The sequence below is a fragment of the Aquila chrysaetos genome, chromosome 2 (assembly GCF_900496995.4).
Source record: "Aquila chrysaetos chrysaetos chromosome 2, bAquChr1.4, whole genome shotgun sequence".
In the NCBI taxonomy this organism is placed as follows: Eukaryota; Metazoa; Chordata; class Aves; order Accipitriformes; family Accipitridae; genus Aquila; species Aquila chrysaetos.
In genome coordinates, this window is record NC_044005.1 from 72,202,717 (window position 1) to 72,324,612 (window position 121,896).

Below are 121,896 nucleotides of genomic sequence, written 5' to 3' on the forward strand. Positions count from 1 at the left end.
GCACTTCTGGGAGCAGGCTGCCTTTTTCTTACTGCAAGCAGCTAAATAAAAAAGCTGAAAAACAAACAGGAGTGGCCAACCTATGACTCTTGAAGCACATGTGGCTCACAAGCAGTACAGGAGTTGTTTCCTAAGCTGAGACTGCTCCGCACGAGCAGCAGCAGGAATGTTTTGGTGGGTAACTGGGATGCTCAGGGATAGGAAGAAGGGACCATCAGAGGCTACAGCAGCTGGTGGTCACTGATCTGTCAGGATCCTGGTTGCTTCCCTCCCAGTGGAACGAGTTGGACAGCTGCAGAACATCTGCCATCTTGCAGTGTTCTTTCTCCCCTTGGCTTTTTGAGGTACATGGTACATAGGCTGGACTTTTCAGCTAGGTGAAGAGCTTGATATACTTAGTGGGGCGTCAGGGAAGGTTGGCGACTCCCATTTGTTATAAATCCACTCCCCTTGTGGGAGCAGCAGATGTAGTAACACCCAGTTGGTCCCCGACTCACTGTACTGAAGACAGTAGCTCCTGCCCTACTTGCTGTCCACTGATACAGATGTCTCCTTGGGGGCAATGCTTATGGCAATACAGGATTCCCGCGCAGGGAGTAAATCTTTCATGACAGACTAGCAGACTTAACCGCTGCAGGTACATATTCTCCAATGCCTAGAAGAGAGGTGTCCTACAGTAGGATTCCTCAGCTGGTCTTCAACTGCAGTATAGACAGAGAAACTTGTGGAAGTGCTCGGAAGAAGCTAAGTACAGGTAGTTCCCTATTCTATCATACACATTAGATAAATTGACCATAACATACTGCCTTCCACCTCTGGTTGCTTTCTTCTCAAACAAGTGTGATCCAGATGAATAAAATTTGGAACAGATATTTGGACCAATATGGAATGGCAGAGTCAAGCACACTGTCTCACTCCTTGATACATTGCCATATATTATATGTCTATAATGATCCTGGAATGCTTTTACCAAATCATGCAGTTGCTGTCAGTAAACTTACCAAGTGGAAACCATGGGAATTTAGAAAGAAAAGAATCAAAATGTCCTTCAGAACTTCTAGGGCTGTGTTAAATTACCTTGCCTTTGTGAATTGTCATTGAAATCAATGGGGCTTTTGGTGGGATGAAGAGGCGCATAGTACAAACTGTGCAAGCTGATGCAATATATCAGAGAACAGAATTTGATCTGGTCCTCAGTGTGCCAGCTATAGCTGGAGGCATTACTCAGGATGTCCTCCAGCTCAGCTGCCTCTAAGTGTTCCCTGCGGGTCTGGGGAGACTTGCTCTTTGCTGGTGTTATTGTTTCCACGTAGGAGGTGCATCAGAAATGGTCCAAGATTCCAAGTCCCTTATCCACAAGTCCGTTGGACTGAATTCCTATCACTGTACCTTTCCTGCTTTGCTTGTGAAGCCCCTGAAAGAGCAATCAAAAGCACTTTGTCACCTCCTCCAGGAGGCATATTCCCACCCCATCTCAGCAAGCCACTGCCGACTCCGGCACCTACCCTCATATACAATGGGTGCTTTTTATGAATGTTGTCCAAATTGTCTTTTGATAGCTACAGCACTGCTTTGCATACTGCGAATGCTTAAGTAAATATATTAACCTTAGATCTGTAACTTCACAAAGCCTCATTATATTTTGTATGCTTCACTGAAACCTTACCCTGTAGTACTTAACATCCGTGATTCAGGGTGTCAAAGTGTTAATCAGCTGGCATGATCAAGATTAAACAAGTAGATTATTTTGATATTCTTCAGTAATATATTAAAAGTGAAACATGATCCATTGGTCCTTGAGATTCAGTCTCAGCACAGGCAATTATACAAGGAGTTCCCTGTAAAAGTGATCTGGAGAGCTGAAAAAAGTGAGTCCTTCCCAGATGTGGTCTTAGCAGTGGTCCATAATACATGACATCAATGAGTTAAACTAAGGAAACTAGTGAAGGCCAACATCTCGGTTTTAAGTTTCAGATGAGGTTTTTGCTTATGCCCACCTCAGGAAATGAATATTGCATTCATAAATTGTTTTTCTTATCCAGGAGATGAACCTTAACATTTTCATTCAGCCCCAGAGTATTAGATTTCTTTAACACTTTGCCACATTAGAATATGTTTTCCATCTGACTCTGATGATGCAATATCTGAAGAAAAAGTTGGCTGAGTGGCATTCCATAACAAGCAATAAAAGTTTATGATGCACAGAGTATGATAATTGGCACAATATGAATTGAATGCTTCCTTATGGATAATATTTGATAAGATATAGCATGTGTAGCTATCATAACATTTCAATCAACCCACGATTGCTACTTTAAACTGTATTTATTTTATTGTCTCCATAATGGATTTTACAGTGCCAAAAATTGGTCTGACTTCACTAGAAAGATGAAAAATCAGTGTGTTGTTTTCCCTGGTGCATTTATTTCCCACTGAAATCCTTCTCTCTTATTTTCTTCTCATTTTCTTCTCATTTTTTTCAACCCACCTCCCTGCCATGAGCTGTTGACATATGATTTGTTGAAAGTCGAAGCTAGTGGACACCAGTGTTTTATTTTTTCCCCCCCATCGTGGCATTATTTTTGCATAGGGGCTTTTACAAGGTTAATTAAACCATAATGGGGAAATCATTCACGGACAATGTCCTTTCCCAGTTTCCAGATTTTATAAACCTCACACCTGTTTTTCTTAGGTTTTTGTGCTACATCAGCCTATAAATCCTCCTATATTTCCCAGTGTAGTTTCTTATGAAATAAAACTTTTTTCCCTCCATTTGCTCAACTGTTTTCAATACTTGCAGTCAAGCCTGAAGTTGTCAATCAAGGAACAGCTTATCAGTCTGAGCTTTTCCTTTTCAAGCTTATACTCAGTGACTTTTGAGACCTGTCAACACCCAGTTGATTTTAGCCTTAACAATAAAGTCACACTCTATCTCCCACCTAGTAGCTTTAGATTAAATTCTGATGTCATATACGTCATATTTACATAGTTAAAACTCATAACAAAGCAACCCACAGGCAATAGGATGTAATAACCATGCAACAGAGCCATTTCCTGTCCCCTTTTTTCTCTCACACTATGTTTCGTGTAGTTTATTGGATGTGAATGTTTTGAAAATGAAAATCGTCTGGGAGAAAACTGCTAGCCAGGCGTGAGGTTTAGAAGAATTCAACTAAAAGAATATATAGAGTTGTAAATGCTTGGCCACCTCTGGTATTGTAAAATAGAAACTCTTTCAATATTCCTTTCATTTCCACAAGAAGAATAGATGGGAGGCCACAATTATGTGCTCCAACAGTCGATTTTTAATATCTTTAATTCTGCTCATATTAAAGGAAAACAATTAACTTGGAGTCAGAAAGCCTTAAACACCAAAAGTTTTACAGTTTTCATTTTAAAGCACAAAGGACCTACTTCAAATACAATGCAACGGGAACTTTAACCACGGGCTATGTTTAAAGGACAAATACACCATGGTACTTTAAACAATCAATTAAGGCAAGTTTAACAATTTTTTTTCAGCCTCACAAAATAGCCCCATTAAAAGTAAGAAAATAAAAACTGCTGTGTGCTTCTCTCCCCCCCCCCCCCCACGCACACACAGAGTACTCTTTAACCATAGTCGTATCAAGAGATTGTGTTTTATCTACAAATAAAGAAAAGAGTAAGCCTTAACCAGTGAACTGTGTGTAGAGCAGTGCAGTACCTTCTGCAAACTGGCTTTTCAAACTGAGACCAACTGAAACACACCCATTGATTTGAACATTGCTAGGACTCTGAGTGAAAAGTCAAATATCACTTCAAACTATTTATCGAGGGGGATTTTTTTTCACTAGTAGTCATTTATTTTAAAATTTGAACCTAATTCATAAATAAGAGAATACAAAGAGTGAAGGAAGTTTCTGCCAGAAGGCCAAAGAGGACCCTTCTGGTGGGCAGACCCTGCGATGCTTCCCTTCTACCCTAGCCATGCCCTTCTCCATGATGTTCCTGCATGGAAATAAATGGTCCTTTATTGCTGAAGGGGAGCACTCCAGGGGATCCTCTAATTGCTAAAAGCTTACCGGTAGGCTGGGCTTAAACGCACATGTCTGTCTGCATTGAGCAAGGCTTGCATCATGGGTTGTGTGTGCAGTGGGCTTGCCCAGATGTATGGCTGGCATCCAGTTCCTGAAAACCTCTCTGCTCCTGTTTTCCTTGCTGCTGTGGCTGCTACTATTGTTCCAGCAGCTTGCTTTACTACGATGGCCTGGCTAGTGGAGGTTAAATCAAACTGGCCTTGGGGTCAGACAGCTCTCCACAGACTTGGGAGAACAGTTTTATTTTTGCTGAGTTGTCCAGTTCTTCCTCAGGAAATAATGGGCCGTTTCAAAATGAACCATGTGTCAAAGCACTGGCTTTCTAGTTTGCCCTGACAGTGCTATATTCCTTAGCAATCGGCAGCCTAAATTCCTCAGGAGGGACAGCTTGTTACACAGCACGCCCATGGAAAAAGGACCCTATGGGTGACCCTGGCTTGGACATCAAATGTGAGCTACCGGTGCTGCGCAGGGAGCTGCAGGAAAGGTGAATGCTGGGGGTATAAACGGGAGCAATACTCGTGAGATATCCTTCGGCTCGCTTGGAGGACTTCTGCTGAAGAAGAAACACATCTGACAGGAATGGTTTTGGCACAGCAGATCCTGTCTTGAGTCAAGGAGATGGGTAACAACATCCCACGGCTCCTCACACCCTTGTTATCTCTAAGTCTATGCTTGGCCTTTGTTAGTCTTGACTAACTCTGTATCGACACCCGTCCCTCCTCCCAAGCCATCCTGCTCAACCCCGCAGCCCCTCCCAAGGCAAAGTTAATCATCAGCAGGCAGTAGCACTCACTGGAATTAGCTACCTTTATTCCCCCAGCTCCTGCCGCTGTTTCTTGACAGGAGCTTACAACGCAGGGAACGGATGGCCAACGGCAGTAGCAGAGAAGGGAAGTCACCCAAGGTCAAGCTACTGGTCAGCAGCTCAGCAGTCATCTTGGGCCTCCTGTGCCCATAGACTTGTGAATCCAGTGGATCACGTTATGTCTGTCAGTCAACTGGCCTTCAGTACCAGGGTTTGGCTATCTCTACAGAAGGAAAAAATATATGGGTATAGTTAACATGTGTAACTCTAATGCATAACACATGTAGCCATGTATGTAGCCAGAAGGTGTTCATTGTGCTTGCTGGAGTGATGATTGCCTCAGCTTGCACCACATTTTTTGTGCCACTGCTGCATTTCCCCCATCAATTGCCTGTTTGGCCACAGAGCATGAGTGCTTTTTTCTTCCTGCGTAGTGAAACAGCCGGTCTCATGCCAGCATCAAACCCACTGTGGACCTCCCTGTACCGCAGAAGATTTCAGGATGTCACGCAGCCAGTTTGACATTCAGAGTTGCTGAGCTCTTGCTGAGCTTTTGCACCGTGCGCTGAAGTCAGCAAGAACAACAGATGTTCAGCAACTTTGGAAATCAAGCCAAGAGCCTTTGCTGGGGTTGGTCTGATGGCGGAAGGACCCTATTCTGTGTATGTCATATAAAGCCCAAGCTGTAGACTGCCAGCTTGTCAAATGGACATGCCATGTACAGTGAAACTGCACTCTAACTCTTCTGACTGCTTCATTTTGTAGCAAGGAGGTTCATATGAAGCCTTCAGAGAAATTATAAAGCCTACGTAATGGAAAACTTGAAGGAGTGGACATAGACTGCTTAGGCTTGCAGCAGCCAAATTTTTAAGGGAGATGAGGCAGACTTTGTTTTTCTTTCCTGGAGATTATATGTGCCTGTAGAAACACGAGATGCTGCTCATTAGAGAAGCACGATGCCACTGAGCAGCATCTGTCTCTGGGCTTCTCGCAGGCTGAGATTAGTGAAGGCTGGTGCCCCCCACAGACACCCTTCTTATGATACTGTGGTTCCCGTCTTCAGGCCTTGCACCAGTCCTGCTGCATGTCAGCCACGACATCCTGGGTGCCAACTTTGGCGCTGGAGCGGAGGCTGTTGAGGTGTAAGCTACCTACAGGATACCACCCAGTTGCTTTAAGGACTCAGTGGGAGAGCTTTTCAGCTGACCTGAAGTAGCACACATATATGTGTGAAACAGCTACTGCCCTTCTCGGCTTTTGATCATTGAATGAGGCAATGATGATGAAAGAGCTGAGCAAGAGCCCACGTTAGTGGACCTGCGTATTTCAGCCCATGAAGGCAGTCGGTCCCTTCTCAGCTTTGCACGCAGAATGATGCTGAGGGATGAGGTCTCTGCTGCCCTCACAGCTCACAGTGACCCAGCTCTGCAAGGGCTTGTCTCCAGCAGCTGGGACGCTGGCCACGTCTCTGCAGCCCTGACCCTCAGCTCTCAAAGGCCTTTCATACTGCCTTCTCTTCTTACTAGCAAAGCTCTGTCACAACTTTTCAGAGAACGTACGTGTTTCTTCTTCACTTTCCTTACCTTTTTGTTTATTTAATCAGAACATTTCCTCTTCCTATTTACCAAGATTTCAATTTGTCTAGGATAAAGGCACTTTCTTTTAATCTGTCACTCATTTGTACAGTGGCTAAGACATCGCGCTGAACCACTACTATTCTTTAAATAAGAATAGTAGTGGTGATGATAAGATCTGTAAGGCTTTATATCTCAGGGAAACCTGAATTGGGAGCCACATGCCTGCAGGAAATGTTGGGAGAAGGAACCTAGAGGTGACTTGCTTAGTAAATGTATCCATACATTTTCTTCTGCGAGTGTTGTATCATACATCAGGCTTTCTGATTCCTTGGTGAATGAAGCATGGTGTGTATAATATGGAATGAAGACATTGCACATGAGAAGTTTATGATGATTACAAAGACAGAAGCCAGGGTGCAGTGTGAGTTTCCTTCAACTAGTCTTCTACCAGACAGTCTAACAGGGAGGAAATACAGGGCTAATAAAGCGAGTAAAAGAGAGGAGTAACTGAATTAGTTGGAGGAATGAAACAGACTGACATTCAGCTTGCCCAGCTTGTCACTATTAGATGTGCAAGTGACAAAATAATCAGATGAACAGAATGGCCTCAGATACTGCACACTGTTACACAAGTCAACTCCGTGTGTCACATTAATGAGTATTTATGAAAATTAATATGAAACAATGGAAATGTTCAGTCGTTAAAATATGACCTGCCAACTGCTTCTACCATTGTTTTCACTGCACCCCATGAAACAAAGAACATTTGGAGTCCAGGCCTCTGCTTCATTTTCAGCTTGTCCCAAGCTTGTGATTTGTTGTTGCAATTTTGTCAAGATGCAAGAAAACAGTGGCTGGTTCCACCACCAGCATCTTCCAGCGGGCTCTACAAGGACTTTGCTATGCAGCAACTGCCACGCTGAAATGAACTGTCTCTTCTCAGAAGAGCATTGTGTTCTCTTTTGTGGAGCTAAGGGCATTCTCCTGTCCTTAGTTATGCAGGACAAATCCTGGGTTTTTTCCACTGGGAGCTGGGCCCGCAGGGCTGGGGCAGACACCCATGTGATGAAATGGCAGAGCAGACAGTTGCAAGCCAAAATTAGGGCTGAAGCGCTACCTCTCTACTGAAGCCGATCAGAACTGAGGACCTCACTCAGTATCATCGGCATATCAGCACGGATCTAGAATTCACACACAAGGATATCTGAGATTAATATGTTTTTCCTTTACACTTTGGCTAGAAGATATCTGTGGTCCCAATGAGGTAATGACTGGCAGACGCTGATTTTCCAGTGACCTGTAAGGATGCTTGCTCTTGATCTCTATGCAGCACTCCTGCTGGTATGTTTTCTTACCCTTTTTTAACTCACAGTCTTGGACTGGCTCCCACACATCCAGCCTTAGTTTTCTCAGGCTACATGTAGCAAATGCTGTCCCCTTTCTGCAAGAGCCTCTTTTCTAAATTACTTTCTAGTCTTCAACGTGTTTTACTCCCTTTTTTTCTTCACTTCCTTTCTCCCCTCCGTAAGTTAGCTTTCCCTGCTGAACTGACGGTCTCAACTTTCCGTTCAGCCTTCACTTCCACCTTGGGCTTTCTGCACTCATTATGCTCTGGCACCCCTTTATGGTCCTGGCACCTTCCATTCTCCTTTAATCTTATCCATAGCTCCTCCTTATGCCATTTCAGAAGTGAAATGAAATATGCAGCATATAACCCATCTTTCCCTTGCTTCCTGCTTTCGCCAGCTTCCTTGCTCTTGGAATTTGAAGTGTTGGTGCTCTCTTTTAATGTCTGAATCTCATTCTTCTTGATTCCCACTCTTGGCTTCGAAATTTTGGGGCGTGCTGTCTCCTCTTTGCCTACGTCGTGTATCTTACAGACACCGCTTGCCCCTCCGAAGATAAACCATTAGTACAAATACAGAACAAACAACCGAGATGAATGAATACCTGGGCAACCGTGATCAAGTAAGAAAGCTGATCAACTTAGAAAAATTGTAACACAAACTTTTAAGAACATCTGGGAAAAAAATGCTTTGCTTTTTACATAGCTCTTCCTTCCAAAGACAGCTGCAATGGACAGCTGCAAAGAGAGTGGGGTTTTTTTTTGTTTGTTTCCCTGGCTTAGATGGTAGATTCATGTGGTAACTTGAAAAAAAGTTCATCTTGGCTTTGGATACATTCAGTTGTCCCCTACTGTTATATCCAGAGATAAACCAGTAATGCAAGCACGGCTCTGAACACAGGTGGAGTCTGCACATAAATCAGACTGTGCCCAACAGTCCCAACACCATCTCTCCCCCGTCTTGAGGTCCCACTGGCATCCCTAACACAGGCAACGCATGGGGTTTAAACAAAACCAGGAGGGTTGGAGCCAGCCCTGGATATTTCAAGTACCTGTTCATATTGCCTTGTCCAAGCTCATTGTCTTTCATAATTGCCATCATATGTTACTACGTGCAATGTGACTGAAAGATAGCTTTATATCCTTTTCGTTGTTTGCTTAGGCTGCATCACAGTATATAGAGCAGGAGTCTCTCACAGCTCTACAAAAGTCGGGACCAAAGAGTCCACAAACGTGCACAATCAGTAGCCTGGACTAGTTTTCACTAGCAAAAATATTTTAGTTGTGTGTTTTATGATGGGAAGTAGCTAAAATCAACTCTCTGCTTCTACTGATATTAAATGCAGATAGTATTTTCCCTGCCATATTTGTGTCTCTTCCTTTAGCTGTAGTTTGGTTAAAGCAAAAGTAGACTATATCACATTTTAAAATAACATTTCTTTTGTTTTTCCTCAAATGTAGCAATAATATTAACTTAACATGGCAGAAAAAATAATACTTTATTTCATTCTTAAAAAGTTCAACATGAAATTCAATCTATGTACTTAATTTGTCTCAGATTGCTTCACACACACACTACTGCCAATACTGCTTTGCTTTTTTTCACGTGTTTGTTCATTTTGTTTTTAACACACCCTAATTCTAAAATTGCCATGAGGAAAATTTCACAATTCTGTGTACTCAAGGAAATTTGACAATGTTACTTCACCAAAGACATTTCTACTTGGAAACTAAAATGAAAGGATTCTGAATGGATGGCAGGACTAAGTTATAAAATGAATGATAGTGTTGCAAACTTCACAGCACCACTATAAATCAGGATTTTTCAATCTCTAAGTCACATGATCACCATGGTTCCCTATTTCCTCAAGAAATTAAGAATATCTGTCAAACTTCAAATCTATCTATTGATAGGGAGGAATATCTCCAAGCTCAGTAAATACATATCCAGTTACAGAAATACAGTAATATCAAGAAGATCCTGTGCATAAATAGAGATTAAAAGTATCCTACATAGTTTCATAATTTTATACAGTATCACCCAGACAAAAGAAAATCATCGTCTGAAGTCAAAGGACTTGAACTTAGACAGCATCACTCAGAGAATAGTTCATTCAGCTGGGAGATTGGGGACTTGGAGTGCCATCAAAATGTTCATAATGCCTATGACGAGGCGCACTGCTAATTATCGCTAGAGTGCTCCATTAGACAGAGATTTTCATGGGTTAAACAATTCCCAGGGACCAGACAAACATGTCTACACAGATGTCCATCTGCCTCTCTTGGTCACCACCTTCTAGATTTCAGCAGAACTGTGTTTTCTTTCTGCATCAAACCATCAAAGGAGGCCAAACACAGTCAGGGAATCCATTAGAAACCTCAAACCTTGGTCCAACCTGCTAAATATTTATTGAATTTGGAAAAAATGTGAGACAAATTTAGACTGAACTTGGGCTAATTTATTGTGTTTGGCAAAACATGGTTGTTTCGTATGATTATGACTCTCAAACCAGACAAAGCTAAGTGGTTTCTTTTGAATGAAACTAAAGCTTAAATCAAAGCTGGAGAGACATTACTGGAACAAAACTTGTTGGGGTTTTTGTCCTCCTTTTTTTTTTTTTTTTTTACAGGAACAAATGTTATTTTGGTTTGGTTCTTTTTTCATCTTGAGCCAAACTCCATAAAATATTATATCTGCGGCTTTAGTCCGCCTGCACATATACGAATGGAAAATCATGCTGATTTTTGGTACAAGGTTTTTCCTGATCTTTATTTACCCATCTTCACCAGAATGTACGAAGTTCTCACAGTCTTCTCAAGGTGGATTTCTTCACAACAAATAGATTCTCCAGAACAGAGAACTCTTTTTGCCTAAAATATGCAGAGACTCTCAACCAAAAAGAGAGAGAGAGAGAAATGCTCATGGTTTTATTGGAGAGGTTAAAATAAATTACTATTCCAAATGTTAAATTACAGGGAATAGGCAAGTGAAAGCAACAATAAAATAGCAACAGAAAGATGCAGAAAAGAGAGGCTAATTTTGCTATGCTGGAAAATTCCTGTGCATTGCAAAATTTATAGCACTTCCTTATACCATCATCTTCATCATTATTACTTGGAATCATCAAGTGGAGTGGTTTTTCCCGGACAGAATAGTTTTGGAGAATGTAAGTTGCAAACAGTTTTCTCATAGTTTCATTGATGTTTTTACGTAGACTTAATTTTTACCTGGTGAAATAATTCCTTTGAAGAAAAAAAAAAAAATTCTCATCTTCAAGCTAATGCAGATATGTAGCCAACTCCTCACAAAGCCAGATCTTAAACAACAAAAATTAACCAACTTGGGCAGGTAGCACTACATTTTTTCCTCATATGTTTATACAAAATCATTTCCTTTCAGGTTTGAATTATAAAATTCACCAAAGCAAACACAATTTTTGCTTTGAATTGCAGATGTTTTCCTTGACAGAAGAATGCATTTAATTTAATTTGCAATGCAGCTGATGCTGGAGTAAATATAGCAGCAGTTGTACTGCAATTTTTCTTAAGATAGAATTAAAATGTATTTAATATTTTCATCACTGGAGGGTAAAGGAGAACATTTTGGTACCGCCACGGCCACGTAAAGCAGAATACGATGTAGTTACGAGTTCATTTACAGAGATACTCTGGCAACTGAAAGTAGAATCTGGGCCTTTTGGTTGTCAGTCAGGAAAATCCAAAGATGATGTATAAACCTGAGCAAAATGCAAAAGGAGGGCACAGAGTACTTTAGCACAGGCCGTGAACAAAGGTGAGAAAATGAGGTTTAAAAATAGATGGGGTTTCTAAAGAGATAAGAAGACTATCTAGAAATGCAATGGGTAATGCTCGGGAAAGAGGTGGTGAGAAACACGCACCTCGGAGCTTCATCCTGGGATTGTTTTTCCCTCTAACACCCCGTAACCAGAGCATGCCCTTCGTGGGGTCAGACCCTTGTGTAGAAGCTGGCTGTGCTCGCCGAGCCCCGCTCTGCTCCCCTCCACGGTGGACAAGGGGCACCGGCAAGGCACGCCGCTGGGGCAGGGGCAGGAGCAGCTGCTCAGCACCCCCAAAGACAACGGTATGGGAGTAGAGCCACGTGAAGGCCAATGTAAAGAAAAATCCTGCAAAGTTTCGGTACGGCAGATGCAGCAACTGCGTCTGCTCCGCAGGCAGCTGCTGGCTAACACCTAGCCCGGCCGGGGTCTGCCCCTCGCCTTCCCCGCTGCCTCGCGCGACGCCGTGCCGCTCAGGCTGAGGGGCGTTTCGCAGCCTGGCCTTTCGGAGGGTCGCCCCAAATTAAACGTTTGCAGAATAACACCCCAGAAAGGTAAAGCGAGGCCATTTTATACTCTGCCACAAGCACATCTAAAATAATACCCGCTCCCACTGTGGCAGGAGAAAAAGGCTAGCTGCAATTAAGCTGCTGAAGTATAGCGCTTTCATTCATTAAAAACAATTCTTTGATTTAGCGCACAACACAAAACACCCACAGACCACAGGAAATCTCTGGGCTAATTCTCCTGCCCTTTCACCTCTCACACATTCGAGCTTTCTGCTTTCTTCCTCCTGTCCATCTGCTTTAATCATTAGCAAAAGCCTTGTGCAACAGCTCTAGCAAGTAAAGTCAGCTGTCATCAGAGCATATTTAAACTCTGACTGTTAGTTTCCACTAAATCAGCTCTATGCCCACAGGCCTCATTAAGCACAGAGAAGGGCAGTGGTGCAGGTCCCAAAAAGCTCTAGGGGAACCAGCCTTTCCCAGATGAAATTGTCGTCCACGCGGTCTTCGGACCAGCTTTATCCTTTCCTGAGTTTTCCGACAGCTTTGAAGTGGAAACACGATCAGCGCAGAAAACAGTCGCTGCGTGACCAGCACATTGGGGGTGGATCTGAGGATGGTGGGTTTGTATTGTAGGTATTTAAGTGCCAAAATATACTATCGTTAGGAGGAAAAATAAGTGCAGCTCTTCACAGTGGTCTAATAGGATAAGTGCAGAGAGGACTGCAGCAGAAGACCTGCAGAGGGTTTGATTTTGCTTAGGAAATGAGTTCTCCTTTCATAACATGCTTGCCTTCCCACAGAGGGATGGCTGGAGGAAGAGAATGAAGGCAACGGCAGGGGAAGCTCTTGATATCCGACCAGAAGACACTCATGGGCAAAGAGGTTTGGAAAAGTCACAGTGCTTGCCCTTGAAAGCAGCAACAGCATTCATAATAAAGCAAATAAAATGAAGATGCAGTTCTGTGTTGTGAAAATGTTTACACACTTGGATTACCTCTGCTGGAGAACAGCGTATGAAATTCAGAGATGTTATTGAAACTACCAAGTTAGGCCAAAAAAACAATTAGCAAAAGGTAATCAGGCAAGCTGAAGGGATACCAGGGCACTTCAATTTCCACTGTCTTAGAAGAAGCTTTGGGTTTTTCAGCCGTGCTCCTAAGTGTGCATACATTATCTACTTTGTATGTGTACTATCCACCAGAGTGGTAAATCAACCATTAGGTAGACCTAGAGATGATCACATCAATGGAATAAAGTCAAGTAAAAAATTGAGGCATTTGTCCTGCATATTCATGTTAAATGTATGGCTAAGTACACGTCTTTGGACCAGATCCTCAAATGGTGTGAATCTGTGTACTAGAATTAGAGAAAATACAAAGACAGACAACACATAGAATCATAGACTCACAGTATGGTTTGGGTTGGAAGAGACCTTTAAAGGTCATCTAGTCCAATCCCACCGCAATGAGCAGGGACATCTTCAACTAGATCAGGTTGCTCATAGCCCTGTCCAGCCTGACCTTGAATGTCTCCAGGAATGGGACTTCTACAACCTCTCTGGGCAACCTGTTCCACTGTTTCATCACCCTCATCATAAAAAATTTCTTCCTTATATCTAGTCTGAATCTACTCTTGTTTAGTTTAAAACCATTACCCCTTGTCCTATTGCTACAGGGTCCACTAAAAAGTCTGTCCCCATCATTCTTATAAGCCCCCTTTAAGAACTGAAAGGCTGCAATAAGGTCTCTCCGGAACCTTCTCTTCTCCAGGCTGAACAACCTCAACTCTCTCAGCCTGTCTTCATAGCAGAGATGTTCCATCCCTCTGACCATTTTTGTGGCCCTCTTCTGGACCTGCTCCAACAGGTCCATGTCTTTCTTGTACTGAGGACTCCAGAGCTGGACGCAGTACTCCAGGTGGGGTCTCACGAGAGCAGAGTAGAGGGGCAGAATCATAGAATCATAGAATGGTTTGTGTTGGAAGGGACCTTAAAGATCATCTAGTTCCAACCCCCCTGCCATGGGCAGGGACACCTTCCACTAGACCAGGTTGCTCAAAGCCCCATCCAGCCTGACCTTGAACACTGCCAGGGATGGGGCAGCCACAACCTCTCTGGGCAACCTGTTCCAGTGCCTCACGTCCCTCAACCTGCTGGCCACACTTCTTTTGATGCAGCCCAGGATACAGTTGGCTTTTTGGGCTGCGAGTGCACATCGCTGGCTCATGTATGGCTTTTCATCCACCAGTACCTCCAAGTCCTTTTCCGCAGGGCTGCTCTCAATCCCTTCATCCTCCAGCCTATATTGATACTGGAGGTTGCCCCAACCCAGTTGCAAGAGCTTGCACTTGGCCCTCTTGAACCTCATGAGGTTCATATGGGCCCACTGCTTGAGCTTGTTCGGGTCTGTCTGGTTGGCATCCCATCCCTCAGGCATGTCAGCTGCACCACTCAGCTTACACAGCACCTGCCATTCAAGAGGAGAATACTTAAGTTAGGTGTCCTCAGTTTGGAAAAGTGACGGCAAAAAGTGACATTACAGAGCGACCAACAGTATTGTAAGTGTCATGGTAAAGATGGATAAAAAATAGTTATTTACTGTTTGGAGGGAGCCGCACTGCCTTTGGACCTACCCTTTGCCCTGTGCAACCTGTGAAATTTTCAGATGCTTAAAATGCCTGTACGGAAGTAGTTTTTAATACTGCAGTTAAGTTATGGAAGCCAAAAAGAATCAGACAGATTTATGGGAGGTAGGTCTATGTCAGGTTATTAATCACAGTGGATGTCAGTGTAGGGCATCACTCAGCCACTGATTTCTAGAAGCTGGGAAGCTGGGTGAAGCTCTACATGCCTTGCATTAGTATTCTGTCACTTCATGCCTGCTGCCAACCACTGTTAGAAACAAGATACTGGCTTTGAGTGGTCTTCAGCTTTTCACAATGACAAGAACATGTTTGTGTTCTCCAGAGAGCTTAACAACTCATAGGACATCTTGCCAGGTATTGAATTCAAACATTAAAGTTACAGACTGAAACACCACAAAGCAAACAAAAGAATAAGCAGTGAAAACTCATGTTCCCATCACAGGATTGCCAAATTATCACCTGGTATCTTGAATAGTGTTTTTAATCTCCAGCATACTTTACTTATTAGCTGGTGGAAGGGTGGCAAGTCTACAGAGGAAATTACCCTGAGCTTCAGAAAATAAGGTATGTTCCCCTTACAGCAGCAACAGATTCAGGTTACCCTGACCATACACTCTATAAATGGGTACATTTAATGAAATAAGTTTGAATGTTTCAGCAAAGCTGAATCACTAGCATTAATATAAGCATAATTGAAGTTATATCAGCACCTTTGTTCTGAAAGTGCATTTTAGCAGGTCAGTTTCAAAAGTGTATTTTGGACACAAGTTTCATCAAGTAAAAAAAAAATCTGTACTGAGGATGGTCCGAGAGAGGCAGCTCCAGAGGGTGCAGCTACATGCAGAGTTCCTGACTTAGGGCTCCAGGCTCCTGCTCTCCACCTCCCTCCGGAGGAGCCTGGAGCTCTTGGTGGTTAGAGAGCGAGGGAGCGCCTTGGACCAGCCTCCCAGCTAAGGCACCCTTCCACATGTCTGCTGAAATGAATCTGGCTGTTTTCCGCCTTCTTACACCTCTCTAAATGGCCACATTTTAAAATACACACATACACAGCGCACACGAGAACATTTCACATTTGGTTTTTGCAATGTAATGGTTTTGCTTGCTTTGTTATGGTTTCTTGCACCAGATGTAGGAATGCTGAGACATATGGAAAAGAAAATCAGCTACAGCAAGAGCGAGCTACCAGTCGTTGTTGCAGGTTCCTCGGAGATAGGTGAATAAGATTAAAGACAACATCAACCAACTGCCAGAACAATTTAGAGAACCACTAGCGTTTCCTCCTTCCTTATCAACTCCCTCAGCCCAGAACAGTGTAATGCTGGGCCATGCTTGCTCGGTTCTTCAAAGGAAGCAATTCCAGGAAAAAATCCTACGATGACAGTCAGTAATTAAAGATCCCGTTGTGAATGTTGCAAGATCATAGCAATTGAAAGAAATTTAAGCCTCTTCACAGGCTGGTTTGGGTCTCCACCAAACACTTAGGGAGGTCAAACTGACCTCTTACAAGCAGTCCAGCCTTAGAGATGTTACACCAGACAAACATCACAGAACAAAGTTTTAAAATCTCTCCATACTAAGTGAAAACTTGGATGTAGAATGGAAAGGCTCGTAAGGATCTGCTTACTCCTGCTTTACAACTTAGCACAGTGCCCTCCACTCCACCCCAGCCTTACTAATTGTCATCAGTTCCTCACCCGTATCTGCTTGGGAGACTCAGCGGAGACAACACGGGCATGCTTGAACTAGTTTTAATCTCCCCAGCCCGCAGACCTGTGGCTAGGGACTGGCACGGGCACAGTGACGGCTGCAGAGAGCGGCACGGGGTGCAGAAAACACCCACAGCTCCGACATCTGCCCTGTTCGGCTGCTGCCGTCCCCGAGGTGAAGAACGCGTGGGGGGAATGCCTCTTGCTGAGACAGCTGGCCAGAGCCATTCTGCAGCACACCTCCTCCTCCTCCTCCTCCTCCTCCTCCTCCTCCTCCTCTGCGCGGCACACCGCGAGAAGCTCGCAGGCGGCACGATGTGCGCAAGCAGCCGTGGCGGTTGCAGGGAGCAAGGTGGCTGACTGCCCGCCGGCTTAGCCAGCCTCTCAGCTGGGTTTCGCGGCCCCGGCTGCTGGCCTCCTCCCGGTACCTCAGCCACCTTGTTTAAAACTAGCTTAGGTACGTCTGCCCTGCACCACGCTTCCAGCCGCGCTCACCATCTCAACCACACCGCAGGCAATCTGGGCTCCGGAGATAACCCGTTGCCTGCACGGTCGTGCACAGAAAACCCTGGTTTTCGAAAGGGTTGACTCAACCTTCAAGCAGGCATCGGGATCGCTTACAGAAGCATACAGAATACTTTGTTTCAGCGCTCAATGGTCTGTTTGTGTGTTTACCAACTGGAGGGGGTTGTAGCATGCAATTTTGCCAAGGCAAAAAGGTGTTCCAAGAAGAGCAGCAGCAGCTGTAAGCAGGCCCTGGGAATTAAATAATGGCATCTTATAAAACTTCACAAATTGAGCCAATAAGTGTGCAATAAGTCAGTTTTGAAATTACTGTCTTATATCAAGTTTCTCTAATAAAAGTCAAATTTGTGCTTAGAAAAGCTTAAAGCCCATATGTAGGAAAACTTTATAACTCTAATGGGAGCCATGATAGAGCAGCATGTTAGTAAATACATGTGTAAGCAGCACAGTACAAAGAGAAAAGTAGCAATATGTTAATTATCTCCCTCCTGTATTATTTTTGGTTGTCACTATGGATGCAACTGCAGCGAAACACATGCACGTTCCTGACAGCTGCTTTGTTCCACGAGGAATAAAACGGCAGGAAGACTGGCAATGTGAAAGAGAGAAAACAGGCTTTCCTTCTATAAAAATTAATTATGTGTCCATCCAGAGATAGAAATAACCTTTTTATGTTCTCGGTGACTGATTCAGATGCAACTTTTTTAAAAGAGATATATGGGTTGGAAAAGAAAGCTGCCTGATGCTGGAGAACTAGTCTGTAGGGACAGGCTTCTTATTAACAGCCATAGGTTCTCACTTAGCTTGGAAATGGTTGCAACCAGTCGTGCCAGCACTGACACAGAGGTAGTCTCTCGCATCCCGAAGGCCCGTCCGGCCTCTGGCAGGCTCACCCAGCAAGCGTGGAGCCAGCCTGGAATCCAGTCCTCCACTAGACGAAAGGTGAGCTAGGCTGTTGCTGCTTTGCAGGTGTGAGACTTGGACACTGTGCAGAAGACACGTCCTGTCGCTGGAGAGGTTCCAGCCGTGCCGTGCGGAGCACCACTGAGTAATGGCAACTCAACCAGTGGCTAACTGTATTTGCCAAGTGGGCAAACTTTCCATTGCCCTAAATAAAAGTGGGCAAACTCCTTTTGCTTGCATTTTCCCTTAGCCACACTACAAAGCAGCACCACTCTGTCCTGTCCAAATGAAGTAACCACTGCTCTATTGCTTGAGGTATAATAATAAAAGTTCAGCTGAAATGAGCCAGGCAAGCTCTTCAAGGACAGATACTGGTCCTGTCATTTGAGCTTTTGGAGAAAAAAAGTATCTAATAGAGCACCAAGATAGAGGACACTGTAGGCCTTTTTCCACTGCAAGAGCATACCCTTAAATAGGAAAGGTGGACTGAGCAGCTTGACAAGGTGGTTTCAGATGCTGAGTTAATCCAGTAAATTATGGGATAAAAAGAGCACATTACACATGCAGTCATCCCTGCGTCCTCCAAACTTCACCAATCTACCACACCACAGAATCACTTTCTCACCTAGAAGACATTAACCATAATGGGGCAAATAATCAGAAATTTTTCCAAATTTATCAAAGACTACTTTGGCCAATCCACAAAGGTGTGGATGACTAAACTGGAGATGTTGCATTAAAAGGGTGACAGAGTACTTAACTCCAAAAGGACATTCAAGGCTACAAGTCTCAGTGAGTCCAGAGTAAATAATCTAAGTTCCACAGTAGTATGGGTCTTTAAGATATACCCCTCTCTTCACCATTTCTTAGTTTATATGACTCCAGTTCAGCCTATTGGATTTTGTGGTTTCTGTTCTTAGGCACTTGACCTACTGCACTGCACTGCATAAGCACCAATCCTAATATCTTCATTAGATAATGTCTAAAACTTGGGCATTATAATGCCTACTTTGTTTTATGGAGCTACGCTTGGGCTTAATGTAGTAGACTAAGTCACCTGTTTAAACTTTTTTTTTACCATTTTGAGTTATTAGACAAGGCCACTTCAAAGATTTCCTTTGCCTTTGCGAAAAAAAATGTAGCTTCTATAACCTTTCCTTATCACCAGGTCTCGTTGAGACCTACTGTTCTTCAGATTACTGCATGCTGTGCTTTTAGAAATAGACAAATTATGTCCTCTTCCTGTGATATGGTGACTAAAACTGTATAAACAAGCATTTCAGATAGCAATGTGTAAACAACTCACCGGGTCATCCCAGTCTGCAAATATAACAGGAATGCAAAATTTCCTGGGCCACAGTGAGGGTGTAAGCAAAGTAACTTCCCAAATATGCAGGGACTCTGGACTTGGAGGCCAGAAAAATTGCTTTATTTGTTGGATTCGACATTACTTTGGTCATCACAAGAGTATGCAAGTATGGAAGCCCCTTTCTTTAGCATGGTACCTGTTATATATGGCTGGTTGTCTGGACAAGAGTTGTGTATATGGCAGTGGTTTGTTTTGCTTGGGCTTTTCCTTTTGTGTTTTGCTTTTTGGGTACACGGAGAGGTCGGGTGTGTTGGAGAGAATGGGTCACGGATGCACACCCTGCTCATCGGTCAGGTGTGGATGGTCCTCCTTTCTCATAATAGGTTATTCCATGGACACTGACGGTCCCTGTTTCTGCCAGAGTCTTCAAGGTGAAGACAGGCAGCCATCCATGGTCTTCCCTCCCAGACCTCTTAGCCAGTCCTCTGGAAAACCTGAGCTCGGGTCCTGTCTTGTTTTGAAAACAAGCATCAACACCTTGAACTTGGTTCACAATTCAGGGGAAAAACAGTTTTCCTGCACATCCTTAACAAGGAAGAGCTGCCTAGAGCTCCTTGGTCCAGATTTTGGGCAGCCTAATTCCACGTAAATCCCTGTGCTTAGGGTTTCCTGTGGCTGGCCCTAGGCCTTCAGGCATCAAAGGCAATACAAAAACACTAAAAAAGGGGGTTTGGAGGCAATTGAGGCTGACTGAACCTAGGCCTGTAGGTTTTCACTCCTAAAGCTGTTTTTTCCCATGTTTTATTCTGTAGTATGATCAAGATAGGCAGGAAGTGTCCTGGTTGAGAACACAGTACACAACAACCTCCTGCAAACAGCCTTAACTAAACCACTTGACTTTCAACAGGGCTTCCAACTCTAGCGCTCTGGATCCAGCTGCTGGTCTTCAATTTTGGCTGCAACACAGGGCAGAAAGCTGCAGCCTCCGTTGAGTGCAATGAGAGGAGGAACATCCAGAGATATTTTGGTCAGATGTTGTGAGAAGGGCTAAGGTAAATAAACAGAGTTCCAAAATCCAGTACCCGAAATAGCAGCTCTTGCCTGCACCTTCACAGCACTGTATCTCTGACATTTCAGCTTTTTCACTCATCCTCTTGATTTTTTATGTGTGTGCATGTATACTATGAAAGGGAAGAAAGTTCTGGAGCAAATAGTACAGTCTGGTTTCATATAATGACCCATGCAAATCCATAAAGCTGTAGTAGAATTTAAGTTGCATTCTATTAGTACAATAAATACACAGTGTTTTAAAAAATATTTGTATTTTCCCATGAAAAGATTGCAGTTTATCCCTAGCTTTTGAAGCTCTTTTGCCTTTGAGATGATAAGGCTCCACAAATGTGTAACCAAGAGGGTTTTTTCCTGGAATGTCACAACATGCTCTGCTCCTAAATTGGAAAATATCACTGTCTCCATATTTCATGATATTCTGGGGAATACGAAGTGAGCTCTTTTATGGACTAGGACAGAGGGGCATTGGAACAGCATGTGCAGGAAGTCACAGAGCGACCACTGGGGATACGGTGAGATGCAAAAACCTCACTTTTCTACCTACAGTGCTATCTGGGAAGCAATTTCCCAATAATATAAGAAGATATATGGATAGTCTGACCTATTTCTTTTTAGAGACTCACTGCAGCTGAGTATTTCCTGTACTGACCTGGATCCAATATCATAGAACCTAATAAATCAGTTAATATTTCAGGTAACTAAAATATTAAAAGATGCCTTAAAGATTCAAAATTTTTCCACACATCATACTCCAGCTTAACAAACAAAGGTAATGTGAAACATGTAAAAATTCCCCTCCTTTATTAATTTTTCATTCATTTTTTTTACTTGAAAGCTATCCAACTAAGCAAGGGGAAGCCATGACCTTAGAAAGCAGTTTTGTCTTTACCAGAGTGTTCAGAGACAATGTGTGTGGCACATTTAAGTGATACATAATCCCCAGTTCTTCCCCTCAGTCTCTAAGGAATAAAGACAGAATCTCTTGTTGTGGTAAGAACTATTCCCCAGAATACAGATTTCATCTATTCGGTGCATCTAATGCTGCTCAGTTATTAAACATCCTGTTTAGTTCTGATCTGTCCCCAACTAAGAGATTTTCTTCTGTGATTTGGCTCAAGAATCCAAATCTTCAGTTGTGTCACATAGGCTCCACAGTGATCCTTCACTTCTCCTACGTATGGAGACTCCATATAACCACCCCAGCAATAAATATACTTGGAATAGACCCAACTCCTTTCACTTTGTTGGGCTGTGCTGACCATGATGCAACTCCACAGGCATCAGCTGCTTAGCCCAGGAGAATCTGTCCATTAAAAATGAAAAAAAAAAAAAAAAAAAAAGAAGCCTTCCTATTGTTTTCCTAAAACAAAAGGATCCCAGTTTCATAAAGCCAAGGCTTTTGTATTAATCAAAGTATCCGTTGATCTTTGCCAGCCACTACATTTCTTGGAAGTTCAAGGAGCTGAAACAGTTAATTCAACATGATCTCTAAGAAAGATCCTAGTAGCAGAAAAGGGTTGGCTGAAGGCATTTTCCTGTACTCAGGGTTTTAGTTAATTTTATATACAACAACTAGGATGACATGCTATTATGGAAAAGGTCATAATTCATTCCAGTCCATTTGCAAGCCAGGAATTTTAGGATTTGTAGAAGTCTTTTGTAAAACGGCCAATTTCATGTAGAGCATGCAAACACTCAGAATTGCAACTGTCAGGAGACAAAATTCGCCAACAGCCGAATGGAATTAAACACAAAAACATTTGAGTTACTGTCTTTCATACTAGATAAGCTCTAAAAGAAATTTTACAAAAAAATGATTGTGACATCAAAATAATATTTTGCCATCTATCCATAGGTACGAATTCAACCCCAAAATGCATAACACTCAAGATTTTGCATTCTTCATGAAACTCTGATGCAGGCTTCTATGGTTTTCAAGTTATCCTGCCTCTCCCAGCCCTGCAGTGAAGCATGCGCACTAAAAGTCCTTGGTGTAGCCTTAGCTAACAGCCTAGTTACTGAGTTTAGTTGGTTTTCCTATTTGAAATATTCTATGAGCAGGCTGTAGTTTGACTACTTATTTCTTTCATTTCATGTAATTTCATAGCTGGCATAATGTGTTTCAGGTTACAGACCGGACACACGGTATTCACTGCAAATATCAAGCAAAATCAATCTAAGGTTTGAGGTAAGATTTCAGGTCATCACTGATAAAGCAGTAGACAAAGACCTAACTTTGTGTTTCCATGCTGAGATTTAACTACATAATGTCATTATGTTTACACATATACCTAATGCTAGAAGTTAAGTAGTTCAGCTTGCAGCTGGATCAAAAGACTTGTCACATGAGGCACATCAAAATGCTCTTCGGCATTGTTTTTATTTTAGAATAAAGAATAAAAGGGGTTTTTATTTCATTTAGTAGTTTGATTTTTTTTTTTTTCTTTTTAGCATAAATGTGGGCCTGACATCAGTTTTTTTAAAAAAAGTTTAAAAAGTCCTCAGGCCTTTAGGGTCCCTAATGTTTTAGGATTTTAGCTGTACTATCCACCAAAAATCCCTGAATGTTTTAGGTTTGGGTTAACTTGATTTCACACACACCCCCTTGAAGTGCAAACAAATCAGCCATCCTGGAAGAGCTCAACAGAACGACAAAACAGTCACAAACCAGTCCGGAATTAGCCCGACTTTCAGTCCCCCTCAATGCCGTAAGCAGGGCGGGAGCTGCCCGCGGGCCGGTGGTACCTTCCCGCGGGAAGGCAGCCCCTCGCCCGGCTGGAGCACACGGCCGGGGGCAGGAACCCCTTCAGCCACCCGATGGTAATCCGCTGCCACATGCGAGTCAGAGCCCGGAGACTCCCCGGGGAAGAACTGCCATTTCATAGCAACCTTTCCCGGCACGCTCGAAATTTGGCCAAGTCAAGGAGCCGCAATCCTACGTTAGTCATTTGGCAGGCAGGCTGATCCTGCAATTTGTTGAGCGCACATAGTAGTCCTTTAATGCCTAAACCTCTATGCATGTGAGCAGTCCTCGAATTCAGTGGGAATACTGCAGCAATCGAGAGATTTTGGTTTCAGGTGTCCCATCCTGGCCAGTACATGGGAATTTTGCCATTGAATTCCACCGGTGTGTGTGGGGATACTGCAGGAACAGATCAACTCTGTAACTACATGGAGGAAAAAACGCTTTTAGGTGTCGTGTGTGGTTTAACCCGGCATTGTTGTTCTGCTACAGAAAAGTTTTCCGCATGCAAAATCTGCATTTTCACTTCTTAATCTTACAATTACAGTCTTTGCAAGTGTCTGCTTGGATCCACTATGAAAGTGGGGGTAAAACTGAAACTACTCAAATTAAAGGTGTCGCATGTTTGCAAAGGCTTAAAATGCCTTTTTCTCCTAACTCCACACAACATACATCCTCCTGGCTAATCCCGTGAATCCAGGGAACAAAAAGCCACTTCACACAGTCTGGCTCCTCTGGATAATGAAATATCCAGAGGAATTAGGTCTGGGGAAATGCTCTGATTTGCAGTTGTTTGAAGGCAGGACAAGTTAATAGTGTCCCTGGTGAAGATAATCCAAGGAATTTCAGAGATAAACAGGAGTTGAAATGTCCCTGGTTTAATGGATAGCTGATGTTACACCTTGGGTTTTTTTTTTTAAAAGTCTGCACCTATAAAGACTGTCAACAGCAATGGATATAGCGGACTTGAGCCTCCTCATATCCAGCAGACAATCCTGTTCTTACCCAACTCTCATATATTCTTTGACTTGCAGCTACTTTTCAATGTACGCCGCTACACATCAGTGCTGACCTAGCTCAATTTCGGAGCATGTGGCTATTGCTGTTCCCAGAGCACTGATAGCTGGCTGGAGGCTCTACCGTGGAGCAGAAGAAAAGGTCACTGCTGAAATAGTTTTCCAACTACAGGCCCTGTCTGCAGGGGCAGATGCATCTTCTCACACACACCCTGCATCCCCCTGAAGTCAGAGGGCTCCAGGAGGAGCAGACAGGTCTACCTGTATGGAGAAACTGAAAAAAAGCGCAGATACAGCCCTGATAAGAGAGAGGGGTCAAGGGAAGGGGAAATAAAAGTACGCTGGAATAAGCCCTGCTCGTTACAAGGGTCTGGAAGCCAGTCCGGGTGATTTTTTTCCTCTGACCTGTAAATGCCTCTTTGAAAAGAAGACATATAAGCCACTTAGGAAAAGTGTATTTTAAGGAAGTGGTTAAAAGAAAAGAATATGAAGGCAGAGTCAGCCAGTCACTCCAGGCAAGGGAGACCGTTTTTATCAAAGTTGTTTTAATAGCAGAAAAAAAGTCTATGTTGGTCAAGTAATTTCTTCCTGTTGAAGACGGCAAAAATATTAATTGAACAACTTACTTGACAAAAAACTCGGGCTATTATTTAGTCAGCTGTAGTTACAGCCTAATTTATGTCCGTTTCCATCCTCATTGTTGTGAGAGTATCCCTCAGGAGCTAACAGTGTGAGATAGTACAAAAATGCTTTTATTTTATTTTATTGCCTACACCCAAATGTTTGGTAATTGTACTAGGTTTTCTCAACATGACAAGCGGAGGACATGCTGAGTGAGAGTTTTAATAGCAAAAATTATTTAAGAAACAAAAAGTCCTGTTTCCCTCAACTCCCAAGCTCTTGGACACCAGCAAATAACTGAGTAGAAAAATGTCACCCAGAAAGAAGTACTCATGGCCCAGCCGGTGCTTTAACTGGCTTTAATGACATGACAAAGTACCCAGAATCCAACTGTCTACAGCAAATCTCCCGGGTCATCAAGGTGGGGGTACTTCACGTCATCAAACTAGTCTAGTATGCATACAGCAGGCTCTGAGATCCCCATCACAAAGCGTCCCTACAACCTCCGCTTTGCACGTACACGCAAGGCATGCACGTAGTTTTCAAAACGCCCGGAAAAGCAATCACAGTATGAAACAAAAAATGCAACAAAGCTGGCAGGTGTTTGGGGACACTGGAGTATTTCCTCCCTTTATTCTTTTGCTTTTTTTTCTTTTGCTTTTATCCTCCCTCTCCTCCCGGCAGCAGCCCTTTCTGCGCTCACCCGTTAGCCGCGCTACCCCTCTGCCGCAGCCCTCCTCCCGTCCCCCGTCCATCCCCGTCCATCCCCACACGTCCTGCGGCAACCAGCAGTGCCAGCAAATACTCAGCGGCCGGCCGTGGCCTGCCCACCCAAAAGCAGAGGGAGCGATCGAAATATTCCCTCCAGGGTTTCCCTTAAGCATTGCCATCAGGAAACTCGCTGCTGACAAAGGCGCTGTGCTGGCCCCAGGAATCAAACACCGGCCGAAGAGCAGGGGCGCTCGCTGTAGCCCAAACACAACTTATTGTAATCCCTTGCTGCCTCCTGTGCTTATACAGTACAGACCTTCTTGGGTTACAAGACACTTTGAAGATCTCACCTTCTCCCATTACTTGTCTTTTACATAAAATGTCCACAGATGTGAGTCTGCTAGTGTGTCGGAGGACTGCGGTTAATAATTTATAAACCAATACTTCCTATTGGGTATATTGTTTAACGTAGGGGTGTACGGCAGAGGGAGCGGGCTGCCTTGCTGCAGGAGCACCCTCTGCTGACTCCCGTGCAGGGCAGCAGCCCCGAGGTGGGGTGACGGCCGCTGTGGGGACGCTGCCTCTCAACTTCACCGGGGTCGTGGTGACCGTTAAACCCCTTGCTCTGCAGCAAGTAGCAAGGCTTAACGTCCCAGCAAAGCACAAATGAAGAGGACTCTAGTGGAAATACTCTGATGCGCAATCCTCGGAACCCCATGCGATGCACCCCCACCTCGTGAAGCGTCACCTGCAGGAAGCCCAGAGTTTTGGTGTGTGCATGCTCCAGCAATCACACTGAAAAGGCTCCTCTTGAGCCAAAGCCACAAGGAAATGGTCTAGACGGCTACACCTGAAAATAAGCTCTTGTGTGTGACGGCGTTTGCCCCGGACTCGTAATTCACCCCAGGTCCGAGTGGAGCACAAGAGAGGATGCGGGCAGATATATTTGCCATGTCAAAGATAACTCTCTGCAGGTGGGACTGATGCTCTGGACCAGCAGTCGCAGGCTAAGAAGAAGGGTCCTCCCTAGAAGCGCGCACTGGGTGGATCTTCTTCAAGTCCCTTCCCATCCGTGACAGCTCTGGAGCTGGAAATGCCAGTAACAATGGTGAGAACAGTTGAACAGCACCTTCCTGCAGGGACGTGTGGACTACATCATCATAAATAAACAATGTGGCATAGCTAGCAATGGCTGCTCAATAAAGAACCATTGTGTAGCTCAAGAGCGCTGGTGGCAAGTGCTTGTCCTTCCTACTCTTACCACATCTATCTCGAGGAACAGTAAGTCTATTTACTATTGCACTTTTTAAAAATATTTTTTTAAGTTTCTAAACACTTTTTAAGTATTTGCTAATTGGTGAGCTAATGGTTCTTCACATCATCAGGAATCCTTGAGAGACTTTAAAATGACAGTTAATTTCAGATTCCCCAAATGCAGTAAGTGGTATAAATGTTACAGAAATGCTTTCCAGGGCACTGTGCAATTTCAGCTTGCTTTCAATTTTGCTTAAGTCTTAGGCCATTTTTTTACCGGAAAAGTGATTACAAAACCAAAACGTTCATAGCTCTCTAGGCATACCTTTACTGACCTGAGGAAGAGTTTGTCTGCTGAAAGCTTGTCTGCTTTTTCAGACTACTGTAATAAAACATATTGCCTCCCCTTACAAACCTTGCTTCGTTGACTGATCAAAATGTTGCAAATGTTATTTCCAGCAGTGCGTTATTATTCAGATTAGAAGGGCAGGTTTAAAAACCTACGGTAGAGGCATGTCCTCATTTAGCTAGAAACCAAACCGACATCCTCCTGCCTGAAACTTTCGGCTGCTTATCTCCAGTCTGTGGCAGAGGAGCCCATTTTTGCACCAGCGGGAAACACGAACGGCCGTTGGAGGCTCTGGGCTGGACACCCTCCATGGCGGGATGGAGGTCGAGGCTTCAGTGTCCTCTCACCATGCGCCAAAGATCCCGGCTGGGCTATTCCTTCCTCCACAGCGGTCCTTGCGAGCCCCAGACTGCCCTTTCCTGCTGTCCTCATGCTGGACTTGCTGCTGGTTGATGCATAGCGGGAGGCGTCACCAGGACAAGCGGTGGGACACGTGGAAGCTGCTGTGTTGATACTCCTGCAGAGGACTGTCAGAGACTCCTTCACACCCACAGCACGGGCTCTCACCGGAGCTAAGGGCTACCTGTCTTCACAGGCTGCTGCACCTCCAGGAATGCCTGCAGGGACTGCTGTTACCAAATTTGATTACACTCTTCTTTCTCAGATTATCATACGACATAGAATTTGTCTTGGTGGTCTGCTGTTAACAGGGCAGGGATACAGGCAGAGGTGATTTTATGGTAAAAGCTGAATTCTTTCCCATTCACTCACCTGGGGGGAACCAACACCTTCACAGGGGGCAGACCTGAACCATTGCAAGGACAGACAGTATTATCAAGATAAACTGCTATCAGAAATACTGTGTGTGTTACACTGTCGTGGAGAGGCCATTTATTGAGCCCTGTTTCTGTGTATCAAGACATTTTATATTTTTAAAAGAGGTGGAAAAAATACAGACAGCCTCCTTCTGCCCAAACGTACCTGGTAAGAGATCTTGGGCTATATTTAATTGGAAAAATTTTCTAATTGAACTGGCTTTTGGATTTTACTTCCAATTCTGTTAGAGTTAGTGCACCAAACCCACACATACCATCTCTCTTCCGCAGCTATGTAAGCATCTCAGTTTCCTCCCAGTGACTTCCTTTTGTCACTTTTCCTTTTTATATCTGTGTTTTTCTCTTCCCTTCAATAGGGAGGAGGAGTTTCCTCCAGATTGTCAATCATGACGTGGACCGAAGCTTGGCTCTGCAAATTACCAGCCTTAAGCTGGGGGCTGTAGTGTCACAAGGTGGACCGTGTTCCTATGAAAAGGCTGAGCCTCTGGGGTTTTCATCAGACCCTCACTTCCATGTGACAACAACAGAGAAAAGACTGTCAGGAGCAATCCTGGGCATCTTGAACGTCACCCGGCTGCATATGTCTGCACACAGCGACTTCCAGCCTGTTCTTTTACTTGGCTGCTTTTAACACAGCCTTGGGCCAAAGCAATCCTCGAGTAAAATCAGTGCGAGTTCTTTTCACTGGAAACCAGGTGTTTCCTCCTGGGAGATGCCATGTTTTTCCACCGCATATAGGGTTCAGTTTTGTCTTTTAGGTGCCTCCTACCTCAGAGGCTCATCCTCTGTATTTTTACCAGGTTTTGGATCAGCAACAGTTTGCTGTTACGTGTGTGCTTGCTATTCGTCCTCATCGTGGACAGGCAGTCATCGGGTACAGAAAAAGAGCAGTTTTAACTACACGTTTCACTAGTGCTTGTTACAAAGCAGCATCTAACAAACTCCCTGGCTCGCTCAGCCAAGCACCCACAGAGAATAAGGCGCATGCTGTCCGACAGAGAAACCCCCTTGCAACAGCAGTAAGAGGATTTGTTCTGAAGGTCTTTTATTTAGGAAGAGGAGCAAAATGTTAAGAAGTGCCAAGATTCTTCTTTTGCATATAAATCCCCTCACTTTTTATTTCAGGGGTCATGCACCGCTGAGGTATGTGGTAAGGAAATAGCATCTTGAACTTGCCTTATACTGAAAAATGAAACAGATCTTCAATATTCCATGGAGAAGAGGGTGTGCATCGTTTCTTGAGAATAAGGCCTTTGTGTCTCTATTATTTTTACAATGCACTTTAATGACCTGAAAGCATGTGTGTGCCTTCTTAAATCATCGCATACAAAACTACATTTTGACTGTAAAATATATTAAGAATCTTATAGAGGAATTTATGCCAGGTGTGGGGTTTTTTCCTCTGTTTTCAAAGATAGGATGAGTTGTGCCCATATTACAAGGACAAGCTCCAAAAATGAAAAAATAAGGTGGGAAGGGGAAGGTTTTTTTTTTTTAAAAAGAATAAATCCTAGCCCTAGACACCAGTGTTAGAAAAGTCACCCTTACCAGATGGCTAATACAGACAAGGGAAAATAGCCAACTTGATTTCAAATGTGAGAGTGATTTTTAAAATGAATGATAGAAACTACTTCAGATTCATTATTTTAAGCGGGGAAACTCATGTGTTTAGCTTATGGGTCTGGTTTGAATAAAAGTTTGTCTTTCTTGAATAGAAATCATATGTGATTCCAGGCAGTGGCCTGGACCATTTGCTAATACTAATTGTTGCTGGTTGAAAGTAGGGTAGAAGATTGTTAAAGTCTTCCCTGGCAGTAACTTGATCTGTGGAAATGTACTTTACAGGAACTGTGATGAGGTTTACAGCTGGCAGAAGCTTGTGATAGGATGGCCACATGACTTTACATCTCCCTTTTAATAACTGAATAAAAGCTTGCATGACACAAGTTTGGTAGGTAAAGGATGGCAGGGGAAAAAACCCACTGAAACAGGGATATATATTTTTATAAACATTTCACATTTTGAAAAGTACTCGATGATGTGGGTATTTTGCAATAATATTATCACAATATGCTGAAGTAAAGCTGGCAAGTTAGAAAACCACCAACTGAGGCCAGATGGGCTGTTGAAGTTCTCACATGAAGCATCAGTGGTGAAAAAAAAAGTGTCAGATTATAATCATATCAGTTTGCCCTTGCTCAGTCTCAACAGAAACCTGGTCAGTTGGTAAATACTTCATCTGCTGATAAGGAAGAGCTCTAACCTTAGTTAAATAGATAAAACGTGATTATTCTGCATAATTTACATGTTAGCACCAGTATCCTGGTAAATCCCAGAGTGAAACCTTATCTTCTGTTTCTGAAATGCCAGGGTTACACTATTTCCAAGCTTCAGCCATAACCCACAGTGCAGCGTTGCTATCCACATTCCCATCCAAGCCGGCTGCATCTCACCACTGTGTGAAACACCTAGGGCATGATTCAGCTGCCCAAAATTAGGTCTGGGTGCCCTTCAAAGTGCCCTGACGTGTCTGAGACATCCCCGATGGGCTGGCAGACGTGGTCCACAACCCACCGCACCCCACATCCCTGCATCGAAGCACTGATTCAAGTCCCCTATGTCTGTGGTGTAAACCTGCTAAGCCACCTCGGGATCAGGCTCTGTAGGGACCTGTAACAGAGCTGTGGCTGCGGAGCAGAAAGGAGCTGTGGGTTTGATGCCCCGGCGGGATGCCGTGGCTCCTTCCCCACTGGGAGCGTGCTGGAGTTGTAAGAAAAGCTCGGCCCTGCTCGAAGGGATGAGCGGCATTTTGTTGGTGTTCATACTGATGACGTGTCACTCGTGAGCTCATCCAGAAGAATTTCAGCCTGCAGTTCCAGTCAGAGAATCGCACACTTATTTTCGTTGCGTATCCAATCAGTATCAATGTGTTTTATGAAGCCTTGTCATGCTCGGGTAGACAGAAAGTATTATTTTCACTAATATTTGTATTGTTTCACATCTGGTTCATAATAATTCTTATGCTATTGTCAGTGGAATTGCTCTGCCATTCCCTTTCATGATGTGCTTGATGGCTGCTCTGGAAAACAGTTTATTTACAGGTTTCAGAAGATGCCGTCGGGTGTATTTTCCATTTGGCAAACTACAAAAGTAACATTCACAGTTATAAACACCTGTGTAGACTAATGTATATGTTGCATAACTTTCTTCACAGAGAGGTATACGCGTAAATATCATGTAAACAGCTTTCCACAAGTCAAAATGAATGCAGAAAAAATGCAAGACTCTTAGGGAAATAAAAAATAGAGAAGTGCAACTTCTTTAAAACCTTTTCACTTCCATTCCTTCCCAATCCCAGTCATGGTTACTTCACATTTTCTCCAGCAACTCTCTTTTGGAAGTAGTGAGTATTGTGTACTCGTTCTATATTCCATTGAAAAAGCCAAAACCTTCACAACCACTGATTCTTTTTATTCATGATTTTACGTCTCTACCCATTTGCAGAGTAGCAGCTAGCTGTGAAAATGCTCTCTGTTGTGTCCTGTTCTGTGCAGTCCTGTAAGAAGTTTCAGTGTGCTCTTCTTTGGGGAAAGCTGAGCTCCTCCGTTGAGTCACGTCCGCAGCCAAGGCTGGCATTAAGTCCTTTCATCTTTTGCTGGTTCTCACCTGAGCATCCTCTGGCATTTTTAGGCAGCACAATGTCCTTGCCCTAAACACAGCTAATCAGTTTTCAGACTCATTGCTCAGATGGAGAGCAGATATGTAACTTTCAGGATTAATATACTTGACATTAAAATGTGGGCTTCAGTCATGCTGTTGTCTGGGCTAATTCTTGCTTTTTGTTGATCGTTTGTTTGGGTATTCTTGGCAATCTCTTGTGATGATGACAATAACCTTACAAGTATAGCTCTAAAAGCGGACTTTTCTAATTTCTTCACAGTTGTCCAGTGGAAATAAATGTAGTAGGGTGGGATGTAGAAGAAAGTAAATATTTCCATTGTTCTGACATGTTTTGAGCGGTATATTGCAGCATCAGGTATGTCGTTCATGGACAAGCACACAACACTACCCATATAAATACTATGTTTGGATACGTAATGGCCACTTGGGTATAAAGACTGCAGCTTCCCTGACTGTGGAGTTTCCAGAAGATTGTAACAAACTCACAGCTGCCCACGGCAAAAATACCTGGGAGAAAGCTCAGCTCTGACACTCATAAACCTGATATTACTGACTGAAACCTGCCTCTTGCCTGCATATGTCTCAAGAGGAGTGAAGATGGCTGTGGGACAGACCTTCTCTTCTCTGATTCAAAGACCAATGCAACATCTCCCTTATTTTCCTGGCCCTCACATTCCTGAGGAATTGCACATTTTTTCCCCCTGCCCCTTGTACGTCCTTCAGTCCTCTTCCAGTGGAGGACATGTGGGCAACAGGCACAAACGGTGCAACAAAACTCATTCCACTGCCTGCGGCTGGGTGAAGCCTTACCTTGTAGTCATCTCCCGCCTCTCCTCCGGCACCCTTCTAGAAGGTGCAAAGCAGCTCCGGGCGTGTGGAGAAACAGATCAAAGGACCAGCAATTCATAGCTCTCTCACTACAGACAAGGCTGCAGCATGGGCCCCTGGGCAGGTTCGGGGAAAGGACTGATTGAACTTAGCAGGGTCTCCAGAACTGTCAAGATTAGGCAGAAGACCACTGAGGCTACGGAAAAAGGAGAACAAGATAGATTGAAGCCACCTGAGACCCACACTTTCTGAGCCACGCCTCTGGGAGTTTCCGCACATGTCAACCTTTCACAGGCAGTTTGGTGCAAATGCTGAGTAAATGTTGGCCTTTGCCAGGAACATGCTTTAGAGAATGGCGTGGACAAAGGCTAAGAAAAGCTTTCACAAAAAGCACAGAAAACAAGAATTAATGGAATCCCTTCCCCAGATGTAATTCACGTGTGTTTTGAATACTATTAACACAGACAAAAACAAATTCTCAGATAGTTTCTGTAATAGCAAAAGCGGTTGCTATTGTAACAGGTTATGATTCAACGTTTCATTTTCTTTTATGCATTTTAACTTACATCCAGCCATCTTTTAGCTGGCTCTGTCACCAAGTCCCGACTCTCTGTTAAGCCTCAATCTCTGGCAGTCATAACTAAAGCAACGAGACCAAGTCCTTAAACTTATCCACTAAATGTGTTGGCTCTGAGAGCTTTTTCCAGAATTATGTCAACCCTCCACTTATCACTTATCTTCCTACCTCCTGCAAGTGCCCCTATTCACAACACTTTGTACATAGCCTGGGACTTTCAGAGACCATCATGCAACATATTAAAACCATTCTAATCTGCTGCTTCACACATAACCCCTCAATCACAGCTCGTACTGATTCCAACCTTCAGGCTCATAATCTTTGTAGCACATTAGCCACAAGAAAAAAAAAAAAAAAAAGAGAGAGAAAATCCATTTTCATTCTATCTTATCCACAACATGTGCAAATATTACCTCATCCATCCCTGAGCTGGCTCCAGAGATTAACCCAAAGCTGACATGATAGATGTCTAATTTAAAAAATAGTCCGTTTCCTGGCAGTTGATTTTATTGTCAGTTTTGTTTTAAACTTCAACTTCGGGTGTGACATTGCTACCAGAATTTCATATTTTTAAATACCATTTCACTTTCAAAGGCTGAAGCCAAGGATGATGTCATGTGTGCTAGTAGCTTAGCACATATCTGCAGTGGGAGCCTGAAGATTAAAAAGAAAGTTTTCCTTGCAAAAACAAGAGCGGGACACATAGGAAAAAGATCTTTGTAGGAAAGCAACATGACACTATTTAACCTTCTGATTAGGTAAAGCATTACATGAGTCTTTTTAATTGAGGGAACATCACTTAAGCAGTTTACTAAGCAGGAAGCGGCTGCTGATGCCTGTGGAAAGCATGCTGCATGAGGTTTGAAGCAGCACCCTTTGAAGTGAATGGAAAGAGTTTTACTGAGCTCAGCGGAGGTACTCTGCATTTGTACTAATGCAATTCTGAGTACAGTTTGACCCATGGGGATGAAGGGCACCGGCTAAATGAAAAAATAGCATGAATCCTTTGTTTATGTTACAGAAAAGCTCATATTGTATGCAATATTACTAAGAAATAAAATATCCTTTGCAGTGAAACAGTTTGTTCTTCCTAATCCAGTATTATTGTTACGCATGTGTTAAATCATAGGATACACATGGTTGTAAAAGCTGATTTATTAACTAACTAAAAATCAGAGGCATCCACCCAAGCGCCACCCAGCATCTGCTGGGACTAATGTCCCTCAGAAACATCCCATATGTCAAAGGAGGGTATACGCTCAGAAAAACACTAATCCCAGCTGGTCAAAAGGAGCAAAAGAAAAACAGGTTTTGCTTTATAGACTACAGTATTTTGTTTGTTTTCATTAAACACTCTTACTGATTTTAAACATCTGTATTTGTTAACTTGTTTAGTTCTTTCAAACTTAAGAGTACAAACAGTGCCATATGTGCTCAGTGCTGGCATTTCTGTTCCCCATGTTAACATTTGCCTCCAGAGCCAGGCTTATCTCTGACATCTCGGTAAACACAGCTCACGATGAAATCTGAACTATGCGAGGTAGTTCACTGCCTAGAGAAGGCAGAAGGGACACGCAGAAACCTTTCTTTTAAAACCTACGACACCCGCTGTGGCAATGTCGGCTCAGCTGAAGCAAAGCTGACATACGGGGGGACTGCGTGGGGCCAGCTCTACTGTCTCTGGTCATTAGCTTTCTCATCATTTGCGTTTGCTTGTTGGAGTCCGCGCAAGCAGGTGGAAGGATAAACTCCAGTGACTTGCACATCCCGCTGTTATATTATCGTAGAGGCTGGTTTAAAATGAAACGAGTAGCTTCCCATGGTTGTATGAAGCAAGACTGCTTGCCTCAAGTCACAACTGGTCAAGAAGAAGATTAAGAAGTGGTTTGGCTTCAATTTATTAGTACTTTCACGGAGACAAAATAGAGTGCACTCCAGAGCTCTTTAATCTAGCAAAGGATGGTCTCACAAGTGGAAGGCTCAAGCCAAACACATTTAAGTGATGAATTAGATGAGTTTTTAACAAAAGGAATAATCATTATTACTGACCGGAACCAGTTACTAGAGGAAGCGATGTCTTTATGGCTGCTTTCCTAGAAGACAGGTCACGGTCAAACAAGTTACCAGTCCCGGTACAGCAATACTTCCGACAGACAGGAGATCAGACTACACGATGTGTAGTCACCTTCACCCTGTATACTCTGGGAAGGCACCGAGCTGTAGATATGTCACTTACACTCCCCAAAAGTGTAGGGAAATGACAGTCATGTTTCTTCTTTCCCTATGGGACCAACTGAGAATAAAAAACCCTTAAATTCTGCTGATTTTTGGCAATTTGAGCAGTCATGCTCAGAAAAAACAGACTCATTTAAGGCATTTCCCATAGAGTGTCCCCGTTTTGAATATTCAGGCCACTTTTTGCAACCATTAATCTAATTTCAGGCTGATCCCTTTTCCAGAATATTTTTACTTCGACTCTTTTTTCTCCTATGATCAACTTGTCATGTCTAATTCCAATTTCTAATATATGCCTCCTTGGCAGCCATATAATCTTGGAACCTGGTCTGGAATTATCCAACCCAATTTTTGGCACCCAAGTTTCCTGCAGAATAGTTAATACAAATGGGCACCTCTTAAGCAATGATTCTTAGCTTCTTTTTCCCGGGTAGTTTCCCCCTTTACACAGAGACCATAGATACTGACATTAATTTGCCTATATTTAGAATTACAGAAACATGTCCCTCTTTTGTCCTCAAACCCTGTCCCCTTTGCACTCAAGACCTATATTTCATAGTCAGTCCTTCTCTAAAGCTTTGCACCCAGGCTGTGCTCCATGCTATAGAGGTACAAGTCTGTGCTCACCTCTCCCAGTTCATTTTCCATGAGCCAGGCAACTATACGCTCCTTGAGACAGGGGTACACCTATACACAAGAGCATGTGTGTGCACATCTGTGTGTTCACACACACACACTCACTTTTTAAATAGGTGCAGCAGCTCTGCCTGCCTCTCTCCAGCAGATGACGCGGGAAATACCGATACTATATAAAAGCTGGGAGAGCAGAGGCAGGGCAAGGGGGTGATAGGTACATGTATACATACATTTCTTCAAAGGAGAAGAGGAATGGTTAGTGGAATATATATATGTGTGTTTAAATGGGAAACGAGGTGGGAAAAGCAAAGGAATGGCAGAGCTTATTTGTCAAAGGCTACAGAAGGCAAAGGACACAAATTGGGTTTGTGGATATAGGACAACTGGGGACAGCTTCTGCTGTTCATGTGCAAGTGTGCATACATGTTGGGGTGAGGGAGAATCATGCTGTGAATAGAGGAAAACTTCTCCTGATCCTCTCTGGGCACATTCCATGGGAGCCTGAAGCAGCTGGATGAGATGACTAACAGAAGATGAGGCTGGGCAAGAACTACAGTACAGTCTTGGTTCATTGAACACTTCCCAAGTTTTAGGAAAGGTGCATTACAGTCCTTCACAAGTCTAGTAACAATCCTTCAGAGTCACTGAATGTGACCACTACTCCTAAAGACTTTCTGAAGCCTGTCTCAACATTTCACTAGCAAAAGTGTATTAAATTGTCTTTTCTGCCCTTGTACACTTCCCTACAGGAGGCACCAGCAATATGAGCTGCTCAGAGAACACACAGGTTTCTAAACATGTAGTTGATACCTTTTTCTTGTTCCTCTTTTTCCTGCAACACCCCTTTCGCTCCACTTCATTCTTTAGTATGTATCTTTTTTTTAGAGTACTAACATTGACCTCCAGGGCAGCTACTCTTAGCACATCAGTAAGAATGTGTATGTTGATCTCAAAGTCCCCTAAAAAAGCAAAAAAGCATCTGAGGGGGTTATCAAAAGCTTCTAGGCAATGAAATGTCTCAAGAAATCCAGCTTGACTCTCCTGGGTGTGGACTGTGGCTTGTATACATTTCTGAAATCAGGGACAGGTGTCTGGGAATGCTACTGCAAAGAAAATACGCAGGGGGGTCTAATTCATATCACTTCACATCCCCTTCTGAATTTGCACCTCTTTCCATGTCCAACTATTGGGTGTTTTTTATCGCTTATTACGTTTTGAACTCGACACTGTGAAGATCAAATAAGCAGCCAGTCATCAATTAACTTTCCAAAGCAAATACTTCAATATTCACAACACATATGTGTTGCAGGCATAAATGTTGGGGGAGGAGGGGTTGTTGGTGTGTGTGTGCACATGTGGAAGGAACCGGGGCAATGGGCTGCTCAGCAAACACACAAGTTCCCAAACATGTGGATTATACACTCTTCTTGTACCTCTTTTCCCCGCAAGATCTCTTTCACTCCAGGTGCAGGCAGATACACATACACATACACGCTCACCTTTGGTATGAAATCAGGCCTCGCTCTTGCTGTGAATGTAATTTTCTTCTGCTCAATGGCACTCTTACGCTCCTCTGTAAGTGGTCTGAGGGGGCCACCAGGTAAGGAGAATTTTGGCCCACCATGTTTCAAACCTCATTGCACGTTAGGGCCAGAAGCAGCAATAGCTTCTCATTGCAAATTGTGCCTGTTATTGTAATTTATCAGGATCAAACAGTTGCTGGCAGCCCTTTCCATAAGATCCGGTTGCAGTGTCTATATCAGCATCAAGCAAAATCAAACATGGCTTGCGAACAGAGGTTTAGCGATAAATAAATCACTCAGGGAGCTTTAGAGAAACAAGTCTTCACACACACCAATATTATGGTGCTTGTCTTTATTTCTCTTCCAGCTTTCTTTTCTTTTCTTTTCTTTTTTTAATTTGATTCACAGTGTTCAGATGACATGTGTTTTGCCTTATTCAGCCATTTGGAGTACAGGTGCATGACTGTGTTTTTGATGGAGTGTTGCTATTCTGGAGTGCTCCATCCAAAACACAATCCCACACATGTAATCCAAACTGCCGAAGATGAGTCAACCATCTTCCCGTTGCCATGATAATTAGAATTTTTTTTTCATTCAAAGTTTCATAGTCTTTATTATTAGTTGCAGATGCCATGCTTAAACAATATTGTTGAATCTTAAAAGGCTTTCGCACCGGCCTATTTTATCCTTCAGAGTGGAGGAAATTAACAAAAAGCCCAAGCTTATCCAAACTTAAATTAAATCAAATCAAATATTATTACACTGCCAGAAAACAGTGACACCTAAATACCTTTAGTATTCATGTAAAAATTGTAGCTTAATATTCTATTAAGTAAATATAGCAGCTCACCAGGCAAGGTTTGTTGTGATTAAGGGATTCATGGAACAGCAGCTTCCAGTCTTACTAATCCACGCAGGCCACACATCTAAGTGTCTTTTCTTTGAAAGCGTTTCAGTTTATCACGTTAAGAAAATGACCACTTCCCAGAAGCCTGAAACAACAAAGAACCTCACTGGGTTTTAAATCCTTAATCTAGGTATTATTTTCCAGGCAAATGCTTGCAAAAGGCAGTTTTCACAGGTCTTAATATACACTGTCTGAACCTTGGGGCTGCTGGTGTTTATTTCTGGTACCTTAGGAGCTAATAGGCGATTAGTGGGGTAGATATGGAGAGAAAGAGAAGACACGGGAAAGCAGGTGTCATACTCCTTTGAGGCTAAGCTTTAAGGACCATTTTAGTCCCTCGACAAGCTGATCTCTTGGTGGAATTTTGGTACTAGGTGGGTGGCAGACAGACACCAACTGTTCAGCTGCTGGAAATCTCTAAGTAATGACAGGTTGTATCCCTACCTAAAGCACTGTTTCCGAAAAAAAAAATAAATAAAATAAATCTTCTGCCTGTCCACATTTGAGAGTTTCAGAGTGGTGAGGTTTTCCTTTCCGTAGTACCTAGCTGGCTGGCTCTTGTTTTCTGTACACAGAACATCAGTTTAGATTATCTTTATTTCCAGGTATGAAAAAATAAACCGAAGAGGAGGACACGTGCTGACTCCAGAAAGGTTGTTTTGCCTGGTGGAGAATGAGACCTCCTTGTCAAGCGCTGCCAGCACCGGGCAACAAAGGCAGCGTGCTATAGATGTGTTGGAGGTGAGGGATCTGCACCTAGCTGAAATGGCCCCCAGCAGTGCTGGGGATGTGGCCGTAGAGAAGGAGACCTCGGATTTCTCCGACTTCCCCATCCCCCGGCTCTGTGCTAACAGCATCTGTACAAACAGCATGGGACCGGGCCCTGCGTCTCCACAAGCGAGAGGATGACGAGTGAGACAGCTACATTAAATCGACAAACACGTGAACTTGCTTCACACAGAGAACAGACTTGTAATAGTCACCCCGTCCCCCCCACCGATACCGGTTAACGCATCCCAGGGTTTTTGTTATTACGTGTGAACCTGAGTTCTGGGGGGTTTACTCCTTCACCGGCCAAAGACAAAAAAGGGTATCCATGTGCACTCATCTACCTTTTTTCCATTCACTGGGGGAAAAGGGCTTCCTACACGTTCAGCTGGGCAGTCCATGGATCAGCCGGTGGAGCAGAACTTCTATAGGCAACAATTCCTGGCAAGGATCTGATTTTGTCCCCTCCGCTTTTAAGACCTGATGCTCAATTCCCTGTGCAGGATTGTAAGGCTGAACCTCACAGCATGATTTCAAAGAAAATAAAAAATGTGGAGCAGATTAGCTTAGGATGAAATTATAATGAGAAAAAAAGCTTGAGGAAAAGGGTAAGTGGGATAAATTTCACACTCCAGCTCTCCTGTCCAAATGCACACTGTAACTACCTTTAGCCTGCTGAAAATGCCATAGAAATACCACTAACAAGCCACTTGCTTCACAGGAATACTGTTTATAGCAGACATGAAGTCAGGAAAACTGTGGAATACATTATTGGTTTAAAAGTTAAATCAAGCTCCTGGCAAATAAATCAATGGTCATTCCAAATTTTCTTTCTAAAAATGTAGGCTAGTATATGGCAATGCAAGCGATTCATTAACAAAGTAATGACCTTTCAAGCCAGAAGACAATCTTGTCCAGTAACTAACTGCTTAATGAAATTATTACCTCAGCAGCATAATTACAAGCCTTTTGCCAGAAGCCACAAAGAGTCGAGTAGACCCTGCCCATCAAGCTTGAACTCTGGTGCTTACAGCTCCACCGCTCCCTTTCAGTGCAAAGAGCCACGCAAGTATGCTGGAAGCCCTCAGCCCGGCACGGAGGGCTGAACCACTGGAGCGATAACAAACTGCTATCGGATTAGCATCAGTTATCATACAGGTATGCACCTGCCGCTATGCCCCACATCCGTCCTGGGGAAGACAGACCTAGAGTTACCGGAGAAATGCCAGCAGTTACACGCAGGTAAAGAACAGGTTGGAGGGACTGGTCTCATACGCCTCCGTACGAGGAACAAGCACCATGTTCCTCAGCTGCAGCCAACTTTGAAAACATTTTGACTGATCTTCCTGAGAGGACGCACAAATCTCTCTTTCTACCTCTTCACTTCAGCAGAGACTCCAACCCAAAATAAGCATCCTGCACTAAAAGTAGGGAAGCACGATCCTTGGCCAAGTGGGTGTTCCATGTTCCCACCACTCCAATAACAGATCATTTTTAAATCAACCCCCCAAAAACCTGAAGACCTCCCAGTTGCACTAAACAGAACAGTTAGATCCTTTTTTGGCCAGTAGGACAAAATGTGATGTTATGACTCGCTGTATTTTAGGGAGAAATCTCCTGTGGCAATCCTAAAGCTAGCTTACGTTCAGAGGAAAATGTTGAAAATTCCAAATCTATCACTTGAGACCTTACGCTGTTTCTGTACCGACAAATGTAATCGCACTTGCCATACTGTACTTTTTCGGACACTTCTCTGCAGAGAAATGATGTTCCCCTAAATTAGCTTTTTAAGATAAACACACATGCATGTGCTGTTTATTGTACTTTAAAAATACAAAAAAAAAAAAAAAAGTTGAGTGCAGAGAAAATTCTTCAAACTGCATTTGGAGAGTGACCCAAGATGTGGGAAAGTTGTCTATTGCTTATGTTATTTTTTTCACCCACTTTTGAGTGCTTTGAGGCTACATTTCCCCTGAGTTATGACAGATATTGCCACCCACCTTAGTTCTTCCTGCCTCTGCCCTAACAGAACCTCTTTGTTGTTTTATCTAATCAGATTCAGAGGCCCTGCTAGAGTTGGCTCTTTCAGACTGTTCAAAGCGGTTATATTTCTTATTTCCCAGGCTTCAGAAGAACTAAAAATAACCAAGTGAAAAACTGAAATGCAAAGCTAATATTCTTGCCAGTGTTAAGCAGATATGTTGTCAGGATTAACGAGAGATTTTACAGATCTGAAAAATTTGAATAAATCAGAACACTTAATTTTTCTTTGCTGAGTTTTCTGAGTTTAATCTTTTCTAAGCTACTAAGAATTTTTTATAAAAATATTTACCTTAGTTTTTTCTGAACTGAAGATACGCGGTGTGTCTTCACGCAAAGAGAAAAAATTATTATAAAACTTTCTATATACAAAGGAGAATATTCATGGCAGATGAGGGTTTGCAGTTCAAACGACTTTGTGGTGAGAGCAACCCAAGTTGTTTCTCCAGTACCCCCGTGTGGAGTAGGAGTCATAGGTGTGTCGCCCGATGCCAAGCACTGAGTATTTTCACTGGCAAAGAAGGACCAGCAGTAGGCATGGGATAGGATCATGAGGCTAGTTCAAATGTGCTATGGTTGGTCAAACCAGCCATGTTTGTATCTATCTTTGCACAACAATTTTCCCAGGATTTGTCAAAATTGAAAGCTCGTAACAGGAGGGATCTTGCTCTACTGGCTGGATTACACAGCAGAGCAAAGTTTCCCAACAAGTTCACAGAGAATCTTGAAATGGAAGAAAAAGCAGCATTACATGTTGGCAAATGCACTTCTTTTAAGTTGAGAGAGTGAGAAGCAGCTATAATTATTGACTGCAAACATTTACCCTCTTGAAGGAACTTTTAACTGCTTATATTTGCTGGTGATAGCACAGTTTTCTCTATGATGGGGAAGGGTTTACTCCTGCAGCCAGTAATTACAGCAACTTTGCAATACCCCTCTTCCAGAGGAACTGAAAAGTTGGCAGCACAGGGCACAACATTAAGGCAACTAAGCATTTACACAAATGAGCCAAAGGGATGATCCGTTTTCAAAAAGTCTGCGAAACGGTGCATGTCTAACTTCCAGAAACCGGGAAATGACCAGCAACATGACAACCCAGCTTCTAAACCTGCAGCTCTGTTCAACGGATGCAAGCGTGAAGCAGAAATAAGATTAGCGACGGGTCTAAGCCTCTGGAATAATTTGAAACATGACGCAGAATTTAGTTCTCAGCCCATGGAGAAACTGCATGATGGAAAAGACCCGGGGGGTGAGATGCTAAGCTGAGTTCAGGCTAGCTACCGTAACACAGTCGACCATAAATTTGGCCCTCGGGATCTCAGGACTACAGCTAATCAGTGGCGGAACAAAATAAGACCTGCAGTGAAACGAAAGTGAAAGTATTAAAAATTATCTTTTAAACTGAAATTATAGTTAGGTGAACTATAACTAATCCTAATTTAACGATGACAGACTACCATTTTCTCTCACACAAAATACAGTTCCACATAATTTTTCCATTTTCTGTGCAACTTGTACTTTTATGGAAGGCTCGTCCTTTTTCTGATGTGTATACTGGAAAGGGGTTTTATTGCATAGTCATGTAAGGAAGTATTATCACAGTGGGCATGCACAGAGAATGCAGTTTTAACTTCTTAATTCACCAGTGTTTGTTTGCTTTTCATTCAGTATGAAACTGTTAACCTTTAAAAAAACATAATCAAGAATATGGCTAAATATTTGTTATCATAATCTCATATTTCACATATTTGCAAGTTCAGTACTGAAATACTATCTAATGCAATGCCTCAGCCAAAGTGGATGTGGCAGACGTTTTGTTTCTTTTTTTTATTTGATGTCTTTTTCCCCATTGACATTTATGGATTATACGAATCTGAAATGAGATGAGCAAAACCAAAAGTATGGATATTTTATCCCTTTTAATTTCACCATTAATTGTTTGAAATTATTACTCTAATACATGAAGCCTTATATTTTAGCAACCTGGAGAAAAAAAATGTGTTAAGTGTACACATGCCACACATTTAAATGAGAAGCCAATGACTACAGCAGCAAAATCTGGTTTCACAGAAGTCAACAAAGGCTTCCCACCCATGTCAGCAGAGCCAGAATTTTACCTTATAATTTGGGGCTCTGTCCAGCAGGATCTATTTCAGAATTTGTGACCGCCTTTCTGCTTTATTAGCATTGCCGCCCAAATTGCCACGTTCCTGGCTGAAATTCATGGCTAGCCCTGCTCTCCGTTTTTTAAGCTCCACTGTCAAGAGCTCTTGAGAAAACTGCTCCAACTGGTTGGCATTAGAAGGAAATGAAAATCTTTCAAGTGGCTATTGTGCATGTTATTTGAATGCACTGGATGACATTTCAACACCAGGCAATGCCTCCTCTCCACCACAGTCATCAAGAGTGGTTTGGGTTTTTTTTCCTTCCCATATGGGCACTGAGGTTTCCAACAGCATTGATCACTCCGCACATTTTTCTATACTTTGTACAAGCCTCTTTGAACATATTTCTGCAAACAGAAAGGCTTCAATGTGCAACAGTTTTTTAGCAGCTTGCAGGATTGAGCCCTTGATGTGATTATTTGATTATATATGAAGTAACTCTCATGATCAATGAATGATGTCACAGCTATTGCTTTGAAGTTAACAGCAAAATTTGCATTGGCTTAAATCTGAGCAGGATCAAGGCATGCAGCATCAGACCGACATCCCTTAATTTCCATATTTCTCTTTAAATGCTCATGCCTCGCTCCATGCTTTTTCATGAGATGAGAGAAAAGAGCAAACGCTGGAAACTGATGTTTTCACCAGCAGTAGGCTGTCACGCTTAACAAATTGTTCTAGTATATTAGTTTATGTGGGCATCCTGTCCTTGATCAGCTCCCACATTTCCCATAGACAGCAGCAGAAGTTGAGCACAAAGACGAAATGAATGACCCATACTTTGCAAATGAAAATATAATACTCCATCTGCAGACAAAAGGTCTGATTGAAAGAAGCACTGCAGCACCTTTAGCAAAGTAATTCCTATAGACTTGGGTGGAAAATACAGAGCCTGCATTTCTTTGCTTTGATGAATTTAAACTGTAATTTATACTTGCATAAAAAAATCTGGGATACATAAAGGCCATATTGGAAGCACGGTCTTTATCTCTCAAGCTAACAGGAAATGAGAGACAGTAATAGGATTTTAACTAGTTTCTCACTTGCGATGAGTATCCAACACTTGCCGAAGAAAACTTTCTTTCAAAATCTTTTCATTCCAAGTCTGCCCAACAGAGAATCAAAACGTGTGTGTGCGCGAACAACGTTCATTTGTATTCTTAAGTGAGCTTGTTTTATTTTGCCATTTACTAAATGCTGGCGTAAAAATTCCTAAAGCAACGTGACTCTCACAACAAACACAACTGACAGACCCTAGCTGGAGAGCACATGCAAGCACAGACTGCAATTGTTCTGTGGTTATTTGAGAGACAGTGGTCAGGGAAACAGGGGTCATTAATTTCTCCGCATTATTTTAAACATTTCCAGAGATGTGCTAAAATGCGTTAAAAGCACAGCAGCCGACATCTGAGGCTGAAATGTTAGAAAAGCTTTAGAAGAGGATTTCTGGGTAAGAGCGATAAGGGATGAGTTTGGTTTTGACCTTTGCATTAGGGGAAGCGATTAACTCTTTCCATCTTGCTTTTCCAGAAGATCAGCTAGCTGAAGGACTCCCGGAGAAGCGCTTCCCTCAGAAACGTGAGGAAGAGACCTCGGCTGCAGGTGGCAACGCAGGCTTCCCGAACAGGAGCAGGGGTGGTCCTCTGCGCCGGCCTCGCATCGCCACCGGCTGGAGAAATAAACCGAATTCTGTTGTAATCCCCCCGCTTTACCCCGCGCAGCTCCTACAGAGCAGGGGACAGAAACAGCGCGACAACCTCAGCAGAACCGACAGCGGGCCGGGGAAGGGGACGACGGGCCGGGCCGGGCCGGGCCACCAACGCCGCGTCCCGTACCTCCGCTGCCGCCCAGCGGGCCCCGAGCCCGTCCCTGAGGAGGAGTGGGGGACGGGACGGGACGGGACGGAGCAGCCCCCGGGGCCGGCAGCGGCCTCCCCCCGCCCCGCTGGCAGCCCCGGCGGCAGGTGCGGGGGGGGTCGGGCCTCGCCGGCCGCCGCGTTATCCCGGCGCGACCTCCCCCTCACGGCGCTACGCCCCTCTCCCCCCGCCGCCCGTATGCGCGCCGCTCCCCAACCCCCGCGCGCCGCCCTCTCACTCCACGCACGCCCGACTTCCGCCTCCACCCGCGACGCCCCTCCCTCCCGACCGGACCGGACCGGGCCGAGGGGAGGTGACCTTTGCCACGGTAGTAATGGGCGCCGGACCCTCGTTGTCCCCCGTCACGTGTCTTCCACCCGCGTCGCCGGCGGGGGGGAGAGGAAAGCCGGTGGATTGGGGGGAGTCACGTGACGCGCCGCCCCGCGGTCAGTTTTGGCGGGCGGTACGGTGGCCGGGAGGGTTTCCTAGGCAACCGCGCCGCCGGCGAGGCAGGCGGCCATGACGGAGAGGGGCCCGACGCGGGCCAGGTACGCTGCCGGCGCCCCGAGGCGGGGCAGCGGGCGGGCCGCCCGCCCTCAGGGCAGCGCTCGGCTCTGAGCCGCTTCCTCCCCGGTCCCCCGCCGCTCTCTGGAGCGTCCCCTCGGGCCGCGGAGCCGAGCCCCACCCGCCGGCTCGGCCTGGCGGTGCCCTGTCGGGGGCTGCTCTTCTCCCTCCCTCCTTCCTCCCGGCCGGCCGCTCGTCTCCGGCCGGAGGAGAGCCGGGGAGTCGCGGCTGGGGCTGGGAGGAGCGCGGCCCGCCGGCCCCAGGGCTGCTGCTGCTGCCCGGCCGCCGCCTGTGCCAGCTCGGCGTCTGCTTTAGGAGAAGCTGGAGGAGGACCGGGTGACGGCTGGTCCTAGCGCTGGGGTGGTGAAAAGATTACCTGAAATGTGTTAGGCTGTAGAAGCTTTCCTTCAGCCCTGTGGTTTAGCCATACCTTCCCAAAACTTTGGCTTTCCGCACTGTGTTATAGCAAATACCCCAGCAAGTGACTTTTATGTACAGAGTCATTTGCAAGCCTCCAGTTCTAAAGGTATGGCTGTATTTGATAAGGGTAATGTTTGTCTGTAATCTTCTGTTATGGAAATTGTCCGACATATTTGTTGTCCTTTTGAAAAATAAAGTTTTATACGGTTAGTTTTTATAAAAGCTGTAATTATAAGGTAGACAGAAGTACAGGTGATGTCAGAAGAATCAGTTTGTTTTTCTGGTAAGGCTGGAGTTAAGTATTCTCTGCTTGCTGAAGTAGTTGGCACAGCTAGTAAACTGTTAAAGCACCTAATGTTTAGCATCCAGTGTTCTTTGATGTAAAAGTATAAAAGGACACTGGATTACGTGTGTCATGAGAGGTAACATTCTTAATCTTCTTACTGTGTTTTCAGAGATATTGTCCAAGTGCTTACATAAGGATATCTTACTCAATTCAAAGTCTGGGCAGTCCGCTATAACTTGTTTTCTTTTTTTTTTAAACTGCCAAAGCCAAAGTGTCGGGTGGTCTATGGATGAATAAGGAGTGAAAGCAGGAAGCAGTTGTCACAACTCGCCTGTCAAAATCAATTTACTAGGTAGGTAACAGTCCTGTGTACTGAGACGGCTCCATATTGGGAGAAGTTTTATTTAATGGTAAGACCATTTCTGCAAATGTTTAGCCCTTTTACGTTTACATAGCACTTCTCAGCCAGGAAGATGCTAGGGTAGTTTAATGCTGCTATACGTATGCAATTTTGAAGGTAGCCGTATGCGTTGAGCAGTGGGATATACAAAAGCTTTGTAGCGTTTTGGGGGGGGGGGCATATTTTATACCTGAGAAGTCAACGCAGACTTTTGGGAATGGGAGAGGGGCAAGTGCCTTTGGCTTTCTGTGTCAGGACAGATCAAACCAAATGTCATCCTCTAATCTTAAAAGACTTCCATGTTTTTATTGTTTACTGAGTCCGAAGCACAGCAGAGACTATGAAACAAAACTTATAATGCTAGATGTCTCCAGTTTTGGAGAAGAAACATAGAAAGGAGTTAAAAGCCCTTAACATGGATGGGAAGTATTACTGCAGCGGATTCTTGTTTGATCATTGACAAAATGCTTAATTGTGTGTAGCTAAGAGAGCTGTCTTTTGAAGAAAAATGTAAAGATGGTGAAGAGACTCATATGTTATTTATCCCTCAAAGTTTAAATGCTGAAACTGTTGTTTTGGAAATGAGTATTTTGATCATAAGGAATTTGGGTAATCCAGGTATGTTTGCATTGATTGTCTCGTTCAGTAAATAATTTCGATTAGGGGCGGGAGGAATGAAATTTGGCATCTCTCTCGAGATTTTTTTTTTTGCTTATAGCTCTCTAGAAAGCAGCAAATCACTAGGCACTTCTAATTTTAGAATGCTTTTAATTAACTTTATTTTCATTTTAAATCTTCATTTTTAAACTAGTTGTTTGGAAGGTAACATCCAGTTGCAGATTATGGCTCATCGATTTTCAAAAGAAGAATTAGATGAGCAGTTTGAAGAGTTTCTGAAAGAGGTATGTTTCAGAGCAAGGTCACATCTCTTTTCCCTATTAAAATACAGGGTGAAAATTGAGTATGGAATAATGTGAAATGGAAGGTGCAGCTGTGCTTTTATCACATAATTGACATAGCTGTCTTAGGTGTGGGTCTTTTGCAAAGTCTTAACTTCATTGCTAAACTTAATTCATACTATTTTGCTATATTGAAATCAAGAGAACAGTTTTGTGATTAACTAAACTTTGTCACTGCTAGGCTGTATCTTCAGAAAGCCCTTGCTTCTTGATTTTTGTTTCAATTTGATTGTGTGTATTATTTAGTAGCAGAAGCTTCAGTTTGATATATAATTGAAAATGAGATAAAAAACTTTTCCTGGATGTAGGCACAAGCTATTTTTTAAGAATTTCCTTATTTTTCTGTGCAATACCTAATTTCACTGAATTCTATTTAAAAATTCTTGTATTAATCCTAACAAAATGAAGTATGTTGTAGTGATTAGAAGATTTTAATTCAATTCCTTTTATTCCTCATGGTGCTCGATGATTTTGAGTACAGGCAAAATCATACAAGTCTTATGAGTTTTGACTTAAGCTAACCATTATCAGACATGGTCAAAATGCCCTAACTTGGTATGTTTTTTTCACTGCAAATAGACCTGTAATTTCAGAATTTGTGTGTCTGATAGACCAGAGGGCAGCGTGGTTACCCTAAGGTGTAAATACCGCATACATAAGGACTTTACTAGATTCTGTTACTGGCTATAAGTGTCGCTGATCATGGCAGAGAATATTCTTGGGGTCTCTTTGTTATATGTAATGTATGCTTAAAGTTTTTTGATGTAGAGGCTGTGCTACAATTTGATTACTTGTGAAAAATGTAGGTACTAGGTTATATAAAAATTGCACTTTGTACTGTGTAGTAAAGATCTGTAGTAACCAGAAGCTTCTTTTCAAGAAGATTTTAGCTTTTCCAGGTAGGTCTGTAACTCTGCCTTGACCATGCAGCTTGTGAGGTATTTTTACAGATACAGAGTAAATGTAACTTCACTGAGCAGTACTAAATTGAGAGAATAGAAAACCAAAATGCCATCTGAAATGTACGATTCACAAATAACTTAAATTTGATGATGTAATTGAGTTAAAATTCTTGAATTCACTGAAATTACTAGTAAAAATAGAAAATTAGGCTCTGTATTTCTGTCAGAAGTTCTTTACTTGTTATGAAGGGAGTTGCTCTGGGGAAGAGAAACAGGTTTATTCTTTTATTTATTTTGTACATCTGTCAAAACTCTGCATACGATTGCTTCTAGTATTTTGTTCCTCATTTGACATGCTGTCCTTGCTCCTCAGCTGTTGCCCACATTGAGAATGCTCAAGTTAGAAAAAAGTCAAAATAGCTGTATTGAATTACTCTTAAGTGGTATTTGGCGTGTTCCAGAGAACATAACTTTTAACAACTCATGTCTTGCTTTGAAACGATAAAAACAATTAAAACTGTATGTAAGGTGTTTAAGCTTGCTTAAATACATATACTGCCAGTCCAGTCATTAAAAATATGCATTGTTTTGTTTTGCCAGCTAGATACAGACCTAAACAACAATGACATTATCTACTCCCTTACTTTATATGCAGGCATCTTTTGTTATGTCCCTCCCTTTGCTTATGTTTTTTATAAAGTGTGCAGCCTTTTATTGTTAGAAAGATGAGAAACTGGTGTGCTCCATTGTTTGAAATTGCTGTGTAGGTGATGTTTGTGTTGAGAGTGTAACAGTGGGGGAGGGAATAGCACTGTTTCTTAGTAGTTTGAGGAAGGCTTAATATTGTTTAAGCAAATCTTTCAGAAAAGAAATGGAGCAAGATGTTTTTTTTTCCTTTTAAATAACTCATAGTTAGTGAAACTGCCTTTATTGGGAGGGTTATATGTATGTTAGCGATTAAAACATACAAAGTTAAAAGCAAGACAGTATATACAGTTGGATGATGCAGGTCTAATAGGATTAAACTAAGTCTTTTGGCATATGCACTGAACTTTAAAAGCTATCAGTGAAGAGGTTTTTCTATCCTTTTATCATTAAACAGAAGGAAACACAATGTGCATTAACAATTACTGCATGTAGGATAGGTCTTTTAACAATTCCTCTGCCTGGTCACGCTTATTCCCAACCCCTTGCCAGAACAGCCTGTTGTCATCCATGATTCTTCTCTTCCTCCTCCATTGTCTGTGTGCCTGTGATCCTTCCACTCCCCACCACCAATATCTTGCTTTAGTGTGCTTCCCCTATTGTCACTTTAATTTCCCTTAAGCATCATCTGTCATATTGCTATAGCTCCTAGGTTTTCAGAGTGTTGGCTGTGAAGTTCCCTTGGGACATGCAATGTGAGGAGCTCTTTCTAATACACAGTGCTTCAATTAACTGCTTTTTTTTGATGACACTTCAAGCAAAGCAAAGTTATGAAAAAGCCATTGTCTCCTTCTAGTCTTCTAGGTTGACTTTTGTTCTACTTGATATTCATGGACAGCTGAGAAGGAAGACTTTCAAATGGAAAGGCTACACCATCTTTATTAGAAAATCTGTAGTATAGCACCTGTAACACTACACATTAAACCATGTTTGAAAAACATTTTTAATTTTTATTAAAAGATCAGATATATTAAAATATTATTTTGTACTAAAAATATAATTCGGAGTAGACTTGTTTCATTGAAAAAGACTTGTTTTGTAAAATAATTAGGATAACTGGTCACGAAAGTCCGAGTGTTTCAGATCCAATTCTGTATGACCTATTTACTTAAGTTCCTTCATGTGTATAGGAGGTGGTAAGCTGATTATGTGCCATGTAGTTGTCCCAGTTCTTAAAACTGACTCTTTGGGCTTTTATTTAAGTTGAGATTAAACAACTGACACTTCTTTTTTTTTTTTTTTTTTTTTTTTTTTCCTGTGTCTGTGCTCCTGAAAGGCTGACAGGCTATTTACAGAGGAGGGGAAGGAAGAAATCAGTGCCACTTAGTGGCACTGAAAAGCCATTACTGGTCCAAAAAGTTGATTGACTAATTTATTTACTTTTTTTCAAAGGAAGAAAAAAATCTGTAAGTTTCACTGTTGAGACAACTGACATGTTGGGAAAAATGCACTAGTATTTTTGTGTCAGCATTTCTTTCCCAGCTGCTGCAACTTTACTGTCTGCAGTTGACAAGATGGCTGGACATAGAAAGTTTCCAGAACTTGAGAACAACCTGTGGGAGTTTCAGTTTCTTTAGTTACAATACTCTAAGGAGTACAAGCATCATTGAAGTTCTGCTTGCAGAGTAGAGGGTACTGTTAGTCGTAAAAGAAACAGCAAGCGATAACAGAGCTTGCATCAAGCACCTGTTAGTACTTCTAGCTAGCAGGAGGCAGTCTGACCTTTGGGGACAATGGCACTAGTACTTGTGTTGTGACTCGTGTAAGGAAGTTGTTATTTATAGGACATTTATTAAGAATGTAAAGCTGGTTTGTTCTATGTCACTGAGCCAACTTAAAGAAATTGCAATACATCCTGTTGTCTAGCAGTTTCATAATTTATTAAAATTGTGTTTTATTAAAGTGCAAGGCTCAGAGCACTTAGATTTTCTTTCTGAGACTGTATGACAGGCATTTAGTTTTCTCAAGTGAAACTGTAAGCTCTAAAGATGTTATTCGTCAGTGATATTTATACGAATATTATTTTTTTTATAATTATTTTTTTCTTAAATGGTAGTTTTGGATAATTGGCATTTGATTTATGGATGTTCTTGTTGGGCCCATATAAATTGAAGCGTTAGATATGTAGTAAAGGTAGGCTTTTATGGTAGTGCTTTTTATGCAATAGGAATCAGGCAGTGGAGTGCAGAGGCTTGTTTTAATAAAATACCCTCTTGTGTTTTACATATTAAGTACTCACAGTCCTGTTGCCTCTAGTATTCTGTTTATATTATCACATTTTCTTATTTGTGACTATTACAAAAGTGAAGCTTTTGAAATTTTTCCATATGATGCATTTCATATGTGAATTCTTTGTTTCTTACACTTTATGGCTTTTGCTAACTCTGTTCACAGTGTTCTTTAAGACACTTCAGGACAATTGGTTTCAACAATTATGGCTAAAACATTAGATAAAAATAAAAAGTATGTCATTGCCCTTAACCCCATGTTTACTGAGTTTAAGTACAAAGAATACATAGCACATAAGATTGCATAGCACATAAGATTGCAGTGCGCTAGCTTAATGAATATATATCCTTGTTCAATGTCTGGAAATCTAATTGTGGCTCTGAGCCTGCTGTAAGCCACAAAGAGCTTTATTAAAGGAAAAGAGCAGAGATTAGTTGTTTGGTTTTTTTTCAAAAAAAGCAGCATCACTTAAAAAAAAAGTGATGCTGTCTTATGAAGTGTCTGTAGGTCTTTTCCTTCCCATTACTCTTCAGTAACTTAAATTCATAGGATGTTCATACTCATAGACTTTTTTTCTCCATTGATTTAAGCCATCAGTCAAAATCGGCATGGGTGACTAACACATATGAAAGCTTAATACACACAGTTGGGTAGGAATGGCTCTGGCATTTCTATTAATTTCCATGAACACAAAGTATAAAATTAATTTCTGAAATCTGATTTGCTGGCAGCTAGAATGTTGCTTGCGAAGGTTTATTTTTAGAATATGGTGTTGTTCACGTACAAAGGAAGGCTAAGGCAAAACTGTTTCTGCTCTACTTCATTCTCTTCAGGGATGTAGTCAGGATTTTGGTTCTTATATGTTGTAACTAACTGAAAAAGAGCTGATTATGCTGTTTATATGAACATTTACTCTACTAAGCAGTTAACTTTTAACATATCCAGATTCTGGCAGTGGGGTTGTTATAATATACAGTATTATGCCACATGAATATTGTTATTGTTTCTTACTCAACTTTGTCATGCATATACAAAAAAGGCAGACAGTGGGGAGTAAAGAGAGGCATCTGAACTCAGAAGTCCAGAACTGAGTGGCTGAAAGACATTTAGCACTGTGAAAATGTAAAGCTGTCTTTAATCTTGTATGCAATTGACTCAGTCTCTTTCAGATGATTCACTTGGAAATTCAAAGAAAAAATCCAGCATTCTTGAGACATTGGGACAGCCCAGGAAAAAAGAAATGAAGAAAAAGGATTCAGTGCCGTGGTGGATATCTGAGGAAGATTCGGATGATGGTGGTAAATAATGTAGTTTTGCAAATTTTTGGCCACAGGGGGTCAGGCTAGTTCTTTCTCGTACTTCATGTAGGCCTGGTTTCAGATTAAGTTGATGCCACTGAAGTGCTTTAGAACATTACAATGCAAGTTTGTAAAGTATAAAACTCAAATGTAATTGTATTTTTTTAAAAGGGATCGTATTCAAGCTGTAAGCAAGCTTTCTACTGTTTTTTCCTGTAGCTTTCAAGTTATTAAAACTTGTAAAGAGTAAACAGTATAAATAGTAAGATAATTAGAAAAAGTAGCGTATGAATTGTGCTGAAATATTTGTAGGTGTGTTTTGTAACCAACCTGTTCCTTATACGGACTTTTTATAGATTTCTGTTTTCAAAACTGGAGAGGAAAAAGACAAATTTGTCTGATCTTACAACATTTGTAATAGGTTGGGGAACCACAGAAAAACTTTTCAACAGCAGCTGGTTCAAAGATGTCTGTCTGTCAGTATTCTCAACATTTTCCTTGCCAAGAACCATGGCTTAAGGGGAAAAGGGCTGTGATGACGTGATTGCTAGTTCAATATTGACTTGGTCACATAGTTCTGAAAGAAAATATATTATTGTTTGCAAGCTTTCCACCTCTAGTTTTCCATTTCTTCATTGTTTTATTTTTCAGTAGTAAAGCCTACGAGTAGTTAGTTTCCACAGGGTGATTGCCTCTTGTTCTTGTAGTAATTGGTGGCTTCTTATTTTCATGATTTTTGTAACTTACAAATGGAGCTTAACAGCAAGTTCCAGAAATCAGTTTTTCATATGACAGAGTTAAGATACTGCTGGTAGTCTCCAATTTTAAGCATAGCTCTTTCTGTCAGTGTTGTCATAGTTAGGAGTCAAATCTTAGTTAACAGTTGTGCCATTTAGGCATAACCCTAATAGGTGTCGTCTGGACTGCTTATCTGTCTCTGGCCTTTTAAGATGTTGCTGGAAAACTCAGATGGATATGAGAGAGTTCCTATCAGGTAGTTATGAGATATTATTATTTCCTTGCCACTTTTCAAAAAATAGAAGGACAGAGTGTTCTTGCTGGGTAAAGTGTGAGAATTAAGCGGTTAGCATGACCTCCTTTTTCTACATACTATCAAAGAAAATTTTCAGGTGACTTTAGAAGTTCAGCATTCTTCCATGGTTTTTCTGAGATGCTTGAGGCAACCCATAAAGCACTTTGATGCTTCTCATGCTGCTTAAACCAAAAAGCACTGGAACAGGTACTTGAAAGGCAGGGTGATGACAAGTTTTAGAGAACAATGCTTGTATAGGTTAAGTACAATGCAAAGCAGAATCAGAAGAATTAATGTGATTGTATCAAGTTGTTCCCATCCAAACCAATTCTACCACTTTTAGTTTTTAAATTAAGAATATCTTATCAGCAGTGTAGTTTAACCAGAGGTAATGCTATTAGAGCTGAAACATGCTTGATCTTCAGTTTATTGAGGTATAAAATAAAAAGAGAGTTCTGGTAAACTTTTTGAGGTATCTTTTAAAAAAAGCTTCTCCTTTAACAGGAAAATATTCAGAAGGTGAACCTACTCAGTTTTGCCGGTTTTGCAAAAGAAGCTATCTTGTTCATATTCATACTCTTGATGAGGGGCTGGATTATTTCGGCAGGAGTTGAACGTAATCTGTGTATAATGCTTTTTGAACCAAAGGTCCAACATGTGTTGGCAGTTGGACATAGTAAAACTGAGAATACAAGAACATGGGGCAAATATGCTAGATCTGTGCACTGAATTCTTCCCCAAGCACCATTTTTGCCAGCCAGATTTAGTTTTATTTCATCTACATCTCTGTCATCACTCTCTGCATAGAATTCTGTGCTTGCGGGACACACACAGTAAGCCATGTGCCACCTAGTACTTTAATATTGGCAAGCAGAGAGGCCTTTAAGTTTTACCAGAGGGCTTTCCAGGTTCTGTCTTGGCAAGAAGAGGATAGCTGTGTGGCATGAAGCAGAGCTCTTTGTTGTATCATCCCATGAGGAAAGGGCTGTATTTGTCACACTGGACACTTGCAAATGGTAGCAGTTGTATTAACATATGCTGTGATAGATTAGGAACTGCGCAGCACAGAAGCAATCTGTACTATGATGAATGCCATTCTGCTAACTAAAGTCTAGTTGTAGGGCAATTAACTTGGAGACAGAAGAGAGCCATTTGCAGAGGCCAACTTGGCCGCCTTCAGTATAAACTGAGTTTTCCTCTGCAGCTGCAAAAGTAGGTAACTTTTATGTGGCTATAACTGAGAATGATGAATCCCACACATAAAGGGGGATTTACACACTACAAAGTATGCTATGATTTTAGTTCATGTAGATATACTTGCAGTGTTTTAAAATGGCAGGTCAGGTGACTGTAAGGAATTCAGTGTGGATAGGCTTCTAGAACTGCTCCTTTTTTCCTGTGTGTGTCTCTGTTTGTCTTGCATGCTTACAAGTACTTTGTCAAATAGATTTTTGCCAGATCTAATATTCTTCAGCAGTTGTATGTTGTGTAGTAAGTTGCTCAGATGTATTAATAATGGATGAAGGCACAGCAGCATTGCAATATAAGTTACTGCATGGAATGACTGAGAAGATGATGATTTAGATTTGTTGCTTTTTATAAGGTTATTAAATGTGCCCTACATAGCAAAATAATTGTCCTGCGGAAAAAAATAATAATATTGCTGTGATGATAATAAATACGGAGATAAGCTGAATTTAATTTCTGAAAAGCGTAATGTTGGCATGCTTTGAAATTTTGTGGAGATCCTTGTGTGTTCTTCTAGGCTTGAACCTCCACACCAGTTGCAGACAGGACTTTGTTAACAGGCTGTCAGCTAATAGAATTATTATTTTTTAAGTGTTTTGTCATCATTAATCAAACTTATGTAAATGTATAAATCTTACCTCTACCTACAGTGTGGCACCACATTACAAATACGGTCTCCATATGTATGAGTTGATGTGTTTGGGTGGCACTGTGTAGAGATATTGTTACGTTAACAAAGTCTGGCTAATTAGCTTGACTAACACATCAAGCTGATAAGTTGTTTCCAGTTTGAGGTTTTCATTTTGCATTACTTTGGTATCTATATCATGCTTTCTTGAAAGACGCAGAGAGATGACTGGAAGACTAAATATATGCTATACATGTATTTGTTGTCTGATTGTTTTTTCCAAGGCATCTTGTTACAGGAGTGCCAGGAAATAGGTAGAGATTTAAACTAATAGCCTGTTTTCACTTGGTTTTGTAAATTAATGGTAAACAGTGTAGACCATTTCTGCTCATTTGGCTGAGAAGTATAAAGTACATTTTAAAATAACTCAACTTGTTATTCAAGGCATGTTTGAACTCTTTGTTCTTCAGCTTTAAACTGAAATGTGCAAATTGTGATTCAAAATATTGTCTTCCCTATTTGACGGCTTAAAGACCTACCTCTAACTCATGTCCTTTCTACTTGCTTTTGTCATTTAAATGATGAAAAGAAATTGGTTAATAAGAATTCCTGTCCTGTCTTGCTTGCCTGTCTGTTCTTGCTGTTTGTCTTACTTTTCAAGATTTTCAAACAAGATTTGTTAAACTGAGAAAAGAGAAGAAACTGATGGAAAGCCATGCTGAAATAGTGGAAAATAGTGAACAAAAGAGTCCCCATTCAGATTCCCAGTCTGGTATTTGATTAAATAGGTTTTGTTATATTTATTCAATATCAGCTTTGTATTACTAGTGCATTTCCTGTAGAAAATCCTTTGCAAATCATCCATTTGATGTGTTGTCACTGAAAGCAAGCTGCCACTTACTTCATTTGTCATTTCCAGAGGAAACTAATAACGGTGTGAACTTTTGCTCACTTGTTGTTCCATCATACATCACTACCTGTAGTGATGTAGTAGGACAGACAGTATTGAATGTAAGTCAGTGTGTGTAGGGGAATAACTTTGCAAATCTAAACAAAAATCAGTATGTTTAGTAAACAGAAAAATCTCTTACGCTTTCTGTATTTCATACTCAAGAAATATTAATATTCACTGTTCTACTCATTTAATTTCAAAGACTGCAGTCAGATAAGTATTCTAATTATTTTCTATTGATGTGATTCTTTTCCCTCTGCTGACCAGTAGGCTGCTCTGTGCATGCTGCCCCCTGGAATGGAAACAGTACAGTTGGTGTAATAATGACAAACTAAGTTGTTTAATCTGCAGGATTATTTTAGTCAGCGTAACTTCAGATTCAGCTTTTTATGTGAAGTCACTTTTTATGCTATCTGAAGAGAAACTCCTAATTAAGAGTTAAAAACATTGATCCATTAAATACTTTGTGTATATGACAATAGCCATTAAGTGGTATGTACTAGTTTAAATGTGGCTTTGGTGTTAACTTCAAGCAGATCAATAATATTTTGGAGAGTCATGACAAAGAAATATTTGGCACTTGGTCTTTAGATCATGTTGGTGATCTACTATGTAGCCTATAGAACATTTCCCTATGTTAGTTTTCTAGAGTGTATATGCTGCCCTGTTTTCATAAGTTTCATTTGCATAGAATAGCTATAAAGCATCTCGGTCTGGGAGATAAACACTAAAACTGAATCTGTTTCTCAAATTAGGCTTAATATTTGAAATATAAGCAATAGGAGGACTTTGGTAGTTGTTTCAAATTACTGTTTTAAAAGGCATCAGCTGTTTGTATAATTTACAATGGAAGGCATGCTGTCAACACTTTTAGTTTTGCAGTAAATGTGGGAGAATATAAATCTAGAGAAGTGATGCCTCACTAGTGGACTTGGACATGAGTTGAGGGAATAAAGGACCCATGCACTGTATCAGAATGGATTTCATACCATTTCTCTTTTGCAATGCACCTGCCATACGCTCACCAGCTTCTTTTAGTCATCTTGGATGTTTCTGCGTTGTGTTAGCTTCTGGTCACATACCCCATAGTCCCTTTTCTAGATAGCAGAAGTACTTGGCCTGATCCCCTAGACTACTCTTGCTCTTTTTTTGTGTCCACGTAAATTCAAAACACCTGTAACTATGAGTTTTCTCTGAATTAGCCAATTTAGAAGCCCCCTCCACCCTGACAATTTGAACAAGGAAAAGTCTAATACAGTGCATCTGGCTAACCTAAGGTATATAAAGTGTGCAGTGTGACTATCAGCTAAGTATCATGAGAGAGCAGAGCTTTCAGCATAGGTACTGTTATCTAAAACTTAATTCTACTAATGTGAGTGGAAGGTGTTTGGTTGTATTTGCTGCTAAGCAAGTCCTCACAAGGGTTTCAGCAAACAACCTGCAGTTCTTGTACCTGACAGTGATAAAACAGTAGTAATTCACATTTATGTACCTATGTTTTTCCACTTTTCTGTGAACCGATCTAGATGCTTTCTTTCAAAAGTTGTACAAAACTTCTTTTATTGTTGAAGTAGTTTTACTAGTTTTCTTTGTTTTCTGGTAATATATTGAGCTCCTAGGACAGTGTATTTGAATGCAAGGTATACGTGGAGCAAGAAGGAATTTGTCTTTTTTAAAATAAAAAAAAAAAAGAGGGGAAAAAAGAGTTTTATTCTCAGAAGTTATAAGTATTAACTTTAATTTTTAGTTATAGCTGGAAAACTATAGATAATTCAGTCTACAAGAAACTGAACTGCATTACTTTCAGAAGTGTCAATTTGCAATCTCACATCTTATTTTTCTCTTTATTCCCTGTCCATTATGTATAAAAACTTATAAATGTTTGTGTACACTTAAAAGTAGTTGCCCCTAAAGCTTCCTTCAGTGCATCTCGCAGCAAGGCTTTGTCTAAATTCAAAATGCTGGAAAAATTTCATAAAAACAAGAGAGATTTGAACTTAAACAAAGAAGAAGGAAGCCTCGCTTCTGACAGTCCAGACAATTCTGAGGGTAACAAATTTACTGTATTTTATATGATATTAAAAAGGTAAAATGGCTCAATTCTGACAGTCCTGGACAGATTAAGGAGAAAAGAAGTTACTTTTTAAATGGATGTTTGTCATTGTCTGTATGTTTGTATCCTTTGTATTTATGTTTTTAAACTTTTCTCTGCGAGTGTGGTGGATAGAAATATTTTTCTAAGTGAAACTCAGGTTCTTATTTTAATTAATTTCAAGGGCAGGACTTTAAAAAAGAATACTGTATATCATTAGCCTTACAAAATATTGCATGTGAAGATATGAGTAGTGAAATCTTTGGAGTTCAAGAAAACTGCTTCAAGAAGTTTTTATGAAAAGTAACAAACACCCCCCTAAAAAATAAATCACTCTTGCAAGACCCACAGAAATCAGTAAGACTGTTCAAACAGCCAAAAAACACAGTGAAAAGAGACTTTGAAATCCATCCAAGTTGATATTTTTTCCAAGTTTAACAGGTTTCTCAGAGTTCAGATTGTGTAGGACAAGTAAAAAAAGGCATTCTTGCCTTCATTAGAAATGGTAGTATCCCCTGTAATCTGGGATGTGTGTCTGGGAATTGGGAGTGGTGGAGTTGCAAAACTCAATGGCTGCAAAGCAGTATTTGATTTTCAGATTACTATGGGAGGTGCTTTTTTAAAAAAGCTCTGGTCTGGTTTGAACTGGCAAAATACTTAAAAAATATTTGATAGCTTACATAAATCCTGCAAGATCAGTGTAAAGTCTGTGAGAAAGTTCATTGAGTTTGAGATGATTTAAATAAAACAACTCAGGAAAATGTTTTTTTCTAAAATCTTGTTCTGTTATCTTTGAGCCTACTAACATATTCTCACTGAAAAATAGGGTCTTGGAGGTCTGGTGAGATTATGGCTAATCTAAAGCTCTGCAAAAATTTTGTGACCCAGCTGCAGACAGACTTCTGTTTGCAGTCCTGATAACTAGAACTGAGCACCATCTGGATAAATTACTCTAAATTACTGCACTTAGCTACCAGAGAAAAGGACTATTCATGCTTTTTACTTCTGTTCAGCACTTTGAGCTTTTCATTTTATACTTTTCAATGTAGTAGGCATTAACTTTGTATATACATGTGGAGCTTGACCTTTAGGCAATGTCTCTGACATTTATTTGTTGCATGCAAGGCAAGTCAGTCAGAGCTCGGTATTGGGGACGGAGCTGAAGTTAGATACAGGAATGTGGAAGTCATTTCCAGGATGTAGAATCTTATACACTTAGCCTCCCAATAAAATGCGCAAGGGGACTTTGTAATTGAAGTCAAGAAAAAAAAAAAAACAACTGTTCTACTTCTTAACAGAGAGGCTCTTGTAATCAGAATGCAGGTGCTAAGGGCTGCCCAGTAGGGAAGGAAAAGGTGTTCAGACTTCTACTTTCCCCACCCCGCCTCACCCTGGGTACATCTTCAGTACCGAAGGGAGAGGATTCTCCATTGTCATGATCTAGGCAAGTATAACATTTCTTAAAAGGAACTTGGCTGGACCTGTATAGAGGACAGAGTAACAGCCCAGAGTTGAAGTGCTTGATCAGCACGTGAGAGACTGGTTTAGTGTTCTTGATCTGAGGGGTCATTGATGTACGCATCTCCTGCAGTCCCCTGCCAGCAGGAAATGGGCTGTTGTCATTGACTTCACCCCTCCTGGTATTTTCAGTACCAGGACACAACTACAGTCCAAACATCATTTGGCCAGACAGAACAAAAAATTCTGAGTTTATTTTACCAACTGGAGATTCATGTTGGAAAAGATGGACACGGTTTCTGTTCCCTTCTGTGAGAACTGTTAAATCATTTCATATGTCGTTGGATAAAATGCATATGCAGCTTTTCTCCTAGCTCTTCTCCTAAGAAAACCTCTGAAGAATCTAAGTATAAATGTGCGTGTGTGTTAAGGGCAGGTAGAAGGAACTTGGTACTGCTTTTTAACTAGTAATGTACTGCAATATTTGGCTTTTAGTTTTCCATGAGGAAGTGGATAAGGCAGCATTCTGTCTGAGAGTAGAATTCACACATAAGGTTGGTAAGATGATATTGAACCCTCACAACAATGAAAAAACAGTAAGGAGAGCAACTGCATGTTGTAGTTGCATAAACATACTGAATAGAAGCACTGGGTGTTCATCAGTGACCTTTGGCTACTAGTTTTTTCCTTAAAGCATTTAATTCGCAACAAATGAAAAGGAGCTGCTGGGCCAATGGCTACAGTTTTCAATAGTCTGTGGGTAGTAGATCAAACAAAATTAATAGGCTTTTAACAAAGAAATATTAATTTCTGTACAGGATTTGTGTGTGTGATTGTCCTCCATAAGTAATGGTTACAGTAAGTCAATTTTTACAGTTGTTATATTTGCCCCATGCTGAACTATAGGTTTGTGTGCAAATGTGAAGAATGGGAAGAAAATGTCTATAATAGACTAATTAATTGTAATTAAACAAGGTTTACATATCTCATATTAGAAACTGAAGTTAGATGAATGTGACTTGTGAGACTGGGTATCTTTGCAGTTGCAACATGAGCTTAAAATTGGTGGCTCTGGAAAATGACTAAAAGACTGAAGTGTAACACAAATAGCTTTTAGATAAGTCAAGAATATTGCAACTTTTTTCCTAGGAATGCTTGGAGCCAATGGAAGCTTTGTCAAGATACAGAACGCTTCACAGCCCGTGGGGGAAACTGATGAGAATACGCATGTGGAAAAAATGCAGCTTCAGAAAAGTAATGGGGTTGCTGTCTCCTTAAGTAGAGACAGTCTGGAGACAAATGGTGAGAACTGAGAGTGCAGCCATTTTGTGAAGTTATCTAGATCTAAATAAACTATTGTTACAAACTGTTTCCCTTAATTCATTGAAAGTCAGGATTCTTCACTTCTGTCAGCTGCATCTCGTGAGCTGAAGGCTCCTGGTACTAACTTGTGATTATTCGATACTGTTAATATTTTGTGAGTCTGTCTATAGTTGTTATTAACTATTATGACTATTCTATGTGGATGTACAGCACAGACACAATTAGTTTATTCTTTGTTTTGAAATTTAGATTCAGTTTTAGCTTCTGGGCCTAATCAAAGTATCGTGGGAGTTGGATTGGATACCTTGGAAGAACAAGAAGAAAAAGAGATCTTCTTTGCCAAACTTGAACGAGAAGCTTCCTCTACTATTGATTATTCAAGATTAAATAAAGAGCTGGATTCCAATGATTCTGTATTACTAGCACCATTTGTACGGTAATTTAGAGGGAAGAAAAGTTGTGGACTATATTAGTGGGCATATGTGACTTGGGTATCCGAATACCATGGCCACTGAGATTTTGTGGGACAAGATCCTGTATGATTTCAGTCAATTTTTTGTTTGTTTATTGTGGTTTGTTTGTTTTGTGTTGTTTGGGTTTTTTTGGAAGACAAGGACAGAAGTGAGCTTAATAAATAAAAGAAAGGAATAAGGTGAGAGCATGAGTTGGTGATGAGTGGACATAGCTACACAGTCTTGTACATAATAGTTACAAGTCAATTTAACATTCTGAATTGTAAGGTGTAACTAAATGAAAAGTTAACAGCTGATAATAACAAGGAAGTAGATCAGGAAAGATTCTGTGTCCCCTTAGACATGATGTTACAAATATATCTAGAGGAAAGATACAAAATCTTCAGAGACTAGGGCAATCCATTTACAATCAGTTATGTGAAAATAAGTTCAAACATATGTGAAATGGATGAAGGGGCAATTCAGGATGCTGTTGCCAAAAATGCTGAGTGCAAAGGCAACTTCCAATATGCAAACAGTTGGAGGGTCAGAACTCTTGAGAGGTTTTAGGTAAGGACAAAGCTTTAACTTTACGGGAAAAGGGGACAAAAAGGAGAGGGGGGGTTTTTTGGTTTGTTTTTTTGTTGTTGTTAATGCAGAATGAGAAGGTCAGAACAGGAAGCAAACCTGATGATAATTTCTTTGAGAAGCTAATATAGATGTTGGAGGGAATGCAGAAAGGGAGTAATTTTAAGAGTTAGATTGAGAATTTTAACTATGGACAGTTGTAAAAATTTAAATATTTATTTTAATAATTGCTGACATTTATCCGCCTTTCTTACCTATGATTGATATGATAGACAAATTCAGGTTTTTAATTTTATTGCTAAGTGTAAGAAGTATCAAAGTTTGGAATTGGAGAAAAAGGACTATTTATTTGCTGTCCAAGAAGAGAGTAAAATTTTCATTTTGTTTCTCAGAAATGAAGAAAAGGAAAAAGGAGAAGAGGAATCCTCACATGAAGAGAAATCTGGTAATACCATCTTTCTAAATTGTTAATTTGAATTTTTGTTGTTGTTAGTGTGTGTACACTAAGAATTGTAAGAACCTCATGAAACAGAATAACAGAAATGAAAGCTGTGGATTAGTGCTCCAGTTCAAATGCAAAGTCTTCAGAAAACATCACAGCAGGGTGTCAGAGGATAGCGAAGGATCTTCATGTTTGTAGTGGGATGTAGTTTAAAGATCTGGAAAGAGGAGGTAGTACTACAGCCTCATAGCTTGCTCTGTACTCTGCGTTGCCTTTGGAGCTAGTCAGAAAACTTGACTCTTTCTAGGTTTCAGATTGACAAGACAGTCCAGCATCCTAACTGAACTTTTTTGTTCTGAGTAATATGTAAACCGATTGACTTCTGTTCCCATATCACCCTGAGTGTTGTGGGTAAAGCTTTTATTTATCTGAAAGCTACTGTAATTTCCATATTAATTATTTGCATTTATCTGTAGTCTCACATCGGCCTTTTAGTGTGCCTTTGCATTATGACTGTGCAGCTGGTGTTCAGACAGAGGGTTTCAGAGGTTTGCTTTTGGTTTGTGGTTTTTTGTCTTGAAGTAGATTTTTAATCTATTGTGACCAGCGTCTTAAAGAAAAACAGCAAAAGAAACCCGCAAGCAACTGTCGATCAAAAACTGAAGAAAAAATGACCTTGATGCTGAAATACATCTTAATGTTTGAGTTACTCCAGTGTCTTAACTGTCATCTGTATTTTTGTACTGTCTTTTCATACGTGAGTTTAATCTCTGTAATCTGCAGTATTACTCTTACCTGATTTTTTCCCAAATTTCCATGCTACACTCCTTCTGTCTTGCTTATTTGTCTTTCACTTGTCTTCTCTCTTTATTTCACTCTTCATTGCTAAAATATGATAGAGTGGATTCCTGTAATTTAACCAACATATTGTATTTTCAAATTCATATATTTAGCTGAACTTTTGAGAGGTCCTGTTGTAAGGCTTGAATTTCCCAAATGTAAAGAGGCTGTATTTGTAAACCTTAATCGCAGGAAATCTTTTCTCCTTGCAAGTTTGATTACTCTGTAGATTGCAAGAGATCATGATAGTTGTAGGAGAAATGCTACAACAATTTGGTACTCTTTTTCTGAACAAAATGGTTGAAATTACTTGATTGTTACAGTCAGTTTTATGAAATTGATACTTCTGATTTTTAGGAGAACAGTTTCTATGGAATACCTGGAATGCCTAGTCTGTGTGTTGTGCATGGTTTGGTTTAGTCTTTGCCAAACTGCTATTTCGTGAAATAGCAAACGAAGTAGTGGATAATACATGTACAGCAATGGTATAAGCATTGTGTATGTCTTAAGTCAGTATGAGAAAGCTATTTTCAGCTCATCAGACTTCTCATGGTCCAAACCCAAAGAGAATGCTGAAAGAGTTACTTTTCATAGAGTAGTGTTTACATATGAGTTAGGCTGTGTGTCAGTTGTATTGGTGACAAAACACAGAAAGAACACATTATAAACCAGGGGTTTGCGGTGATTCTAGATTTAAGGTTTACAGATAGTGCAGACACTGAAGCCTGTAACCACAGGAGCTGAGTGGAGGAGATATGGCAACAGGGAATTCCTTGTGGAAGGATCTAGGTAACTGAAGGAAAAACATTTGGCTTGCTTGTAAAATGCATTCTCTGACACACTTGTGTTTTTAAATAATGCTTACTCTTGAGAGTGGCTGTTGGGCCACCAACGCAGGTCAGAGGAAGCAGAATTACAGATTCTGAGCCTAAAACCTGCCGGAATTGTCAAAGTGGATGTACAGAGTAGTTTGTTTACTATGGGGGGAATTGCATCACTTCACCCGTAAGTGAAAGTGATTGAATAAAAGGGGTCAATTCAAATACACCTTGAGGAGACAGAGGTAAAGTATATCTGATCATAAGACAAACTTCACTCAAATTTAGAGATATTAGGTGTGACTTTAACTGTAGTTTTAGTACCAGACCCAGTTTCGAAGCCTTTCTGTTGCCTTTGTGAAAGGAGTAATAGTGGCAGTAGCTCTTAGATAAGAGATTGGGGAAGAGGAAATAGCTTTCCCTTACTACTTTATCTTCCTTGAAGATTCATTCTATTTGATGTCTATTTTACTCTTCAGGCAGCTACAGTGAAGATTTTGAAGAAGAAACAGATGCTAATCCTGCCTTTAAAACTGAGGGAAGTCAGGTGAATCAGAACATCACGTCGGGAGTTGATTTAAGTCCTCAAGAACAGGTATAACTTACTAAATGTTTATATTACTTGCATGAATTGTAAAAGCTCTGCAATATAGAATTGTAAATATAGTAAACCTTTATCTAATAAGTACTAACTGAAAGAAAAGAATATAGTCTTCCTGGGACTATATTGTTCTATTAAGGATATACACTTTCCTGTGATAAATCACTGAAAGGATTAAGTTCTTCACAGGGTTTCCTGCTTACTCCTCCTTTGAATTAAGAACTGTGGATGGGAGTGCATAAATGATGAGCTCTGGTTGGAACCTCAGCCCCAGAATGGGTAGTGATTAATCTCTCTCTTGGAGCTGTTAAGGTGGTGTCTACACCAACAAGTGACACAGACTGAGGGAAGTAGTTCTGTACAGAGAAGCAGCTTGGACAGAGGACCCAAAACCTATGCTGTATGAGCTTTGGGGGTATCACTGTCAAGTAGCTTAGTCAGGTCTTTTGGTGTACTCCAGCCACATGTACTCCACATCAGGTGCATTCCTGGAGCACACGTTCTGATTTGTTTTTTGTTGAAAGGAGTCTATAGAGCACCATGTGTTCATCTATAATAGATAAATGTTTTCTTTAAATTCTTTTTAAGTAAGTTTGTTAGGGTAATATTTCTAATAAATGTTTGAAGAGACCAACTAGAATGGAAGTGTAATGTACTTACTGCTACATTATTTTGTTTCCTTAAATTACAGTATAAGACAACCAGGGAGGTTCAAAAATATTATTCCGTTTTTGCATAGTAGCATTTAGTTCCCAGTCACTTGTGAGAGGGTTTATAGAGTACAGGATGTTAATGACCTTTTGGCATGCTATGGAGAGTTTTAGAGAAGCGCATATTCTTGGAGCACCAAGAACTGCTTAGTTCTAAGAACTGTTCTTAGGTTTTGGACCAACTTTTGAAGTTTTTCCAGATTTTTTTTTTTTTCCTGAAATTCAAAAAGTAATTGTTTTTCTTTATTTTTGTTAGGAAGAAGCAAATGCTGGCATGCTGGCTAAAGGTAAAATATAAACTTTGATAAGTAGGAGAATACTAAATGTAACTTTTTGAAACTTTCTTACCTGATTTTTACTATTTTGATATTTTTCACCTGATTTTATTGTGTTCTACTGAAAGTCTGTTGGACTGAAATGATTAAAAATTAATCTATGTGTTAGCACTTCAAAGTGATCATCAGTGTAATTTTTTATTTTACTACATCTAGTCAGTACTTGGATTTTGATGCTTGCAATCAGAGTTAATCGGTTTACTGTTAATGGCATTAGAATAATCTATATAGCATTTTTTGCATCTTTAGTACATCAAGATAAGCTTTGGTATACTTCTAATTCCAGTGTAGACAGAGTATAAATAAGAGAATTGTGTTTTCTTTAACATTTATCTTCTGGGTTTTAGTTGTATTACTTGATTCACAAGATTCAACTACAGAACTTCAAAAGGCCGTTGAAACATCAGATGTACCTCTAGGTGAACATTATCTGCCTGAAGAAGTCAGTGGAATTGAAATGAATGAAGCAGGTAAGGGTTGCTTAAAAAAAAAAACAAAACAAAACGACACAACAAAACCCAAACTCCAAAATCTTACTTTAGTAAAATAGGTGGCTCTGATGTCTTCATTTGTTCTTAGGTTATCAGTGAACGTGAAGCCCTTGGCTTTTAGTAACAAATCTTGAAAGGAGGAAGAAATATTTCAGGAAGAAGTCATGTTTCTGCTAAAAAGACACCTTTTTACACTAGGTTATTGTAAAGTTGCTTTTGACATTGCAGTTTGATTTTAAGTACCATCTCCTTTGGTTATTCATCATAGCTAAAATTCTTCTTTGACAGCATTGAACACAATTATAAAATGCGTTCTCTTATCAAACTTTGTACAACAGTGTATGCCACTTATATCCAGAGTATGGCTCTGATGGCATCTGTTAAAATAGTTATATTGCATACACTGTTAGTTTTAGTACTGATAAAATATTGAGGTGGGGGAGGGGGGTGGAGAGGCATGCAAACTGTAGATGAGACTATTTAGTATGTACTGATTAACTTGGCAACTGTTTAATTTTATAGTAAAAATGAGATTTTAAAATATTTTTTTCATAACTAAAATCATTGTTCTCACCACATAATAGACCAAGCTAGTAACAGGCTCCAGTGGGATGTTTCCCAAAACAGAAAATCCTGTAGTGTCTCTTATGAGCCTGCATTTTTCACAGGCACTTCCTATGGACAAACCACCAGTGACATTGAAGCATTACACCAAGCATACCATCATATTGATCAGTCTTTGGGAGACACTGATGAGCAAAAACCGCATGATTCTGCAATGGTGGTTTCGGAATGCTTAGTGCAAGGTGTTTCACAAAATAATGACATCTATTCAAAAAACATGTCAACTATTGAATCAGGTAAATACCTCAAAGGCAGGCATGTATTGCACAAGCATGTAAAAATGAGTGAACTAGTAATATCTTTAATACTCCATTTATGAAACATTTTTAAATGTTGTCCTTTTTACAAATTTTTTTCTAAGGCTTGGTTTGTTGTTTTTTTTGTTTTGGTTTGGTTTTTCCCACTAATTAGATTTACCTACCGTGGAAGAATTGATGAAACCAATTAAAGGACATTCATGTAATACCAGAAGTTTTGATGTGGAGCCTGAAAGGTATTTATTTCAGTTCAGAATGCATTTTAAGAATTGTAGTACCTTAAGTCCATTAACTATTTGTGAAAAACAGCTTAGTAAATCACTCATCTGTCTTTTTCCCTAATTAAATACTGAAATTTCATTATGTATTGCACTGGCATTATGGCATTTACAGTGAATTTCAAAATGAATATACAGGGTTAATTTGTTTATACCAGGGATTCCTAAACTTTGTTTGAGTGATAAGCAGCAATATTTGCCAAATCATTTGGAGGAGTGTTGTCACTCTCGCAGCTACCACAGCAAGGATCTCTCCTTTCCTAGTCTTCTGCTCTTTCCCCTCCCCCATACAGGGATTTCAGCCCACATCGTATCCTTGCTCTCTAGCCTTCGTAATCTAAGATCAAATCCTCTTATTCTGCTTACTCTCATGATTCTTACTAACCTGTGCTCCATACCTTCTTCTGGTTTGCTCCAACAGTTGTGTCTAGAGCAGAAAGCCCAGGCCCTGGGCTCATTAGCAAATGAGTTTGGGGAGCTTGTCACATAGCTGCACCCAGCAGAAATTACCATTCATTGTTTTGTTAGCATTAATTCCATGTTTGCAGGTGTTCATCTTGTAGCCGAGTTTGTTACCTCCAAAAACAGTCACTACTGGGAAATGGCTTTTGTTCCACAGCATGGGAGTGAATCTGTATAACTAAATCTGCAAGGTTGTTCTTAAAAGGAGCCTAGTGGCTCTTTCAAATTCAAGCAGCCTTTACAGCTGATACCTAAAGGAAAAATGGCCCACTTTTTCCAGAGTAATAGAAAAGCAAAGGGCAAAAGTCTTATTATGTATGACTTTATTCCTTTCTCTTGTAGTCCTGTGAAACTGGTAGGCAGCACAACAAATGACTTCATCAGCCACTTGCCCTTTAAAGAGCACCAGAATAATGCGGTTTGGGAGACAAACTTATTTGAAAAATGTAACAGAGAAGAGAGCATCTTTCTGCAGACAGCTGTGAATGATGATAATTTTCAGAGGGTGCCTGAGAAGGAAATTCAGACCAGTGAAGTACAGCCAGATGTACTAAGAGAAAAAATAGTACAAGACTCTCTGCTTTCACAACAAGGCAGCAAAACTAAACAAGTAAGTAATATCAACCAGATTTTTATTATATGGAGATACATTTAAAATTTATATATTTTTAGACTGCCTGTCATTTGGTTACGCTCTGATGTTTAGAAATTGAGAGACTGTTGCTGTTTTTCTTGAAACTCTCATGTTACCATTGCTATTGTTAGAGGTAGCCAAATCCAGTGGACTTTGGGACCAGCGGGATTCTTCCTGTCCCAGCCCAAGACACACAAGGCTGCTGCAGTTCCATGTCCCCAGCTCAAGCTAGTAGCAAGTCTGAGCACGTGTTCCCATTGGGCGTACATGTATAAACACACACAGGCTCAGAATAGAGAGCATACCTATGGAGAGGACAGTTAGAAATACAGTTTAATAAGAATATAGGAGAGACTGCAGTGATCAATGTAGGGCTTAGTCAGGCAGTCGTACTGACCAGCAACCTGGTCATGTCACAAACTTTAATCTTGTTTTCCCTCTGTTTCCCACACTTGTTCTTACCTGATCCACCTTAATCTCTCGCTTCACCTAGTTTTTGTCCTTTCCCTAAACATCCCATAAGTTTTGCACATTCCACAATCCTCTCAAACATTCCATAACAAGATTTACACAGTCCTAAATCTTCTCCCTGCATCCCCTAAATTAGCCCCCCACTCCTTTAGGCAATCACTGCTTCTGTCTGCAAGGCATTGCAGGGAGAGGGGTTGTTTGGCTGATTCATCCTGGTGGATTTCCCACCAGGGCCAACAGGCTAAGCTTCCTCATTTGCCAGTCTTAGGAATTGCATGCTCTGTTTTCAATGATCAGGTATAGTAGTGTTCCTCTGCCTGCCACTGTTCCTCTCTTCATTGCTAGGTTTCTGTGTTCACTGTGATTAGCCCTTAGTCACGAGCTACCTGCTTTGGTAAGCTAAAGATCCTGTAATGTAATACAACTTCCCAGAACAATTAAATGGAGCTGGTAGAAAATAATTGCACTACATATACTTCCGAAGTAGTAAAGTTCTGCAAAATTACATACTGTTAATTTGGTTAAAAATAATGCTTCCTGCCACCCCGAGTCTTACAGCTGTATAATTCTCGTAACTGGTTCTATGTTTTTTCAGTAGTGAAAGCTACCTTCAGATCACACTAGAGCCTAAAACTTGTTTTAAAGAAATGTGCTCTTATCACAGGCTCTTCGGTCTTGTTCCTTGAAGAATGAAAGATCAGAATCAATGACAACTAAACCAACGTTACACAAGAATATCAGAAGTCCAGCACCTTTACATAAAAAGAAATCTTCATATGGTCCTCATGGGGTGGTTAGAAGTTCTGGGTATGGGAAACCCAGTTCACTCTCAAAACAGTCTTCTCCAGCTAATGAAAAGAAAGCACCAAAAGAAACTTTCAAAAAGACCAGTGTGAAAGCCAGAAGTCCTGCAGATAGAGCAAGATCTAAAGGTAAGTCTATCATAAGAAGCCTGGGTTTTAAGAGCCAGAGAGCTTTACTCTTCATGCGTCACATTAAAAAAAAAAAAGAAAAAAAAGAAAAAAAAGAAAAAAAGATTCAAAATGTTGTAGAAGAAATCTAAACCCAAATGCAATTATGTACTGAATTTTTTCTGTATCAGCATGAAGTTGCTGGAAGAGAGACTTTTAAATAAAGCTTTGCACTGTAGTGTTGTTTCATTTCTACTCACATATACCACCACTATGTTTGAGACTTGCCTATTGTTCACCAGTAGGACTAAAACAATACAAAAAGAGAAATAGAAATAAGTATCTACAAGTTAAATTTTTCATTATAGTAAATGCAAAGATTTGCTGACACACTAACTTCTGTGTGTGATACCAAGTTTCTATTCTCAGCTTCTTTTTATCTTTGCTTTCCTAGAATACAAAGAAAGCACTAAAAAGAAAGCTTTATTCTTCTATTCACATCTCTTGTAACACTAAGGAAAGGAGAATACCAATGTTGTCCTGTGAAAGCTGAGTTACAAGTAAAGGACTGAACTTTTTTATTTTTGGGTGAAGCCTAAAGAGTTTCATTAGATAATTCAGCTTAGCATCTTTGCAGACAGTGTTTTCTATCCCTGAGGCATGGGAAGATAACTCTATAGATGCCCAGGTTTTAGCACACTTGGAGCATGTAATGCTTTTAAAAACTCTGCAAGTAGTGTTGGGAAAAGCAGTTTAGGATTATGTTGCCCATCTTAGGGAGATGCTTCAGTGGCAGCTGTCAAACTAAGGGACCTTAGTTCCTCAGTGCATTGCTGTGGCGCTCCCTGAAGAAAAGGAGGGTGTACAGCCGGATGGAGGTGGTGAGGTGAATGACTAGTCCTGAGAAAATGAGGCCACTAACCTCATTCAAAGATGTTCTTCCCTCTCTAGCTATAACCATGCTCCATAGCAATTTCAGGTGACTTCAGAAGTTAATCTCACCAGGATGCATTCTGCAGGGACCTCTAGAGCTAGGAAGAGAATGGCATTGAATCAAATAATCCCCTAATTGTCAGTGCTAAGGGGGGATCTTTGTGAGGGCGTAGTGTGAGAAATGCAAAAAGTATAAAACTTGGAAAACGATCGTCTGTTTGTTTTCAGGTATAACATTCCTAAGCAGAGGCTCTTAGCTTAAATTGCTATAGGCAGAAATGAAATGGCAGTTGTAGTTACTATCTGTATTGCAGAAGACTAATACATGAATAGTTCCATGTATGTTAGTTACTCTCCAACCAAACTTCCATCATTTTTAATTTCCGGTCAAGTTGCTATTTGATGCAACAAATAAACGTAGCATGTCTTTCTATGCTGTCTGCACTCCAAAGTCCATTTTGAAAATTGCTGTGTCTTATCTTCACCATACTTTGAAATATGTTGTATTTCTGTATACTTAGATACCTGGCCACTTCTCGAGCAGAGAACTGAGGTTAACCTTGTTTTATGAAGGATTTATTATCCAGCTACTTGTTTCTGTTGTTCCCTTGGGTTTTGGTTTATCTTGTCATCAGTTCCTTACTTGAAAAAAAAAACTACAACATTTTCCATAATGTCTCATTGCTTTCAAGCTGCTGTATTTAATTCAAAATTCAGGTTGTAGAATACTTAATTTATATGCCTAAGGGGTGGATCACATGAACAGATATTTTTGAAAGGACATTAAATTCTGAATTTAATTTTGTTCTATTGTACTTTCTGCCTAAATGAAGAAGCCTTATTTGCTACTAGGATAATAAGATCTGCAACAAATGAATCAACTCTGAAGGGAAGCATTAACAGAGTTATGTCCGGGCAACCAGTTGTTAATAATCTTGGACACCAGGCTGTGGATTATTGCAGGCAATATCAGCATGTAAGTAAAAATCAGTGATGCTCCTAATTATGGTACGTACAACTTGGTTTGCAAGCCTATTTGTCAAGACCGTTAATAATTGTCACAAGATTGGCAAATGCTGAAGTATTGAATAAATACTTTCCTTTAGTCAAATAGTAGTTTTTGCTTTTAAAATATGCAAGTATAATCATACTGCTTTTCAGTTCTTGGATAGTTCTGATGCTTTGGTGGTTCTAAATACTTAAAGTTGAAATGCTTATTAATTTCTAAAAATTACTGTTTTGTGGTAGAAAAGAGGAAATTTTAAATAAAACTTTAACTTGGAAGTATTCTGTTATGAATGTTAAATAGTACTACTGTTTAGGGTTTTTTTCTATTTGCATTGCATTGAATATTTAATAGTATCTTCTGACTTCTCCAAGGTGACTGGATTTGCAGTACCATGATGCATTTGCCTTCTTCCTTATCAACTGTATAAAGGTTTATTCATTAAATACCTAAATCATTATTGCTTTTCAAAAAGTAAGATCATAATAGAATAATTCTGGTAGCCATGTAGTGGCTGTCATATGAGAGGTGTTTTGTTTCTTGTTTTCCTCATACATATTGTAGAAATGAGAAAGTAGCTCATTAAAGTAAATGCAGGATGTTTTGTTATTAGAATGTTGGGGGGGGATTATTTTCAAGTGCCTTGTGTGGTTGCTGAGAGCCAGACAAGCCAGTTAAATAAAATTGATGAGCGGAATTTTTGGTAAACAATCAGCTCGATGTAATGTTTCCCTGAATTTTTCTCTTCACTAGGATTTATCATTTTCTCCTATCAAAAGTTGTGATAGAGAACTATATTTGCTAAAACGAGTACAAGTTGCAGAGGAGGACCTGAACACAGCTCGTGATTTGATTCAACAGCTAACCAGCACAGTTTCACAAAAAGAGAAAGAAATAGAGACAAAGATAGTAGAATTGAAAACACAGCATGAAAAAGAGCTTTCTCGGTTGGGTCAGGAAAACTATGTTCTTCAGAGTAAGGTACTTTATCATCTTGTGTCCCATTACTATGGAACAGAAGAAACGTTGCTTCTGAAAATTAAATTAATGGTATTTTACATGAGTTGTTAATGAGCAGAAAATCCAGATTTACAAACAGCTAGTTTGTAAATGCATACTAGCTGTTACATTTGTTGCCCAAAAGACATGATCTTTTTTTCCTAAAGATAAACTGTGTTATCCCGAGTTCCTTTAGTTTGCTATTTTGAGAGTTCTGCAGCAGGTTTTTTGCAAAGATTTAACTCACTCTTATGTAAAAAAAAAAAAAAAAAAAAACAAAAAAAAAAACCAAAAAAACCCCAAGAGATTAACAGATACCTCTTCTTATAGATAAGTACTATATGTTGAGGTATTGTTTATTTTTTTGATGCATTTTTCAATGTTGTGTTTTATCTATATTCCCGGGGTATGCATATTCCCGGGGTTATTCTACTATACCCTCCTGTCTAGATACATAAGAACAGAAGAGGGAGTGTAAAACTTTGTTAACTTTTCCCAAACTTTTTATACTTTGTTCCTGTTTCATAACGCTTTTGTAAAACTCCAATAAGAAGATTAGCTCATTGGTCTGCTTTCATATCTTAATGAAAAGATTGACCTATTTATATTATAAAAGTGTAGTCTTGTAGAGAATTCCATATTGCTAACAAAACTTTATTAATTGTGTGTCTTTTTTTCTTTTTGAAAGTTAAGAAGTATGGAAGAGCTGAGTCAAGAAAAGAGATGGACCCATCATACAGCAACAATTCCTGTCACTGAAGAAAAACTGGCACAAATACAAAAAGAAATTGAAGATCAAGAGGTCATTATTCAAGGTTATCAACAGGTATACCACACAGCATATTGAGCTTTGTTCTAGCCAGTTCCAGAAACAAAATTGTTTAATGGTTACTACTTTTCTGTTGAAAACCATTATTTTGTTATCTAAAAAGTGGATGAAATTTAGGTGTGAAGGGCAAACATGTATTGCATGTTTAAAAAGTATTTCACGTATGTCTAGTTTGGGCTAAGTTTTTCCACAATTCCATGTAGCTGTTCTAAATTGTAAAAATATGACAACTTCTCAGTTGAGAACTGGGAAAATACTTTATGGCCAATAAAGAACCACAAACTTTTTGCCCCAAATGTAGTAGAAAACTAGTATTATTAAGCAATATTAGAAATCTGGAGGGTTCTGCTTTTAAGATAATTTCAAGGAAACCTTATTAGTGTGCCTGATTTTTATTACTTAGTCAAGTGTAGAAATAGATAATGCAAGCTTAATAATCCTTTTGAATGCTTGCAGCTGTAAAATCAAATAGGTTAGTTTAACCAGCTTTCCAGCTGGTGCTCAGCAGCATTCCTTGGTGTAGGCACAATGTCTTGCTGGTATGGCTGTGAGCATCCCGAATTGGTGATGGTTTGTGTCTGCAGGATTGGAGCATGGGCAGGCTGAGCTCTGGTCTGTCAGCACCCATCCATGTATGTCCTTCTAGAATATAGTTGGGATAGCTTTGTAGAGAAACTGGCCTAGGTTCTCCAGAGCGAGCAGACTCTTGGACAAGATTGTAGAGGTCACTGTATACTACTTTAGCATAAAGATAATAAAAGCAGATATCCATTTTAAAAACCTAGTAATAAAACATTTAGCATTTGCTTCCACTGTTTCCATAGGCAAACTATGCAAGTCATAGACAATTGTTTTTGAACTGGATAAAACAGTAATTTATAAACATACTTTGTCTCTCTCAACTTAGGAAAATGAGAGGTTATACAAACAAATGAAAGAGCTACAAATCCAAAACAAAAAAAATGAGGAACGAATGTTTAAGGAGAATCAGTGTTTAATGTCTGAATTAATAGACCTAAGGTAGGCTCATTTAAACATCTGACCTAAAATCTCTGGCATTTTCACTGTGTTTATTATTTTATTTACGAAGAATCACTGCAGAGACTGTCAGGTACATGTTTTCTAGTGTTTCTTGGCTTTGTGGTTTTGTCTTTTCTTTTGAGAATTGATTTATGTTGATTACGGGCACTTAATTCTTAGTCTTCTTGCTGATGTTGCAGACCTGCGGGAAGACTAGAGTCTTCCATTTGGGGAATATTTCAATGCTAAAATTCTAATACTCTTATTCATATCAGAATGTGTAACATACATATACTATGCTTGTTCTGGTATTATGGCTCTGTTCACATGTCAAAATGTTTTGATACTGTTGTAAGATACACAGTAGCTCAGGGGCTACAAGAGATCCTGGTAGTAGAGGAACTATTAGATCCACTGCACTGTAGGTCCTGTAAGTTTTGCATCCTGTGCTAGTAATGAGGAAAACACCTAGCAATTGTCTGTACTCCTAATTTACAAATCTTTGGGAGAGGCCTGTAGATGAGTTCCACTGATGCAGAGTAGGTTTTGTTTCCTGCCCTTGTATAGTCCCAACAAACACATTTGGGTGAGGTGAGAAGATTTCACCTTACAGGTGGAATATTTCTGGTATACAGATGTACTGCATAGTTGCTTCTTTCTTTGTTTTGAGCCTGCACAGATTGACTTTGTGGTACCATTTGGGTGGGGGGTTGTGTTTGTTTTTTAGTACGCCACTGTTAGTATGCCAAGTCACCACATTGTGTAACTGTTTTTGCTGTTGCTGTTTAGAGAAAAGATAGAGAAGACTAATATCCAGTCACGAGTCATGCAGGATTCTGAACCAGCCAGAAACCAGAGCTTCACAGAATTGATTTCAGAGCTTCGAGCAGCACAGGTAGGTATATACCAAGCCTGTTTTTCATGTGTTCTTATAAAAAAAACACATAACCATCCATATTGTAGACTAATAATGTAAATTAAGTAGTGGAGCATGCTACTCTTCTACAGTGATAATTATTTGCCACACTTGTATATCACAAATGTCTCATCAAATGAACTTCCAGAAGTAATTCCATGAGACATAGATTCACTGAAAGAAGTGCATTGCTGCCATGTTTACTGGCAAGTCTGAAATATCTTGTGAGAGCTTGCAGAAAGTAGTGATACCTCTATAGCTTTCCCATGTAAGACAAATCCAGAAGAATGTTTATCCCTGCTCTGTACCAAGTAAGTTCTAGGAAAGAACATCAGAGTGAAAAGAATCTTTTGTTACTCACTCATGTAACATTTTTTGTAGTCCTACAGATGCTTGTGGTTTTGAGGGAGGATGTTTAGTAAGCTTCATGTTAAAATTAAAGGTTTTCAGGAACTTCTGGTGCTTTGCTTACTGCAAGTGGGGGGACTATTCTGGTACACACTTCCTTTGATAGTTAGACCAGAAATTAAAAGCTGCTTCCTCCATTTTTGTTTGTTTTTTTAAAAAACCAACAAACAAACAAACCACAACTGGTTAGGTAGGTGATAAGAGGATCTGGATCCAGTGAGCTTCAGGACCAGCAGAGGCGTTCCTGGTCTGATAGAGCTGACTGAGCTCTTAAGACTCCAGGGGCTCCCCTAGTTCCAACCTCATAGGTGCTGCTGCCACACTTCCCTGTCCTTAGGTCCAGCCTGTAATGAGACTGAACACAAGATCCAAAGATGGAGAGAGACACACAGACAGCAGTAACATGGTCAGGCACACAGATAACACAGACAGCAGTGCCTTTGCTCACACCACAGAAATACAATCAATACTGTTGGAAACACAAGGAGCGCATATGGCCTGATCATGTTCAGCAGAACAGGATGGGAGTTTGCTAGCAGTAACACATATGTGCACATGCTGGCCCCAAAATCTCAGTCCCCCGCTTGCTGCTTCCTGTACCTGTGGGTCCATAGGACCAAGGACCTCCATCTCCAGATGTGGCACTGGCACTGAGACCTTTCATCCTACTTAGTCGTGAAGTTTGCTAGTGATCACACATATACAAACAGAACAGAGTGCATGCAGAAAATGCTGAGAAATAGAATGTAGTAAGATGAACTGTTGGATAATGCATCTGTCCATTTAAGCTACAGTCTTAAGTCTTAGAAATAAGTAAAGCCATTTTCTTTACTGACCCTCTCAAAAGGCAGATGTTTTCTACTTCTAAGACAGTTATGTAAGACTTATTAAAAAAAAAATTTTTTTTTTTTTATGTTTAGCTTAAGTTTTCCCATGCTCTGCTATAGCAAGGCCTGAGAATAATACCAAAACTAGAAAACCTCATTGCTGCTGTGGTCTGACGCGACTATTGTGATTTAATCATTTTATGGTGAAAAAGTATGTTCAGGTTTTTTGTATGACAATGCATGTTTAGTTTTTCTTGTCTTACTGTTTTCTCTAAAACTCAGAAAGAAGAAACTAAATTACAAGAAGAGATAAGACGTCTCAAACAAGATAAGCAAGCTCTTGAGGTAGACTTGGGACAAGCAAAGAAGGAGAGAGATTTAGCAAAAGTCCAGATTGCATCCACATCAGGTAAAGCACCTTCATTTTGTTGAATAATTTTGCCTACTCAGTGCTTTGCCAAATAAATATGTAACTAACACTTGTTTCTTATTAAAATATTACTTAGTCAAATGCATCTAGCCCATTTCCAAATATTGTCTAAACTTCTAATAAAAGCATACAGTGAAGGACACCCTACAGTACCTTTGGTACTGTATTAGAAAGCCTTTTCTTGTATCCAGCCAACTCTCTCTTATTGCCCATCAAGTTTGATTTCTTGCCCATCTTCCACTGGGCATGGAAAATAGACAATTCCATTTATTTAGATCTTGCCCATTTTTTATCTATAATTTATGCCTTGTGACTTTTTTTCAACATTCTTATCAGAACTCTTTCCAGTTTGACTTTAGCTTTCTTAATGAGAGGGCCAGAAATTGGACTCTCTAACTTCCAATATCAGGCATCACAAATCCTAAGAGCTGTAATACTTAGCTCCATGTCTCTTCTCAAAATGCTTGATCCCTAAATGGGAGGAGTATGGTCAATACATATCTAAGCATATATTCTATATTGTCATCCATGTTGTTACTGAAAATTTGTTTACTAGAATGTGATCAAGAATAGATCCCTCTGGGATTCTGTTTTAAATACTTTCCATGGTAAACTTTGAACCATTGAGTACTACTAGGTATGAGAGAAAAAAAGTTTTTTTTCAAATACTGTTGCATTTAAAATCCTAATTAGGGTCTGGTTTTAAAACTTCACTGCAGTAACAGGATTGTCAAAAAAGTAAATGTATGAGATGTGCTGAGGAGGATAGTGTTGACTGATTACTTCTTCAATACATAATTACTAATAAAACAATACTAAGGATGTTTTATTCTTGCAGGTGAGAAGTCTTATGAATTTAAAGTTATGGAAGAATCATACAAACAGGAAATTGCTCATTTAAAAAGAAGACTTCAGTGGTATGCAGAAAATCAAGATCTTCTGGATAAAGATGCAGCCCGTCTTAAAGATGCAAGAGAAGAAATTAAGAAACTAAAACTAGAGGTGATAATGTCTAGCTTTATCTAATAAGTTGGAACTTAAAATTTTTTCTTTTCTAGTGATGAGTATAATGTAATTCTGTCCTTCGTAATAATCCCATTTTTTTTTCAAGAAAAAACATGTAAACCCTTCATAACCTTTAAATCAAATGTGGAGTTTTTATATGCAAAATTGATATTACTGCATATGCAGTGAGAGTGTCAAGTGCAGAATGCTCAAAACCTGGTTTTGCTTCTGTTGGACCTCTTGATGATGCTTCTGGAAACGGAAGTAATGTGTTTCCTTAAAACCTGCAAATTTATTGACTAAGAAAAGGAAGTACATTGTTACATTAACAGCTTGGAACATCCCTCTTTTCATTCTCTTTTCCTCCTTTTTACTCCATGGTGGCATAGGCAACACCTATTTTTTTCTCTTAAGTACCGGTTCTAAATTCTTTCTTAGAAAAATTCTCTGGTTGCTTTAGTAGGGAAGAAAAAGCCAAAACACTTGAAATATAAAGCAAGCAAAACTAATACATGAATCTTGAATAGTTCTGAGATTTGCATTGCCTACTTGTCAGTAGATTTAACTTAGGATTCACAGAAATAAAGAATTTTACCAGTGATAAAATATAAGTGATCTTGGAATTTTTTCATGGTGTTTTATTAGAGAGATCACAGATGAAAGGAGGTGCTTCTGAAGGAGCAGCCAGGGAAGGAGATCCCTTAAACACCACTATATCAAACTTTGATCAACATATTGCTGTGAAAGAAAATATTTTTAATTGCATTTTCTCCAGGATGGACTGGTATTTAAAAACAATGAAGAGCTTTGACTTCATAGAAACAATCAAATTAGTCAAACTATGCTGGCACAAAAGCATTACTTATGCTAACATTGCCAATGTGAGAGAGAAATCAAGATAGGAATACTTCCAAATATACAAGGTGTAATATCTCTTTCTGTACAGTGATTGTAGTGGCTGATAAAGGTAAGAAGTTCAATTTTCGATTAAAGCTTTGAGTCTTTGTGACCAGACTTTATAGGAGTGCAGGAGTGTTAGCTATCCAGTTCCTTCCCCTCATCCTGGGAGTCAGCTTTTATTTAGGCACAACATAATGCTGCTTTTTGGCTGTTTCTGTATCTTATCATGGAGCATAGCCTTGCAAATCACAAACTATTTCCTTAACTCACTCTGAATTCATGTAATGCACTGTAGTACTTTCCATTATAGCTTATTAACCAAACCTGCATACTGGAAGTATGGGAGAAAGAAGCAGATTTACTGGTCTGAAGACAAGAATGTCCCAGAGCTGAAGTTCTCTTCTAGATTTCCATAGCTAGTTTCAGCTCCTTTGATCTTAAGGGGCTTGAAGAAGCTGTAACTTAGTTTAAGAACCTGAAGAATCAGTTAGTACAGAAATTACTATTAACAGGTTTTAAGTTGCAGAATTTCCATTATATTGTGTGTGTTTGAAATGCTTGCTTTTGTACTACAAAACAATGTCTCTGAATATATTTCAATTTATTTTTTCATAAATCGGATAGGTTGAGAAGCTCAGAACTGAACCTGGAGATCAGTGTGTGCAACAGAAGAAACGTTTGCGAGACAGAGCAGCAGATGCTAAAAGAATTCAGGATCTTGAGCGACAAGTATGCAATAATAGAACTGTGTTTCTTTTAACCTTTACTTCAGATAAGGTCTCTGAAAACACTTACCAGCCCTTTCATAAGGATAAAGCATTGAATGAAGCCCTAGGATAAAGTAACTTGTGCTATGGAACACTCTTAACACAAAAAGCTGCAATTATTTACTTACAAAGGACTCTTCTGCTACTATGTTCTACTAAGCTATTTACTGATATCCCTTTTAAAATCCTTTAATGTTAAAATACTGTTTAGAGTTTCTTGGAAAGGGGCAAGAGGGCAAAAGCACACACAAGCTTGCTGTTTATCTTGTAAGACTCCTTCTGTCTATGTTCAGTAATCCCTTAACATTATGACCAATTTCAGCTAAGTTGATTCAAGAGTAGGGGTTTAAATTTTACTTGGATTCGTAAAAGATTCATGAAAACTGGGGGAGTAGAGACTTTAAAATCCATGTTTCTACTGAGGAAAAGTCAGGTGGAAGTGGGCCTTTCTGAATTTTAGGACATGGCAGCTGCATTTGGTAGGGATTTGGGACAAATGGGAAAGAGCCTCTGCAGTATCCTAATGCAAAGAATATCTTATCTGTAGATAAGAGGGGCTTGTTATTAGTCTTGCGTGCAAGGTGTTCGACTATTTTATGCCTTTTATTTTGGAGTCTGCAATATAATCTGTTATTGGGAGAATAATTTCAATACCATTATGAAATATCTCTGTAACAGTTGGAAAAGTAGAACATGAATGCAAGTACAGAAAAAAAGCAAATACTTTAACACCATTAAGAGCCTTATACACCTAAGTGCTAAGAAAGTAAATAAAAGGTCCATTTGACATAAGACAATCTGAAGACCAGAGCAGTATTTGTTTAAGATGATGTATAAGTCAATCAGTAAGAGATGATGAGCCTTGCTTTTCTGTAAACAATAACATAAATGTAAACAATTTTTTAAAATTCTCAACATATGCATCTCTAGTTTTCATTCTTCACCCAGCTTAAGTGGATGACATTTGTTAACATTCTGTCACTTATTTCAGTTCACTTTTCATTAGAACTTTATTCTTTTTGACTTCTGACTTAATTTTCTTTTTGATAGATCAGAGAAATGGAAGGAATTCTAAAAAGAAGGTATCCAAATTCTTTGCCTGCTTTGATTTATGCTGCTGCTGCTGCTGAGAAAACTAATGATCTTTCAGCTAAAACAAACACAGTTGATTTTTTGGAGAGAAGAATAAAAAAGTTAGAAACAGAACTTGAAGGTAAAGATGATGAAGCTAAAAAAAGTCTCCGTGCCATGGAACAACAATTTCAAAAAATAAAGGTAAAAGTTGGAGGCTTGTTGAGTAGTCTATGCCACAAGTAACAGTCACAAGGTTACTGGGGACTAACACAGAGTAGTGGTGAAAACTGAAGGCAAAGACCACATTCAAGGGAAAAAATATTTGAAGGATTTATAGCCAGAATTTCAGTAGCTTCAGCACCTAAGATAAAAAGAGCATTGAAATTGTTAGAGTAGTACTGAAACTGAGAGGACAAGTTCTTGAGCCATAATAATTTAATTCTTACAATTAGGAAAAGTGGGTTTCATCCTGTGGGTCAGAGTAGCTGCTCACCTAATTCCTTGCTGTACCCAAGGCTGTGGTTTCAAAGGTCTGCTGACCGAGCATTTCTGTGGGGAATGTCTGGGAACTCTAAACGTTCTATCCAAAAAATACATGATAGTGAGTCTTAATGCAAGTCTTAGGAAGCATGGAAGTCTGGCATTTTACTTCAAGGAAAAGGTGAACTGCACAGGTGCTTAATGAGCAGGAAAGGAAAGCCCTGGCCAGTTGTTCCTCCTTTTCTCCATGTGAATAACTCATCGTGCTTTCCTCAGAGGCTATCCAGGCTATTAAGAAGGGTTAGGTTTTCCTCAGCTCATTAGGAAGAAAGATTCTTTGTCCCTCTGAATTCATACTTCTATATTGATACTTATAAATAAATAAAAATAAAAATCTGTCCTGTTAAAATTTAAGATGTTTTTAAAAATGTGAAGTACAATTCTGAGGCATGTGACAGTTTGCAAATGTTTGCAAACTGACACAGGGCAAATACATAATGACATTTTTTAAAAATTAAAGAATTCCTGCTATATTAAAATGTTACTTTTGAAGAGAACTCAATTATATAAAAATGAAATAGTTTCTTGTCAATTTAATTTTCTTTCCTGTAGTTAACTCCATTCATTTTGAGTAGAGGATTACTTTGCAGTAAATGTTTTGAGTAATTATGTTTTATAGCAGACTTAAGTCTGCTTCACATAATTTTTTCACTCGCTAATTTCTGAACTGATTGAGTAGCATTGTTAGTAATACTGATGTGTATCCTGTCTTGTGAAATCTTGCTTCAGGTGTGCAGTAACTTCAAAGAATAATAGGAACAGCTAATAATAAAAGTACACTTGAGAAAACTACTTTTTCTTCCCCTCCTCCTACTCCCCTCCCTCAGATACAGTATGAGCAAAGACTTGTAGAGCTTGAGCAACTACTTGCCTACAAATTTATGAGTGAATCACCAAAACTGAATGGTGATAAAGCCAGTTCTACAGAACTTGAACAGGAGCTTCAGAATCTAAAGAAGACCCATCAGATCACTGTTAAAAACCTCCAGACAGAAATTGAAAACCTTAAAAGTCAAAATTCCCAATTAAAACTCAGAGGTAAAAAGGATAATAAAGACTTAGAGTCCACAGACTCTCCAATGAAACAAGGTAACACAAAAGACAGACTGTTAAAACTAAATGAAGAACTAGTCACCAAAAATAGAGAAATACAAGACCTTACAAAAACTGTAGAGAAACTTCAAAAAGAAAGGATGGCGATGTTGTCTGATAATAATTTGAGAAATAAAACCAATAATAAGGGAAGCTCTACAGAGATCTTGAAAAAGAATACCTCAGCAACAGATAAAAGGAATTCCAACAACAGTGAACCCTTTCTAAGCATTTTCAACAATGACAGAATATACCAACCACATACCTTTTCTGATTCTAATCTCTCGGAAGTTCTGCAAGAAAACGCACAGCTGAAGGAGGAGCTAGAAAGATTGTCTCTAGAAATGAACCAGCAGAGGGTGAAGTCTCAAGCAACACTGGCTTGTTCTGAAAATAACGTACGAAGGTAAATGCTCGACATGTTCATTTAAAAACCTTGTTACAGTGTTGGCTGATACAGGATTGAAGTGACACATTAACATGTCAGCCATGAGTGAAGCTGGCTTATACCTGGCCAATGTTCTCTGTAAATTTCATTTTTACTGTTTGTTTTTGGTTTGGGGTGGGTTTTTTTTTTGCTGGGTTTGGGTTTTGTTGTGGGTGTTTGTGTTTTGGTTTGGTTTGGTTTTTTTTTTTTTTTTTAGAGCAGTGCACTATCACAATTCTTTCTACAAGCAAACCTATATTGATGCTTCTTATTAATACTACAGTTCATCATGGTTTTGAGTAAAAAGATCTCAGTCTTAATTGTTGCATCTTAGATGCTTTGTGTTGTATAGCATTAAGATGTGGTACAGGTACTTTCCTTCAAACTGGGGTATGCTTTCAGTGGGATTTACTTGACCAACTGCAGAAACTTCACACTTCACCTAGTCTCCCTTAGATCTCTTCATAGTTAAAGTAGAGGAAATTGGCATATTTAGATTGCAACACATTCTGTTCTAAAATAGATACCTGAAATAGGACAGATGCATTATGATTTAAAAGCACCTATTTTCTCTCCTTTTTTTTTTTAATCAGAGGAGCCAAAAAAGATGATTGGCTGAGTTTTCTGTATTCTAGCTGCCTCTAGTTAAAGGAGGCACATGTCCAGCATTGCAGGCTTCCTACCCTGTCATCCCTCCAGAGCAGGAGAAGTAATGGTGGTGCTGTCTTGCACGGTTTTGTTATGAAGTTTCAAAGATATGCCACCTCTAACATTTTTGATATTTTATATGTTCAAGTGAGAAACTTTGCCACATTTTTGAAGAACTGTCTGTAGCTGCTTTACTACATCTTATTTTCCTCTCACTCTGTTCAGGATACAGGAAGACACAGCAGAATGCATTGCATCTCTGAAAGCTTCCCATGAGAGAGAAATTGAGAAGATTCTTTGCCAGCATGCAAAGGAGCATTCTACTTCTAAAGTAGCTGAACTAAACAGAAGAATTTCAACACAAGAGGTAAGATATAGTACATACATTCATTACATATAGGTATCTGTTAAAGTTATTTCCTTCTATATTACTGTAAATTGTATCTTTCTGTGAAGTAGGATCTATTGTTTTAAAATGGGCCTGTGCCACTGTGTTCGCAGAATCACAGAATCTTGTCCAACCCCCCTGCTCAAACAGGGTCATCTAGAGCCACTTGCTCAGGACCATGTCCAGATGGTTTTTGAATATCTCCAAGGAGGAAGAGTCCACAACCCCTCTGGGCTTAGAGACCCAAACAAGTGCTTGGACACCCTCACAGTAAAGAAGTTTTCCTTATGCTCACACAGAACCTCCCATATTTTAGTTTGTGCCCTTTGCTGCTTCTCCTGTCGCTGGATACCACTGGAAAGAGCCTGGCTCTGTTGGCTTCGCATCCTCTCTTCAGATGTTTGTAAACATTGACGAGATCCCCCCGAGCCTTCTCTTCTCCAGGCTGAACAGTCCAGCTCTCTCAGCCTTTCCTCATATAAGAGATGCTCCAGTCCCTTCATCATCTTAGTGGCCCTTTGCAGACTCTCTCCAGTAGCTCCATGTCTCTTGCAGTGGGGAACCCAGAATGTGGCCTCACGAGAGCTGAGTAGAGGGGAAGGACCACCTTCCTCAACCAGCTGGCAACATTGATACTAATGCAGCCCAGGATACTGTTAGCCTTTTGTTCAACTTGGTGTCCACCAGGACACCCCAGGCTCTTTTCTGCAAAGCTGCTTTCCAGCTGGGTGGCCCCCAGCATAGGCTGGTGCCTGGCGTTGTTCCTCCCCAGGAGCAGGACTTTGCACTTCCCTTTGTTGAAGTTCATGAGGTTCCTGTCAACCCATTTCTTCAGCCTGTCAAGGACCCTCTGGATGTATGCACAACCCTCTTGTGTATCGGGCACTCCTCCCAGTTTTACATGATCAGCAAACTTGCTGAGGGTACATTCTGCGCCATCATCCAGGTCATTAATGAAGATGTTGAACAGGATTGGACCCAGAACTGACAGTTTTACACACGACACCCCCTGAGTTACTGACCTCCAACTAGACTTCGTTACACTCATTGCCACCCTCTGGCCCAGGCATTTAAGTCAGTTTGCAATCCATCTCACTGTCTGCACATCCAACCCATACTTTGTCAGCTTCTCTATGAGGATCTTACAGGAGACAGTGTTAAAGCCTTACTACTGAAATCCAGGTAGGCAATATCCACTGCTCTCCCACCTGCCAAGCCAGTCATTTCATCATAGAGGGTTATCGGGTTGGTCAAGCATGACTTCCCCTTTGTGAATCCATACTTACTAGTCCTGATCACCTTCTTGTCCTTCATGTGCCTGCCAGGTTTCCAGGATTAGTTGCTCCATCACCTTCCCAGGGATTGAGGTGAGGCTGACTAGCCTGTAGTTCCCTGCGTCCTCCTCCTTGCCCTTTTTGAAGGTAGGAGTGACATTTGCCCTCGGCACACATGGTTGCAGCCCGTCAGGGCCGTGGATTTACGTATGTGCAGTTTGCGTATTTCCTGACCGGATCCTCTTCCACCAAGGGTGTATCTTCCTTATTCCAAGACTTGCCCCCTAGTCTCTGGGGCCTTGGATTCCTGAAGGCCAGTCTTGCTAGTAAAGACCGAGGTGAAGAAGGCATTCAGTACCTCAGCCTCTTCTATGTCCTGGGTCTCCAGGGCCCCTGCCCCATGCATCAGCAGGCCCACATTTTCTCTAGTCTCCTGTTTGCCACTTAGGTACTTACAGAAGCCCTTCTTGTTGCCTTTGCCGGTCTCACCAGACTCAATTCCAGGTGGGCTTGGGCTTTCCTAATCACATCTCTGCATGCTCAGACAGTGTCTCTATATTCCTCACAGGTTACCTGTCCTTGCTCCCACGGTCTGTAGGCTTCCTTTTTATGTTTGAGTTTTGCCAGGAGTTCCTTGTTCATCCATGCAGGCCTCCTGGCATTTTTGCCTGACTTTCTCCTTGTGGGGATGGACTGCTCTTGAGCTTGGAGAAGGTGATCTTCAAAGGTCAACCAGCTTTCTTGGACCCCTCTTCTCCCCCAGGGCCCCATCCCATTGGACTCTTTCAAGCAGATCTTTGAAGAGGCCAAGGTCTGCTCTCCTGAAGTCCAGGGTTGTGATCTTGCTTTTCAGCCTGCTCCTTCCTCTCAGATCCTGAATTCCACTATCTCGTGGTCGCTGCAGCCAAGGTTGTCGTTGACATTCACAACCCCAACAAACCCTTCCTGGTTTGTGAGTTTAAGGCCCAGGAGACCACTCTCCTCACTGGCTCCTCTATCACTTGGGTCAGGGAGTTGTCATCAAGGCTTTCCAAGAACCTCCTGGATTGTTTATGCCGTGCAGCATTGTTCCTCCAGCAGGTATCGGGGTGGTTGAAGTCCCCCATGAGGACCTGGGCCTGTGATTGTATTTGTGCATTAAAATTTTGGGAGAAGTTTTACACACGGTATGAAGGTAGAAAGATCTATTGCATTCAGATCATTTCAGAACTTTTTTTAACTGAGGAAAGTAACTTGAAGATGGAGACTTGTTTTCATATACTATATATGTACATGTGTGCTATTTAACCATCCACGTAGAGGATTGTTAAATAGCACACATGCACACGTGTTAGAGGTAGTATGTTAATAGATGTATCACATATACCTCCAGTACTACAATGCTGATTATATTTTTAGTGTATTTTTCCTGCATAGGTTTTCATGTTGTGGGTATTTATGTTAATGACAAACTATTTTTAATCTTTTTGTAGATATTAATAAAACATCTCCAAGAACAAATCGGTGAACAACAGGGACATCAGGAAGCCCTTTTAGTTTCACAGATGCGAGAGGAACTCCTACAAAAAGAGGTATATTTAAATTTGGATTGGGGGTACCTTATTCTAATAAGAGTTTTCACTTTCATCCTTGTAAAACCTCAAATAATATGTAGTAGAATAAGTCTTAGAAAACAGTATCTTTGTCAGTTGCTTCTACATCAATTATACCTGAGAATGCAAGATATTTTTCTAATGTGAACAAGAGAACTACACAGAACAGAAGGTGGAACTTTGATCTCCTTTGATTTTTTTTTTTTAATTATTATTCATTTTAATTAGTTAGAAATGTCTGACATCCATATGAAAATTGATCAGCAGGTTAATCCAAGCATTCATAGCCTCTTCCCTGAGAGCTGTGATGGGTAGTAAATAGACCACGGGACTTTTTCTTTATTAAAAGGGTATTTTATTATTTCTTCCAAATTCTTTGTTCAGATAAAGCCTTCCTTTTCTCCTCCTGCATTGCCATAAAACTGACTTAGGCAATTATATTCTTGGTTTTTTCCTTTGATATCTGTGAAACTTAAGCTCTCTTAAGAAGAGAAGGTTAGTTGTAATAGTTCTTTTGAAATTCACTGGGTTTTGAGAGAAGTATCTAGGCTTTACCTAATCTTCTATTAATACATATAGTCTAAAAGTTACACTTGTTCATGTTTTCATTTTGGCGTTAATATTATGTTATGCTGTCTGTCTTTTAGCTCAAGCTTTTTGAACTATTGGCTATGCTTTTGTTGTCCTTGAAGTGTTGCCAATATTTTTTTTTATTTTTTTTTTTTAATCATCTCCTGCTCAGGAAGAGGTTATAGCCTGTCTTAGCATTGTGCCTATGCTTAATTCACCATCTCCTTGATGTATGAAGATTGCTAATTTTAACTTCATTTTGCTAATACAGTAATTAACCTTCAAGAGTTATTAAAAAGAATTCTCCTATTCTGTAAGGGACTGAGAACTCCAGACATTTAATCTTGTTTGTTGCCCTTATTTAGAAGAAATGAGAGAAGTATCAGTATGTGTTTAATACATACTTAATATCATTAATCTTAATCTCACTAAACTTATTCAGTATTCATCCTACCCATGCAAAATTCCACCTCTGTTATGAAGTATTTATAGAAAAGTGAGGGTTTGTAGGGGGCAAAAAAAGGTCTATTAAACCACCTCTCTATTTGCAAAATAAAGGCTGAGACTTTGTGTTCATATTATGAATCTAATGATAGATGTTGCCTTTCCATACAAAGCTTGTTTCCCTCCAGTCATCTCAGTATATATAATACTTCCTCCTGGGAGAACAGGGCAAGAGTACAATGAGACAAATGTTATTAATTTGTTTCTTCTAGGACTGCTTTACAGATTATTAATTACAGTGATGGTTAAGAGAATGATCGTCCTATCTGACCCACATGGTACAGGCCAAGATCAAGGTGCTGGCATTTAAGAAAATGTAATGTTTTGTTACAAAAATCATTGCAAGACTATACAGAGAGAAATGTCAAAGTCAAGTCTTGCTTTTGCCCTCTAGCATGACTGCTGCACTGCTTATGAAATACATTTTAAGCATTAAATGGTTAAATAAGTAGAACTGAAAAAAGAAGGCAACCAAACCTGCAAACAGAATTAGTCATGATAGGGAAAAAGCACTACCATTGTAATAGGATTGAGTCCTCTGTCTAAAATGGTTGTACCTCAAAAAAGGCAAACATTTTTTTCTGAGGCTCCCTGGAAGTTTGTTATTTGAATACTAATTTCAGAAATGCTGTTTATGGATGTTTTCCATTAATTATATACTTCTTTTGCATAACAGCTTCCACATAGCACAGCTTTGTATTTAACATAGTTCTGTTGCTGGCAAAATATATGGAGCCCATTTTCTCCTGGGGCTTTTTTCCCCTCATAATATCTTTCCTTCATGAATGTTTCAGGTGTTTCATTATGTACTTGAGATCATGCATCAGCCCTTCCCTTCAGTGGGACAACTTTGCAGCCAAGCAGCGGACACTTAGTTTCACAGACCTTACACAACCAAGACTTCTGCTTCTCTGACAAATGGGGCTGAAAGTGGCCCATAGGTTCAAAGCTGCTGGAGCTATGGGCAGGCAAAAATGTAGTAACATAGGCCTCATTGTTTTAGAAAACCATGTTAAAAAATGGAAATAATAGTAAGCCATCTTGGAGTCACTTCTCAGTGAGAGTGACAACATCTTATGAGGACACAATGCTTCCAGGTACTTAAATTCAGCAGCAGAGAGCCAGGGATGGCCGAGTGCTTGAAGAGGGTTAGCAGTTCTCAAATATATTGGGTAAGGGGAACTAAGGGTTATAATAAATGATTAAGACTTCAAGGCTTTCACTTTAGTTTACTTATACACATTAAGAAAGTGACCAAAAAAGACTTAAGATGTTAAATGAAGAAATATCAAGTTACTTAAAATAGGCAAAGAATGAGAATAAATTAGTAGGGCTTTATAAGAAAACTTACCTGAATTTCTGGAGGATTAGGAAATCAGTTGTAAGTCAGTCATTGCCACGGTTGATTTGACCTAGCAGTTATTAAACCAAAGGGGGTTTGTAATCATGTGTGTTAGCAGCATGTCTTTTCTTAATTTATTCCTTAGAAATACACTGGTACGTTTTATTTGATCTTTATCCAAGGAGTGAGAAGGGATTGTATAAGAACATCTAATCATAATATTCTCTATTAATTTTTTAGTACGTTTAGAAGTATAAAAATTGACTGTGAATAATCACTTCATAACATATTATGAACAGGATTGGATTTATCAAAAAGAACTAGATTTTCACATGCTCAGGCCAATTCTTACAAATGAAAGATCCTAATCTAAGTCCCTGAGTCCCTGTTTAAGCTTTTGAATAAAGGACATTTCCCTTTAATGTCTTCCTTTCTGCAGCTTTTGAATAGAATGATTAAACAAAACAAATACACTTTGAAATGAATCTGTTTTATACACTGCTTAATGCAATAACAACAATTTTCATCAATTGTCTCTAACTGTAGGTGACAAAATTGTTGGAAGAACTGAGAGAGGCTAAGGAGAGCCAGAGTCCTGAAATGAAACATTTTTTGTGCCTGGAAAAGAAAATCAAGCATATAGAGACCAGATATGCAGAAAGAGAGCAAGAAATTCAAAAGGTAAACCAGAATATATCTGCATTTACTTGTCAAGAGCAATTTATTGGTTTAACTGTAATTTTATGGTATTTGCACAGGCTCATTTAGCTCACACTGCAGGATGGCAAGTACTTCTTTGATACAGCCATGGTTTTGTCTTTGGTGCCTGCTGATGCAAGTGAACATAGTTGCAGTCCTAGTCAGCATGTCCTTGCTGCGGTAATTAAGATTACTTGTGTATGACTCGTGTTATCAGGTGCGTAACTTCCTCGCAACCTGATCTAAGGAGGCCTTGCTTTCGCAGAGCGTTGGACCACATGACCTCTGGAAGTCCCTTGTCATTCGGTTATTTCATACTTCAATTACACTGGAGAAAAGGAGGCTGAGGGGAGACCTTATCGCTCCCTACAACTACCTGAAAGGGGTAGTAATTTCATCTTTCCTGGTGCTACTAGCCTTGTTATGTATTAAACTTTGGGTTTTGTTTGTCCTAGTTTTGCACCTTTAATTAACTGCAGTGGGGCACTGAGCAGTCCCCCAAATGAATGATAATGAAATGAACAATGTAGAAAAACTTAATTGCTGAACAAGGAAATAACAGGTTATCCTTAGTATCAAACTACAAATACAGTAATTATGGCCTTTAAGTGATAGAGCTTTCCTTAAAGAATCTATTACAATTAATAGTGGTGTGGAGATTTTGATACCTTGTGACACTTTTTCTTTTGGGTAATCTAAGAGGATTATGCTATGGATTCATGTCAAAATTAATTCAAACTTCTGTCTGCAGCAGCTTCAGACCTTTGTGACTACAGGATATTTTCTGATAGTTCATAGAACTTGTGGTTTTTAAAAGTACAGTAGTAGCCCAGAACATGTCATTCAGATTTGGTTTGTTTTCCTTGCAGAATGTTCTTTTAACACATTTAAATGGCAATTCAAAAGGTTCATTTTTATTATAGAGGGGTTTGTTATATGCTCAGCTTTGTCTTAAATAATAAAACTTTTAATTGCTGTTAAATTCTCCTGAGGCTCATTAGTCAGTGATGGATTCTACCCTTTTGTCATTAATGCAACTATTTAAAGGAATTCATTGCTATCAGAATGATTTTTGTAATATTCAGAACAAATCGTTTCCACTTAATGCGAGCATTGGGCTTTGAGACCGAGCATCAAACATAATGAAGTGGTGTATTTTTGCAAAGGGGCAGCGTTGGCTGAGTATTTGACTAGGAAGTCACAAGGCTGACTTGCTTCTAATTTGCAGGCAACCCAACTAACACAACGTATTACTGAAGCAAGGCAAACCCATGAGGTTGAGAAGTGGCGAAGACTGGCACAACAGAAGAATCAAGAACTGGAGAAATTCCGAGTGGAATTGGATTCAATATTAGATGTTTTACGTGAACTGCAGAAACAAGGGGTTGTTATTCCTGCACCTAATTCCAGTGGATTTGGCACAACAGTCAGCTGTTGGAAGACATGATTAGGTAGGAATTGATTAGAGAAGCAGATTTTTAATATTCAAAGTTATGTATAGAAAATATTATTGAAAATCATTAATGTAACACTCGTAAATTGAATTACATTCTGATCTTATCTGGAATCTTGCTTGTCCAAAGGTAGATTTGCATTGAGCAACACCCCAGTCGTATTGTATGTCTTATATTTTGTTAGTAATAAAGTTACATGCAATTTTTAAAAAATATTAGTAATATCGAGGTTATTCGATAAATTCAATTACCGTTGAAAAATTCCATTTGATGCTTTTTCAGATACTGTAGAACATGCCTGAATAGAACTTCCACTTGTAACTTGTCTTATAGTGATTCCTTTGTGAACAATTTGAGTAATATGCTGCTTGGGTTGTATTTTCAGTGTATCGTTACTATTTTTCATTCGGTAGGGCATGAAAATCCTCTTTTTCCAATGTTTTGCTTCTCTCCCTCCAATTCATAAAAAGTTCCTTCCCTTATCTTTAAGACCCCTTTCAACTTTGTGAATGATTGGAGGGCTGCAGCAGAGCAGGCATTCTCTGGTGATGCTAAAATTCAAACTATTTTTTGTTTACTTGGCCAGGTATTTCCAACTGTGCTGGTAAGAATGATGGCAGAGTGGTCTAGCTGAATTGTTATGGGGCAGATAGATACAAAAAAAGTCTATAAAATACAGTTTGAGAGTAGTTATTAGTATCCCTTTTAAAAGAGAAGGCTGTATTGAGTAAGATTTTTACAATGGGCTGTTCTGGATCTGACACAGTAGTATCTTTATAGATGATCTTGACAGAACAAAGAGGCCTAACGTGAAGACAATGTACTAAAGCTCAGACTGCAGGGATGTGTCGGTGGGCAAATTTAGAGTTAAAATTCTGAACAATTTGGAAAAGGGGCCAGAAGAAAAACCCAAACTAGAGTCTTGCGGAGTGACAAAGGAGGCTAGTATGCTTAAGCAGGAATAATCCACTACCCAAATACTGAATGTGGATATAACTTTCTGCTGAACTGACAGGCATCATTGCAGGTAACAAGCTGAATTTTACAGAGACCATTGCTTCTCCCTCTCCTCTTATGCCCTGCTGGAGTTATACACCTAAGTGTAGAGCCTGTAAGATACTAGACACCATAGGAACAATTCCTAACGCATCACCAATGTGTAATTTAGTGTGCTAAGCTTTTGGTCCCTTGTTTCAAGAAAGAGATGGACCAGCTGGAGGGAAAAGAACAATCAGCAGTCCAGAAAATGTAGCCTTAGGAACCACTGAACCTATAGGGGCTGCCCTGCTCCAGAGAAGAGACTGGGGAGGGAAGATGAGGATGGCTGTTACGCTTGTCATGTATGAAAAACCTGCCGCTAAAAGGATAGAAGGAGAAGCAGTAAGTAAAATTAAAGAAAATTCAAGACAGTTGGCTATTTGGTGGCTGGAAGGACAGGTTTTCAAACAAATCAGTAAATTATTAGTTGTCCGAAGTCTCAGCACTGCAAATCCTTAAGAATTCCATAGCACATATACTGAGGTGGTAGCTCAATCAACTATACTTATTTAGGGCAAAGAGAAGATAAAAGCTAGACGGTACTCCTTGGGTCCCTGTAGTATTGGTTGAAGCTAGCATTTAAGTGTCAAACATGAAATAGTTCAGGTCTGTGTATATGTATTTATGTGTCGTGCTTCTTCAGGGACCAGTGGTAAACATGCATTTTATCTTATACAAGCATGGGACTGAGCATGCATAAAGAACAAAATAGTGTAACATATACACTGTGTATAGGCACAGACAGTAATTAAGTGCAAAGAGGCTTTTTTTTTTTTGACCATACACAAACATAAAGTGAGAGAGAGTGTATACACACAAATATATAGATATATAAAAAAGGATAGTCAGTTGGCAATTAATATAGTAATCATGGTTGTTTCATATTCAGATATTTTCAGTATTTTTAGTATGGATGTTTTGTCCCCCAATAATGAAGTATTAGTCTGTATTCATAAAATGTGTAAATACAATAATGCTTTGTATATATCAGCTATGTGTAAATATGCTGTATTTTCTTGATTTGGGACCGTTTTGCAAATGAAAAGGATAAAATTGAATAATTTCAACTTACCACTTATTTCCTGTACAATTTGCTATATGTGTAACACTGTATTGAAGTGTGCGACCTGAAGTGAGATTTTTTTAAATTATAGCAACCCTTGTGTTCCCAGAGAGGCAGAGTCCTGCTTGTAGGTATGCTAGGGCACTGCCTACAACAGGAGGGCCTAGGGGAAGCATTTCCAGCGTCTGGAAACTCTCTCTCTCATGTATAATCCTTAGGTCATCAAGAGGGGCTGCCTTAGTGTTCATGCAGTTCATTCAAACACCTTTTTAAAATTCTTGTATTCAGTTCTCAGCATAGTTTGTAAGCCACAGTATCTTACGTAGTTTGAATTAAATTTCAAATTAAATTATCTGAGTCTATTTTACTGACCAGGGTCAGCTTTATTTACCATTAGTGTAAAATATAATATGGTTTATACTGTGTTCTCACATGTATTTATGTAGTTGTACACTCACTGAAGCATGGTCTTTAGGCATTGACCATGAAGTGGGCACTCTACACAGTAACAGACTATCTATTTCTGGTGTTGAATGGCTGTAGTAATGGTGCTCTTTTTGGAGAACTAAGGTCCAAGTTTTAACTTCCCTGCTAAAGTTTTTAGTTCTTGACTCTCCAGCAGTCTTAACAGTACAGAAAGGGGGAAAATACCCTGAAACAGAACAAAGACTAACAAAAGAGGTCATTAGCTTTTATTGTATTCCACTGAGGATTTCAGTGGTATCTTCCAGAGTCATAGAATTATATACTCCTGGTGTATGTTTTTCCTCTTCTTATGCCATACTATTTAATTATGCATTTCCAGGAGGCGTTATAATGGATGGATTAAAAGAATCTTAAACATCATTTCTTTGAGTCATTGACTTATGTTTAGCTGGAATTCATTTGTTTATTATATTCCAGCTGCTTTGCTGTAATTTGAATTCTCATGTTTGAAGCTTTTAGGAAACCAAGTGAGCAGTTGGCTGGGTGACTCAGTGACCTGGATTACAGAGAAGACATTTACTTCAAGAGAGGAAAACGGGGTCTGCAGAAGAGTATCAGGTCTGATCCTGGCACTGGTGGCAGAGACATTAAGTGTTACATTCAAGTTCTCAGAAATACATGTCAAAACTGCTCATGTAATAAATTATCATGGATGAAGACTTTATTTGATTGATAGTACATAATACATTTTGGAGTCTGCCACTATATCCAGTATTTAACCTAGTCTAGAAAAAAGAAGGAAAACAGATCTGTGTACTAGCACAGCAGTGCAAATACCTTTCTGCAGGGAAGGGGGGCCATGCATCAAGTGCTGCCCTGACTCTCTTGAACAGAAAGCCCTCTGATAACTTGGAATGGTAATGTTTAGCCTTTCAAACAGCTAACTACATACCTCTTGTCCAAACATAGGAAAGCACAGGCCTCCAACTCTTGCTCTTGTTGGAGAACATGCGGTAAAAGGCTCTGCCTCTGTGCTGTCCTTGCTACTTGTCAATACCTGAGGCTACCAAGTAAGTTCAGTCCAGCTCTACACTATCTCCTGCTGATTTATTTAGCTTTGTCATCTTTCACTGCCAGGAGGATAGAGCAGAGTAGAAGGGGAAAGCACACTCAAATTCCTCCTTTGCCAGTGGCTTGTGAAGGGTTTTGTGGGGTTCTTTTAATCACAGAGTGGCAAAAAAAGTCAGTAACAAGTATTCAAGAGCTACAGCTCAGGTGCAAAAATACTAAATTGCATGACAAATACACATCATTTACTTCACCTTTTAGCCTCAGAGACCATGTATCACTGGATTTTAGAAAAGTTCATGGTTTTACCTTTCCCTTTCTTTTCTTTATGAGCAGGGATTTTTTTTTTTTTTAAAAAGGTACACAACTGAAACTTGTTTACACAGAAGAAAATTTCACAAATATTCACCCTTGAAAACCAGAATACATAACTTGACCTAGTAAGTTCTTACAGAATACAATACATGTTTATGCAAACAAACATACGTAATTATCTTAGGGGAACTCTACATGAGGTTAAATCTACCACAGGTGATGCATTTAGAGTGAGTTTTGAGAAAAGGCCCTGAAACAGACAGCCCAAGCAGTAAGAAAACTTGCAATAATTTGATTTTCAAACACCATTAAATTCTGAGTACTCCTTTTGAAGGATTACCCTGGTCAAAGCACTTTCTATTCAATTCATAGTAAACCAATTCATGTTGGTTTTCTGGGAAGAGATGAACTTTTTAAATGTTATACAAAGTTGGTTATTACACCAATCCCCTTTCCCTGAAGGCAGAACATCGTGTCTATTTGTTCTTAAAAAGGAAAAAGAATGAATGAACACCTTTAACATAACTGCTTTTGAAGACTGCAGAAAGATTCTGCCTTTGCCTTTGCCTCTGCTCTAAAGGAGAGGCAGAGCAAAAGTCTGAATCAGACTGTATTGCTGCTACAGTGCTTCTGAAGTCATGTGGGAGCTGTGCAGTGGGGACTGCCAGATTATTTTTCTGTAAAAAACAGCATGAAGGACTTATTTAAAGATAGAAGGGAGATAAGATGAAAAAAGCAGAACCATCAGGGAAGAACAAAAGCAGGAACCAAAAACACTGAAATACCTTTACAGGATTAATACATGCTTCAGAAGGACACTAAGATTACAATTCAAGTGTGTTATAAGTTAAGTTATCCTTTGATCATGTTATTAAATACCTTTCATCTAGGCGTTGTCACCAGCATCCATACACATGGATACTTCTCCTTTTTCCCCAAATTAGCAGTTACGCACCGAAACAAAAGCCACAAAGATTCAAGGTAGCAGAAGAAAAAGCTTAGGTTAGCCCACTGGGAATAGCAAGCCTTTCTTTTTATAAAACCAGACCTACATTATTTTAAAACTAAGTTTCAAATGCTTTAAAAATAAGCTTTATTTCTCAATTGCAGGGGGGATGGATTCTACAGAGATTTTCTCCTCATTTAAGTAGCATGTTCTGTTTTCATGCATGGCAAAGGAAAAAAATAAAAAAAGAATAGATCAAACATCACTGAAGGCAGCTAACTCATCCAGAAGTAGGCTATAAAAGCTACCTTTAGTAGAAGTCCCAGAGCTTGTTAGCAAGAAAAATACTGACCTTCAGTTCAGAAAAAGCTCAACCATCAGATAGCTAACAGTTGTTTGAGGTGCCTTAGCAGGAAGCAGTTGCCACATTCAGAAGGCAGATTTCCCAGATTTCTTAATTTGGGAAGGGAAAAGGGAAGTCCACAGCTACAGCCTTCATAGTTGTGGTTAAGTACTTACTGTAAAAGGAGGCCTTTTTTTCTGCACCTGAAGCAGCATACTGAAGACCAACATTGCAACCCATGCAGCTATGCTCATGAACAGGGTTCACCTCAATCTTCTCTTGGGAACTATTTTCAACAATAATCTGCTAGTTTTAAACAGTCTCTGCTTTGCTTTAAGTATAATCCCATTACTTTAAACACTAGGAAGTAGTGCAAGAATTAAATTTGAAAACAGGAAATTTAGGTATAAGTGGTTTATAGTAAGGTCACAGGAGATAAAAACAAAAGAGATTTCCCTCAGTCTTTGTATTCTTTAAATGCACAACACATTCACTAATTTCTCTATTTGTCAGGTGAAGGAAGAATGAATTAATCAGCATTTAAGTGTCTGAAGAATGTATCAGCAAGCCCTTGCTACATTTTCACTCTGACACAAACATGTTGTATAGCTAGCAGGCTAGTTTCAAGAAAACTCAGTTAGGCACAGTATCTTGAATCCCCTAGTTTCATTTCAGTTAAGAACTTCCTGCAAAGCACTCTTACTCCAAATCCAGCAGAGGATTTGAACCTGGTTCCTCTGCATCTAAAACCATTTGGCCATTAGTTACAATCTTTTGAAGAAAGCTGAAACATGATTTAAGTACTGGCTAAGTTCCAGAACCTTATTCCTTCTCTAAAAAATAAACTTAAAGGTTGAAATTACATCTATTCAATTCCTTAACAAACCTTTCCCTGGGAGAACAGCTGTGGTTGCAACACCATCCCAACTGCGTACAAAAAGAAGACGGAGCAAGTGCACCTCAGCTGTGCTTTTGGAGCTGGTCCTCTGAACAACGGAAAGCCTGCTACCCCTTCCATGGCCTACTGGCAAGAAAGGGCTGTTTATAGAGCCAAAAAGCACAGGAGGTTCAGCCTATAAGCAAAGCATAACACCAGCTTAACAGACAACCACCGTTTGCATATAGTAACTCTATTGACAAACAAAGAATAGTTTTTATCTGATTTCCTGTGATTTACCTACTGAATCCTGCACTTACCAAACTGGAAGTTTGCATCAGCAATTAAAGTCAAATTACTGTTTGTGTGTAGAACGCTAATTCCAGGTCATGGTCACCACTGGGCAGCTGTCAGAATGTCACTCTGAAGTACTACAATTACAGGCACCAATTTGCTTTTACTCAGCAGCAGGTGGTGGTAGCATTTTGTAAACACTGTAACCAAACAGTTATGCAAGGTATTCCCTCTGGAAGCTTTGTAAGTTGGATTTCACCTGCACCAAAAAGCAGTTAGAAATCAGAAACTGAAGTTAACACCAAGCAGATATCCATTGTGCTGCTTAGATTCAGGTGTCCTTTTTGGGAGTGGCAAAAGCTGCAGAACCTCCCAAGGGGCTGCCTGTTTATTCCTTGCTTCAGTCTTAATTTAAGGTTTACACTTTTCTTGGCCAAGGAGTTTTCATACACCTCCCAATGCCAGGCTCCAGCCTTCATAGTCCCCACAAATTAATATGGTATCCTTCAGAAGCTGGACATAAGCAGTCATTTAAAAACAGAAGAAAACAAGAAAAAAAAATCAGGAAGCAAAAATAATGCTGGGCAAAAAGTTTAGACCACAGAAGGCATCAGAATAAAGCATTTAGTGTTTTACTTCTTGTTTAAACTGAATTCTGTCAGCCCAGCCAGTCTTACATACAATAAAAAGCACAGACCTGAAATACCTTCTATCAAAATACTAGAAGGCCAAGACAGGCTTCAAACTGGACAATAACAGTAATGTTTACCTTAAAGTAAAAGACTTTTCAGTCAAGGATCCGATGGGAAGATTGCATGACTGATTTGCTTTCTAAAATGATTGGTGGCTCTGAGATGAGGAGATCATCCTCACCTAGTGAAGAGTTCTGCTCAGTGTTCACAAAGTTAGGAATGTTAAATTTTGTAAGACAATTTACGTCCTCCTCAAACATTCCACTGTTCCTGGGAACTTCCTGGAAGTGGACGTTATTTTCCAGACCTGGACCTTTCTGACTTTGTTTTGCTTTGTCCAAATGCTCCACTTCATTAATACAGAAATGGAAAAGTGACTGGGATTCTTCAGCTATTTGACGAGAAAAGACCCTCTCCGACTCCAGAGGTCTTCCAAAATCTGCTACAAAGCTATTCATGCGAAATCTTTTTTCAGAAGGTTCTGCATTGCTAGGAGGAAAAAGAAAAATAGAGTAAGCATGAAAGTAGAACTATTTGAGTTCTTAACACCAAATTTGGTTTCAGCAACCATTGTGATCAGGAAGAAAGGAAATCTACAGCTTATCTACAACAAACTTCAAAAGCCAGCACTATTTATTATTTTCTGCTGAAGCTATTTTAAGTCTTGATTTGTCATGATAATTTTCCATGGGAACAAGTTATCAAAGCCAGCACTCTTAAATGGCACTTCTAGTAATCAATATACTGTGATAATTAGCTCACTGAATGAACTTAGAAATACTCTTCAGTATTTCCTCTTGGTATCAAGTAGTATCAAGTAGTAACAAGTTTTTTAAAATGGCTTATAGAACACTTCCAAGAAAAATCTTTGATAGAGAAAATCTTTCCGAGAGACAGGCAGCATTGCTGTCACTAAAGGCATAATTTGAGTGCTTGGTTGTCCGGACATCAAACCATCTTTTCCACTGACTTAATGCCATTCAGATTCCCCAATTAGGAGAGCTGGAACTAAAGACTGGTATAAACACTGGCGTCTTAAGTCAGACACATAGCCCAGGAAGCAAATCTTAATATCTTTCTTGGAGTTTTCTAGAAGTGTTAGCTCAAGCCAGCTCCAAGCTAGATGGAAGTTTTACAGATAGTAATACATTCTTTGTCAGGCTGAGTTTATATGCTATCATCACAAAATACAAGTTAGTTGCATCTGAAAGGCAGTAGAAGTATTCAGAGGATGGGTAGTGAAAAATCTAAACATTCTCAGAAGATTAGTTTTGTTAAGTAAGAATTAATAAGTCATACTGTTTACATGTGAACATGTAGCAAGTGAAACTGAAGCCAAATAGTTGGATGCCTGAAGGTGCACACAGTACTTACAGAGATTTCAGAGAAACACTATACTTCAGTTCCCTCGAGCCTGCAGTAGGAGGTTAAGTGCCTACGTGCTTTCGAAAGCCTCAGATGGCACCTTCAGAAATCTACCCCTAAAACCTTTAAGTTCACAGGATACCTACCATTAGTCTTTCAGTCATAGTTAATCTTAAAAGATCCCTGCTTCTCAAATGCTAATTTGAAGTGAAGCATGTAGAAGCATAATGTTTAAATTGATGCAAGACAGACCAGTAACTAAGTAATAATCTACTGTATACACACCAGGAGGCAAACAGACTGGAATAATACTGTGGTAGCCTTCAGAACTGACAACTGACATTTATGTATTTATAATGCAACAGAAAGCACCACTCCGAATTTAAGTTGCATATATAGTTTTGCAAATCTGTCACTAAGAGTTTCTATGTAGTATTGTATATTTTTGGATTCCAAAATCCACCAACACTATATTTTTGTATTTTGGGGAGAAATTTTTTTTTTTTTTTAAACTAGACTAGTAACTTGCATAGTCTTGCTCATTACAGTATGCAAGTATACCTCAGCGTATATCTTTTCAGAACACTCAAAATAAGAAAAGCAGCCTCAGAAATCCCAGTTTTACTGTGGAAAGGAACGCAGCCACCTGGACAATAAAATCCCTTTTGCAGTATTTGGGCCAACAGGACCCTCTGAGTCCCAGAAGCTGCCCACAGGAGAGCAGGAAAGTGAGTGCCAGACACCTGAATCATCATACATACAGAAAACCACCCAAAACAAGCAGTTACCAGTGAACTAATCCAAGCTCCCTTTTCTGGGAATCTCCCAGCCTACAATGCTGGGTTCTGGTCTGCTGGATTCAGTATTAAGCTCTGGACTCTGCCCACTGGACTTGAGTGCACTGTCAGGGTACAGACCATTTTGCCCAGTATACCCTTCTAACAGGGGCACACTGGTTTGGGACTGACACTCAAGATTCCTTATAGCTTTAACACCCCTTCTCTCAACACTCCCTGAAGTGACCTGTGGTACTTGGCAAACCATGGAAAGGAATAAGTAGCCAGTCCTCCAAAATAGCAGGGTTTAGCATCCCAGAGGGAACTTTGGGGAATCTAAACAGATCCTTAGTACCAATCCAGAAATGCAACCCTGAACCTGAGAAACCTTCCTGAATAAGTTTTCAGCAAACACATACATGTTTCTGTAGAAGAAGTTTTTGTTTCAGTGGATCTGCATTTCTCTGAGTGGGTCTCATCCCAAAATCCTTAAAAAAAAGTCATTTCACCTTTACTGCAACTAGTTCTACAACCTGCCTCAATAGCTGCATGAAGCTTTGACGTTACATCAGCTGATATTTTGTACAGAGAGGTTACACGAACACATGCATTTGTTGCACAAATGCGTTTTTAAGGATTTTTTTTAAATGCAGAAACAAACATAGCATACTGTCTTCTCCCAAGTGATGAATGAGAATACTTTTCAGGCAGAAATTCAGAAAGATTGTCAACGCTTTTTTTTTTTTGTTGTTGCTCAAGCTAATGTTCTACACAAACTAATACACAAGCAAACAAAAGTAAAGTGCAACAGGCATCTTTTCCGTAACTAATTAAATTTCTACCTCTCCCTGACCATATCCTGACCCTTTTCTTCTGGTCTGAGAATGTACCCAATTTTGAACATCTTGTACAATTTTGAGAAGTACATGCTATCATACCCCTTTATAGTGAGCCAAGAAAAGCATACTAGAAAAATCAGAGTATTCTACTTTAGATCCATCCATCTGAACCCAGTTACACTTACCTCTCACATTAATGGTACTTTAAAGAACAGCCAAATTGACTTACTGAAGTCAGAGACACATCCATCAATCAGGCTGAATTTCTCCCAAGACCTAGGAATCCCATTAACATCTATTTCTAAAGAAGGGCTGCAAGACAGCCCACTAATGAAATGATGAGTCATGAAGAATCCAGTCAGGTATAAAGACAGAAGATGCAGGCAAACTAAAACCACAGTCTGCACTGGTTTTACAGGTTGGTATTTATGTTCTCCAGTTTTTATATAAACGTATCAAAAATAAGAGCAAACAACAGTATTCACTGCCCTTAGCATATTCCTGGATGATATATTTCCAGTACCATACACACTTGGTTATCAAATCTCAAAAAACCTGCTCAAATGTGTTAAAGGTGCCAACTCAGCATACATAGTAATTGGGCAAGCATTCAAGCACATGGCTCCCAAAGCTGCAAAGGAGGTTTAAAACAAATACAGAAAGGAATAACTGGGCTCTCTTCAGCAAATGAAGAAAAATTATATTAAGAGTTAGACTGGAAGGGACTTCTGGAGGTTTCTAGCTTAATGCCCTGATGAAGGCAAGGCCAACTCTGAATTCAGAGCAGGTTATCTGGATGTAGAAGTTGACCAAAGACAGAAGTTTCACAAACTCTCTAGGCAACCTGTTCCAAGAAAATTGATGGAGAAAGCAGAAAAACAGTGGGAGATATCAAGCAGGCCTCTGCTACCTGAAAGGACACTTTTACAAGTGTACAAACTTTTGACAAATATCCATATTAAATTCTCTTTCTGTATATTTGACTTCATCACTTCTTCCCCTCTCAAATTATTTATGTGGGATACAGACTCAGATGCTCAGTTAAGAAACAAGATCTTCAGGGAAGAGGCAGCACACCAACACTCACAAGAACTTTAAATATATTTGGGAGCAAGGTCTGGCTACTTTATGACAGTCTGTAAGGGAGGCAAAAATACCAGCAAGTCAGTTCTGGGAAGATGAATTCTTCTGCCTCTATTTCCTTCTCACAGAAAGAAAAATTTAGGAGCTCAGAAAAGGCTCACAATGTACGTTATGTCCTCTCTAATATGGCCTGGTCTCTAGAGATGTGCTATTACATGAAGTTTCAGAGCCAGCCTACATATGACTAAATAGCAAAGGGCCTTCAGTAGGCAGAGATAGGCTGGCTGCTTTAGGAAGTGATAAGCACTAACAATTGCCTTTCACAATCAACTTCTCATCACTGCTACCTGCCTGCAGGCAATGTCACTCTCCGGAGAGGCTTTTTACTTCTACTTTTTGGCATGCAAGCCTGAGAGAGGTGGGTTCAAACTTTCTCAGAGGAAGAGGGACTGACAGCCTGCGTGCTGTGCAAATGCAGATAAATGGTTGAGGCAAGGCATGGTCTGCACATACTTATCAGCCAGAAAGAACAAGAAAAAAAGGTTAGTTTGTGGCTTTCAGGGGCCCATGGTGTTAAACAAATGTGGAGCTCATCTGTACTTCAGCATCTACTGGAATTTCTCAGCAGAAACTAAGACACTCTGAGACTAGGGGAGCTACAGAGTTAAGGGAAGATTTTGTAACTACTACTGATCTATCTTTTGGATTTCAACACACAAACACGTGGAAGCCTGCCAGACTTCAACTTCCTTAATTTAACATCTGCACTGCACTTTATTTGTATATGCTCTGTCAATATTCACATTTCTCTGTTCTACTCCATCATAATGTGAGCCTAACTAGAATGACCCCATTTATTTGCAGAACAGTAATCTAAAGCCAGCTGTTTGGCAGCCTACCCACCAACTGCTTTCTAGCATGAATATGCATACATGCAGCTATTCCCTTCTCTTACTGCATGCCTATGACTATTTGCTAAATAGGGAACACATTAATACAGTTCTACAGAACTGGTCTCCTAGAAGTGCTTGGAACAAAGATTATTTGAAACAAAGATAGACTGCACCCTTTCATAAGAATGGACTAGAACAAGATGGTGCTGAGCCAGTGCAATGTCAGCACTGTCGCTGCTTGTTCGGGGGCCGCAAAGAACAGACACACCACTTAGCAGGCTGGATTTGTTATTCCAGTTTTCAGACTCACTCTTGGTGTGGTGCTCCTGTCTTCGTCAGCAGGGTCAGGACAAAAAACATGAAGATGACAAAAACCGCAAGACCAACCCAAAATCCAATCACAATGGAATCTGGTGAAAAAGAGAAAACAAGATGATCAGTATTTCACCTACACGTGCAGAAAGTTTCCTTCCACATGCAGCATGACTGCAAGCCCCAAAAGACTTTGCAGCTTATTCCTGGGTGGCAAAGAGGAAGGACGACCAGATTTATTGTTTTCTATTTTTAAACAGAAAGCTACCATTTAAGGTCTCATTTCTAGCCCAAATTTTACTGACGTCTGGACAAACCAGAAACAAGCTGAAAGAGGGAAGACGCTGAATTCTCTTGGTTAGTAAAATAAGAGCAGCTCCCTTTATGATGCCTGGCCCGTTTCCAAGCATTGCTTTGGAAACAACTTCAGTGCTAGAACTCAGGAGAGAGGATTGTTTGATTTTCAGCAAAAACCTCTGTCCCTTTAGAACAGAACCCCTGCTATTTTAAATTATTTCTGCCCCAGACCATTAGGTTTCTGCGTTTTGATGGATTTCTTTCACACAATAGGTTTAGGAGGATCTAGCTTTCTTTCAGTGGTAATAAGGTTCTGAAATAAACAGAACCACAGATAAAACTATCTGCTACCTCAACAAATATAAATAACCAACGTATACAAGACATTTTTGAATAATTTTTAATTTGGGTTTCCAACTTGCATACAGAAAACTGCAATACAACGTCAGAGGAGCCAAATGGATTTGGACAAAAAAGAGTCAAACCGCCAGTTAATTAAAAGGAAAACACCAATGCAACAGCCAAATATAGAAGCAATTGGGAAGAGCACGCACACAGGCAAAAAGCCATAAAAACGTACCTACTGTTAGCATTTATAGCAAATGGACCCATAGATAAATTGCTAGTCCTACTTAAAACAAATTTATGTCCGCTTATGACTTCAAAGTTGATCCACAGTTGCTTTCAGGAACTTATTAAAAGAGGTCCAAGTGGGACAAACCTATTTCCAGACAACAATCAATTGATAAGCATGGCGCAAAGTTACAGAGCACCAACACAAAATATGACCTGGTCCAGGACCCATAGTATACAGGTACTTTTTCACCTGTCATTTCAGTTAGTTAGTTTTTGTTCATGCAAATATTCAAAACTTCCACTGTAAAAGTTCAAAAAATTAACATACAAACATGCAAGAGGGAAGTCTTGGTCAGGACAGGTATCCTATCTGCCCTTAACCTCTCATTACACAGCTACTACTGAACCTCAAAGATCCTTGCTGGCTGTAAAGCTACGTGATGATCTGTCTGACCCAGTGCAGCAGGCACAGCTCAGAACTTTAGCCAGCCTGTTCAGTCTCCTATAGGACTAACTGAAGATACCAGAAAACAAGGAATCAGCTATCCTGCCTGGTGTTTGACCCCAACGGTTAATCACACTCCCACTGTGAAATATCTTCCCCACTAAAAGGCAGATCTGGAAACTGGAAATCAATTCAAACCATTTGCTCTTTCTCTGTGAAGTCGAAGTGCCTGCTGCAATTTGAGGTTTTCTCCCTGTGAAAATACTTTATCACAATCAAGTCACTCCTTAATCCCTTTTTCTGGTAAGCTAAGGAGGCTAAGTTTCAAGTCTCCCACTGCAACATTTATTCCATCTCTCATCTGCCACATCTACCCCACTCAACCCCCTTTGTAAAACAACTAGAGGGTAGTTCAAGTATAGGTCTCCATGATGGGATAGGCAGGAGGGAAGTTTGTAATACTTTTTGCTTAAAGCATACTGGTATGAGTTTATTTCTGTAATTCCATGCATTATGAGCCCTAAATCATTTTCAGCATCATTCTGTGAGTATAGCCTGAATTCAGTGGCTCAAGATGCATCCTGTGTTTGGCCTTACTAATACACAATGGCTCATGATTATCTACCATCCTACCGGACTTTGTAGTACCTGAAAATTTCATCTAAACAGAAACATTCCCATTAAAAAATTTACCACTCAACCATTTACAGCTACTAGTACCTACCAATTAGTCAGACATGCTTCAATGATATGCAACTGCATTGATCAGACTTTACATTCTGGTTATCAAGTAAGATGTCTAAAAATTATGCACACAGATTATATTGATCAAGCTGCAAAACAACTCATCAACTAAGGGGAAAAAAAAAAAAAAAGAAGATTCTGATAAATTACTACTCCCCACAAAAATCACACCTGCCAGCATTGTGTGCTGAATAACAAGCCTGTCCTGTGGTTTGTTTGGTGTTCCCCTACCAACAGAATTCCTAAGTTTACTGAGCCTAAAGCTACATCTCCCTTGTTTTATTGTGGCTCCTGACACACTTCCAACCCTCTGCTGTATCAATTACAAAACAAATCTTTGGATTTGTTTAAAATTAAACCAGGTGGCCTGAGTTCTCTTCAATATTTCATTTAGGTCTCACTCATTTAAGTGCAAATTATCCAAACCTACTAACTTCTAAACATTTATTCAAAATAAACAGTACATAACACATCTATTAAAAAAATATGGCACATAGGACTACATTTATAATACTGTCCCAAGTTACAAATTGATTGGGAAAGTATCTCATCACTTTCTCAAGTTGCAGTATCAGCCTTCCTTTTCTTCCTAACACAGACTTGTAACATCCTGGCAGCAGTTCCAACTCCCCCGATCATTCCTACCTATTTTACCTCTCTCTAATGTTACTGATGTTTCTTCTGTTCCAAAGGCACGAAAAAGGATTTTATTCTTATCTCTACCAGTCACAGATTATCTCCTGGCTATCTTTATCTATTTACTTTCTGAGGCTTTAATTTACAAAACATCTGGCGCCTACTCTTCTGGATTTTCTGATTTCTAGTTCCTGTCGTCACTTCTCCTCAGGCAGAACATACTTTTTGCTTGCAAAACAGCTTGCTTTTTTTTTTTTTTTTTTTTTGTAGTCATATATTTGAAAAGTCAGTGTGGCATTTGAACACCTCATCTTCTCCCCACCTTCACTTTTTTTTTTTTTTTTAAGACGTATTTCTGTGTATTAGATTGTTTTGTAAATACTTTTCTACACAGGTGACTTTGCATAAATTTTTCTCTGCTTTCAGAAAACAGGCTTCTGAATTCCTTTGTATATACATTAAATCATTAGGAACCTCCCCTTGCCTACAATTAATTAAATCAACATTAACCTGAGAGCAGTCCCCAACTTTCTCCTGTGGAATTCATCTTATGTTATGGTTCAAAACAGTGCCCTCTCATTTTGGGTGAAATACCTTGTGTAACAGAAATAAATGAATAAATAATAATTTTTTAAAAAATCCCACACCTGTAATTTTAAGAGGGACCAGTGATGTTTTACAGCTGTCCAAGCGTCACTACCAGCCTACATCACCTAAACTGGAGTCCACTCCCCTTTAAGCTCTCCAACGTAAGTTACAGGCATTCATTAACACCCCTTCTTTGTCAATATTCAAGATCTCCTTCTTAATACAACCCCAGTGTAATCTCCTCTTCTCCTTCCTCCCCATCTTAGGATTTCAGTGAAGTTAAATGTCTGACCACATTGCCTCCATATTCCTCGACAGTCTCAACTCAGCTAGAAATAGCTAGAACAAGAAACATACAAAGAACATACCATGTCAAGAAGTATCATGCCATACACAACATAGACCATTCCTTTACTAGATTAAACTCAGCCCTCTGAGAATGTATGCAGAAACACCAAAGTAAAGAGCCAATTCCAATCTGTGAGTTAAAACGCCCCAAAAACCTGAAAAGAAAAAAAAAAAAGCCACCACCACAAACAGAAGGGACTTCCTAGGTGACTGATTCAATACCACTATTAACCTCTTTCATAAGTCTGTCAAGCTGCACCTGAAAAGCAGTTGTTACTTCTGTCCCATTCTCTAGTAATTGTCCGGAACCCTCCTGCTCTACGAACAGCACAGCCAGACAGCAAAGCTGAGCTGCTACGCTTAGCGTGGCAATCACTTCAATGGCTATCCAAGACCTGTTTTGCCACTATACCTTCTGTAACTATCATTTATATTTTTTTCTCCTGTCATGCTCTTTGACACACTGAGCTAAAAAGAAGGCATGTACATAACACTGCAGCTGCTCTTTGTAATCAGTAATCTTTGTAATCAGGTTTGGCCTCTGATTAAGGGGATGAATGGAATATAAATTAGAAACACAATAAAAGCTAACCTACATTTTTCAAGTACCTAACATTTGTAAAAATACAGACAGTAATCAGCAGACTCTTTTTGGGGAAAAAAAAAGTAAAGTACAATTCAGGCTAAGAAGCAAATTCAGCTCTAGTTTTTTTAAAAGCATTAATAACTTCAAGAAGTTTGTTCTGTCCCTTACAGAGCCTCCCCAAAACCTCCTGACTGTGCAGAGCCATGGGAGATCAGCCTTTCTGGGCTGCTGTGTGCCACTCCAGGCACTCCTCTTTCCTAGTCTGAATCCTCAGCATGCCAAATGAGGCACTCCAGCACTGCATGGAGACCCTTCCCCAATACTTCGAAGACTGATGCTCAAACCCTCTCACAGTGCATCCAGCTCAGAAACAAAGAAAGAAGATGGTTTGCTTCTCTTTGGCAAAGTTCTTCCAAAACACATCCAATAATTCTGAGTTTGTCTCTGTTACTTTTTTTTTTTTTCTTTTTTTGTTTCCCCCCGCCACAACCATCTCCCCCTAAAAATAAAAAAAAAAAAAAAAAAAAAAAAATTCATAGAAGCCAAAGCTATTGTCTAGATTTTAAATAAATGTTGGTCCAGCTGTACTAACTTGTCCTAGCTAAATTTCCTCTCAATTCCTACCCATAATTTTCATCTCTCTGGTTCCTGTCCACCACTTGTGACTTCTGCTCCAGTATTAGCAGAACACTGAATTTAGCACACTTCTCCTATGAAGAAAGTCCCAATGATAAAAGTTTCTTCAGAAGGAGAAATTTCTTCTTTTGTTTTAAATCTTTTAAAAGCCTTAAGTTTATTTTCTATCAAGAAAAACAAAAGCAGTAAGGCTGCGCACCACTGCCTTTTTAGCATTAACAGGAACAAAAACAAAGCAACACGGATCATACCAAGTAGTCACCAGAAGCAGCACTGGCTGTATTTGCTGTTATAAACTGTTCCTGATAGTCTGATATTACTCAGTATTAACAAATTTCTACCACAGCCAAGAAATCCATGGTTCTCAACTGCACAAGAAAAGCAGTCAACAAAAGGACACAGAATAATAAACAATTATAATAATCTAATAAACAGAGTAATACCTCTAATTGCTGAGAATCCAAGAAATTAGGAGAGAGATATTTCTGTACAATAATCAGTTACAAATGAAGAGATGAACATTAAGATGGGGAAGCTCAGCTGCAATAAAGTATGTCTCTACTGAACTTACATTTATGAGCCTTCAGGCCTTCAAATGACACTGGTCCGTACTCATAGTACTCGTACTCCCAGGTGTAATCAGAGTTAGACGAGGCCTGCTGGGAGGTTCTGTTAGAAATCAGCCTCAGGGCAGACATCTCGCACCTCAGTAAATATACACCTGAAATGAAATGCGTTAACAGACACTACATACTTCTAGCACATCTTTTGATTTTATAAAGAATCCTTTCTTATTTACAGGATCTCTTCCTCATCACTGTTCCCAAGAGCACCCACTCATGCTTACAAAGGCTCTCTCTCACCTGTTACTTCAAAATCCAGTATCACTGCCTCATCAGACAAGGCTATCACATCCCCTCCCATTCCTCCCCCAGTCTTGGCTGGCCAACCACCAGTCAACACAGAGCTTCTCTTCCATGGAAAGAAGAGAACCTATGTTCACCTCCAGAGAGGCCTGTAAGTGTACAAAGTATCAAACCCAGGCTCCTCAGATTGAATATAGCTTTCATAGCTCAAAAATAGTCAATACCAAAAACCACCAGCCTCAGCATCTTAGGATAAATGCTGCCATAAAAATCCCGGTGGAGAACTGGCCAGACTACCAGGCTCAAAGGGTTATATTATCCATACAAAGTCCAGCTGGCAGCTGGTTGTCAGTGGTACCCCTCAAGGACTGATACAACGAAATGGAGTGCAGTTGTAGCAAGTTCATGGATTACCTGGGGGACAGTCAAGAGGCTGGAGCACAGACTGCTACTCAGAGGGACCGGGACAAGCTGGAGAAAGGGAGTGACAGGAGCCTCATGAGGATGACCAGTGCAAATGCAAAGTCCTGCATCTGGGAGGGAATAACCCCATGCAGTAGTACAGGCTGGGGGTTGACTGTTGGGCAGCAGCTCTGCAGAGAAGGACCTGCGATGGACAAGCTGAACATGAGTCAGCAATATGCCTTGTGGCAAAGAAGGCCAAGTATGTACCAGGCTGAATTAACAAGAGTGTACCCAGTAGGTCAAGAGTTGGTATCCCCAATAGTAGAAAGACACAGACACGCTGGGGCAAGTCCAGTGGAAGGCCGCCAAGATGGTCAGGGAGCTGAAGCACAGGATGCACGAGAGCCTAAGGGAACTGGGTTTGTTCAGCCCAGAGAAGGCTCCAGGGAAGACCTTAGTGCTGTCTACAGTTACAGTCAGAGGGTGCAGAGATGACAGAGCCAGACTCTTCTCAGAGGTGCACAGTAAGAGGACAAGAGGCAATGGACACAAATTGGGAAACAGGAAATTTAAGTTAGACACAAGGAAAAATTTACCTGATCTAGTTGAACATGGTTTGAGCAGGAGGTTGGACCAGATGACCACCAGAGGTCCCTTCCAACCTAAATTTCTCTGTGCTAATGAACAGTTTCAATACGCCACTAAGGAAGAAAAATAAAACAGGAGTGATTTTCCCCACAGATTAACAAAAACTGCAATGCAACATGAAGCATCATTAAATTGTCTCGATAGATATTTCTGTCATTACCATAACACCGCACTAGGGATTTCCATTTTGCAGAGTAATTTTTTCAGAATATTAGACAGTTTTATGCACACTAAAAGAGAACACATCTCTGCACAAAACATCTGCTGCAGCAACTGGAGTCAGGACATCCCACTTGAAACATATTACAAAATACTTTTTGTAAGAGCAAATTGAGCTTTGGGTAATTTTGCATTCAATTAAAACTCAGCAGGGTGAAGACTTCATGCAGTTCCTAAAACTATTGTTATCAGTTGTTCTGTGGACAATGAAACTTCTCAGAGCACAAAGTCAAATCCAGATAAACTTTCTTGAAAAGAAGGGCCCCTAAATAGCCATGTCACTCAAAATAACTGAAACTTCAGTCCTTCCTAAGGATAATTAGATTGATTAAGGCTGTGCAAGTAAAGTACATTGTTCAAGTGCTAGGAGGGACATGCATAAAGAGCGAGAATCAGGCACAAAATGAGGAACACAAATTCACCCAAGAAATATGAACAGCATTTCAAATTTGTAAAAAAGTTCTTTCTGCAACTATTTCACCATCAGCAAATGCTGGCAGGAATGCCTCAAAACAACTTTAAATAAATAGTGAAGTATGCCTGAAAAAGTAACCTTCATACCCAGTTACAGTTTTCAGAATCTTAAACACATACCAAAACTTGACTGACAAGCGATGAATCCTTTAAAACAAGAAATGGATCTATTTTTCAACTCAAACCAGCTTAGTTTTCACAATGAGCAACTTGCCAACAGGACAGGAAGAAGCAACCAACCCCATTCTTGGGTAAGATAAGGAGCTTCACATTACCCTCATCCTCCTTTGGCCACTCAGAAAGCTCCCAGTGAGAATAAACAGCCTGAAGCACAGAGGAAAAATAAAAGAGACGGCTGTAATGGACAACCCAGTTCATGGCTGAGGGTGTTTCCCATCCTCTACTTCCAACCCTTTAAGGACATGACAGAAAGAAGTAAGTCTAACTTTAAGTGCCTGTGTTAACAGTAAAGTTCCTCCTTTGCCTTCCCAATAACTAGAAAACCTTCTTATTTCCTGGAATCAGAGATAATGTGTAATTAAGCTTTAGACAGAGTTCTTTTTTTTTTTTTTTTTAATCAACTAAAGCAACTGCTGCCTCTGTGAAAAGCAAACAGCACATAGAAAAACCTAAGATTCCTGTCCTAGTTTGCTCCCATCTCAGCTCTGTCAGTTGTCTCTTACAAGATTTTGTGTTTCATTTTGTGACTGGGCCCTAAGAGACTACATGGTGCTGCACAGGGTTCCCACTATCTTTTTTCCCCACCTCCTTAATGTTTGGTTGATGACGTGTCTGTCTCTTGACAAATTTTATTAGCACATTCCTGTTTAAGGGCTGCTTTTCTCTCCTATAGCCTTCCAGAGAAGTCTTTCATTTAAATATTTCTCATATGGCATCACCAATGTTCATCATCACCTCCTCACTTTTAGTATTATATAAAGAGCTGAACGGGAATTCGCAGGCAGAAAACATCAGAATAGGGTATACGAACAGTCCGAAAAGTGTTTCCTCTTCCACCTCAAGTGCAGGCAGATGGGATTAATTGGGCCACCTGCTGATCTCTCTCCCAATCTAGTCACTAATGTACATTTATGATTTACGGGGAGAAGAGCCACTTCTAGGATACAAAGAATCTGTCCTGGTTTAGTCTTAGGTTAGGACTAGAAGCTCCAGTGTTTCACCACTGACTACAAGGATTTCTAGACTTACTTTCACTGTAGACAAGCCACTGTCAGAGGGAGAGGTGCTAACTGAAACCTGGGTCACCAGCTCCCAGCCTAGCCTGTGCATCAGGCTTTGTGGGACATAAAATAAGCCTCTAAATCATCCAGTACAGCTAAGCATAAGCATTGTCTCAAACTAGCTTACAGCTCACTTGTAAGCTCTGTCTGTCCAAATGTCTCCAAAACCTCAGCCTGAAACATGCTAAAACAAGTATTTTATTCTACTTAAAAAGCCAGCCTAGCATGGTGAACAAGGACCAGCACAGCAAAAGCACTGAATATTAAGACCTTGCATATCCTGAGGAAGAGCAAAGCAAAGCAAAGCAGGGCAAGCTGGCATGTTAGCAGCCTGTCAGGTGCATTTGCCAGGCTGCAGCAGGTCATGGAAGGACTGCGGGTTCCAGATAAGGGGTTCAGGGAAGGAATTCCCCCAGGAGACACACTCAAGTGCTCTTTCTGCCAGGAATGGACAGCAGTGATTCATCCCACATGCTCTGAGGCATGACAGGAAGCTCTTCTCATTGACCTTGCTGAGGGCTTTTTGGGGGAGCACAGGAGTTTAAGGCAAACATGAAAGCCCCTCTGCTGACTTTGATGTGTATGGATGCAGATAGCCTTTCCTCACCCTGGCTCATTTCCTTCAGGAGCAAGTAAGTGAGCAACAAAAAGCTTCCCTTTGATCAGTCAAGATACCCAAAAGCAGGGCCGTGTTCAGTGCTGCCAACCAGGAGACTGAGGCAGGTCAGTTTCTTGAAAACTAAAAAAGGCAAGCACTCACAGCCTTCTTCTAGAGCATCAGGTTGCTCTCTCTGCAGATAAAGGATGTCAACAGGTACCCAGACACTCTCCATGGAGACACGACACGACTGCAACTCCTGGAGCTGAATTATAGCTTAATGAGAACTCGTTTGTAACCTGTGTGAAAGTTTGTAAGGTCACAGCTTGCCTGCCAGTTTGACCATTGGACTATATTTGCACAAAATCCGCATCTTTGAACTGCAGCAGCAGGGCATCAAACACTGCTGCAGTTGGACTATTTGCTTCAATCTGGACATTACTGACACATTGCACAAAGCTCACAGCCAGTTACCTTTCAAAATGAGTCACTGTAAAGGCAGAGCTGCACACACACCTGTGCTGGTTTTGCCTAAGATAGTTATTTCCTTCATAGCAGCTAGTATGGGGCTGTGTTTGGGATTTGTGCTGAAAACTGTGTTGATAATACAGAGATGTTTCCCTTATTGCTGAGCACTGCTTACACAGTGACAAGGCCTCTTCTGCTTCTCACACCACCCCACCAGCGAGTAGGCTGGGGGGACACAAAAAGTTGGGAGGAGACACAGCTGGGACAGCTGACCCCAACTGACCAAAGGATATTCCATACTATATAACATCATGCTCAGCATATAAAGCTGGGGAAGAAGAAGGAAGGGGGGACGTTGGGAGTGATGGCGTTTGTCTTCCCAAGTCACCGTTAGGCGTGATGGAGCCCTGCTTTCCTGGAGATGGCTGAACACCTGCCTGCCCATGGGAAGTGGGGAATGAATTCCTTGTTTTGCTTTGCTTGTGTGCGCGGGTTTTGCTTTACCTATTAAACTGTCTTTATCTCAGCCCACAAGTTTTCTCACTTCTACTCTTGTGATTCTCTCCCTCATCCCACCAGGGGGGAGCGAGTAAGCGGCTGTGTGGTGCTTAGTTGGCAGCTGGGGTTAAACCATGACAACACCATACCTGAAGCACAACTTCATGGCTTACACCATCACTGGGGCCACAAAGGCAAACCTGGTGTTGTGTACATCTGAAACTGGCCTTGTATGTAACCAGCAACAACTACCTCCAATCCTGACCTCCATGCACAAGAATAAATCCATGTGGACTGGTCAATGTACTGTTCGTTTCTGAAGCAAGAGAGACTACCAATATGGTAGACACAAGCAACATGGTAAATTTTCAGTCAAAAACTATGTTTATTTTCCACATACTTCCATTCTGCTTACTGCCATAGAGTCTAAGCACTTTATAGTCTTCATATAATAAATGAACAAACTGTTGGCCCCTCGAAGACTGTGAAGATCCCAAAAGCCAGGGAGGTAAAAAAAAAGCTAGCTACGTTTCAAACTATGAGAAGTCCCACCCTGAGAAAGCTTAGCACTACACCCCAATGCATCAGCTCCATCAGCTAGGCAGTACAATTAACCCAGAAGTTGTTGGCTATGAGAAGGTAACAACTCAGGCTGTTCCTATATCCCCTAAGTCCTCATACCAGCAACAATATTCTGCATGGAGAGGAAGGGAACCAGCCACCACCACATTCCTTTTTACTCCATCCCAAGGACTAAAAGGTGAAATCAGAGGAAAAGAAGTTAATGGAAAAAAAAAAAAAAAAAAGCACAAACTTATTTACTGTGCACTGCATCAGCTGAAAGGTAATACAGATCTCACCTTTCTACAGCCCTACCACACGGCTACTGCACTGAACAAGCTGTGCCACTCCCAAGACTGACGAGAAAGAAGTCTGCAGGAAATACTTAACCAAATGGTCCTTGATTCTTGCTAATTCTCAAGATCCTAGATGGGCAGGATTTGAGATCAAACTTGTGGTCTTTTCAGGGGAATACCCAATCTTCCCACCTGCAATAAAAGAGAGGAAAGCAAGCTACACAAAACAAGTAAAATTTAGCAAGAAAAATACAAAGATACCTGAAAACTGACTGTACAATTAAAAATGAATCATACATGCCAACTTTGAGTGCATGGTACCTGGGACTCTTCTTGGAGAGAAAAGAAAGTACCAATGTTAGCAGTGGTTATGTTTGTGATTGATGCTCACAAACAGCATCATCTGCATGAGCTGTTGCACTAAAATAACAAGAATGATGCTGGATTCATCACAAAAGGATTTTGTAACAACGGTACAGAAAAATGCTTGTTTAGTCACTGCTTATCCTGGGAACTAAGGATGAGAAAGGACAAAGTTACAGACATCTGTGCCTCATGCTACTGTATTACACATGATATAACATACATTTTATCATCCTTATAACTGTGTAATGTAAACTAGACTCCAACAATAAACTACTTATACACCACACATATAAATTCTCATGAAAATGTCTTATTTTCCATGTACTGATGCTTAATATCTTGTGCTGTGTGTGCTGCAGTGTAAAAGGAGGTCTCCACACCATTGTATACAATTTACATGCTAATTGTATAGCTACTGCTTGTACTTAGTTTAAAAGCGATGACATTATGACTTTAAAGTAAAATTCAACAAATAAAAGACCAAAACAGCTTGCCAAGTATTTTCCTAAATATAATAATGATATATGCAAACACTAGCACCCACTTAGTAGTTCAACTCAGTAGGGGCCACCTGGAAGTTATGCAGAAACTAATATGAAATCATACCGTACTATGAGTTCACAGAAAACTATATAGATATGAAAATAGATAGAGCAAATACTACACAAGCTCATTCGTAAGCCTTGTCTGAGAAGACAGCTAAATTATACCCAACGTGGCATCACAGAAGCTATGTATTCCTTTTGCTATTGAAAAGTTTCGGTCCTGCACTGACAGTGAAGGGACATGGAACAGTTAGTACAGAGCTACTGGGACTTGCTCCAAAAACACACTGAAGCAAATAGCTTAGCTTTTTTTACTAACTCCAGTACCAAAAGCCTTAAAAATTACAGCCAGAATATACAGTCTTAAGAGACAGTATTATCTACAAATAATAAAGATATGGTAGCCATAATTCCATTTATTTCCTGCAGCTAGGTCAGAATTACACAATCAATCCATCATCTGGCTTCAATGTATGAAGTTGAGCTTCAGCTGAGCTCAGAAAGCATTTCATTTTGACATTCAGGATGGCAAAAACTGATACTACAAGAATTCACCCTTCCACCCAAATAATATATCTCTACACAAAAAAACCCTAAACAAGTTGACAGTTGTCACAGTCACAGTAGGAAACAAGAGTAAACCTTTCTTTTAAGCAAAGAAAAGTCTATTTTTCTGAGAAAATAACAGGTTTAAATTTCTGAGCATTTTTTAAGAAGGAAGATTATGCTTTCAACAGCCTTTTTCCAGACATGCCTCAGCTGAACCTCTGCTGAACCTAGTTCTGGACATGGCCCACGGACACAGCAGGAAAGGCTGTGTCAGAAGAGAGCTCTGGGTATTACTGAGCCTATTTTCCTCTCCCCACTAAAAGCCAACCTCCTCTTAGATGCACAGGTATGGCAGCTTGAAAATCCAAGTTCCCTCAAGACCAACCAGACTAGAAGTCCTATCAGTAAGCACTAAAGTACTGAGACCTTTTCAGTCCTGTCATGTTACAAATGCTGACATCAATGGTATATGTAAGTATATTCAACACTTTCCAAAAAGGCTGCCTTTCCCTCAGCTGTTTATATTACCACCAATTTTAACGTTTCACACTACAAATTTTTAACCTTTAACCTTTCAGTAAATATCACAGATAGAGATCCCAGGCTGATTTGTTATAGAAAGCCCTGAAATGAAAGAGCTCTGGCACATCCGCTAATGAGGTAAGAATAAACCATAAAGCAAGTTTGCAACTGGCCTGCCCTGAATGCCTCTGCTTTTGGGCTGCACTACTTTCCTGAACTTTCGTGGCTTGGCAAAGTAGCCTCTTTTTTTTATTAAATGTCTCTTTTTATTAGCTTTATTCCCACAGAAAGCTCAGTGCTGAAATGGGGATGTTTTGGATTCCTCGCTAACCCTGAAGTCTGTCAATCTGATGCCTTATTCTGAGTAGAGAGAAAGGAAATCTTCCCCCCTCCACACTCTTGCTATCAGCCCACTGCAGGTCAACCAGAATGGCTCCATCAGAATATGAGTTAGCTGTTAAGAGCTGTTTTTAAAATACCTTCTATTTGTGTTATCACATAAGAAGCTATAAAAAAAAGCAGCCTCCATAGTAGGGACAAAACAAACATTGTAATTTATCATTTTTTAAAACTAAAAGATGACATTAAATTTGAAAGCAAAAAAAAAAACCTCTTACTGTAAAAAGAATTTATGTCAATGCACATAACCCTATGTATAGGGTTACTAGACTAGATTTACTCAAATTGGCTAGTCTGCAAGTCATGAAGAAACACTGGAAGCATAGAGCTTAGTGTAGCCAAAAGAACAACTGAATCCAAGAACAGAAGCACCCGGGAGTATTTCGAATAACCCCAGGCTGACCATTTGTAACAGGGGCAAGGCTGAAAGAAGGAACTACTCTTGTGTGATTGCTTCTGGGAAACTCGGCACTGATTAACAGCTGAAATTACCTGGGCTCCCTTTGTGTCAGTTACCTGGGCCTGAAGACGCCCTGTGGCAAGCAGCAGAGGTGCTGCAGCCGCACAGGCCACCCTTACCAAACCTGCAGGGTGCCCTATCGCAATATGCCAGCCCCGGGTTTAAATACAGAACAGCTGTTCATAGGGTTGCACAGCCCAGAAAACGGGTAAGTGCGTTCAGGCCTCATTTCATAGCTCTGTTTTGGCTGTGCATCAGTGAAAAAAACACCAAAGCGCTGAGGCTGACAAGCAGAGCGGAAGCTGAGTATGTTTCCCCTCTCCCATTACAAAATAAGACTCTAATCTTCATGTAATGTCCATCTGGTTTGAAGTACAGGCCACAGCACACCTCTCGTAGCACCTCTTCACTTCTCAGTGGTTCTCCCCACAGAAATAGTTTTGTTCCTAGTCTACACTGAAGCCAGGGGAAGATAAACTGGCAAAGATGAAAAAACCAAACAGGTACAATAGACCATTTGTTCAGAGCTACTCCCACACTTGGTTATCTCAGCACCATGGTTTAACTGTGCTATGGTGGAAAAATCTTCAGCTTATGCTCTCACCCACACAGGGTCTGTGAAGCCATAATCTCTCAGATGCAAAGTAACGCTTGAGCTTTTCAATTTGAAGTCAGTTATGTATTACGTTTCCTCAAGAGCTAACAAAATAAAATAAAAAATACAGCTTTTCTTGAAAACTTCCACACTTGGATGACAAACATTTTCTGAACTTTTGTAGTTAGCCTGTAATATGATGCAGAAATTTTGCCTTAATCTGTCAGTGAGAATTTCAAACAGTCACTGAAATGGAGTTGTTTATTAAAAGTCAAACTGGTTTGGGATTTTTCCAACCCAGAGCTGGTTTTTTTCCTGTCTTTAGATCTAATTTTTTGCTCCAGTGCCACTGAAGAAGCAAACAATTTATTGTAGTGCCTCAAATACAAATTTCTTTTCAGGTAAATCAGACAGCAGTACACGACTCACAAGCACACATCTGAATTCTCCCATTATTAATCCCTGCCACATCTCTGTGCTACACCAGGCTATAAACAAGTAGTTAGGGACCAAGGAAACATCATTAAAAAGTACAACCAAGGCCCATTGCAGCGAGTATGCTGAATAAAGTCTTTATTTATTTGTACTAAAATTTTACCAGTAATAGCTCATATTATTGCTTCGAAGACTGGAAATTTGATTTCAACAGTTGAACAAGCTGCAAGAGTGTCATCTATGCTTCACCTTAAAACCTCTTCCACCACAAAGTGTATGTGGACAACCAGCAAAAGAATAGGTACTAAACGACTTTGTCCAGCTCTTAATACTCTGGATTATTTTTTTTCTTAAAAAAAAAAAAAAAAAAAGGTATTCTCTTGCAATAGCTTGATTTATTTTATACATTTTTGCTTGTGATTGATACGCCCAGAATGTCTCATTATTTTCAGCAACAACAGAGCCAGACTGTCCTCAGTCAATGGACAGTTCTCCTGTCATCCTTCTAGGTATTTACTCCTGGGGTAAAATATTGTCTTGACTCTCCGATCAGGAACCTGAATAGGAAACCACAAATGGACAAGGAAAAACAAGCAGTATTTAAGACTATTACCTGATTATCTCCAAGCAGAAACCAAAACATCTATTTATTTCCACAGTGGTTACGTAAATCTGCATCCCTGTGTATACAGCCTCTGGGGAGAGGCTCAAATGAGAGTAACAGACAGGAGCAGAGGGAGCAGCTCCAAACAGAGCAGTAAGCTGGAAAACACACCTGGAAATAGAAGTGCCTCAATGTTCTTGCAAACAAACCCCAACCATCCCTGCCAAGGCAGTTTAAGACAGCATTGGCACTGCTGTCCCATCCCTCTATCAGCTACAGCTGTTGCAGAAGTGGCAAACTAATGCTGTGCCTATGCTTCCAGTCACTGTCCAGCGTTAAGTGCTGGACAAGGTTGATATGCCAGGACAAGCAAAGCAGATGTCAGGGAACAGAAACTGTTCGGAGGGAAGCTTTGCCGGCTTGTCATTGAGGTGATCATCTCCAGCAAAAAAAGGGCAGACAGCTCAGGAGAGGGACCTGAACTGCCTACCATACCAGCTGCTATCAACAGGGGCTGCTCGCCAGAGGAGACTGCTAAGACGACGACTTGTTAAGAAAGACACTGTTAAGTGAGAAGGAAGGGAGGGGGGAAAAAACAGTATGAGAATCAGCAGAAGACTGGGGAAGCGCACATAGGGGAAAGGGAAGTGGGTAAAACTGAGAACAGGAAAAGTAATCTAAGGCTACATGGAGAAGAGACATTCATCCCTTCAGTCTGAAAGCACAAAGGGAGATGTCACCGGCGGGGGGGGAAGCACCGCAACAAACATACCACAACAAAACACACCACAAACTTTTTTTTTTCCCCCAAACATTTTAGATTAAATTTTTAACTTCATTCAAATGCTCAGGAGTCAGAGCAGAACACAACATACAGTCTGGGGGGGACCGAAAGTAATTTCCACGTATTCCAGGCAAGCTATATGCTTTCAAATACACAGACTTCCTAACATCAGAAGAAACCACACCGTTACAAATTCAGAAACGTGACACAAGCTTTCTGCAGGCGGCATTTTCCACATCAGTCAAACGAACAGTGCCACCTCAAGCTTTTTTTATTATTTCAAATAAAGTAAAAATTAGAGGGATACCTCAGACCTTAAGGCTTGCGAACGTCGACCGGAGTCGGTTTCGAAACCACCCCGCCGCCTGTTAACACGGGCTGAACCACAGGTACTCGGGGCAGCGGCACCCCACGCCGCGCTCGGGGCTTTCCACGCCGCCCACCCGGGAGCACCCACCGGCGCAGCGCCAGCCGCGGCGGCGGGCCCCTCCGCGGGGCAGCGCGGAGCGGGCGAGGCGAGAGAGACGAGGCGAGGCAGGGCAGCACCGCCCGCCGCTCCCTCACCCCCCGCCGCAGCGCCGTCCCCTCACCGCGCTTACCCGCACCGGGCACGTCCACCCGCGCCCCCCGAGCCGCCGCTTCGTCCCGGGCGAAAGGCGCAGCCCCCTCCCGTCCCGTCCCGTCCCGGGCGAGTCAGCGCTGAGGGGGATCCGGGCGGGATGAAGCCGGCGGGGGGTGGCGCCCACCTCCGCCCTCCTACCTGACCGGGCGGCGGCAACGGCCCCGCCGCGCTGCGAGCGGAGCCGAGCGCAGCCGAGCCGAGCCGAGCCGAGCCGAGCCGGACCGCGCCCCGCCACAGCCAATGAATCAGCAGCAGCCGCGGCGACCCAGCCCGCCCGGGCGGCATGGCACGGCCACGTGACGCGCCCGGGCCAATGGGCAGCGTGGGCGGGAGCGGCCCCGCGGCTGCCCGCAGGTGCGGGCAGCGGAGCGGGTAGGGCTCTGCGCCGTGAGGCGTCCCGCCCCGGGCCAGCGTGAGCGTCTGCGGGCGTCGAGGGGAGCGTAAGGGAGCAGGGAGCTGCACGGCTTCTGGCAGGGGCAGAG

At 40.5% G+C, this 121,896-nt stretch overlaps 2 protein-coding genes and 1 long non-coding RNA gene across 14 annotated transcripts; 1 reads left to right on the forward strand and 2 right to left on the reverse strand.

The window, feature by feature from the left end:
* Positions 1-42,545: 42,545 nt before the first annotated feature.
* On the reverse strand, positions 42,546-45,270 carry LOC115351929. Of its 2 annotated transcripts, none has more exons than XR_003926954.2 (2): positions 44,998-45,270; positions 42,546-44,831 (listed from the first exon to the last, which is right to left on the reverse strand). It is a non-coding gene; the product is annotated as an uncharacterized LOC115351929 (long non-coding RNA). The 2 variants fall into 2 exon arrangements; XR_003926952.1 differs by having other exon boundaries at positions 44,920-45,270.
* On the forward strand, positions 45,270-94,526 carry CEP162 (centrosomal protein 162). Of its 7 annotated transcripts, XM_030039312.2 has the most exons (31): positions 45,378-45,566; positions 46,555-46,640; positions 47,500-47,590; positions 52,643-52,781; positions 56,352-56,462; positions 58,542-58,691; positions 61,342-61,494; positions 61,765-61,951; positions 62,948-63,000; positions 65,135-65,250; positions 66,223-66,253; positions 66,649-66,771; positions 67,461-67,652; positions 67,828-67,909; positions 68,756-69,023; positions 70,183-70,450; positions 72,196-72,338; positions 73,122-73,349; positions 74,056-74,193; positions 75,104-75,216; positions 76,006-76,111; positions 77,650-77,776; positions 78,636-78,799; positions 80,327-80,431; positions 81,520-81,744; positions 82,911-83,581; positions 84,476-84,617; positions 87,385-87,483; positions 90,467-90,601; positions 91,848-92,070; positions 92,660-94,526. In XM_030039312.2, the coding sequence occupies exons 3-30, from the start codon at positions 47,531-47,533 to the stop codon at positions 92,064-92,066; spliced, it is 4,548 nt and encodes a 1,515-aa protein (XP_029895172.1). In that variant the 5' UTR covers positions 45,378-45,566; positions 46,555-46,640; positions 47,500-47,530; the 3' UTR covers positions 92,067-92,070; positions 92,660-94,526. The 7 variants fall into 7 exon arrangements, with proteins under 7 accessions (XP_029895168.1, XP_029895172.1, XP_029895152.1 ...); XM_030039308.1 differs by lacking the exon at positions 45,378-45,566 and adding an exon at positions 45,270-45,346 and having other exon boundaries at positions 91,848-94,526; XM_030039292.2 differs by having other exon boundaries at positions 91,848-94,526.
* Positions 94,527-94,851: 325 nt separating this feature from the next.
* Positions 94,852-121,643, reverse strand: MRAP2 (melanocortin 2 receptor accessory protein 2). 5 transcript variants are annotated; one of them, XM_030039351.1, is made up of 6 exons: positions 121,553-121,643; positions 115,628-115,725; positions 111,127-111,231; positions 109,831-109,980; positions 104,402-104,501; positions 94,852-99,624 (listed from the first exon to the last, which is right to left on the reverse strand). In XM_030039351.1, the coding sequence occupies exons 4-6, from the start codon at positions 109,955-109,957 to the stop codon at positions 99,231-99,233; spliced, it is 621 nt and encodes a 206-aa protein (XP_029895211.1). In that variant the 5' UTR covers positions 109,958-109,980; positions 111,127-111,231; positions 115,628-115,725; positions 121,553-121,643; the 3' UTR covers positions 94,852-99,230. The 5 variants fall into 5 exon arrangements, 4 of the variants coding, with proteins under 4 accessions (XP_029895211.1, XP_029895218.1, XP_029895228.1 ...); XR_005934234.1 differs by lacking the exons at positions 115,628-115,725; positions 121,553-121,643 and having other exon boundaries at positions 94,852-95,099; positions 95,828-99,624; positions 111,127-113,743; XM_030039358.2 differs by lacking the exons at positions 115,628-115,725; positions 121,553-121,643 and adding an exon at positions 114,826-115,350.
* Positions 121,644-121,896: the final 253 nt, after the last annotated feature.

Coding starts and splice junctions, on each gene's coding strand:
- CEP162 (XM_030039308.1), top strand. CDS start 47,531: ATGGCTCATCGATTTTCAAAAGAAGAATTAGATGAGCAGTTTGAAGAG. Junction 69,024..70,182: donor AAGGCAGCAAAACTAAACAA/GTAAGTAATATC, acceptor CTCTTATCACAG/GCTCTTCGGTCTTGTTCCTT. Junction 76,112..77,649: donor CAGAGCTTCGAGCAGCACAG/GTAGGTATATAC, acceptor TCTAAAACTCAG/AAAGAAGAAACTAAATTACA.
- MRAP2 (XM_030039351.1), bottom strand. CDS start 109,957: ATGTCTGCCCTGAGGCTGATTTCTAACAGAACCTCCCAGCAGGCCTCG. Junction 104,502..109,830: donor AGGCCTGAAGGCTCATAAAT/GTAAGTTCAGTA, acceptor CTTTTTCACCAG/ATTCCATTGTGATTGGATTT. Junction 99,625..104,401: donor ACAGGAGCACCACACCAAGA/GTGAGTCTGAAA, acceptor TTTTCCTCCTAG/CAATGCAGAACCTTCTGAAA.